The sequence below is a fragment of the Rhinopithecus roxellana genome, chromosome 7 (genome assembly GCF_007565055.1).
Source record: "Rhinopithecus roxellana isolate Shanxi Qingling chromosome 7, ASM756505v1, whole genome shotgun sequence".
NCBI lineage: Eukaryota > Metazoa > Chordata > Mammalia > Primates > Cercopithecidae > Rhinopithecus > Rhinopithecus roxellana.
Window position 1 is genome coordinate 57,092,699 of NC_044555.1, and position 141,752 is coordinate 57,234,450.

Genomic DNA, 141,752 nt, shown 5'->3' on the forward strand with positions numbered 1-141,752 from the left:
ATTGTGTCCAGGAGCTCCGGACCTACCTCTTTCTAGACCAAGGAGTCCTCAAAGGCAGGGCCTGCTGGGAGCCTCCCTGTGACCCCTGCAGTACCAGCACAGGCATTCGTGCCATGAGTTGAATAGAACTGAAGAGAAGGGAGAAGCTTCCTGGGGGTGAGTAAGAGGAGGCCTGAGAGCCCAGGAATAATGGGAAAATAGTAATGGCCCAGGGCTAAAGGAATCCTCCAGAATCCGAGTTCTGTGGATCCAGGTTGGCCTGGGACTGCCTGAGAATGGGGCAGGCCCTGCCCAGAGGTCTCTTGGAGCCAGCCTCCAGCACCTCCTCAGCCTGACCTTCCTCCTTCAGTGTTTAGAGCTGAGAGAGCAGGCTACGGGGCACGTAGGTCAGCCCTGGATTGCTTACACAAGTGGGCCAAGACTCCAAGAGGGGTTGAGATTTGGCCAAAGTATTTGAAGAAGGAATGCCCATTTATGAAAGAAGAGCTATTACAACTTCTATCTCCTTCTAGAGTCTTCTTTCCAGCTCTTCCTAAAAAAGCATGGCCCTCTTAATCATTCTCAGGCTCCTGTGCTGAGAACAGGAGTGAGGAAGGGAAGCTCACAGGAATGAAGCACCCACTGGCCACTGGAGATCAGATGGGCACTATTATATGTTGGATAGTATTCCTCCAAAAACTATGTTGAAGTCCCAACACCCAGTGCCTGTGAATGTGACCTTATTGGGAATGAGAATCTTTGTAGATATAATCAAGTTAATATGAGATCATTAGAGTGGGCACTAATCCAACATGATGGTGTCCTCATAAGGAGAGACAGAGACACAGACATGTGGGAAGACAGTCACGTGGAGATGGAGGCAGAGACTGGAGTGATGCAGCCACAAGCCAAGAACACCTGGGGCTACCAGAAGCTGGAGGAGACAAGGATCCTCCTCTAGAGGCTCCTGAAGGAGCATGGCCCTAATGATACCTTGTTCTTAGACTACTGGCCCCAGAACTGGGAGATAATTCATTTCTGTTGTTTCCAGCCACCCAATTTGTGGTACTTTGTTCCAGCTACCCTAGCAAACTCATACAGACACTTTCACAAATGTCTCACAACAGCCTCGCAGCCAGGCAGAGGTGGCAGCATCGGCCCCGTCTTCTCTTTCTAATGTCAGCTTCTTGCATTACCTCTCCAGGCTTGCCACCACCCCAACTGTGAATAAACAGTGCTCCTCATCTTCAAAGCCCTTTGGAAATACTAATTAACTCTCAGCTAATTGGATGAAAGAACGTGAAGCTCTAATGACATCATCTCCATTCTGTGCCCAGATCTAGCCACAAGCGAAATCTGGGACTGCTGGGCTATGAGCCTTGTCTTGTGGAAACATGTTGTGCCCACGAAACATGGCCAGGGATGGCTTTCCACTCACTTTAGCTCCATGGGCTTCAGAAAACAGCCAGCTGTGGGCACACTTGGCCAATCAAGCACGCATAACACAAACGGTTTCTGTGATTAAGAGCTTGTGTGGGTGTGTGTGTGCGTGTGTGTTAATCACATACCTTTGCACTTTGCACATCACCGAGATTGTCTTATTGGCCGTTCTAAACAGAAGCTTACAAAAACACGTGTACTTTCAAATATTCCTCAGAATGCCACCCTGTGATCCTGAGGGCCTGTGTACCCCCTGCCTCATAGAACCAAGAAGAATCCCTCTGTGTCCAGGGCCCCAGGGGGTGAGCATCGGTTTTTCTGGGCAAGTAGCTGCGTGCGAGGCCTGGAGGCAGGAGCCTGCAAGTCAGAGGCCGTCTGAGCCAGGAGCCAGAGCTGAGAGAGATTCTGACCAAGGCCAGAGGGCGGTGAGGAGGAGGCGCAGGGTGGGGGCTGTCCCCACCACAGCAGGGTCTTTGGTGGACAGACAGTAGGCATGCTGCAGTGGACAGAGGCAGGAGACGAGGGTTAGAATCCTGCCTTTGACTGTGCCACTCATTCACCTGGATGACAGTGACAGGCCCATTCCAGGTCTCCCTGACTCCATGCAGTCTCTCTGTCCTCTACCCTGTGGCCAGGAGCACCATCCATGCACCAGGCAGATCTGCTCCTGGCACTGAACACTAAAATCCTCACCCGTGTGTCCCAGGGGATGGACTTGAACATGATGGGTACTACAAAGGCCGTCTTTGTTCAATAACAAAGAAAGAAAGGCCATTCCTGCTCAGTTATCTTTCAATCCTTCAGATCCTGAAAAAAAAAAAATTTTAAACTAGAAAAAAACCCCAAAACCTCAGAGTTCCATGCTCTTAAGGTTTTTGACTTTGTATTGAAGCATGATATACACTTTAAAAAGTGCATGTCATACATAAGTGTACGGCTTGATGACTGCTCGCAAGGAGAACATATCCATGTCAAAGAACCCAGACCGAGAAACAAGATGGCCACTACCCTGACATCTAGCAGCAGAAATTAGTTTCACCCGTTTTTCTGTTTTATTAAAATGAAATCGGCCGGGCGCAGTGGCTCATGCCTGTAATCCCAGCACTTTAGGAGGCCGAGGAGGGTGGATCACCTGAGGTCAGGAGTTCAAGACCAGCCTGGCCAACATGGCGAAACCCTGTCTCTACTAAAAATACAAAAATTAACTGGGTGTGGTGGTGTGTGCCTGTAATCCCAGCCACTTGGGAGGTCAAGGCACAAGAATCACTTGAGCCTGGGAGGCGGAGGTTGCAGTGAGCAGAGATCACGCCACTGCACTCCAACCTGGGCGACAGAGCGAAACTCTGTCTCAAAAAATAAAAATAAAAAATAAAAACAAGAAATCACTCTATATGTGCTCTTAGGTGTTTGGCTTTCTTCCCTCAACATTATGTTTGTGAGCTGCATCCATTTGTTTCTACACTCATTGTCATTGCTGTAGAGCATTACATTGTGTGAAGATACCACAAATTACTTGTTCCTTCTACCTTAATGGGCATTAGGGTTGCTTTTGGCTATAACAAATAGTTCTGCTCTGGGTATTTCTTGGGTATATGTCTTTAAAAACATCCGTAGGCTGTTGACTGGGAACCTGAAAGTGGGATTACTAAGTCAGAAAGTATGTGTGTATTTGGCTTTGGTGGGTAAGCTGAGTTTCCCAAGTGGTTGTACCAATGTACCCTCTCCACCAGTAAAATATGAGTATTCTAGTTGCCAACAGTTAATATTTTCTGTCTTCTTAATTTTATTATTGTTTTTATTTTTGTATTTGTTTTTAGAGACAGGGTCTCACTCTGTTGCTCATGCTGCAGTGCAGTGGTGCGATCTCAGGTCACTGCAGCCTCCCACTCTTGGGCTCAAGCGATTCTCCCACCTTAACCTCCCGAGTACTGGGACAACAGGCGTACATCACCATGCCCGGCTACTTTTTTATTTTCTAGTTTTTTGTAGAGAAGAGGGTCTCGCTCTGTTTCCCAGGCTGTTCTCAAACTCCTGAGCTCAAGCAGTCCTCCCACCTCGGTCTCCCAAAATGCCGGGATTACAGGTGAGCACCACTGTGCCCAACCTGGAGTTGTTTATTTGTTTGATGTATTCTGGATGAGGGTTTTGTTGAAGATGTGTATTGTGAAGATCTGCCACATGTTGAGTATCCTTTCACTTTCTTAACAGTGTGTTTTGATGAACAGAAGTTTCTCACTTTAATATGGTTCAATTTGTCACATATTTGGTCACACTCAGCACTTTTTGTGTCACACTTAAGAAATCTTTGGCTGTTGCAAGTTCACAAAGACACTCTCCTATGGTTTTCTTCTAAAAGCTTTATTGTTTTACCTTTCACATTAGGTCTGCAGTTCGTCTGGAACTGATCTTTTTATATGATGTGTAGTAAGGATTCATAGACTTTTTTTTTTCCATATGGGTACCCAATTAACCCAGCACTTTTTGTTGAAAGGCCAATCCTATTCCCACTGCCCTGCCCTGTGGTGCTAGTGTAACTTTAGCTTCTCAAACACTTGCTAACTCTCTGATTTGGTGTTGGAAGTGTTAATGGGTTAAAACAGTTCAGACCCCAGTTATCAATCAAACACTTATCTAGGTGGTGTTGTGAAGGTGTTTTGCAGATGTGATTAAAGTCCTTCATAATTGACTCTAAGTATGGAGATTGTCCTAGATCATCTGTGCAAGCCTCAACCAATCAGTTGGAAGGATTTAAGAGCAGAGCTGAGACTGCCCTGAAGAAGAAGAAATTCTGTCTGTGGATTGCAGTTTGGGCCCACATCCAAGAGTTCCTGCATGCCCTTCCTGATGACCTGCCTTATGGATTTTGGACCTCCCCAGTCAGCCCCCACCACCACATAAGCCAATTCCTTGCATAGATATCTTAATATGTATCTCCTACTGGTTTTCTTTCTCTGGTGGAACCCTGACTGATACATGCCTCCATCTCCCAAACAAGACCCAAATGGTTTTAATAGTAAATTCACTAGCCATTCACCACAGACTAGGCAAAGAGGGAACCCTGACTAATGGGAATGGAATGGAAGAGGAAAATGAGTCTAATCTCAATCATGAACATAGATTAAAAAAAAAAAAAAAAAAAAAAAACTCTACAAAATCTTAGCCAAGTAGCCATATTCAAAAGATCTTATGCCATGACCAAGTTCATGTTGGTATACACTGCCATTGCAAACCAAGTCTTGCCAGGCCAACTCATCTTAATGGAAATGAAGAAATTCAGTTGAGAAAGGTGGCAGACCAACAGTCAAACTTCTGAATGAAATGCACTTTAATTCAATATCCTCATCCTTGAATGTATTCATATCTTTACTATCCTTGGTACTTTCATGCCCCAGGACCCAAAGCTGAGAACCAGCTTGAGGAAGTATCCTGGGCCCACAACTGATTTGGTTCCACCCCTACATCTCTTTCCTAAAACTCCCTGTCTCACTGTATCCACCTCACTCAGAAGCAGTAGTCCTCAATCCTTGGAGCACACCTGAGTCTGCAGGGATACCTGTTAAAAATGTGAACTGTCTCCTGGGGCAGGTTAGTTGACCCAGTGGACTCATGTCTCTGAAAGGTTCCAGCTGACTTGCATTGGTGTCCAGGCTCACCCACTTTCCAGCTGTGTGGCTTTGGGCAAATGACCTCCCTGCTCTGAGGCTCAACATCCTCCTGTGAACCATATAGCCTCCCTAGCCCAAAGGGGAGGGAAGAGTCACAGCTCCTTTGCCCACCAGGCAGGGTGCCGCATGGTGGTAAGGGCAGCAGCCAGTGGGGAGCAAGGGAAGATATCCTTTGGGCAGCCTGGGTCCAGGAAACACAGCTCTGCCTTGGTCAGCCCCAGGAGGAGCCGCACTTCTGTCAGGCTCTCAGCAGGGTCAACAGGAGCCACCAGGCTAAGTTTACATCCCCCTGAAAGAAAGACAGCCATGGGGCATTTCCTGCTGGGGACTGGTGAAGTCCTTGCTCTCCTTGCAAGCAGCCAAACATTCAAAGTGAGGCTGCCATGTTTAAGTCATCCTCTGATCCTTCTAGAAATATCCTACTAAAAGCCAATCACATGTTTTCTTTCAAATGTGTCATTTTGCACAGATGTTTAAACTCTGGCATAAGCAGCAGGTTGCATCAGCCTCTCTTATATCTAAGGCCTGCAGGATCCCAATAATTTAATGTTGGCCAAAGGAAGAAAGCCTCCTTACAAAGTGGCAGAAAGAAAAGGATCAAAACCTCGAGAGGGTTTTCTCAGGACACCTACTAACAGAAGCACTGTGCATCATGCCCAGCATGTAGTAAGCCCTCAATAAATATTAGCTTTATTATTAGTATTGTTAGCACAGCTCCCACGAACAGTCCCTGATGCCGCATGTAAGTGGCTAATTGAGCAATTTGAACCCAGTGGGGTAATAATCTTGAAAGTTAAGAGTCCAGGTTCTAGAGTAAGACAGCCTAGGTCCAAATCCCAGCTCCACCACTCACTAGCCCTTCCGTGCCTCAGTCTCCTCATCTGTAAAATGGGGATAATAATAGTATTTATGTCACAGGGCTGTAGCAAGGATGGAATGAGATGTTTTCAGCAGAGTGCTTGGGACAGCACCTGACATAAAAAGCATTAAGTAAACATGGACCCTCAAATCACCCCCTTCAGCTGAACTTTGTCAAATTGGCCTTGCCCCTCTATTAACAGAATCTTGAGCAAGTTTCAGAAGTTACTGGTGTCTTGCAGTTGTTAAAACTCAGATCAGATTAAAATGCCAATCTCAGACTCAGTTTCATTCTTCCCTACCCAACGCAGTGCAGCTTCCCTGAGCCCCTGGCTGCTCTGAGACCCTCCTGCCACCCTACCCTGTTTGGGAAAATGAAAGGACACTGGCGCCGGGCGTGGTGGCTCACGCCTGTCATCCCAGCACTTTGGGAGGCTGAGGCGGGCGGATCACGAGGTCAGGAGTTCGAGACCAAACTGGCCAACATGGTAAAACCCCATCTCTACTAAAAATACAAAAATTAGCTGAGTGTGGTGGCGCGTGCCTGTAATCCCAGCTACTCAGGAGGCTGAGGCAAGAGAACTGCTTGAACTGGGACCCGGGAGGCGGAGGTTGCGGTGAGCTGAGATCACGCCATTGCACTCCAGCCTGGGCAACAAGAGTAAAACTCTGCCTCAAAAAAAAAAAAAAAAAAAAAAAAAAAAAAGACACTGGCTGTCTCATGGGAAAGGGGGAGGAGTGGGGGAAATATGTGAGCGCTTTTGAAGGTTCTTTGAGACTTGAGTGGGTTTCTGCTCCTTGCCTCAGAGGCACCTTAACAAAGGTGACTCCTGACACCTTCCTGTAGGCTCCTTTCAGGTGGGGGATCTCTTTGAGGGGAGCTGGTTGAAGCTCCTTCCTGGCCTTCTCTGATCATCCAACACACACCCAACCATTCCCATGCTGTCTAGGTGATGTCATGCCCTCCTGTGGCCTCAAGGGGCCATCACTAGCTGCCTCTGCCCCCACAAGCTTGGCCTCTACCCTGGACGGGTCCTCTGAGCCCCCGCCCTGTGATGTCCTAGTGTCAGCTCATCTTATCCACTTGGTTGCCACACAGGACCCACAGCCTCACTGTCTCCCAAGTGAAAATCAGATCTCTACCCTATTCCCTTCCCCCAACTGTTGCCAGTGGAGTTTCTAATTCCTGAATAAAAGATTTGTGCAAGTAACTAAGACCAGCAGGCCCCTCTGTCTCTCCTTCCCAGCCCAGGCTCCCATTGGGCAAAGCTCATTCCTCGCTATGATGCACACCAAACACCTGTCCTTCAATTTGGGGCTGGGGCAAACAGTTTAGCTCTCCAGTCTTAGGAGGAGAGGTCTCCCTTGTCGAAGATGGGAGTGGAGGCCAGGGAACAGGGAGATGAATGTATATCCCAGCTACGTAGGAACATTTCTGCTGGTGCAGGAAACCTACATCAAAGTGGCCACAAGATGAGCTAATAGAAGATGGATAAACATGAGTCCATATTTACTGCACTTTATGTGGAATCTTGACCGTGTAGGGAGGGAAGGGCCTGCCTGTGCCATTCTCCTGCTCCCACCCCTTTTTCCCAAGCTGAGCAGGAGCCCCCTTGGGTCTTGGGATTGACTTTGTAGCATTTGAGATTCTTATCTCTTCCTTCTATTCTTTTGAAGTACATGATGACACTCTCTCCTTCCTCTGCCTTTTCCTCTGGGGAAATATAAGAAAGCAATAAAGACTTACTTGTCTGGAAAAAAACTGAGTCCAACTCTTACAAGTAGAGAATAAACTACAAACAACTTCAATCTGATGGTCGACTTTCACTGACGAAGCATTTCCTCCTTTCCTCTCCATCTCCATCTCTCCCTCCTTCCCTCTTTTTCTAAACATCTAGCAGCCTCCTTAACTGCCCTGTAGGCATAGCCCTGGCTAATACCTGTGACTGGAGGAGCTCTCAGCCACCTAAGGTAGACATCATTTCACCATGCCAGGATGCAAGCTGTAGGCGAGGCCTGAGGCTCAACAGATCTTGGAATCCCCCTCTAAATGGGCATGGTCTCTGCAGAATTCATGCTCCCCTTCTAGTCTATTCTTCTGAGGACCATCTCTTTCTATTTTTTCCTCAACACCCTCTGCCCCTCCACTGACTCCCTCTCCCATCACTGCTACTCCTCCATCCTCTGGCTACCAGTTTTTGCCTCAGTACTAGACGGCTTTTTACCAGACTGAACTCCTCAGGGTCCAGGCCTGGCTCAAAGCAGGTGCTCAGGACACAAGTATGGGCCACCGGAAGCCGTGTATCATGGAGAAGGACCAGGGAGTAGGGCTTCAGGAAGCGCCTGCAGGAGTGACGTCATATAATCCACTACGATTCTGATATTTTAAAACAAATAATACGTATGACTTTTTTAAATGTCATGTAAAAACATGATTTAACCTGTCTTTAAAATATACCAGCTATTTACCAGGTTCGTACTTGTGAACAAATATTGTCTTCATCCAAATGTTAAGAATGGCTAAATGCCATCATGTTCCCTCCTCCAAAGCTACCCTCTTGGAAAAGACAAACTTGTCCAAAGAGGCTGCCTTAGCCTAGAACCCAAAGGACTTTATCACCTCCATAATTTGGAGACACAGCACGAGCAAGCTTTGCCTGCCACCTCACACCCCCGCCACGAGCCTGGCATACTGGGCCATTGCAGATTAGATGGCAATACCAGGAGACATCTAGGTGTGACTGTCTACCTTGAGTTTAGAAATAGGGGCATTTGCAAAATGGCATCTCTTGCTTCTTTCTGTTCTGGAAATGATCATCTTCTGTTCCCTCCAATGCTGACTGAGCATTTGGTGCGTGCCAGCCTGTATATCTGTTACCTAAGACTCAGGGAGGAATATAAGCTGGTTTCTGCCTTCTAGAGCTCATGGGCTGTCAGGTAGACAGAGGAAAACCCAGTCACCACCACATGATGTGCTTATGAAGGGACTGAGTCACGTGTGTTGGCTTGGCAGTCCCTGGTAGCTCAGAAGGGCTACCATGAGGAGGAAGCATTTTCTTCTGGTGGTCTCTGAGAAACAACCTCTCTACACTGTCACCAAGTATAGCAACACCTGCCTGTGTCCCTTCACCTGAGTGAAGTCTTTGTTTGTTTTAGATAATATTAATTCTTTCTCAGTTCAGAGTGGCCCCTGATTCTGCCATACAAGTGTGTAGTAGATAAGTTCACGTTCAGGGTCGCTACGCCTTTCTGATTTTGCAGTCTTTATTTCCTTCTATCTCTCACCTTTACAGACTTAAAAGTGCTCCACTGGAAACATAGGTTGTTTGTTATTGGAGTTTTTTGGCCTCTGACACCCCTTTGGCTCCTTGGTTGTGCTCCTCAATTTTCTCTGGGCCTTCTGGGGGGCTGGCTTCTCCTTCCCACATGCTTTATAGGAGTGACATATTGCTCTTGGCTCAAGGCACCACCCAGAAGCAGAAGGAACTCTCTCCTGGGCAGCACAGTGACTGGCACGGACTCAACAGCTTGAAAGCTCCCCAGCCAGAGGAGGTCTGGCACAGATTGAACGGGCTTGTTGGGAAGTACTTGGGGGCCTCAGAATGGCTGAGTGGGCTGGGCCCACAGCAACAGGGGCTGGCAGGGCTGGCTTGAGTGTTAAGAATAACTCTTTTCTGTTATTGTTTTTACTAGTGCTTTTTTATTACGAAAGTAATACACTGCCATAAAAATTCAAAGAGTACAGAAAGGAATAAAGAGAAAACTCAAAGCATCTTCCCACTCAGCCCACACAAACCCACTTCCTAGAGGCAGCAGCTATGATCAGTTTCATGTGAAACCTTTAAGATAATTTTATGCATATGCAAATGTAACAAATATAAGAATGCATTTTTTTGCAAATTGCTTTTCTTTTTTGTTTGTTTTTTTTTTTTTTTTGAGACAGAGTCTCGCTTTGTCGCCCAGGCTAGAGTGCAGTGGCGCCATCTCGGCTTACTACAAGCTCCGCCTCCCTGGTTCACGCCATTCTCCTGCCTCAGCCTCGGAGTAGCTGGGACTACAGGTGCGCACCACCATGCCCAGCTAATTTTTTGTATTTTTAGTAGAGACGGGGTTTCACCATGTTAGCCAGGATGGTCTCGATCTCCTGACCTTGTGATCCGCCCACCTCGGCCTCCCAAAGTGCTGGGATTACAGGCGTGAACCACCACGCCCGGCACAAATTGTTTTTCTTTAAAGGAAAAAAAGATATGCCCATTTTTTAAAAAGTCAAACATTACAGAAAACACAAAATAAAACACAAAAAATAAAAACAAGGAAAAGACAACTCTCAAAATCCATGTCTTAGAAGATAGCAAGTGTTGACACTCTGGGAGTGTTTCTCAAAGCCTTTGGGCAATTTGACAGAAGTGAAATCACACTATTTACGCTGCCTTGTAACTTGCTTTGATGCAAACTGCTATTTCCCTCTTTCATTCAACAATATATTATTAGCATTTTTCATGCCCCTAACTAGAGATCTAAAATCATCACCTTGATTGACCACATAGTATCCTGTTATTACTTTGGAATGGATCTTCTGATAGAAACTTACCTTGTAATGAGTTTTTAAAAATATCATGAATAATGTTGCAATGAGCATACATGTACTTAGTTATCTCCCCCTGATGCAGTTACCACCTGAGGATAAATGCCTAGATGCCAGGGTACTGGCAATACAACCCCAAACCACAGTGAGCTGATACTTTCTATCCACTGCATTGAGAAAATAGAACACATCTGACAACACTAAGTGTTGGCAAGGATATGTAGCACTGGGAATTGTTTAGGCAGGAAAGTCAGTGTTCTGTTGTCAGATTGAACATGCACATACCCTGTGACCCAGCAATTCTGCCCCAGGATATATTATATAGATGGTTCATGACTTAATGATGGCCAGACTTACGATTTTTCCACTCTACTGTGATGTGAAAGCGATACACATTCAGTAGAAACCAAACTTGGAGTCCCATACAACTGTTCTGTTTTTCACTTTCAGTGTAGTATTCAATAAGTTAGATGAGTTATTCAACACTTTATTATAACATAGGTTTCGTGTTAAATGATTTTGCCCAACTGTAAGCTAATGTAAGCATTCTGAGCACATTTAAGGTAGGCCAGACAAAGCTATGATGTTTCGTAGGTTAAGTGTATTAAATGCATTTTCTGCTTAGGGTATTCTGAACTTATGATGGAGTTACATCCCTATAAACTCACTCCACATCTGGGAATGTTAAATGCTGCTAACATGTCCAGTAAAATGCAAAGTGAAAACTGCTCATTGGATTTAGTAACATAGAGGGCGTTGATGACCTTGACAAGAGCCATTTCTGTGTAGTGATGGGAGTGAAAAAGAAGGGAGGAAGGGGACTCTGAAAAAGTGCGGAGAATTCTCTGAAGCATTGTTGCTGTAAAGGGAAGAAGGGGAATGAATGGACAGTAGCTAGAAAGGAGTATGGGGTCAAGAGAAAGGTTTTTTAAAATGGTGGGAAGAATTCCAGCGTGTGTACATGCTGAGCAGAATGATCCGGTCAAGAGGGAATAATTGATGGTGCAGGAGAAAGGGAGAAATGTTAGCAAGATGTTCCTGAGTAGGCGACAAATGGGATTTAGGGCACAAGCAGAAAACTTGACCTTTCATCTGCTTCAGGACACATCATTCTCTTGTGCCAGGATGGGGCAGAATGTATAGATAATGGTGCTGTGTAGGTAGGGGATAAAGATATTTATATGCATCTCGTTTAATATAATATACATATATACTAATTTTCTATGTCAGATAATAAAAAGAATTTTTAAATGTTAGCATTGTTGAGTCCAAGGGATACCTCATCATTCATTTTGTGACATATTTTTAGATCACCACCCAGAAGATTGCCCTGACTTATCCTCCCACTCTTAGAGCCCCTGGGGCACGAGAGTGCCCATTTTCCCACACCCCAGGTAACCCAAGGTTTTGCAGATTTGTTTTAAGTTTTACATACCTGAGGCAGGGGTGGAAACAGTTGACTTTCTTTGCATTTCCTTCGTATGCTAATTGGTGACCCGCAAACTTTCTTTTGTGATTATCTGTTCCCTTTCTTGGTCCTTTGCTGATTTTCCTACTGGGTCGCTTTAAAAGGAGTCCTTTTTATTTTCAGAGGATGAAGCCTTTCGCTGTCATATGCAGTTCAAATAACTCTTCCTCATTTGTCATTTGTCTAATGACAGTTATGGTTGGTTTTGCCATACAGAAGTTTTTAATTTCTCCATCTTTTATGGTTTCTGGTTTTCATGACATACTTAGAAAGGCCGTCCCCACCCCAGGATTCTTTCTCATACTTTTATGGTTTCATTTTTTTTACATTACATTTCTGAGCCATCTGGAGTTTATTGTGGTGTGGAGAGCGAGGTAGGAAATCTAGCTTGTTTTTCCAAATGGCCAGTTATTCCAACATCATCTCTTGAAGGATACACTTTTAATCCACTGATTCAAAATGCCACCTTGATCACACACTACATTTGAAACTACCCTCTATCCCTCCCTTTATTAATTTGGCAGCTGCTTCCTGTGTGCCTACTCAGGGATCATACCAGCATAAGGTGTGTTTCCTACATCCAGGAGGAAGGGAGAGGAGACATAGGAGACAGTGACCCTGCAGGGTAATAGGTGCTAGGGTGGAACGAGGTGGAAGTGACGCTTAGCTGGGTCTTGGTGGTTAGGGATGACTTCTTGTAAAGGAATGACCTCTAAGCAGACATGAGTATAGTAGCAGTTAACTAGCGCGAGTGACCTCAGTCAGCACTAAGTTCTAGAGACAGAATGGAAGGCTATGTGGGGAATCAGCAGGAAGTCCAGTATGGCTTCTATATGACAGCAGCCTGGAGCACGAAGAGGCTTGAGCCATAGCAGGTACCAGACTTGGATGGCAGAGGGAATGAGGAGTCTCCGATGGTGCCCCTGTTTCTAGCCTGCACCGCTGGATGTATAGTCGCCCAAGTAGGGCACAGGGGAAGATGGCTCTGGCTGCTTTGCAGAAAGTAGATGCAGGAGTCAAGAGGGGAAGCCAGGAGACTGGGGAGGAGGTGATCAGGGACACTAGTGTGTCCCAGGATAGTGGCAGTGGAAGTGGATGTGTTTTGGAGTGCAATCAGGACTTGCTGCTGGATTGGACATGGGAGACGAGGGAAAGAAGAATATCAGTTAAACACCTGGGCTCTGGGAGGTGCCTTTGATGATGAAGAAGACTGAGGGAGGAGAGGTTTGGAAGGTGAAGGATGGTGGAACAAGAGTTTGTTTTGAACATGTTTCATTCGGATTGACTCAGACATTCATGTGGTGATTTCAAGTAACCAAAGTAGCAATAGTAAACATTCATTGAGCACCACCATGTAACAAACTCTATTCCAAGCACTTTATGGGCGCCATCCCATGTCATCTCACAACAACCTATGAAGGCAGATGCTGGCACTCTCATCTCTATTGTACAGGTAAGAAATGGAAACTCAGAGAGGGCAAGTAACTTGCCCAAGGTCACACAGCTATTAATTGGCACAGCTGGGATTTGCACGCAGTCCAGTTCCAGAGTCTGTGCTCATAGCCTCCATGCCTCCAGATAAGCGGAGTGTCAGGGAAGCCAAGAGAAGCAAGTTTTTCCAGAAGGGGAAGGTGGAGTGATCAACTGTGACCACGGGGTAAGTGAAGGCAGAAATGTGAACACTGGGTTTAGCAACATGGAGATGAATGGTGACAAGAATGATGTGAAGGGAGTGGTAGGGTTGAAGTCCTGATCTGGGTGAGTTTATGAGAGAATGGGAGGAGAAGTAGAGACAGTGAGTCTAGACAACTCTTTTGAGGAGTTTTGCTCAATAGCAAAGTGGAGTGATGGGGCAGTAACTGGAGGCGGGTGTGTGGTCAGGTGAAATTCTTTTTCTTTCTTTTTTTTTTATGTTGATGGGAAGGCTCCAAATGAAACGGACAGTTTTATGATGTAGAAGAGAAAGGGATAATTATAAAGAGGGAAGAACCTATGAAGGGGAGAAAGAGTGGAATACATAAGTTTATATTGGCACCATTCTGCACAGTTGTGTGACCTCTGCCAGCACGGTTCTTTGCCTTGGGACAGGCATGAAGAATATAGACGTTTAGCTTTGTTCAGATTTGATGCCATTATCATCAGGTGGAGGTGATAAAGAGACAGTAGGGTGAGAAGATTAGGATGCTCACAAGACAGTGGTTGAGGTGAAGTGATGGGCCATTGACTGTAAGCTGGATAGGGAGGGAAATTAAGAGAGGAAAAGAATAATGGATGGAAAGAAAGTGGAGCAGCCAACAGTTGGGAGCTTGAAAGATAGTTGTCACAGAAGTGGTTGAACAAGCCTGCTGGAAAGAGAGGAGGTTGGGGCAAGAAGCTGGAAAGCCTGCATTCTCGATTCTGGAGGCAGCAACAGTAGGCAGGCTGCACCTGTGGGAAGAGGTGGCTGTGGTAAAGCTGATAGGGTCTTTGGAGACGCCTGGGGAGCCTGAGGGTTGGGGATAGCTAAGCCACAAGCGTGGATGCTCAAGTCACACTCTCACTACCCCACCTCACTGCTCTCACCCTCACCCTCCCAGTCACTTTCTCACATCCAGGGCAAAGACCTGCCTGAATGTCAGGTGGGGGATGGTGTTGCCAGTTGGCCTGAGCCTTAAAGGAGGAGAGGATTTCATCCAACAGCAAACTGGTCTATTCTGAGGTAGCTGGGGTGTGGGAGAAGGAAGAGCCTCCTCTGGATTGGGCTGCAGGGAGGGTGCCTGGCTTCAGTTAAGGAGGAAGTGGATAGCTCCCTCCAAGAAGGGCAGCATATGGGGTGGTGCTATCCTAGAACTTTCTGTGATGATGGACATGTCCACTGTCTGTGCTGTTCAACACAGTAGCCACTGGCCACATGGGGCTATTGAGTACTTGAAATGTGGCCAGTGTGACTGAGGAACAGAATTTCCTATTTTATTCCTTTATAATTCACTGAAATTTAAATAGCCACATGTGGCCAGTAGCACCTGTAGTAACCAGTGGATTTCTAGAGACATGTGCTAGTTACAGAGCTGCAGTCTCCAAGGCCTGGGATGGGACAGGTGGGGAAAGAAGGAGAGGAGGAACAGATGGCACAATGCCAGGAAGGCTAGAGTTAGTTGGTAGAGTTCAAGGTCTCCAAGTACAGGTTACTTGGGCCAAGTGCAATCAACAGGAGCCAAATGCATCCCCCAACCAGGCTGGTCCAATCCTTTTTGACGAGAGCCAGCCCCTTCCCCCATGCTGAAAAAATTAGAGTTTTCACCAAGTGAGGCTTTGGCCAGCAGCAATGTGGGCAGAAGAAGGAGAAAAGCAGCAAGTCTGACTCCAAAGGTCAAAGGTCATGGACCACAGTCCTGCTCAGTTGAACAAAAGGGCACCCTCTCAACTGTTCTCCCCTCTAATCTCTCAAAGGCTGCTCTCCATGAGGAAATCAAGGCAGCAAAGCACCCAGGGAAGTTTCTGGGAAAAACTAATAAAGAAGTATACAACCTTTAAGAGGTGAAACCCAGTAACCTTCCCTCTCCTGTGTGAAGAGGACTTGGATTTGCAATGGCGTTTTAGGGATCCACTGCATTTCCCCTTCCCAGGAGGGCATTTCCCAAGCCAAGGGCAGTACCCAAACGAAAGGAACAAGACTGGGCATAGTGGCTCATGCCTGTAATCCCAGCACTTTGGGAGGCCAAGTCAGATGAATTGATTGAGACCAGGAGTTCAAGATCAGCCTGGGCAAGATGGTGAAACCCCATCTCTACAAAAAATTAGCCAGGCATGATGGTGCGTGCCTGTAGTCCCAGCTACTAGGCAGGCTGAAGTGGGAGGATTGCTTGAGCCCAGGATGTTGAGGCTGCAGTGTGCCTTAATTGTGCCACTGCACTCCAGCCCGGGTGACAGACTGAAAAAAAAAAAAAAAAAAAAGAAAGACGGAAAGAAACAAATCTACAACTCTCGGAGCCACACATACCCTCTGGTTGCTGTGGTTTCGGCGCCCTCAACCACTGGTTTAGCCAGGCCAGGCTTAGCAGGGCCCCAGAGTTGGAGCTCCCTCCCTCGCAGGACAGATGTAGCTGCTCAAAAGTTAGCGTTCACCTGCAGCCTGCATCTCTCTGCCAGACCTCCCAGCCTGGGGCCCCAGAGAGGTCTGGGGGATGCTCACAGACCCCAACACTGACTCTGACCTTCCCATTTCTTGAGCATGTGGCAGCTTCCACACCTTTCCTCTTCCAGGCCCATACTCACAATTCCCACTGAGCATCAGCCCTGCCAGAGGGTCCTAGGAGCCTGGGCTGCTTCTGGGGCAGCAGCAGGGCCTCTTGGGGCCGGGGTTGGGCCCAGCTGGAGGTGGGGGGTGGGGGGTGGGCAGGGAGCTCCCAGCTGAGGCCAGACAGCCTCCAGAGTCTCCAGGCTGAGGACCGCGGGGGCCCTCAGCACGGCCCCTTGCCGGCAGTGGCTGAGCTGAGCTTCGGGGGATGAGGGGGCGCTGGGCAGGGAGCCCACTGTCTCCTTCTCATGGCTTCCCTTCCTCCTTATCCCAGGAGCCTCCCTGCCGGCCAACTGTACTAAAACTCCGGAAAACCATGGCGGGGAGCTTTTCCAATGAGAACATTCTTTTTCCGATCTGTGGATGATTCTTAAAGCAGCAAAAAGCCATTCTTCAGGGCATGCGGGGATTATCTGCCAGCGAGGCCTTGGCTCCACTCGCGCACTCGTGCTCAGGAGGCCTGGCCTGGGGCTGCTTCAGAGCCAGAGACAAAAGGCAGAGCCTGTGCTGTGGGGCATCAGGTCACACAGACCAAGAGTGATGGCTGAGTGTTTCTTGGGCTCATTCGAAGCAGTAGATTCAAATGGCAGTGGGGATCCAGGCTACAGGAGTGGCAGATGTCAGACCACCTCTCTCCTTCCTTTGTGACAAGGCCACTGCTCCCAATGAGGCCACTGTTCACACAGCAAACAATTCCCGGGCATGGCTGCCATCCCTTGGAGTAGAACTGGGCTGCCTCCTCTCCCAAACTAGAAGCCACAACAGGCCAGGGCAGGGTCTGACTGGTCTCTGGCCAGGGTTGGGGTGGCAGTACAGTGGGGCAAGTAAGAATGTGTGTGTATTCCAGAGAGGGGGACCACAACTCTTCAGCTTGGAGTGCAGGCTGAGAACTGGGGGAGAGGGGCAGCCACGCCATATGCTGAGAGGCTGGACCAGCTCCTAGCAGGAGAGCTGATTACAAACACAAGGGCCTGGCCTCACAGGTTCGGGACTCAAAGGACCCATCCTATTTGCAGTCACACCTGGAGACCCCTGCTTCCAGGGCATCCACCCTGCTTGGAGTCGGCAGAGTCACCCAGCAAGTGTAAACCTGTTGAAGAGCTTAGGAGGATGAGGTGGCAGGGCGGGCCCTGGGAAGGAGGGGATTAGGGCCCAAGCAGGAGCCCAGCCCTCCCCACGCATGAATCTAAGCACCCCAGCTTCTCTCCAGCTGGGCAGGGGCTCCATCCAGAGCAACTGGAACCCCAGGTTCTAAGCCCAGCTCTGCCTCAGACTAGCTGTGTAATTCTGGCAACATCCTGTCTCTGTGGGCCTCTGTTTCCCCATTTGTACAACTGAAGGGTTGAGGTTGGTTGCCTGTCTTCAGTCCTCTCTAGTTGAGGACACTGCCTAGGTCAGCTTTGGGGCCTGAGAGCTTTCAGGGCCCAACCCGTCTTTCCCCCGTCTAGCCAGGTAACTCTTTTTGTTTTCTGTGTTTTTTGTAGAGATGGGGTCTTGCCATATTGCCCAGGCTGGTCCTGAACTCCTGAGCTCAAGTGGTCCTCTCTCCTTGGCCTCCCAAAATGCTGGGATTACAGGTGTGAGCCACTGTGCCCAGCTCCTAGCCTGGGAACTCTGGGGCTAGATCACCTTGCTTGAGTTCTATTCCCAGCCCTGGAGATCAGAATAGGGCCTCGCCTGGAGGTTAGGAGTGCTGCTGGCCAGTTCTTTCCCAGCAGACACCTGTCCTGCTACTCATCTCATTGCTTAGATGCAGCCTCCCAGAGAAGCTGCCTCCACTGCCTGCTTGTGAGCTGTAGCTTCCCCAGCACAGGGCTCACTACCTGCCACTCCCTGCCTCTAACTTTCAGCCTCTTGCCTGCCCAGAGAGCCCAGCCTGGCCCCACCCTCAAGCCCCCCACCTCCCACTTAGTGCCTTGCTGAGGGCCTGCTTGTTGGTGGGAAGAGACTGTCCCATCCCCTGGAGGTGGCACTGCTGCCTAAGCTGGAGGGACTTCAGGAGAACTCTGCCAGAGCCAGGGAGTGGGAGCTGGCCTGTCTTGGAGCTGGAGATGGGTGGTAAGGTGCAAGAGGAGATGTGAATAGGAAAGGATAGGGCCGAGCTCAGGTCAGGTAGGGACAGAGCCCAGCCTGGAGGCAGCCAGCAGCCACCACAGCCTTGGCCTAGAACTTGAGGGAGGTCTAAGGGAAGGTTCATGAAGAAGGTAATGTTACAGCTGAGAGTAAGTGGAGGCCACCTGGTGTCCCTGGGGAGGAAATGTCATTCCAAACAAAGGGAGTATCTTGTGCAGAGTCCTGGTGGTATTTGAGCACTTGGTCTATCTGGGTACATGTCATCTGGGCATGTCTGGTGCTTGAGGAGGCTGAAGAAGCCAGCAGGCGCCTGAAGCCTGGCTGAGGTGACTAGAGGCGCCCTGGCAGGCGTGGAAGTGGAAGACTGTTGGGGCAGTGGACAGGTGGGCAGGGCAGGGCAGGGCAGGGCAGTTACCATTCAAGTCAAACCCGTTTGCAGGCAAGATCAGCTGCGGGGCCTGGCAGCCTGGCAGGGAGGGAGGGGTTCAGGGAAGGCTGATCTCTTTGGCTGGAGCAGTCATGACAGATCTGGCCTGGGCAGAGACTGAGTCACCTGGGACATGGGAAGAGCTTGAGGCCCTGGGGCGGCCTAGCCTGGGGCAGTCCTCACTTGCTGGCCGTGCCCTTGGACACCATGTTTGCTCATGCTCTCCAGCTGGGCCCCCCACCCCTGACTCAGGGCTCTGGAGTGAGTTTGCCTTTTCCCTCTTCCTTGCCCCACATCTCACCCATCACGATGTATTCTACTTTCTACCCTTTCAAGCGAGGGGCTCTTGAAGAGGACTGGGGCCCAGGCAAAGAGTATGACACGGCCTAAGTCATACAGTGAACATGTTTAGGAGGTAAGATGCCAAGCCAAATCCATGGCCACCAGTAGCCACAGTGGAGGAGGGGAGATGTTAGTTGCTGGTCAACAGACAGGGGCATAGAATATTGGAAGCAGAAAAATGCTTGTTGGCAAGAGACAGACATGAACAGAAGTGACTTTATATACAACCCCCCAAGCACACACACGGTTGCCTTCTCCCTATCTGATGAACCCCAAGAAGAAAAGGATGAGGACAGCTTCCACAGCCTCACTCACCCCTCCATCACTTCCTTCTGCAAATTCTTCAGATGCCCTGTGCTGGTCTCTGTGACCCAGTGATGAATCAGAAGGGGCCCTGCCCTCCCAGAGCTCAGGATCTAGAACAATAGAGGGTGACAGCCACTATGCTGGGTTGATGTCATCTGAGGGAACTAAGGGGTGCACAGAAGGAAGTGATCAGCTTGACTGGGTGGCAGGCAGGGGAGGCTTTCCGGACACTGGGTGGAGGCTTGAAGAATGACTAAGAGCTCACTAGCCCAACAGGGACGAAGAGCATTCTAGGGAGTCCAAGGAGCAGAAGCAAACACCCCAAGGTGAAGGCCATGTGATGTATTCAGAAGACAATGGACAAAGGCCAGTGTGACTGTAATGTATCGAACAAAGGGAAGAGTGGCTGGACCTGCAGGGATATGTCATCTCAGGCTTTTACCCTGAGAGCAATGGGAAGCCATGGAGGAGTTGCAAGCAGCAGAGCACCTGATCATACTGACACATGTGAACTTTTAACCTGACCTCTGTGTAGAGACTGAGGGGAAGGAAGGCAAGACCAGAGGCAGGGGGACACCAGCAAGGAGGCTGGTCTTCGGGGCCAGGTCTGGACTAGGGTGGTGGCAGCAGACACAGGGAGAAGTGTGTGGACTGGAGGGCCATGGAAACATCACATTGGCAGGCCTTGATGAAGGAGAAGCAGCTGGTCCATTCTTTTGAACCTATCATCCTGGTAAGCCAACTCCTGGCCAAGTCCATGCCATTTCTTGGGCTGGCTTAATTATCTCCCTGTCTAGGAGGCCGCAGGGTAAGGGGTCTTTCCTCCATGCTCTCTCCATCCTAGCCCCAGCCCAGGGCCTTGCACACAATAAGCACTCGGTGAGCACCAACGCGTGACGCAGGTACATCAAACCGCATTGGCTCTGGGAGTCCGGCTGTATCTACAGCCAGATGTCGTCCAGTCTGGGAGATAGCCCCGTTTGCTGTGCCTTGTGAGTCCCGGGTCTCTCCCAGGATGGCCTTCCGCGGCGAGCGGCTCCCTCACTCTTCTCCTCCTTTCCTGCCTGCAGGACTTCCTGGATGATCTCAGCCGCCAGCCCCCCGCCCCCCTTCCCGCCCCTGTCTGGGATCTCCATCTGTAAAATGGATCTAGGAACAGTAGTTCTCCACTGAATTAACCCGACAGCATCTGTGGAAGTCGTTGGCCCTGTGCCGCGGCCAGATCGCGCAACTAGGAGCGGGGGCCCTTCACGTGGCGGAGGCTTCCCGGCCTGGGGCCACGGGCCCGGAGGAATTTGCCTGGAAGTTTTCCATCACGGCAGAGCATTCTGGAGCTCGCCCCGTGCTCGGCGAGGGGAGCCCCAGACTTGATTTCTTCAGCAGCCCCGCGAGGCGGGGCCGAGAAGGGGCGGGCGGGCGGAGGACGCTGGCGGGAGAATGTGCGGAATGTGCCAGGCTTCTCTACCTACCCCAGGAGGGGCAGAGGAAGGGGCCGGCCGAGGGGAGGGGCGAGGGGCGAGGCTCCAGGCGGCCGGAGAAAACCTGTTTGTTCTCCTGCGGGCCGAGCCCAATCCGCGCCTCCTCGCCTCCCTGCGCGCTCCCCGCTGCGTCCGGCGTCCCGCGCCTGCCTCCCCAGCCCGGCCCGGCCGGGCGCTGTCCACCCGAGGGAGCCCGCGCCCCGCGACCGCCCGACCCTCCACCCGCCCCACGAGCCGGGCACCTGTGCCAGGTAGGGCTGTCGAGTCGCCATCGGATGCGGCCCTGCGGGGAGGCAGTGGGGGGCACCCAGTCCGTGCCCAGCTAGGGACAAGTCAGGGCCTCAGTTTCCCCATCCATAACCCTTACCGGCTCCAAGCATCTCTCTTCGGGTTCCCCCCCGGGAGTCAGTGGATTTCTGGTTTTCGCTGTGAGTGAAAAGACTGACAGAGGAGGCCAGCGCCCCCTGCTGAGGCCAGCGCCCCTCGCCGGCCTGATCCCTCTGTCTTGCCCTTTAGGAAAGACACGGTTTGATTGCTAGTAAACGGCCAGGGGCCGGGATGCTCTGAGAGTTGCCTGCAGGTCTTTAAGAATCAGGGAATCTCATATCCCTCCGTCCCCCTGTGTCCATTTTATAGATGAGGAAACTGAGACCCAGAGGCTAGCTCGCCCAGAGGATCCCCTCGATCGCCCTGGGGCCTGTAACGGGCATGTGCTGGGTACAGGGCAATCTTGGGGAGGGCCATGCGGATGGTGGCTGCTCACACTCAGACAGAAGGCGCCTAATCAGGTGTCACTGGGTGTTATCGACTGGATCGGCAGTGCACCAGCTCTGTGACTGGATTGTTTTGATGGGGGCAGAGGGAGCCAAGAGTCTGTCCTCTTTGGAAAGGCAGAGGGATACCTCGCCTTACAAAAAGGCTGAAAGCTCAGGTGCTCCTGCCTGATCTGCCACTTCTGAGCTGGGGACACCTAGGTACTCTATCGGTTTAAGGGGGTGACATGTCAAGCTACCTCCCACCCAGGGCTGCTGGGGACTCAGATAAGGTAGGTGGTGGGTGTGTTTGGGCTTTGGGACAGCTGAGGCATGGCAAGAGTTGTGTTCTTGCTGAGCCATCCTCACGGAGCCTTGACATCGTGGAAGGCTGTGCAGCATCATCTGAGGACGCAAAGCTGTGAGCCCTGAGAGAGGACCTCTCACACCCTGTCCAGCAGCGCTTGAGGCCTCAGTACCTGGACTAAGTCCTGCCTTGGTCTCATGGCTCTTCAGACTTCTGGTTGTCGTATCGGGCTGGGGGCAGGAGGCAGGGGCGCACAGGTGGATAGGCCTGAACAGAGCTGCAGAGGTAGGCTGTGGGAGGTCCTGCTTTGCCAGGGCCTCCGCTCCTCATCTGAAAAACAAGGGGCAGTTCAGAGGCCAGCAAGTGGCCAGGACACAGATGTACAGACGAGGGGCCAGCCTTCTGGCAGGTCTTGGTGCCTCCGCTGTTCCCCTCATCACTCCCAGGCCACTTCAGGAAGGGAAGGAACAGAACCCTCTCACCTGCCCCTCCTTCCAGCAATTTCCAGCCCCTGGCTGGCCGCTGTACATTCAGCCGTGTGGAGCTGGCAGAAGGCACTCGGTGCAGGGCCAGGCACGCGGCAGGTGCTCAAGATCTGTTCATTTCCATCCTCTGGACACTCATGAGTCAAGCAACAGAGGTGGTCCAGGACCACTTAGGGTGTTGCAGCTCTGAGTAGCATGAAAACATTGGGGGCTCCTCAGTCCTGGAGCAACGAGCCACCCCTGGCTGGGAAGATCAGGGAAGGCTTCCTGGAGGAGAAGGGCTTGGAAGCAGGAGGAGGAGCTCAGCTGCCACCAGGTCAAGGCCCGCACGTCCTTTGGAGCTGCTCGAGTCTAACCTCCCCATTACTCCTGGAAGATCGTAAACCACTTCTTGCTGAGCTCCTGCATATGGGGGCCCACAGAGAAATGAGCTCCATGCCTTGCCCAGAGGAGTGACAGAGAGGCCATCTGTCAGTAAGAAATTGCCATCCGAACGCAAATGGCAGCAGTGATTGTCCACCTCACTTCCTGCTCAGCTCGAGTCCAGACTCCAGAAAAAGCCTTTCCCACAGGAGGGTAGTGATGCCAGGGGCAGCCAGCGTCTCAGCTCAGCCTCCCTTAGCCTGGCTTGTGCTCCTTGTCTTCCTGCCTAGTGTCCCCAAGGCCTCCTGAGATCTGGCAGGGCAGGGACTCTGGGTCCCCAGCACTGGGTCCGGGACCTGGCCATGATAGGCATCGGCACCTGTTCCCTGAACTGTCCTCTGGTGCATGCCAAGCAAACTCCCCCAATTCTGGCTCAGTGCATCTGGAAGCCAGAAGCCTGCCTTCTTCCTTCCCCACTCAAGCCTCCACAGGTGACTGACCTCTTTGGTGTGGGTTTTGCTTCAAGCCACAACTCATAAGGTGCCAGGTCACATGTAACACAAGCTTTGCTTCTGTTGGTGAGCCCTGAGGCTGCCCCCACTGCCAGTCCCTAGCAGCATGGGACAGGACCAGTGCCAGAGAGGAGAGCTGCCTTCCAGTGCTCTGGAGCCCTGAGTGGCAACCCCTTGCAGTCCGGGCCTTTGGGCTCTCATGTTTAGGGTCAGTCCAGGGGCTTTGCCTCCGTTACCACTGTGCCTATAGTGAACCGAATGATGCCAAGACAAGGGAAGTGCCATCAGGGACTGGTCCCTGAGAGATGCTCGGGAGAGGTTGCCATCATTGCTTCCAAAGACCCGGGCGGGGCGGGAGTTGAACTGTCCCACACCTGGTCAGGTGTGTGGTAGGGGAGGGTGGCATCTTTATAGCCTAGTGGTTAAGAGAATGTCTCAGAGGTCAGACTGGGTTCAAACCCCAGCTCAGCCACCATCCAGTTGTGCAAAGTTGGGCCGTTCATGCAACCCCTTGAGGCCTCTGTTTTCTCACCAGTACAGAAGGGCGGCTAAAGCCAGGAGTACCTGCTGCACTGGGTGCTTGGCTCACAGGTGGTGCTCTGTCACGGAAGGTAGCTGAGCCAGGACTATGGTGCCCTCCTTCAGGGCTGTGGTGGCAAGGAGTGAGGTGGGACTAGGTGGAGAGAGAGATGCTGTCTGGGATGTGGGCCCCTACCTGAGGAAAACAGTTTAGAAATTACTGCTGATGATGCAAACAGTATCTCCCCACATTTCAAATGACTCACTAAAGAACACTTAATTCTTAGGGTGATTTCTCATGCCTACTAAAGTCTGACTCGCTTTCTTTTTTGTTTTCACTTTTTTTGTTGTTGTTAGAGCTGGGGTCTCGCCTTGTCACCCAGGCTGGTATACAGTGGCTAGTCACAGGCACGATCATAGCACACCGCAGCCTCCAACTCTTGGGCTCAAGCGATCCTGGTGCCTCAGCCTCCTGAGTAGCTGGCACTACAGGCAAGTGCCACCATGCCAGCACTGTTGTTACTTTTTATCTTTAAGTTTTTTTATTTATTTATTTTTTACCTTGAATTGATTTAAAACTCATAGAAAAGTTGTAAGAATTGTGCAGAGAACTCCTGAAGCCTTATCTGAATTCCCACTGTTAACATTTTGCCACATTTCTCATTAGCTTTCTTCACTTGTAGTCTTTGGATGGGTCAGAGGGTAGGCAGGGCTGGTGTCAGTTCATTTTTCCAAAGGGAAACTGAGGTACAGAGAGGGACTTGCTCAAGTGCCATTGATTAGAAACTGAGCCAGATTAACTTCTTTCAGGGACACACATTGATGCATTTGGCAGGTGTTTTCTTGATCACTTTCTGTGTTGGGCTCTGGGGCACAGAAATGACTGAGAACTGACAGCAAAGTGGGAGGCACAGGCCTGGGTGGAGAAGAGACTGGAAAAGGAGAAGACAAGAGGCCCTGCGGGTATCATTCTCAATGTCGGAGGTGGAATGCGGGAAGGAATCTGCAGCTTGAGCGCGTGTCCCAGGGAATTTGACTGACTGCCGAAGGGTCTTAGAGGCCACTTTCAGAAACACTGTCTAGGCTTTTCCTGTTGGGAGTGTGCTCATTTCTCATCTCAAAAGGAAACTGGGAACTGGGAGGGTGCCTGCCTGGAGCAGGGAGGTGGGTCCAGGCCAGCCAGGAGAGCAATTCCTCACCCACTCATTAATGCCCGCTGAGCCATCCCTCTTCCCGCAGAGCTGCCCTTGGGGCTGCTGCTGCTGAGATGGCCACAGAGGTCTGAAGCCACCCCCTGGGTCAGAGAGGAGTCATAGCCTCTGGGGCCAGTGGGCAAGCTCTAGGCTGCTGGTGGTTGCTGGCGGTGGTCCCTGGCCTTGGCCCCATCTGTGGGCCCAGCTCGGGCACCCAGTCTGGGCCCCTTGGTGTAGTCCCTGTGATCTTTGGCTCAGCACGCCACTTTCTGATGACTAGGTCAGTTTCCCAGAGAGCTTGATGTGGCAAAGAGTTGCTATGGAGAGAGCAAGCACAAGGATTTTAATCGCAAGAACCGGCATCCCTGGTGAAAATGCTTACATCAGGCACTGCCTGCTTTAAACTGAAAAAAAAAAAAAAAAAAAAAAACCCAAAACCCAAAACCAGGACTTGCTTCACCACTTGTGCCAGCGATCCCTTACTCATGCTTTCATTCCTTCGGGCCTGAGCCTAGGCACCTCCTTGGGAAATGCAGTGCTCTGGCTACACCCCGCTAGGCCGATTCCCCCCAGCACCCAGCCTGGTGGTTAGCGCTCTGAAAATGCTTGTTGCATACACGGCAATGTGATCTTGGGCAAGTGCGTTCTTCTGTCTGGACTTCCTTATTCTTATCCAAAAATAGGGGCAGTGTTAGAGGTAAGGGTGGAGTTGAGGGAACTCTGGGTCTAGAGTGGGCAGGAAGATGAGAAAGAGGGTTGTGGGAGGGGAGAAGGAGGATGGGGAGTCAGAGCTTCGGGGAAGGTGGGGAGGCAGCGGGCTCGTTCTGTTGCTTTTGCTCCTCGCTAGTGATCACCTGCATCTAGGACAGAAGGAATTAGCTTTGGCTGATGTTAGTCAAGGGCAAGTAGTAGTGACTTCCTGTCACTGGCCCTGCTCTGGCAAAGACTGAATGGATGGCAGCAATGGTGTGTGTGTAAGGGGGGTGTTCCTAGGGGAAAGCAAAAGAGGGTAAAAGAAAGTGACCAGGTGCAGTGGCTCACGCCTGTAATCCCAGCACTTTGGGAGGCTGAGGCGGGTGGATCACCTGAGGTCACCAGTTAGAGACCAGCCTGGCCAATATGGTGAAACCCCGTCTCTATCAAAAATACAAAAATTAGCCGGGTGTGTAGCAGGCATCTGTAATCCCAGCTACTAGGGAGGCTGCGGCAGGAGAATTGCTTGAACCTGGGAGGTGAAGGTTGCAGTGAGTGGAGACTATGCCACCGCACTCCAGCCTGGGTGACAGAGTGAGACTCCGTCTCAAAAAAAAAAATAAAAATAAAAATAAAAAAAGAAAGGAAGTAGAGGGAGAGGGAGAGAGGTGCTGCGGAGGTGAATTGTGGGCTCCATGACCTCTGAGCCTTCTCTGATCCCACTGGCTGCCTTGTCTGCAAATGGGACTAGCATCTCTGCATGACTGGGATTGGCTTAAGACCACACTGGTTCCCTGGCTGCAGAGACAACTGCAGGACGAGGGGTGCAGAAGCAGCCAGGGCCCTACAAGAGGGTCCCTGCCTAGCCCTCTGTTCTCCGCAGAGACATCTCAGAGGGCCCTTGAAGCCAAGCCGGCCCTGAAATGGCCCAGTTCCCTGAACAGTCGCTTGTATCTGGCTCACTGAGAACTAGAAAATGGGTGCATGGAAGCCAGGAGGAATCCCGAGGCCCCAAAGAGTGGTGGGTGGCCGGGGCTGCCTTCTCCCCTCCTCCTCACCCCCAGCTCCCCAGCACCTTGGGACGGAGCTGGGCTGACTTAGATGTCTGCCTCCCAGGGCCCCTCCAGCGCAGACGCCGAGAAGTCTATATGCTGGGGTGTTAGGGGTGGGATGGGGAGAGGTGAAATTCCAGACTTTCATGCAGAAGTCATTTACCTGTAAAGCACATTTACAAATACCAGCCCCCCATGCATTCTTTTTCCATATTATATTTTTCCCTCTGCAACCCAAGTCTTTTTCAGCTCTTTTTTTCCCACTTGCTGCTCCTTTTTCCTGCCACCCTGTTGGCCTCCAGGCGAGAGCCCCTGGGACTGGAGCATCCCAGGCAGGTCATGCATGCTGGCTCTGGCAAGAGGGGCCCAGCCTAGGCCTCCTTGGAGCTGCACGCTGAGCAGCAGACTAGGAGGCTCAGATGGGATCCAGCTGCTCAGCCCTGCCCATGGTCCCTAAATCACCTTTGAAGGGCCCCACCCCCCTGGATCTCAGCAACTCCTGGAACAGCAGCTACAGCCGCTGCAGCGGTGCCTGTGGTGGTGCCTGCTCCATCCCCTTCCCAGAGGAAAGCAACCTGTCTGCTGACTGTTGCCTTGCCAGCTGCTGAGACTCCAGTGCAGGAGACCGGGAATCAGAATGTCCTCATTCACCAGACCTGGCCACAGGAGGCTGCTTCATCAAATGTAATGTTTCATCATTCCAACCCTTTTGGTCCAGAAAATCAGCACCCACACCGGCTTAAATCAGCCTGGGTCCAAACTGAGTCAGCCAAGTGAGTGCCTTGAGAAAGGACGGGGTGAGGGCATCTGAGCGGGGGTGGAGGTCGTGCTTCCTGACTATAATTCCTCAGCCCCTCACACTCCTTGCCGTTACTGGCACTTGGAGAGTGCAGGCTTGTCCCTGCACTTCCCAAGGCAGCCTCCAGGAGGAGTCTGTGCCACAGCCAAGGCTCTCCCCACCGTGCTAGCCTTTGACCTCAGCCCCCTTCCCGGGAAGTATCATTGCTTGGGGTCCTGTGGCCTTGGTGATGACCCGAGGGGCTGCACTGAAGCCTACACCTTCCTCGCACGACCAGGTGCAGGGGCCAGGGAGCATTTTGAGAATGGGGCTTCCTTAAGCCCATTCCGCCTCCCGTGGGCACAACAGAGTATTCTCTCTGACCTCCGAGTTTAGAAGTGAAGGTCAGGAAGGGTGAGTGATGTGTCCAGTGACTAAAACCCAGGTCCTTGGACTCCTTGTCAGTACTCATTCCTTTGCTCCAGAGTTGGAAGAGCCAACATGGATGTGTGGCTTTGTGGCCTTGACCAAGCCCTCCACAGCTCTGACGGCACCACTGTGCCCATCTCATGACATGACAGATGATAAGGCATGGCTGGCTCTGCGCTGAGGCCTTCTGAATATGTTGTGCCCCTACTACCCTCTCAGCATCTGTTTCTGCTGCCCCATCTGGCTCAGGGCTGCAGTCTGGCCACAGAGAGGGAAGCTCTCTAAGGAAGGAGAATGGGCTAGGAGAAGCCCATCTGCTGCCCCTTGTTTAGCAGCCTGCATTCTCCTGCAAGCCAGCTCTGACCATCTCAGTGATGCCCTTCTCCTGGTCACCCAGACTGCCCTGTTCCTGGGGCAGCTCACGACACTGCGAGGGGTTTGTGAAGGGTCTTTCATGGGAGGGCCCTTACTCTGAGCTCACAGACATTTGCTTGAAAGACAGCAAAAGAGGACCTAAGACGTGGGGACTTTTCTTTGAATCCTTTTCCTGACACTAGGGCCACTGGAGGCTCTTTGCCCAACGGGAACATTTACAGTGAGAAATGGACAGGAGCCTCGACACCCCCACCCTATGCTGAATTCGACCTCCACCCCCATTTTACCAAGGCATGTCCTCCAGCAAATGAAGCTGTCAGACAGGTTCAGGGAAGGGGGGCAGTCACAGCCTGGGAGGGAGCTGCCTCCCTCTCACCCGTGGTGCTGGTGGTGGTGGTCCCCAGGTTGAGTTGGACCAGAATGGAGAGGTGGAGGGACTCTGGCCAGGGGAGCTACCTAGGCTGGCTGGGCTCTGGGGCTTGGGCAGCCGGGAGCCTTGGGTTTGTAAAGCCCAACTCTGGCTCTTGTAGGAGGACTGGGGGAAAGGTGTAAGAGCTGGGGTCACCCTTACACATGTGTTTCTCCATGGTTTGGTCATTGCCACCCTTTTAGAATGGTGGGGAGCCAAGACACCATAAGGGGAGGAAGGATTTGCCCAGGGTGGCAAAGCTGGGATGAGTCTGCTTCCCAGAAACCAGCCATCTTCTCCGAGGGTCCCAGCAGGGATCAGCCCTGGCAGGTATCTAAGCTAAGGGATCAGCACTGTCTGGGTCCACCCATCTCTAGGAACAAGTTCTTGGGAGACAAGGGACTTATCCCTCTACCACTTACCTCATGACCAGATAGGAGTACTTACATTTCTGCTATGGGGGCAGGCCTAAGTGGTGGTCCCCAGCTATCTTCTGGGCCTCTGCCTCCATAAAGCCTCCTTGTCCTGGAGCCACATGAAAGTGCTTGCAGACAGAGCTTTCCTAAAACATAGCCAAGGTTTCCTAAAACATAGCAATCAGCCTCTGCAGTGGGCAAACCAAGTCTTGATGGTTTCATCCACTTATACTTGACAGATCCATATTTGGTCCCTGTACTTGAGGGGCAGCACTCTGAGTTGTGCCCCCTTTCTTGTCCCGTCCAGGTGTTTCCTTATGCTGACTCCTGACCCACCCCAAAGGGGTCCACACTGATCTGAGCTGTGAGTGATCCCTGTGAGCCTAGCTGAGGTTGGCACGTGTGGGATGGCAGAGCTGGGTGTCTGCTTAGCTCCTGGTTGCAAAGCATCCCAATTTACCTTTGGGAAAGAAGCCCTTCTGCTTGCACCTCTGCCTGTGGCACACTTGCTCCTGCTTGTGCATGGCACCCAGTGCCCAGCACACATGAACTGAGACAAGCCCTGACACCCGTGCCCTCTGGCTGCGTCTCATCCATGCGCCGCAGCAATATTGAATGCTCCGGGAAGGGAAGGCTGAAGGCGTTTTGCTCCTTTGCCTTCCCAGTTTGCTTAGGAGGCCCCTGCCTGCCATCCTACTTCCCTTCTGCACAATTTGGGAGCCATCCTAATCCCCTGCACGCCAGATTCTCTGGGGAGCCAGGCAGCGGGGAAGTTCTACACAACTTTCTCTGAGTTAGTCCTCTCATCTTGGAGGCTGAACACGTCCTGTGGTGTGACAGGGAGCCTTTTCTCCTGCCGCTCCCGTCTGTGTCCATCTCCTCATGCTCCAGCACCTGCGTCATTGCCTGTTGCCGCCCCCACTCCTCCAGCGCACGGGAATCTGCATGCATTAGCCCCCTGCGTCAGCTCCCCTCTCACTCCACTCACTGATGACACCAGGCTTGCTGTGGTCAGAATAACAGGCTCCCTTCAGCCACCTCATTGGCTCCTCGCTCCTATCCATGCAATCAGGGCCAGGGGTCCCTTCCTTTGAGGTTGCTGGGCAGCCTTCAGAGGCTGCAGTAGCAGGGAGAAAGGTGGGGCAGGAGCATGCCCATGGGCATTTGGAGGCATCTGAATTCAGGGAAGACCTGTCCCCATCTCCCCCACCCAACTCTGCCAGGGACACTTCCCCTGATTGCCATCTCTCAGCCCACTTGGCCAGAGACAGGAAGAGGGAGAAAGAAGGGGATGGGGGTGGGCTGGGACATCTGCCTGCTGTCTGAGGTGGCCTGGCCTGTGCAAGAGGAGTTGGACTTGGCCCTGAACTGCCCTGGGACAGTCTAGTGTTGTCTGAATACAGGGCTTTGCTCAGAGTCAGCACAGAGAGGGGTACTGTGGAGTGTGGCCACATCTAGTGGGGCTCCAGGGGTGCACCAAGAGGGACAGTCCATGCAGAATGTATCAGATAAGCCAGCCATTCCTTTGGTGGCCCCGGCCAGGTCCTAAGCAGGATGATATGGAGATTTCCAAAAAAACCGGAAGTCTTCTTCCAATCAAGGTAGAAATGAGGGCCATGGTACTGAAAAGGCCTAGAGTGGCTGTCCTGACCAGAAATGTGCCCACACAGGCCATCAAGACACCCGCGTGATGGCATGAGAAATTCAGAGAGGCACATGCTTTAGCTTGCGGTGTCCTGTCAGGAAGAGACCCAGTGAGCAGGCCCACAGATGCCACCTTCCAGATGAGGAGACCTAGACTTGGAGAGTGGGATGTCACAGTCATGTGGGGCCACTTAGGGAAGAGGAGCAGAGATGTAGGCACAGGCCACAGCCCATGGGGACAGTGTTTGCTTTCGGGCTGTGTGGCCTCTCTGGGTGTCAGGGCTAATGGACTTTGAAAGAAGCCTGAGTTCCCAGAGGAAAAAAAATACTGGAAGACTTGGGCAGGTAGCAGGTCCCTGGTGCCACTTTCAAAGGTGGCTAAGGAAGGAACATTTGCTCTCCATCTTCTTGGCAGGGTAAATGGGAAGGTGCAGGGACCCCAGTTACAGCAGTTTCTTTTTCTTCAGAAACTTTTTCTGAATGTTTCTCAGACACAAGCCCAGAGGCATGAGAGAGCTTGACATACTGAACTCAGATGGAGAGTGTAGGGCTGTGGGAGTGGGTGGGCTGCTCCATGGAGTCCTGGAGTCACATGTGGCAGGCCTCTGTGGCTGCATCAGGCCGAGCAGCATAGGCAGGCACGGTGAGGCTGGCCTGAGTCTGAAGAGTCTCCTCCCTCCAGCAGGTGAGCATTGCTGCATGTGCCCAGCGGTTCGGAGGAAGCCATAGAGGCGACTGGTGGTGGGTGTGCCCCAGGAGCCCTCGAGGCCATCGTGCGTGGGCTTACCTGGGCCACTGCGTGGCTGGGGCTCAGAGCCCTGGGAGCGTGGCCAGGGCCGGACACGGGCCCACTCCTGGCTGACTGTGCTGAAGGTGAAGCAGGAGCATTGGCACAGTTCTTGTGCACGAGCTGCACACAGTGCTGCTGGCCTTCGGGGACCTGATTCCAGGAGTGTGTGTGCAGGGTGCTTGCCTGACACAGGTGTCATGCTCCAGCAAGGGAAGCCAGTGTTGGTATTGCTTCCCAGAGGAAGGCATGGTTCTCATCGCAGAGCAGAGCCCAGGCCACCGTCCCAGTGGCCGGGTCTTCCGGCCACTTTGCTGGGACCTGGGTGCAGCCCTGGGGAGGGCAGGGGTCTTGCACTCAGGCTCTGGAGGCTTCACTGGCTCCCCAAATGGAGTTCACATCCACTAATGACTGTCCCAAGAGAGTGGAGAGCTGAGGGTGGCCCTGGGGCAGCAGCCATGGTGGCCAGAAGGTTTATCTGCCAAGCCTCTCTGGTGGGTGCTCTCTCCCTGGACAGACTGGGTCTGTCCCCCCACCCCCTGCTGTCACCCACATGAGAGCAGACATAGGCATCCCACGTCCACACCTGAACCATAACCAGTTCCTGTGCCAAGCTCTTCAGACCTTCTGGATGTGAGCCTCATGAGCAGGGAGTTGTCCTTGCCACCTGGAGTACTTTGCTGTCTGTGCATGTCCCTCTGGCTGACTTGCCATGGGCTGGGGAGCCAGAGCGGGATTGCGTGGGGTGGGAGAGGAGCCATCAGCGGGTCTCATGCACCCTCCTGTCCTGTCATCTCTCCCCTGGGCCCCATACATGTGTGAACGGAGAAGCTGGCCTCCTGCTTCCAGGGGTGCCACTGCCACTGCCACTGTCACTGCTACAACCTCTGTCTGGCATCCGGCCTGAAACACCCCTGCCTGCTCTATGCTTCCTTCTCCACCCCAGCTTGCGGGAAAAGAGAAGGAGGCCCCGGGAAGAGGCCGAGGCTGCAGCACCGCGTGGCCCAAAGAGGTGCACAGCACAGCTGGGCCCCAGAGGCTGACGGCCTGCACTTGCTGCTGTGGGGATTTCCTCCTCAGAGTGAGCAAGCAAGAGAAGTCCCTGCATCCATTCACTCTCCTCACCTCCCATCCTTCCTGGGCACTGCCCGCCTGGCATCAACTCTTTTTTTTTGAGATGGAGTCTCTGCTGCCCAGGCTGAAGTGTAGTAATGCGATCTCGGCTCACTGCAACCTCCGCCTCCCAGGTTCAAGCGATTCTCCTGCCTCAGCCTCCTGAGTAGCTGGGATTATAGGCACGTGCCACCATGCCTGGTTAATTTTTGTATTTTTAGTAGAGATGAGGTTTCCCCATGTTGGCTAGGCTGGTCTTGAACTCCTGATCTCAGGTGATCCACCCACCTTGGCCTCCCACAATGCTGGGATTACAGGCGTGAGCCACCACGTCCGGCCCTGGCATCAACTCTTGAGACCAATCCCTTGGCTGCCCAAGCATACCTCACTCCCACTTCATTTGGGTAAACCACTGTTGGTCTCATCTTTAGCACACAGAAGATACACGTTCATGAGAGGAAAGTTAGAAATATACGAAAGAGCAAAATATTTTGGTGTATATCTTTACAAATTTTTCCCCCGTGCATTTTTATGTAAATATAATTTGACTTAGATGACACCATCATACACATCCTGCTTTACAGGCTGCTTTTCACTGAGTGATGTATAGAAGCTGTACATCACTTCTTACAAAGCTTACAAAGCATGTTAAATACTACATGTCTCAGTATGATTTGTAATAACTGCATAGTATTTACTTGAATGGATAGACTATAATATGTTTAAATATGACTGATGGGCATGTAGATTATTGCCACATTTTCACCATCATACTCAACACTGTGATGACACCTGTCTCATATACCTCTTTGTTGTACTACTGCAATTTCTTCCTCAGGCTACTTGGCTGTGGGGGGAATTGCTGGACCAGTGGGCCTGCCCCTTAAGCCTTTTGATACATACAGAAACTCAACCTGTCGAAAGATTCCTGCTTTCCCTTCCCACAAGAGCTACCAGGAAGTCACTTCTGGAGGGGTCCACATTCCATCCTCCAAGGCTGCTTACATCTGTAGCAAGGGTCTTCCTGGCTGTCACTGAGTGGAGGGCCACTCTGCCCTTCTGTCTGTGAAGGGCTGGACAAGGGGAGGGGGCGGTGGGTCTGGGAGGAGACCTAGGTCCCAGCAGGGGTCGGTGGCTTCAGACAGTCACTCCCTGGTGGGGTGTGCTGGGCTGTCACGGGGTGCCTGGGCCTGATCCTTGCTAAGGATGGGGGAGGAGCAGGGCTTGTCTGGGAAGACTTGGATCTGCAGGTCTGTGCCTGGCTGTTGGAGTTAGGGGAGGGGAGCGCCCAGTAGGAGTAGGGCTGGCCTCGACATGCTGGGCCCTGAGGGAGAAGCAGGGCTTAGCTTGGCGGGAGTTGGAAGGGCAGTTCAGGTGGATGGACCAGCATAAGCCAAGGCACAGGCATTCACCTGGCAGGGCTACCTTCCAGGGACTCCAAGGTACATGGTCTGCTTGGAGCACAGTGTCGGCATTGGGGGGAAAAGAGGCTGACTCAGGGGACTGGTGATTTTGCTCCCAGTCTTAGAAACAGTGGGGAACCATCTGGTGCTGACTGGGAATTGAAGGCTGGTGTGGGCCAAGTGGGATTAGAGACCAATGAGTGTTGCCTGGAGGAGGCACAGATAAAGGCAGCAGACCAGGGACCAGGGAGGAGGTCACAAGGGATTGTGGCCTAGACCAGGGTAAATTGGAGGGAGAAGCCAGCTCAGCAGATAGGATGTAGATTCCAAACTCATTTGCCACCCCACCCCATCCCATCCCATCCCATTCATCCCATCCCATCCATCCCATTCCATCCATCCCATCCCATCCACCCCATCCCATCCCATCCCATCCATCCCATTCCATCCCATCCCTCCCATCCCATCCCTCCCATCCCATCCCATCCCATCCCATCCCATCCCATCCCATCCCATCCATCCCATCCCATCCCATCCCATCCATCCCACCCAACACATCCCATCCCATCCCACTGCCTGACACTCATCACTTTGAAGACTCCTTGTCCCAAAGAACTGCCTTACACTTCATCGTGTGGAAAGACTCTACTTTGGCAGAGATTTTTCTGACTCTTTCATATTTATTGTCTCATCAAAAAAGAAATTTCACTTGTGAGCCTCAGCCAGGTGTGAGGGAAAGGAGCCCATGGAGAAGCACCAGCCCAGGTCTTTGTCTGGCAATAAACCTGGAGTCTTCTGAATGGAGTCTCAGCCATAAAGACGGGACTGAAGGCAGCATGGCGCCCTCTGCAGGGGACCGATGGTGTTCCCACCCAGCCCCGCCCTCGCTTGCCATGGGACCCTCTGCCTCTGTCATTCTGCATGTGCAATAGCGTCTGTCTTGACTTTGGAAGTGGCTTATTTGGTCCTGATTTGGCAGGAAACTTTGAGGTGCCCGGTGCAAAATAAGTCATACTAGCTGGTACAGCCTAGCAAGGTTAGAAGGAACCTAAAGACGAAAGACTAGGAGGTCCTCCTGCACGTGAAAAGCTAAGGCCCAGATGAAGTGAGGAACTCTCCCAAGGTCTGTAGTCAGTCAGTGGCACCCAGAGACTCTGCCCATGTGCCCTGCCCATGGGACCACTCCACAGATTGCTGGGATGGGGACAGTTGGGCCTGTATGGCCCTAGGATCACCTGTGGAGTGAGCTCCACTCAAGAGAAGTCTAACGTGGCAGCTTTGGTTCGGGGCTGGGCACGTGGGGCTCCCATTTGCAGTGATGAGGTGCCATTCCTGGCACACAGCAGGCTCAGGCTGTCTGGGCTGCTCGTTCAGTGCAGTTTATGGAAGAGCCAGCTCCTGCTGATGTGGCGAATTTGGTTTGCTCTCGTCCCCCTGCCCTGCTCATTCGACTGTTCCCCTGACCTCCACAGAAACACGTCCAGGCCCTGCCAGCTGGCAGCAATGCTGAACTGGTCAGACCCTAGCCCTGGAGGGGCCCAGGGGATGGAAGACCCTGGAGAGAAAGGCTCTTCTGCTTTGTGACTATGCCAGCACAGCCAGGGCCCTGCTTCCTGTCATGCTCACAAGCCTGAGCCCCCAGTCTCTCTTTTGAGGCCCAAGGGGTCGGCTGTGGCCACTCAGGGCTCCCAGCCTGGAGAGCCAGCTTCATCACCCTGGACCCTCCTCTGGAGCAAATGGCCCTTGAGACCACCACAGCTAACCCTTCATGGGCACGGGAGGGCAGCACTTGGCTCAAGGGCAGAGAGGCTGAAGGCAGTGTGGCACATTCTGGGCAGCACGAGCAGCATCGGGCTCAGGGGGCAGAGCAGGGCGAGAATACACAGAGGAAGAGGAAGCAGAGCTCAAGGCAGCTATGGGCTAGGGGCGTAAGGAAGCCCTTACCACAATGCCACACTCGCCTGGTCCCTGAGGGCCACTAGGATTTGGCAGTGGGGCCCTGGGCTTTCCCCACTAAAGGTGGAGCCAACCCATGAAGGAAACAGGGCTGCACAACCCAGACCATTCTTGTGCTGTTTGAGGACCACCCACTGCACCTCTCCTAGCAGATGACTTGAGAGCTACTGCTGCTTGGCTCCTGTTCAGGTGGTGCCGGGCACTTATAGGAACATTGGCGCATTCCATCCTCACAGCAGTCCTGAAAGAGAGAATTTTTTTTTAACTATCATTTTACAAATGATGAAACTGAGGCAGCTCAGAGAGGTTAGCTGAACTACCCAAGGTCTGTCAGAAAACTCCTAAGGGGTGAGAGGCAAGGTCCAACCCCAAAGCAGCTGGTCCCCTTGCCTGTCCCTCCCAACAGGCCATCTGCCTGCCCTGAAGCTGTTCGGCTTTAGATGCACTCTGTCCCACCCTCTGAGTCCACCGGTGCCAGCTATCTCCCCCACACTCCCCAACCTGAGCCAGGCCGTTAGCACTCTGTAGGAGGGCTCATGTTCTCCTGTTATCAGTGATCGCTTTGAACAGACAGTCCCTGGCAGCCCCTGAGCTCCACATTCTCTACGTGAGCAACCCTGGGCAGGCAGGTGGGTGTGCCGCTGGGCAGCAGCAGGCACAGTGAGTGCTTGCCCCCGGCTTCTGCCCATACTTAGCACTCCACCAACGCTTGCCACCCCCGATGTGCAGAGGGCAGTCTGGATGATCTTGGTGTACCAGGACACATATGGTCACCTGCAAGACACTACAAATGAATGAAGTGACAGCATTTGCTTGCCTTTAGCCCCAGAAGCCCTGCTGAATCAACTGAGAAGAGACCTGCGGAGCAATCACCATGAGTATCTCAGCTCTTGGAGGCAGCACCAAAGGTGAGGCCTGGGCTCCCCGGTGTCCCGGGCTCTGCTTGGGGCTGTTTTCTTCCAAGCCTGCCCCTATAGGCCGCAAGCACTGTCCCAGCAGCAAAGGGAGAGCAGCATACTGGGAGGACTGGAACGGAGGCCGAGGGTCCTGGGGCTGCGTTCCTCTTTTGAGGCTGTTGGCTTTTCCCACCACAGGGAAGCCTCTGCCACCAGGTGAGGAGGAGCGCAATAACGTCCTCAAGCAGATGAAAGTGCGAACCACGCTGAAGGGGGACAAGAGCTGGATCACCAAGCAGGATGAATCGGAGGGTCGCACCATGTAAGGCAAGGAGGCCGGGAGGGACCGCAGCAACGTGGGGGCGTGCAATCCGTGGGGGCCTGACCATACCTGGGGATGCAAAGGGGCTTCCACCGTTTAGAGCTCCACCAGGCCATGTAGAGGGCAGAGCATGGGAAAGGCTATCCAGCAATGTCACAGGGTAGGAGGGCCCCTGGCTGCCTGGGAAGGAGAATATGAGGCACAAATGGCAAGACTAGCTGGGCAGCCTCTAGGATGGAGGCCACAGGGTGGCAGGTGGCAGGGAGTCTCGGAGTCACTCTTTCAGGATGCCTCTTTCCCCCAGAGAGCTGCCCTCAGGTCGGAGTCGTGCTACATCCTTTTCATCAGCTGGGGAGGTTCCGAAGCCCAGGTAAGAGGTGGTGCTCAGGTGGCTGGTGGGTCAGCCCCAGGGACTCTCCTGCAGCTTGGGGTCAGCCCTCAACAGGGAGGGGTGGGCAGTCCACAGGGGACAGGGATGCAGCCCCAGCCAAGGGTCTGCAATGAGTAATTTGAAAACTGCAGGAAGGGGAGTGTAGGAGTCACTTAGTCCAGGCCCTTGGCCTTGCTGTGTGGCTGTGGGGCAGCTGACTTCCCTGCTGGGCCTCCATGGCTCCAGCTGTTAACTGGGATTGAAGTTGTCTTTAAGAAGACGATTATTCTTACCTCCCACCCATTCCCTGCAGGGAGTGAGACTGCCTCTGAGATGCTCTGGGCAGCTTCCAGAGTCACAGTGACTCACTCCTGCAGGTCGCCCTGACTGCTTGAGTGTACTTGGGACTCGGCATGCCTGTAGAGAGGCATGAGTTTGCTCTGTCTCCCAAGTTTATCGTGACATATTTTGTCAGCTGACCAAGGAGAACTGGCTTCTGTCTCTTTTGGGGACTTTTCCATAACAGTGTCCAGAGGGGCTCTGAAGCGTAGGCACACCCTGCTGGCATCTGGAGGAACTGCTCCTGACAGAGAAAGGGAACTGAAATTCAGGCTTGCTCCTTGCTCCAAACAGCTGACAGGTGGCTTCTCAGGGGGTGGTAGAGGCAGTGGCAGCCTCTGGAAGGGAGGGCCTCAAGTTTACAGCCGGCACACAGGGCTGCCTTTAGTAACTACGGTCTCTCTATCACCCCTCGATGACTCGGCTCCCACTACCTGCCAGGTCCCATGCTGGGCACAGAGGATGCAGTAGTGGCCAAGACAAAGGCCCTGTCTTCGGGAAACTGACATCCCAGCAGGGGACTCAGACAGGACCCTAGTAAACAGTTGAATACAAAAGCGAGAACCCCCACATGTGCCTGCAACATGGCCACCTCTGGGAGGCTGTCTCCTGCTAGGGATGGAGATTGTGGGGATGGAGACTACTGGGGCTGTGTTGCCCTTGACCCAAACCCTGATGCTGCAGCCCAAATCCCGTCCATTGCAGGACAGAAGGGTCTACCCTGACCCCTTGACTCCTCCCCTAACTCTGAGGAGGACTCTTTGCAGGGGCCCTTAACTCCTGCCCCTGAGGCCAGAACTTACAGGCCGACCACCCCCGGCTGTCAGCTCTCTGCCTGCTCACCTTGGCTGCCCCCTGAGTTATCTGAACCCCCTCAGTTGCTGCCAAGCAGAAGGTCTCAAACACCTGGAGCCTAATGTTTCCCAGCCACTGAACAAGCTCTGGCCATGCCCTCTCCTCTCAAACTTCCACCAAGACTTGGGGTGTGGGCATGCAAGGAGCTGGAGCAAAAAGGGCCCTGAGGGACAGGAAGGGGGACAACTGACTTTGGCTGGCTGCTGCCTGGGCTCTCACCCTCAAGTCCTCATGCACCTTCCTGGTGGAGGCTGTTGAGGGAGATCAGGTCAGGCCCCGGGCTGAGGGGAAGCCTCTGGCTCTGACTGGGGAGCCTCCAGCCTGCACTGGTTCAGCCCCAAGCACAGAAGATGGGATGGCTGTTAGCTGAGAGGAGCGCTCCCTCGGCGCAGCACTGGGGCCCGGGTGGCCAAGGAGAAGCTGGACTTTGGAGAGGCCATCAACCTGCCATGAGGTGTCACGTTGGGCACTTTTCCTGGGGGAGCATGAGGGAAATAGGCAGAGCGGAGCAGACACCTGACTGGGGGCACAGGGGGCTGGCACCCCTCGTTTCTGCTGTACTGGGACACCTGGAGCACTTGCCAGCCAATCTTATTTGCTATAGTTAAGGGCAGGGTAAAGTAGGATGACCTGAGCCCTCCAGCAAACCTTGCTTCACTCCACCCCTCCTTCCCTTTGGCAGGCCTCCGAGCACAAGGGCTCCCACTGGCTACATCATCCGGTAAGTGACCGCAGGACTCTGCCGGCCTTCCTGTGCCCACTCGTACCACCCCTTGACTTCTTACCCCTCCAACCCCTCCAGGGAGCTCACCAGCATCTCCTGGGCTCTCTTTTAGGGGAGTGTTCACCAAGCCCATAGACAGCTCTTCCCAGCCCCAGCAGCAGTTCCCCAAGGCCAACGGGACTCCAAAAAGGTGTGTCCATGGGGTGTTGGCCAGTCGGCCAGTGGGGAGGTGTGAGGGCCTGGTCTGGGCTCGTGGCAGAGAGAGCACTCTGCCTGTCAGGAGTGTGGGGCCTTGGAGGTGCCAGCTCTCATCCTGTGTAGGGCAGGATCATGGAGAGCAGGGTGGGGTGGCCAGAGGAGATGGGTTGGGGTGGGACTGGCAGTCCCAAGTGGATGTGTGGGTCTCTGGGAGGTCCTGGGCCACTAACAGTGTCCTTGTCCTGGGGTCAGTCCTGGCTACTGGGACAGAGAGGTGCAGGAGTTTGAGAGGGGCTGGGTGTAGAGTCTCCCTAGCCTGGCAGTGGGCACCCTTGACTTGACTTGCTGATGGCATTGAGAAGGCTGAAGTTGCATGCAATTCAAGCACCTTGGCATCAGACATTGCCTGGGGCTCCATCAGACTGGAAAGGCCAAGGGGACCAGGAAACAGGAAGCAAAGACACAGGCAAGAGCCCGCTGGGCTGTTCCCTGAAGCTTGGTGGGATTTGCCTATGCAGCAGGGGCTGCCCTGTTCTGAGCAGCACAGTTCTGGGTGTCTGTCAGGGCCAAAAGCAAAGAGGAAAGGCTCCCAGGCAGTTCCTGGCTCACCTATCACGTGTCCACTGGGCTGTATGGCCAAATCTGGAGGCAGGACGGAGCCTGCAGGTAGATATATGGAACATTCTCCTCTCTAGTGCTGCCAGTCTGGTGAGAACAGCTAACACTGGTCCTCCCCGCCCCTCCTCCTCTGGCTACAAGATGACCACTGAGGATTACAAGAAGCTGTGAGTATGCAACACCAGGCTCACCGTGGTTCCCTCCTCCAAGGAACAAGTCCAAACTACTCTGGGTCCGCTGAAGGCAGCTGGCTACTTGCCTCCGAGCGCAGCCCGGGAAGTCCCGCCTGCCTGACACTCCCTGCCAGTTGCAGCTGTGGCCTGGAGCCACCAGAGGGTAACAAGCCCCAGAAAACTGGATGGCCGTGCACATTGCACGTCTAATCTGAGGCAGAGGAGGGACTGCAGGAAGCTTGTAGGAGGGGCCCCACAGATCTGGGGAAAGGATCATGGGTCGTGAGGCTGCTGCTGGCTGGCTGTGCTTCCTGGGCTTGGCCCTGCACCCCGCCGAGCCTCAGGTGCTCTGCCTGGCTGCGCTGGGCTGGGGGCCTGGGGATCCTCAGGGTGCTGCTGTCAGTCTGAGCATCGTGTGCCTAAATCTGAGCTGCTTCTTGGATAGAAACCTTTGGGGTTCCCCTTCGTGCTCCCCTTGGGGTCCCTTTCAAAGCCCCCCACCCCCCACTGTATGCTCAGGGAGGGGGGTTCTCTGGACAGAGGTGTGAATTGTGCCTGTAGCTCCCAGGGGACCACATCTTTCTGTTGTTTGTCCCTTGCCTCCATCATCCAGGGATGGGGAGCAGCTGGGTAACCTTTCTAGGGAAGGAGAGAGGCTCGAACAGGGAGGGATGGGAGAGCTGGCTCTCAAGGAGGAACAAGTGGCATGAACTAAGGCCCAAAGGCAGAGATACTGACTTGCCTTGTCACTGTTGTTGAAAGCCAGGAAGCCAAGCTGCTGAGGGTGGCAGCCTATGACAGAAAAGCGCCTCTCCCCTCTCTTAGGGCACCCTACAATGTCAGGCGCAGCTCTACATCAGGGGACACCGAGGAGGAGGAGGAGGTGCCTTTCTCCTCAGATGAACAGAAGCGGAGGTAACGGAATGGTGCCTTTTGGGCATCCCGGGGGGCAGGGCAGGAGCCTGAGTCTTCGAAGACTGCTGGAATGAATTGAACTGGTTGGGGTGACAAAATGCACAACACGTAGGCCATCAGTGGTAGCCCATGGAGCATGAGAATAGGGGTCATTCTCTGAGTGCCAGAACCACCCACTCAGTGTTGGGCCAGCTGAGGGGCCCTTGACAGCCTTCTGTGGGGTAGAACCTACATACTGTGTGTCCAGGGAAAAACCACATTTGGAGACTCTTCAGGGCTCTAAATCGGTTTGTCAGAAAGGGCCCTGAGACAGTTGGACAAAAATATTCAGGGAGAAGCCACCTGCACAGTACCCTCTATCTGCATGATCTGCATGCCTTGGGGGCAGGGGTTGACTCCACAGTTCTGAATGCCCCTGGACCCCAAACTGAGCCCCAAGCATGTGCAGCAGTGGGAGTGTGCCCCATGCTGCTGAAATTCTACCCCAGTCTCTGCACCAAGTTGCCCTCATCCACACAGGCCAGCAAAGTTCCATGGACCCTTGCCCTTCCTCAGTCCTTTGTCCATGGGGACTGACCACACACCACCCAGTACTGGTGAACTGTGACAGGGTTTGTTAAGCACCTTTTGTATGCCTTCGGCTTGGGGCCTGTACAGCAGTTGGGCCCTGAGGAAATAAAGCCCTCTCCTCTCTGGGCTCAGCCAGCCACCAGTTCCATATCTGCTGACCCATCTGTGTCACAGGAATCACAGCAAAGCCCCACTGCCAAAGGCCCTGGCAGATTGGCTATCCTCAGGGGATAGTTCACAGTGGCAGGGGCCCCCAGGCCTGGGTGGAGCAAGGAAAAGAGCCAGAAGCTAAGAGTGGCCTAGCATTGAATGCCAGCTCTGCCACCTGCTAGGTGAGTGCTCTTGGGTAAATAATGAAAGCTTCTTGGACTCAGTTTCCTCATCTGTAAATCACAGAGGATACTAGCACCTACTTTCCTGGATTGAGAAGAGCAATAAACCAATGCGAGGACATTGGCATCTGGTGCAGAGCTGGGCATATGCCACACACTTGATAAACGTGGGCTGCCCTTCCTTCAGTTTCTACATTTCCTTTGAATAGTCCTTGGAGTAGGTGCAAATCTGGTTTCTCCCATACCTTGCCTCCCTGGGCTGGCCCGGAGTCATCCCGAGTCCATCCCAGGCTAGGATGGCAGAGCATGTCCAGCTTGGCACCCATCAGATGCTCCCCCACCCCGTGTCACCCCAGATCAGAGGCTGCAAGCAGTGTTCTGAGGAGAACAGCTCCCCGGGAGCACTCCTACGTCCTGTCGGCAGTCAAGAAGAGCACTGGGTGAGTTGCCACCAACTGGCTCCAGGCTCTAGGACAGCTCTCCTCTCCTCAGAGCTCCAGCCTTCTCTGGCTGATGAAAGGGTGGGTGGAGAGATCACTCCCAAGGGCCTTCCTAGCTGAGCCTTCTCAGATTCTCAGATGTACTTTCTAGAAAATGGAGAGGTCTGGTGGCTACCACCAGGGAAGGTGAAGTGCCGGGAATGGGAGAGGACCCAGGACCCTCTGGGGTAGAGCAGTCTTGATGTCACCTGCCCACGGGCTCTGCTCAAAGCTTTGCCTTTCTCTTTCGTTTCAAGCAGTCCTACCCAGGAGACACAGGCGCCGTTTATTGCGAAGAGGTAAGTGTCATCAAGGGACACCTTGGAAGCCTGTTACTGGCCACAGGAAGGCCTTCCGTCAGCTGGGGTGTAATGTGGGAGCTGTGGAGAGGGGATGTGGATGTGGGGGACTACTGTCCCTGAGCAGGGGAAGTTGTGAGGGGCTGGGGGCTTCTGTCTGGAGGCTGTGGTAGCATATGTGGTAGCATATGTGGTCAAGCTCTTCCATTTGCCAATGGCTAATGGGGCTGGGCCCCTAACCCAAGATGGAGCATTTCCAAGGCCCTCTGGGAGTTGTTCCCCTGCCCCTGTTGCTTGCCTCTTGCCTTGCCTTCTGCTGCCACGCAGGATCAAAACCTGGGCCATCAGGAGAACTTCCCCTGGGAGGTGAATGTGACATTGGAGATGGGCCCTAAAGGGTAAACAGGGCTTAATAGGGAATGATCAGAACGTTAGGACACTCTAGCTGACTGAGGGAGAGGTGTCACCATTAGTTGAGACAGGGCACCTTCTGGAGGAGGAAAATATTCGGAGGAAAGCAGGAAAGAAAATTCTAGAAAGTTGAATTTGAGGGACTTCCAGTTGAGTGGACAGGGAAGGCCTCTCTCCATGCTGAGGTGGCTAGCTGGGGACTGAAAACCCAAGAGAAGACAGCATGCCAATTGCCCCAGGCAGAGGGCCCCATGGTGCCCAGGCCCGGGGTGGGACTAGCTTGCTGTGTTGGAAGACCGGAAGGTTGGCAGGAATACAGAGAGCAGGGATGGGGGCAGCACAAAGGAAGTGACAGAGAATGGCGGGGGTGGGGGGTCTTCCTGGCTCCATTTGGTTCCTGTGGTTTCTGTAACACAGTACCACAAACTGAGCGGCTTAAAACACCAGAAAAGGCTTCTCTCCCGGTTCTGGAGACCAGAAGTCCAGATCAAGGTGTTAGCAGGGTGGGTTCCTTCTGGAGGCTCTGAGGGAGAAACCGTCCCAGGCCACTCTCCTGGCTTCTGGTGGTGGTTGGTGATCCTTGGCGTTCCTTGGCTTGTACCTGCATCACTCCAGTCTGTGCCTCTGTCTTCACATGGCCTTCTCTTCCCTGTGTGTCTGTGTCCAGATTTCCCTCTTCTTACAAGGACAGCGGTCATTGGATTTAGGACCCATCCTACTCCAGTATGACCTCATCTTACCTGATTACATCTGCAAAGACCCTATTTCCAAATAAGGTTACAGTCACAGGTTCCAGGGGACGTGAATTTTGGGGGGACACTATTCAAGCCAGTATGCTGTCCTTATCCTGAGCTGGAATCACTGAATCCCCAGCCTGGGCCACCTCTTGGCCGTGATCCTGAAGGGTTGGGCCAGTTAAGACACCACTGGAAGCATGTCCTTCAAGGCCTGCAAGCTCCAGGGCAGCCAAGAAGACCACAAGCACCATTTCTCTTCTTGCTCAAAGGGTGGAGGTGGTGGAAGAGGACGGGCCTTCTGAGAAGAGCCAGGACCCACCTGCTCTGGCAAGATCCATTCCTGGCCCAAACAGGTAATCCATTGCGCTCATCTCTGCCTAGGGCTGGTGGCTGCTATACCTGCCACTCAGTTACTAAGGAACCTCAGTCAGGGCACCTCCATGCTGGGCTTAGAGATGAGTGTCTCTATGTGTCCAGTGACAAGATAGGACAAAGAAATCAGTAAGGGCCCATCTGGCTGGATGTCCCAGGGCTGAAAGGAGCAAAACAGTCCAGCCTCCCGGGAGAGAGCACCTGGCTCTGGTCTGTTGAGTATGTATCTGTGTCACCTTAACCCTTGCACCACTGAGCCTGGTGGCAACTTGAACACCCCAAGAAAAAGTACCATCCTTGGGGTTTGAGAGGACCAGCCACCATGGCAGTAGCCTGCCATTGTCAGACTTGCTCCTTGCACTCCAATAAGTTAGCCATGTTCAGCATGCCCAGGGAGGAGGCTCTGACATCTCCAGAGCCTCTCACAGCCACCTTCTTTGCCAGTGCAGATGAAGGCAGGATCAAAGCGTCTCAGGCAATTTGGATAGGGTGCCTGCCGAGTATGCCTAGACCCGGTGGGAGCCAGGAGCTCAGGTGGGTGCCGAGAGCTGACTCTGGCTTGTGAGCGGGTGTGATGGCTTCCCGCCAGCCTAGCTGGCTGGTTCTGCCAGCTGGAGAGGGTGTGGCAGTGGGATGACGGGGCAAGGACAGGCTGAGTGCTGGTGATCTCACTCCAGGAAGGGCCGTGATTTGTCCTGATTTCTGATCCCTGAGAATCTGGGCAGATAATGGTGCTCTCTTGTCTGTGGACAACTAACACCTTCCTGTACTTTGTGCAGAATGGTGCTACCAGTCCTGCAGGGAGAGCCACCACTCTGTTGTCGCTGCTGTTTAAAGTGCCTGCTGGATTGAGACCTTTGCTCAAATCTAGGTCTCCTAAGAGCTGCATCTCTGTAGCACCCTTGGAAGACCCCTGCATCCAGAGCGGGAGAGGGCCTGTCCCTACAGGTCACTTCCCAGGCCCCCAAGTGCTGTTCAGGCTCTCCTAATACCATAGCAATCCCCCCATTTGAGCTCCACAGCCATTTATAGACAGGTGACCAGTGTCCTCAGGGTTACTTCCTCCGTGCTGCGAGGGAGACAGAAACACTGACAGAGGGAGCCAGGAGCAAGAGGCCAGGTCCCTCCATGGCCCCAGGCAGCAGACTGCCAGGGTGCTCCTCCTTTTCACTCTCTCCCTCTTCTTGATTTTCTCAGTTGTCTGACTCTCCCCATAAGAACTTTGGTCCATAAGAACCTTAGAAAATGTGGAAAGGAAGATTTGAGAATTCTTTACAAGGCAATGTCTAGGGCAGGGGTCCCCAGTCTTTTTGGCACCAGGGATTGGTTTCGTGAAAGACAGTTTTTCCACGGGACGGGGCAGGGGATGGTTTCAGGATGAAACTGTTCCACCTCAGAATCCACCTTCATCATCATCAGGCATTGGATTCTCATAAGGAGTGCACAATCTAGATCTCTCACATGTGCAGTTCACAATACGGTTCGTGCTCTTATGAGAATCTGCTGATCTGACAGCAGGTGGAGCTAAGGCAGTAATGATCGCTAGCTTACTTCCTACTGTGCAGCCTGGTTCCCAGCAGGCCACGGACTGGTACTGATCCTCAGGCTGGGGTTGGGGACCCCTGATCTAGGGAGCTTGGCAATTGAGGGATATGGGGGCAAAGGCTGGGGGGCTTAAACCACAGAAATTTATCATCTCCCACTTCTGGAGGCTAGAAGTGTGAGATCAAGGTGATGGCAAGATTGGTTCCTCTTGAGTCTCTCTCCTTGACTGGTAGACTCCATCTTCTCCCTGGGTCCTTATGTGCTCATCCCTGTCTGTGTGTGCCTGCATCCTAATCACTTCTCGTTTTTTGAGACAGAGTCTCACTCTGTCGCCCAGTCTGGAGTGCAGTGGCACAGTCACCACTCACTGCAGCCTCGACCTCCCAGGCTCAAGAGATCCTACAGCCTTAGCCTCCTGAGTAGCTGGGACTGTAGACACATGCCACCATACCCAGCTAGACTTTTTTTTTTTTAATTTTTTTATTTTTTGTAGAGACAGGGTTTCATCATGTTGCCCAGAGGGTCTGGAACTCTAGGACTCAAATGATCCTGTCTTGGCCTCCCAAAGTGCTGGGATTGCAGGCATGAGCCACCGCGCCCAGACTCTAATCACTTCTTATAAGGACATTGGTCCAACTGGATTAGGGCCCACCCACTTCTTTAAAGGCCCTGTCTCCAAATACAGTAACATTCTGAGGTCCTGGGGGTTAAGACCTCAACATAGGAATTTTGGGTGGCACAAGTCAGCCCATAACAGTATACAGTTCTCGTTTCTCCTTATTTCTCTGTTAAAGAAAGGCAATGAATGGATTCAGGTGCCTTTTTGTTTGTTTGTTTTTGAGATGGAGTCTCGCTTTGTCACCCAGGCTCAAGCACAGTGGCGTGATCTCTGCTCACTGCAACCTCCGCCTCCCGGGTTCAAGCGATTCTTCTGCCTCAGCCTCCTGAGTAGCTGGGACTACAGGTGTACGCCACCATGCCTGGCTAATTTTTGCATTTTTAGTAGAGATGGGGTTTCACCATATTGGCCAGGCTGGTCTCAAACTCCTGACCTCGTGATCTGCCCACCTTGGCCTCCCAAAGTGCTGGGATTACAGGCATGAGCCACCACGCTCAGCCTCAGGTGCCTGTTAGAAGATAATATAGGAGGCTGGGCATGGTGGCTCATGCCTGTAATCCCAGCACTTTGGGAGGCCAAGGCAAGAGGATGGCTTGAAGCCAGGAGTTTGAGACCAGCCTAGGTAGCCTAGCAAGACCCCATCTCTACCAAAAAAAAAAAAAATTACAAATTAGTTGGGAGCATTGATGTACACCTGTAGTCCCAGCTACTTGGGAGGCTGAGGTGGGAGGACTGCCTGAGCCCAGGAGTTTGAGGCTGCAATGAGCTGTGACTGCATCCTTACATTCTAGCCTGGGTGATAGAGCAAGACCCTGTCTGTAAAACAAGACGAGAAAAAGAGAGATAATGGAGGAGAATTAGACTGTGCTGTATTATAGATTTAAGAGGCACTTTGACATTTATTCCAAAAAATTCCTTTGGATGTTTAATACCTATCATATGGTTGTCGTTGCAAGGTGGCTTTTTAAGTTTGCTCAGGCTGCCATAACAAATAAAGGCTAGAGATTCAGGGTCCGGGGCAAGCTCCCAACAGGAGGCTCAGCTTGACGCTTCTGATAGTTCTTTCCTCCAATTCTGCTCTCTCAATATTTGGAGCTCACCCAGGCAGCTTCCAGGAAAGCTGCTGGCTGATCCTGACCCTGGAGGGCCGTCTTCTCTGACCCTACCCCGTTAGGTGCTGCACTGGACCAGGCAACCACCATCAGTACTCCCAGGCCCAGCTCCTATCTGCCTGGTGTCTGAGAAGCCCAGCCCGTGAGGAGCAATGACTCAACCAAACTCAGGGTCCTGCAGCATCTCAGAAAAGGCTGGTTTGTGGCAGAGTGGAAGAGGAGAATGTCACAGCCTTGTCCCCAGGCACAGACCCAGCGAGGCTATCCTCTCCCCACCCCCTGCCCTGCCCTGTCTCCCTTAACTACAGTGTAAAGGTCAGCTCCTCATAACTCTTGCCCCCCTTGCAACCTGCACCCAGTTTAGGGACCCTCTCTTGGAGCACCCCTTCTCGACACCCCCAGACCTGGCTGCTTTACCCGCAGCTCTGGTCAAGCTTGCCTCACCTGACCAGGGCAGGGCCTCCTGGGTCCTGGTCCTAGGCTCTGCCCAGCTTGCTGCCTGGCAGAGCGTCTGGGGAGCAGGGAGTAGGAGCACAGCTTCTGGCACGGCACAAAACCCGGCTTTGCATCGAACTGACTGTGTGACCTTGAACAAGTCTTTTCATCTCTCCGTGCGTCAGTTTTCCCGTGGGTAAAATAGGGAGAGCAGTAATAGCTACTTCCCAAGGCTGTCTCAAATACTAAATGAGATAATGCACCTGAAGTACTTACCACAGTGCCTGGGTGCTGGTATCCTCTGGGGCTCCCAGTCATAGGCGTGCTGAGCTGCGGGACCCTTATTCAAATACAGGAAGAGATCAATATCTCCACCTGCTGGCATTTGAGGGAAATGCGGCCAAAGGCAGTGAAAAGATAGTATCCCTCCGCGCCACATCCCCGCCTCCTCACTCTTTGGCAGGATGAGTCATACACTGGTTGGCACAGGCCACAGTTGCTCACATTCCCACAGGTGGCTGTGATCCGTTTTGGGCCTCAGGCTTCAGCAGATGCCTGCCTCTCTTCCTTGAGTGCCTTTCAAGGGTGTGCAGCCTTCCAGCGTGGTCCTGGACTTCAGATTGGACTAGAGCTCTCTGTGGTTGGGAGTCTGGGGAGGTGGTGGGGTAGCGAGTTGCAGGGGAGGAGAGACCCCTGTATTAGTTCACTGGAGCTGCTGTAACAAGGTACCAGAAACCGAGTGGCTTAAAATCACAGGCATTTATCCTCTCACAATTCTGGAGGCTGGAAGTCAGATCAAGGTGTTGGAAAGGCCATGTTTCCTCCAAAGGCTCTGGGGGAAAATCTGTTCCATGCCTCTCTCTTACCTTTTGTTGCCCGTGATCCTTGGTGTTTCCTGGCTTGCGCCCACCTCACTCCCATCTCAGCCTCTGTCTTCGCACAGCCATCTTCCCTCTGTGTCTGTCCAAATTCCCCTAGTCTGACACCAGTCACTGGAGCAGCCTGGGGTGACACTTTGTTCCCATTTCCTCTCTGACAGAGCCAGAAACACCAGTGAGAAAACATGTTGTGCTTACCTGTGACATCCCTGTTCCCTGGCACCACCTGCTTTAAATGAGGCAGCCAGGGGTTTTATACTGTCATCCTAAATGACATCATCCTCAGCAACGCCATCATCGTTATCACGAGACGAGATGGGGAGAAGTCAGAGCTGTCTGTGTGGGGCCTCCTGGCTTTCCTGATGGGAGAGGCCTTGTCCTTGGTAGCCCTTCCATTTCCCTCTGGTCACCTTGAGCGCTCCAGGCCCTGACCAGGGTGGAAGTGGAGGGACAGAGATGAGCAGCCCGCTGACCCAGCTCTCCATGGCTCATTCCTCACTTTCACCTTGGCCACTCCAAACCCGACCCCTCCTGGGACCCCTGAGTGGCTTCTTTAAAGTTCCAGTCTGATCCTATAAACCTCCCACTCCACTTCAAGCCCATCCTGCATCTTCCTTTTGCCATACCAGATCTAGTCTGTACATTCAGGACCCCTGCCAGCCTCTACCTCCTCCTCCTCCCCTGATCTCCCTTCAGCGGGCCTGGGTCAGGCTATGTCTCCATAAAGCTTGTCCACTGCTCCCATGGCTAAACCTGTTCTGGGCCCTGCAGCACAGCAAGGTCAGTTTCCATGCCTCTCTGCCCCTGTCTGACTTTGCTGGGCCCAGAGCTTCACCAGGGCAGGCCTGGGACTCAAGCTTGTCTGCACTTCCAGTGCCCAGGGACAGTCAAAGGCAGAAGTGACTGCAATGTGGCTTGGAATTAGGCTTTGCTCCATGGACCTGAGGAGGTCTAGTTTGGGGTGAAGGGTCCACCCCCACAAAGCCTGGGAGCTCTATATTCTCTCTGGCCCTGGCCACACCATGGCCAAACCTGCTGGGCGTCATGCCTTGCAGTACACCCAGAGAATGCATCAGATTTGGAGGGATGTGTGTCTGGGGTGGCCTGTGGTCACCTGGGGGAGGCTTCTGAGCATGGCTGGCAAGAGGAAAGCTCAAAGGGGCCCTTTGTCCTCACCCCTGAGTCTGCGACATCCCCTCCCACTGGTTTTCATTCCAAATTTGGTCTGTGGGTTTTCTCAGTCTCTCATACCCCTCAGTCCCTCCCAGCCCATGAATGCAGAATTACCCCTGGCCTCACAAACGGCCACTTTGGATGCCCTAGTGGGGCCACAGGCTGGGGTTGCTCCTGCAAATGGTTGGTAGAAACACAGGTTGGGAGGTTTCATTTCTACCCAGAAGGGCCCTTGCTGTGCCTGAGGGAGGGTTGGGCTTAGGTCAGGGGTGGGAGACTGGGGAAGTGGCCTACAGGTCAGGGGCCCGAGCTCAGCTGCAGCACCAACAAGGCTCAAGGTCAAGGAGGAGATGACAGCAAAACAAAAGGGGGCAGTGGGTCTGGGCAGCTCACTGCATTCACCAGCCCGAGAAGGGGAGACTTCTCTCACCTGCAATCCACTGGGTCTCTCCTTTGGCCCGCAGCTCAAGAGGTGAGGAAATTGTCCGCCTGCAGATCCTGACACCCAGGGCAGGACTCCGCCTGGTGGCCCCAGACTTGGAAGGCATGAGGTATGGGGGTCCTGCTGCTGTCCTGGCTCCCTGCACATCATTCTAGAGATGGAGGCAGCCGTCTCAGGATGCAAATGATGAGGCCTAGGGTTGACTCTGCCACTGTAGGGCCAACAGGTTGATGGGAGGCATGGTCGACCTGGGTTCTCTGCCCCATCTCATTCTTTCACTCAGAAAACCATTATGGAGCAAGCACTTGGTCTGTGTAAGGACACAGGCCCGACCCTGGGACACAGTAATGAACAGGACACCCTGGCTGGAATTGTCATCTGCCTGGTGGGGGAGGCAGATGCCGACATAAGCATGAACGAGGTCAGCCAGAGATGCTGTGTGCCAGGAGCCCCTGGGAAGTGACAGTTCAACCCTGCCAATCCCTGAAGATGGGACCAATCAGCCGTGCTGGGGATGTTGGTGGGGGTGGGAGGAGGATTGGGTCTAAGGAGCTCATAAAGGCCACTGAGGACATTGCCCTGCCTGTGTGAGAGGGCCACTGGGAATAGAGGGGGGTCATTCTATCCCTCCCACTGGTTTTCATTCCAAATTTGGTCTGCAGGTTTTCTCAGTCTCTCATACCCCTCAGTCCCCACCAGGTCATGAATGCAGAATTACTCCTGGCCTCACAAATGGCCACTTTGGATGCCCTGGTGGGGCTACAGGCTGGGGTTGCCCCTGCAAATGGTTGGTAGAAACACAGGTTGGAAGGTTTCATTTCTACCCAGAAGGGCCCTTGCTGTGGTCAGAGTCTACAGCTCTCCACGCCACTAGGCTCTGTGCTGGGGAGGGGTGGGTCAAGGAGGCCACAACCAGCAGGGAGCACGAAGGTCTCAGCCCCTGCCCTGGGGTGGAGGACAGACAGCCACGTGACATGCAGGCAGGATTCAGGGGCTGGGGTGGAGGCTAGGAGAGATCCAAGCAGGAAGACTGGGCCCCTTACCTTGTGAAGGCCAGAGACTGGGGAGAGAAGCGGGAGTGTACACTGAAGGTCATCCCTTCATCCCTGGGGTGGCAGGAACTTTGAGCAGAGGCCTCTCAACAGTGTGGTGGGTGGGAGTGCTTGAGGAGAGCTTCCTGGAGGAAGTGACATCCAAGATGAGTCCTGAGCAATCTCTAAGTCCCTTTACTCTCCTCCTTGGCTCCTCCCACTTTTAATTCTGTCCCCAAGGCACCAAGTCCTGTCCATTTTATTTTAGAGATGTTTCCATGCCTATTGCTCTGCCCCTGGCTCAGGCCTCCACTGCCACTCACCCAGTTGTCTGCAGCCGTTTCCTACTATCCCATCCCTGGACTCCCTTCCACATCTACCTGGGTGATGTTTTCAAAGGGCAGAAGTAGTTATGCCAGCTCTCTGCACAAAGCCCTGCAAAGCCTCTCCCACTATGCTCTGCAGCCTGAACTCAGTACCTGGCCCCACCTGCAGGCTCCTCCCTCCCTCCCTGGGCCTTTCTCTGTGCAGGCTGGAGGCTTTGCCTGAGATGCCCTTTCCCCTCTTCATTTTTCTGTTCCACCTGAAATGTCCTCTCTTCTGGGTCACCTCCTTCTCCTGAGTTTCTTTTCCAGGCAGCATCTGAGGGGCTTGTTGATTCTGCATGGCAGCATCCATTCTGCATGGATGTAGATACAATCATTATGCTCATTTTACAGATTAAGAAACTGAGACCCTGAATGGTTAAGTAACTTGCTCAAGGTCCCATGGTCCAGAGCACGCAGATCCGCCCAGCCTGCCCTACTCCCACCTTCCACCTTCTGCACCATAGCTCATTGTACTAGTCGGGGCAGGGAGCAGGGGGACGGAGAGGGATGATTGAAAGAGTTGGCATTTGCTGAGTGAGCTCATTTGATGAGTATACTCGTAGGCATTGAAGTCAAAATTTCCAGGAGAGAGGTATTTGAAGGTTTGTGATTGAGGTTTGAGAGAGTGATCAGGGCTCAAGAGCTTTCCATGTTATATGCAGACAGAATAGAGCTGAAATCATGAGCGTAAACTAGCTTCACATGGGGCTCATCGCGAGCCAGTGGAAGCTGGGCACTGACCTCAGTATGCAAGTGGCAGCCACCTGGCCAGCCCTCCTGGGGACAGCTGGGTGAGGGCAGTCACTTCTCACCATATTGAGAGTGAGCCTCCTGAGGGCCAGTTGGGAGGTAGTGGGTGTGCAGGCCAGTACAGAGGAGAGGCGGGAACAAGTGGAGATCACTGCTTCAAGGGTGGCAGTTGACGCCTTGGGAGGGGAGGAGACAGCCCAGCAGGTGGTGGAGCACGTGAAGGGGAGGAGAAAAAGGCAGAGACCAGGTGTGTGGCCAGGGAGATAGGCAGGTCGTGTTGACAGGGTCAAGGGAGGAGGGGTGGCGAGAAGGCTGGAGTGGCCCACTGGGTCAGCAGTGCTGAATGGTGGTTTGAAATAATGATGGGACTGTCTCTCCTGGAGTTGACAACATGGGGCTCCCTGATGACCTGAAGGAGAACAGAAGGGGGCTTAAATTAGGAGATTAGGATCAGTCTTACACCATAAAGGGATACAGTCCAGAACTCTGAAGTCAGTCGGGCCTGGATTCGAATCTCAGCTACTCCTCTTATTACCTGTGAAATTTGGGGCAAATCACATGGGCTTTGTGTGCCTCTGTTTGCTCATCTGAAAGATGGGCATGGGTGATAACAGTGCCCATATCCTCGGGTTGATTTGCAGAGTTAATGCATATAAAGTCATGAGAACAGGCTCAAATGCTCAATCAACAGTAGCTATTGCCAGGCGCAGTGGCTCACGCCTGTAATCCCAGCACAGTAGCTATAAAACAACAATAACAATGACAACAACAACAACAACAACAACAACAACAAAAACAAACCCAAAAAACAGTAGCTATTACTAATGAAGTTTTGAGAATTGGCCAATCTGTCAATCAGCAGGGTTGGTTTGTTTGTGGTTTTGTTTTTGAACAAACGTTTCAGGTTCAACCTCCCAAGTAGCTGGGGCCACAGGCACACACCACCACTCCTGATTAACTTTCAAAAATATTTTTGTGGAGATGGAATCTAGCTATGTTTCTCAGGCTGGTCTTGAACTCCTTGGCTCAAGTGATCCTCTTGCCTCAGCCTCTGAAAATGCTGGGTTATAGGTGTGAGCCATTGCGCCCAGCCCAGTAGCAGGTTTTAAGCTCCGTGGAGACAGCTGGCATTTGAGGATGAGGTAACAGCCCACACCTGAGTGTGAATGGCTGCTGCATAGTTAACTTCCATTTATTTCCTCCATAGGTCTTCCTCAGGCCACAAAGACAAGGAGGCCCCCTGCTCCAGAGAGCTCCAGAGGGACTTGGCTGGCGAGGAGGCTTTCAGGGGCCCCAACACAGATGCTGCAAGGTAACTCAGTGCAGGAAGCAGACACTTCATTCCCAGAACATGGAGCCCACATACACCCAGCTGAAGGACTTCCATGGCCTCTGGTGCAATGTCAATGGATGCAGCTGGGGCCAGGATGGTCCTGCTCCCGCTGTTCCCCCGGTGCCTGGGGTAGTGCAGGTCTTTAATGAGCATCTGTTGAAAGAAAGAATGAACAAATGAATGAGGCCTGGAGTGGGGTAGGTCCCTGCCATGATTCCTCAGAGAGCCAGTTGGAGAGCAGGACCAAACTCCAGGGCAGGCTATCCCCAGCTCCTGGCCTGTGCTGGGTTCCTTCCATTCCCCTGAAGATTCCACACTCACTATGCTTTTACTGCAGGACAAAGCAGCCCTGCCAATGGCCAGGGCAAAGCAAGGCCTCCAAGCTGGCAGTCTGGGAGAGTCAGTGACCAAAGTATGTGGGCCCCCATACAGCATGTAGCTGAGACTTTCAGGATGACCTGTGGACTAAGGGAGACATTATGGCAAGGGGTCAGGGGTCCAGGATGGGAAGTTGGAGCCATAGCGGTGGATGATGAGTCCAGATGGGATGATTGTCCCCAGTCGCTCTACAGCCAGCCCACTGACCTGTCTTCCAAGCCAGACCAGTGCCAAATGTGTCTGGTGAGCAGTGGCTGCAGGCTGGGCATTTCCTCAGTGGAAACCTGGTAGCCAGTTACAGCTAAGAACCCACACACCCGTCTTCTCAGTGTGGATCCCTGGAGCCTCTAGCTGGGACCCTGAGCCCTGGGAATGAGGAAAGGAATCCCTCTATAGCTTATTACCAGCCCCACGTCTTGCCCCTTGCTCTGTTGGCAATCAGCCCCCACAACGAACTGACCTCCTCCTGACTTTCCACCTTGCTCCCAACCAACTCATCAGGTTTGGAAAAAATACAGAAATGCTTCCTGTTAGAGTTAACTTGGGCTTGGCTCAGCTCTGGTCAGAGCAGCACAGAGTAGCAGCTAAAGGCCTGTGCTTCTGGACTTGAGGCCCACTCTCATAGCATCTGGGTTAGATGAGCTCAAAACGCAACCAGAGTCAGCAAATACTCACTTCTCATAACAGGTCAAGCGAACAGTTGAGTGATGGCAACGTGGGATCTGGAGCCACGGGCTCCTGGCCTGAAGGCTTGGCTGCAGTAGACATCGGCTCTGAGAGAGGAAGGTAAGCTGCCCGGGGGAGGCAGGTTCTCTCATGCCCCTGGTGACAGACCAGGGTCAAGCTGCCAGGCTGCTTGGACTGCTGGGGGTGTGGCACTGGTCACTTCCTATGACTCCTGTCTATTGCTTCTCCCACACGCCCACCTTCCACCACATCCTGTGTCCTTGGGCTTTCCACTTCTTGGAATCTTGTTCATTTTTTCTGACCCCTGCCACTGGCCCTCAGGCTCCTCCAGAGTAGGCACTAGGCCCACTCACAGCTGGAGGCCCAGCCCCCACGTGGTGCTGGTCCTGGGCTGGTCAAATAAACGTGTGGGGAATACATAGAGGGACAAACTAATGAGTGAATGACTGAATGATGGAAGAGTCGGCACCTTCTTACCCTCGGTTAAGCTCTGAGGACCAGCTAGGAGGCCCTTTGCTCCTGCTTTCTCCCTTCTCTCCTTTTCCTGCCCCACCCCTACCCCGGCCAGCTCTGCTCTGAGGTTCAGGGAGAGGAAAAGCAGTAGCCCTGGAGAGACCAGTGTGTCCAGCTGGGCTCTGGCTTCTTGGACCTGGATCAAGTCAGGGGCCACTTTCTCAGGTGATTTGGGGAGTGGCAAGGTCCCACTTGTCCCTAAGTGGTTCCAAACCAAGCCTGAATCATCCTTGGGGCAAAGGCTACGTATGCAGATGATGGCATAAATAGTTTAGCTCCAAATTATGCCAGAGCCCTTCTTCAGAGCAGATAGCTAGGGAAGAGTGGCAAAGCCAGCGTCTGCAAAGAGCTACAACCGCAAGATATCATCTGCCTCCTGCATCCTACTGCAGTCTGGCCAAGGAGGGAATCCTGTAGGGAAGGCCCTGCTGATGCTTTCCTACTTCCCTCAGCACACCCAGGGCCCCTTTCCCTCACTAACTTCAATAGTTTGCAATTCATGCCTGGAACCAGAGCCTGGCTTCTAAATCCAGGCCCACAAGTCAACACAGGAAGGGGACAGCAGGTCCTGGCCTCTGAAACCACTGTCTCTGAGCAGGTCCAAGGAGAAGCCACCAGAGACTCTGTTCTTTGAGCTGCCACTAATGGGGAGGACTCCGCTAGAGCCCTGTCCACACAGCCTGCATCTTTTTGCCATCTGCAGAGGTGCTGGAGGGATCTTTTAAAAAATAAGCTAGATCACATTTCTCCCCTGCTAAAACCTTCTAGTGGCTCTCCATTTTCCTTAGAATGAAGTCCCAACCCTTTCCCATGACCCACTGGGTCCTGCATGGCAGAACCTTTGGCCTTTTATCCAGTTGGGGCTCCCCATGGTGGTGCAGCTTGACCAGCTCTGCTGACGGCTGTCGCAGAAGGGACTTCTGGTCTACTGTGATTGGGTGGCTCTTGTCTCCTCCCTGTCGCCCCGCCTGCTTATACACCCTCATAACACGAAGGCTGTGCTGTTCTCTGTTTCCTTAAAGTGAAACCAGGCCTCAAAGTTACTTGTAAAGTCATCTGAAGAATCTTCTAGATTTTCACAAATTTTAACCCAGTCTTTTACAGTTGTCTTACCTATATAGTCGTCCCTAGGTATCTGTGGGGGATTGGTTCCAGAACCTTGCTCATATACCAAAATCCATGCATGTTCAAGTCCTTGATATAAAATGGTGTAGCATTTGCATGTAACCTATGCACATCCTCCTGTACCCTTTAAAGCATCTCTAGATTATTATAATACCTCATACAATGTAAGTGGTATATAAATAGTTGTTATACTATATTGTTTAGGGAATGATGACAGAAAAAAGCCTGCACATGGTCAGTATGGATGCAACCATCCTATTTTAATTATTTTTGCCAAGTCCCTCCCCTCCCCTCCCTCCCTCCCCTCCTCTCCTGTCTTCCTTTTTTAGACAGGGCCTTGCTCTGTCACCCAGGCTGGAGTGCAGTGGTGTGATCACAGCTCACAGCAGCCTCAACCTCTGGGGCTCAAGTGATCCTCTCACATCAGCCTTCCGGGTAGCTGGGACTACAGGCGTGTACCACTGCACCTGGCTAATTTTTGTATTTTTGGTAGATATAAGGTTTTACCATGTTGCCCAGGCTGGTCTGGAACTCCTGGGCTCAAGCAGTCCACCCACCTCAGCCCCACAAAGTGCTGGGATTACAGGCATGAGACACTGTACCTGGTCCCAAATATTTTCAATCTGAACTTGGTTGAATCCACAGATGTGGAACCCACAACATAGAGGGCTGACCACACACTTAGTTTGACCATGATTTTCAACAAACTCCTTTATTGTTTTTCCAAAGGAAAGGTTGTTTCTCATGGAAACAACCACTCTCCTTTTCCATTCATTTTCATGGATTTACTTAATCATTGAACTTAGTGATTCTTCCCCATTAGAGGCAGCTCAAATGACTAAGTTACTGCCCCAGGGGCCTTTCCTTGGACCTGCTCAGAGACACTGGTTTCAGAGGCCAGGACCTGCTGTCCCCTTCTTGTGCAAATACAACTGGCATAAAGAGGTTTGGGACCAAACAAGAGTGCCTCTTAGTGAGTGTGCTGCTTAGTGAAGGGCACAGACTTGTATAGGCAGTGATTGTTCAGCATGCCGTGAGCATCAGTCTGCCTGGCTTACAGAGACACAGAGAATGTGACTCAACCCTGTGAAGGTTGGGTAAGACATTCGCCACGAAATCCATATTGAGTGGGTGAATACAGGTGGACTGGGAAGGAGCACTGCTTCTACAAACAGCCACAGGGCCCAGTAGTAACAGGAACACATTAGCACATGTTATGGCCCAGGTATTATTCAAAGTACTTGGCATCTATGAACTCATTTACTTTTCTCAGAATACTTACGAGACAGACATGATTAGCATCCCTATTTCATTGACGGTAAAATTGAGGCCCAGAAAGAAAGGTCAGGTAACATGCCCAATGTCACACAGCTGGGTGACAGCAAAGCCATGATTTGCAATGCCAGGGAGCAACCACTATGCCACAGAGCCCCAGGTGTCAGGCTGCCTTGAGATATAAACATTGTTCCCCAAACATCCATTTGAGCAGCTTCTTGGTCCTCATCATCTGTCAGGGGTAGAAGCCACTCTCTCGGGAAAGGGTAGACATACGGACACAAAGTCCTGAACCTGGACCAGGTTTGGCCTCCTTTCACAGGCTGTGTGCAGCTGCTAGCTTTGCCTCTTTCCTGGAAGACCAGGATGGGCACAGTGCCAACTCTCAGTCCTGCAAGCCTGGACCAGCAGCCATCAGGTAAGGTTAGGGTCACTGCCCTAGTGCCCTATCCCATTGCCAGACACAGCCTTCGGGGCTCAACCTCAGCTACAGCGCCCCAGGATTCCCCTCGAACTTCTCAGCTCCATGCCACTTTCACATCAGGTGATCACAGCAAGACGGAACTCCAGGGGGAGCCCTGACCAGGGGCAGTGGAAGAAGAGGGATGGGTGATATGTCCACTCACCCAGAGAGCCCAGCACCAACCTACATGGACCCAAGCTGAGGTGGCAGAGAGGAGGGCATCGGAAGGCAGAGCCTGGGAAGAGATCCTGCTAGGAGGTCTCAGAGAACCTCTGCTGTAGGGACTACTGCCAAGTTTAGCAAGCAGGAGTCAGGGAGATTCCCAGGGGCAGCCAGCATTAGAGGGCCCAGTTCCCAGGAGCACATGACCAGTGGCTGGGATGGGCAAATGGCTCCTGGGGCACAAAGGTACAATGGGAAGAAGCTGTGCATTCCCATGCTGTAGGCGTCTGCCTGGTTTCACCCACCAATCCACCAGTGGGCATGGTCACTTTGCTGTGGGTGTGAGGAGCATCTGGCAAGTGCTAGTAAGGAACAATCTTTCTTGACTCCCACAAACCCTAAGGAGGTGTAGGTCAGGTAAGGATACGTCATGCTTAGGGTCAGGTTCCAGCTGCAGCTCAGGGCTGAGGGGAATGGTTGGACATGGGGCAGGGAGCTGGAAGAACACTCGAGAGATAGCAGGTAAATGAGACATGGCTTTACTCAGCAGCAGCTCTCTTACATAGCTTTCTCAAACTAGCTTTCAAATCATTAGCAGCTTACTCTCACACTGTCTGCCCTGTCTTGGCTGCTTAGTCCGATGGCCCCCACGCACAGCTGCGCGGCCAGCTCTCCCTTGCCTTCAGGGTCAGCCGCTTAATTCTTTCTCTTCCTGGGCACGGGCAAACCAAGCTGTGTCCTGGTTCCTCTCTGTCCATCTACAAAGACAGACAGCTCTTGCGCTGTCTCTTTCTCTGGGTTCCCACGCACCCGCCATGTCAAGCCATGATGAGCTGAGCCAAGCCCCAAGAGACATGTTCCCTGTACACAGCGTCAACAGGGCAGTTATACCTTTTACAGACAATAGTGGTTTAGAGCCAAGTATGAACTTACACAAACAGGTTATATAAGAAGTGGAGGTGTGCACTTGTGCACCAGACTCACTTGAGTCATGCAGGCCTGGATATCCCCCTCTGCCTATTCCTTGACCAAAGCACATCCATGTACCTTACAGGATACTAGAACCCAAAACCAGGAGGCGACTTCCCCAGGGAACCCAAATTGGTCAGGGGCAGTGCTTGCTCTTGAACTCAGGTGCTAAGGCCATGTCCAAAGCTGACATGAGGTTGTCACACACAGTGGCATCAGTGCCACACTAATGCCAAGACTGAGACACCAGCCTTTACTGGAAGACACAGTTTCCCCCTTTCTGGTGAGAAGGCAGCCTGGAGGGGGAAGACCTGGGACCCAGCCTTCTTTGGCCTGAGATCTCAGTAGGCCTGTGTTTCCTTCCTCAGCTCCAGTGCCACTTCAGTCTCTGATATCCCTGCTGATAGGAAGAGCGACAGCACAGCAGCCCAGGAGGATGCAAAGGCAGACCCAAAGAGGTAAGGCATGAGGAGACAGTGCTGAACGAGAGACGCAGCTTGGGCTGTGTGTCCATTGGCCTTTGGCTGGGAAGGTAAGGCCAGCAAGGTTGGTGAGCTGGCCTGAGGCACATAGCAAGGGCAGAAGCCCCAACGGGAACCCTCTGGCTTCTGGGGCCAGGGAGCTTTCTACTAAACTCTGTTGCCTTGGCCAGGAAGTACACCATACTCAGAAAGGGTCTTTCAGTCAGCAACCACTCTGACAGCACCTGCCTTTTGCTGGAGGCTGGAGCACACAGACAAATCAGAAACACCGCTGCCTTCCAGGAGCTCCCAGGCAGGGGGTGGGCAAAGGCTGGTTCAGATTAGAGCAATACATCAGCGCTAGAGGAGGGGAAGGGGGCTTCATGGGAAGGTGGCCTTTGAATGGAATGTTGACAGGTGAGGAGGAGTCTTTCAAGCAGAGGGAACAGGATATGTAAAGGGCCCAAGAAAACCTGGTGTTTCCTGGGCACTGTATGTCGCTGGGTGTGGTCAGCGATGAGTGTCCTTGTCAGGGAGTGCTGGAAGAGGAGGCTCAGTGAACTAGGTAGGGCTTGATTGGCCTCTTGTACTGTGATATTGGAGCCTACTGTGTGCACAGCCCTCTACTCACAGCGTCTCATATGGTTCTCCTCACAGTCTCTCAAAGGTTTATGCCTAATTACAACAAAATTCAAAAGCCTGGAGCCTAGGTCTCTGTGCCTCCTGGGAAGGATAGTGCTCTAAAGAAAACAGCCGCAGCTGAGATAGAGTGATGATGGTGAGGAGGGTACGACTTAGGGGGGTGGAAAAGGCAACTCAGGCGAGCTCCTCTAAAGATGAGAAGGAGCCAACTCCAGAAAGAATACGGTGGAGAGAGCCATAGATAAGGAACCACAAACCAAATAACCCTGAGATGGGAATATGCTTAAAATGTTCCAAAGGACAGAGTGGCTGGAGCTTGGCCAGTGAGGAGGGCCATAGATGGAGCAGGGCCTTGGTAAGCCATGATTAAGAGATTGGATCTTATTTAAAGTTTTAAGCCAAAGGGGAGTCTGATGTGATTTAGGTGTTTAAAAGGTGAATGCATGTTTGCATTTTCATACCACATTGCTGTTGCTTTTTTACTTAAACCAAGATGCTGGGGGCTGGGGTGGGCAATGGATATCTAAGGTATGAGGCCTTAATATATTTCTTTTCTCATTCAAATTGCACTGACAATTAACAATCAGAGTGAAAACAATAGCTGACACCAATACTGTGCTGTGCCAGGTGCCTTACAGCCTTGCCAGCAACCCTGTGAGATGGGTAAGGTGGGAAACTGAAGCACAGAAACATTACGTGACTTAGCCAAGGCCTTACAAGTGGCAGAGCTGAGTTGCAAGGGAAGAGGCTCTAAGAAAATCCTCAGGAGAAACTACGAAAAATTAGTTTATGAAATCTTGTTTTTGGAGCCTAGTTTCAAGACCCAGAATCAGTAACTTACAGCTGGTTAACATGGTTAACATGCTGTGTGATCTCACCTTAGTTCTCCCCAAACGTGGAAAAGGATAAGGCTTCTTCTTATGCAGCCTGACAGAGGAGAAAATTGAGGGACTCACTCCTGTGATGAACACACCTAGGAACAGAGCCCAGATCCAGCTAACTCTAGAGCCAGGCTCACACTACTTTCCTCTGATGTTTAAATGTCTGCAAAATCAGAGGTTTTTTTTTTTTTTGAGACGGAGTTTCACTCTGTCGCCCCAGCTGGGGTGCAGTGGCGTGATCTCAGCTCACTGCAACCTCTGCCTCCCGGGTTCAAACGATTCTCCTGCCTCAGCCTCCTGAGTAGCTGGGATTACAGGCTCATGCCACCACGCCCAGCTAATTTTTATATTTTTACTAGGGATGGAGTTTCACCATGTTGGCCAGGCTGGTCTCAAACTCCTGACATCAAGCGATCTACCCATCTTGGCCTCCCAAATTGCTGGGATTACAGGCATGAGCCACTGTGCCTGGCCAGTACAGACTTTCCTGATTACAGTGTTTCACAACTCTGGCTGTACGTGAGAATCACCTAGGAAGTAATGAAACACACTGTTGATGAAAAAGGCCATACTCTGTAACATATTTGAAGAAATTCTGAGCCAAATGTTAGGACTATAACCCGTGACACAGCCTCAGGAGATCCTGAGAGCATGTGCCCAGGATGGTTCAGTTACAGCTTGGTTTTATATGTTCTAGGGAGACATAAGACATCAATCAATATATGTGAGGTATACATTAGTTAGGTCCAGAAAGGCCAGACACCTCAAAGCTGGGGGTGTGGTGGGGGTGGGGGTGAGGGTGGGGTTCCAGGTCATAGGTGGATTCAGAGATTTTCTGATTGGCAATTGGCTGAAAGAGTTGTTATTCTCTAAAGACCTGCAATCAATAGAAAGGAGTGCCTGGGTTAAGATAAGGGGTTGTAGAGACCAAGGTTCTTATATAGATGAAGTCTCATAAGTGGCCGCCCTTAGAAGCAATAGATGACCAATGTTTCTTATTCAGACCTTTAAAAGGTGCTAGACTCTCAGCTAAACTCTTCAGATCAGAAAAAGCCCTGGAAAGGGAAGGAGATTCTCTACAGAATGTAAATTTTCCCCAGGAGAGACAGCTTTGCAGGGTTATTTCAAAATATGTCAAAAAATATATTCTGGTGTAAAATACTTCAATTTCTTTCATTACCTGCTCTTTGTCATGTGATGCTATACTAGAGTCAGGTTGGAATTTGGCATATTATTGCTTCAAAGAGTCTGTTTTGTCAGTCTGAATATCTCTCTCAATGTTAATACTGGTCAGTTGGGTGTGAATTCCAAATGGAAAATATATTGAGGCATGTCCGACCTTCCCCTTTCTCATCATGACTTGAACTAGTTTTTCACGTTGTGTCCCCTTGGCTGAGAGAAGTGTCCATTCATTCAGCTGGGGAGCTTGGAATTTTATTTTTGGTTTACAACACAACAAAAACTTTCCGAAGTCCCAGGTAGAGATTTGGATTTTATTTTTCTGGGGCGGGTCTCCATCATCTGTGTCTTTTTCAAAGCTCCCCAGTTTATTCTCTTTCCAGGCTAGGTTGAGAACCATTGTTCTCAGGTAGTGGTTCTCAACCAGGGGCATCTCCCAAACCTTCCAGTCTGCTACGATACAATGTCTGGAGCCATTTTTGGTTGTAAAAACTGGGAGTGGGAGATACTACTGGCTTCTTAAATGCAGAGATCTGGGATGCTACTAAATACCCTACAGTGAACAGGATAGCACCCACCCCACATCCCCCAACACACACCATAGAATTATGGGGTTCAAAATGGCAATAGTGCTAAGGTTGACAAATCCTGCTCTAGAGCTTTGACGAGCTATTTGGGAAGACAGAAGGGGCGGAAAAGAAAAAGGGATGGAGGAGAACAGCAGCCCTCACCTAACCGGGAGTCTGGGTAGCAGGCGCAGGACTGCGCCTGTGCGAATGCGCACTAGCCACCAGCGTACGCGACGAGTGCGCGCCTGTGCACCTCGGCGAGCACCCGCCCGTAGTGAGTACGCCTGCGCACGCCGCCATTTCTTGAAGCACCGAACTCGGTCGCAGTGCCCGCCGGGAAAATGCGTCTGTCCACAAAGTGAAATGGCCGCCCGGGGCGAGCTCGGCCTCGGCGGGGATTCTCCTGAGGCCATGCCCGCGCCGGCCGCCAGAGGTCGCCTGAGGATCGCGAATGGGCCCGAGGCGCTGGCTGCCCCTTCCCCCGCATAAGGTCTGAAGCCGCGGCCAGAGTGGCCTTGGGGTGACCGCGCGTGGACCGTCCCCGGCGGGAGGGAGCGCGGTCCCGCGAGGGACCGAACGGGGCCCCTGCGACTTGAGCTTGTTCCGCGGGAGCCCTGGTGGCCATGGCCTCCGGTACACCGGACGTGGGTCGTCAGGGCTGCCCAGGGCGAGGGGATGTGGACCCTCCAACCACGCTGGGCCCTTGGGCTGACCGGGGCTGGTCTGTGGGGGCTCAGTGAGGAGGGACTTTGTTCCTAGGAGTTTGATGAGGGAGCGCCTTGGGGGTGGCGTCGTCCTGACATCCTGCAGGGCAGTGGAGCCTTACTTTCCCTAGGTTACAACACAATTTTAACTGTCCCAAACTGTGGGGACTCTGCCCTATTCCACCTTGGGCCGTTCCATCACACTACAGGGAGAGGCGGTATAGTATAGTGGTTGAGAGCCTGAACTCTGGTGCTTTGGGTTCCAATCCAAGCTCTGTCACTTACAAGCTCCGTGACCTTGGGCATGTTACTCATCTCCTCTGTGCCTCAGGTTCTTCAGGTGTAGAGTAGTGGTAATCATACCTCCTACCATATAGGGTTGTTGAAACGGCCAAATCGGTTTGTATATGCAAAGCGTGTTGGACATTTAAACCTGCAAGCTAAGTGAAGCAGCACCAGAGGAGTGTCTCCTGCTCTTAGAGGTGTTCAGGGACACTCGGAAGGCTGACTTTACCAGCTTTATTGGCTTGATTTCATTTGACATGACACGATATCTCATCTCCTTCCTACTAAACTTTTGTCATCAAATTTTACATCTAGAACATGCTGTTTTCTTCATTATGTTGCAAGCATGGGTTTCTCAAGTTTATATTTTTTCTTCATGAGGATCAGGTGAAGTTTAGGCCCCACATTTCCTCACCACTGGCAACCGTTGTCGGCCAGTGGAGGAGTCTAGTGGAGGTAGTACAAGAGTGGAAGTGTCAGCTGGGTGCAGTGGCTCACGCCCACCTGTAATCCTATACTTTGAGAGGCCGAGGCGGGAAGACCACTTGAGTTCCGGGGATTGAGACCAGCGTGGGCAACGTAGTGAGATCTCATCTCTACAAATATTTTTATATATGTGTGTGTGTGTGTATATATGATATCTATTTATATATGTATATCATATATGATATCTGTATATGTATATCATATATACAATAGATATATATGTATATCATACACATATGTTTTTGAAACAGTGTTTCTCTTCTGTCACCCCGGACTGGAGTGCAATGGGGTGATCTCGGCTTACTGCAACCTCTGCCTCCTGTGCTCAAGTGATTCTCCTGCCTTAACCTCCCAAGTAGCTGGTACTACAGGCACATACCACTGCACCTGGCTTATTTTTGTATTTTTTTGTAGAGATGGGTTTTTGCCATGTTGCCTAGGCTGGTCTCAAACTCCTAACCTCAACTGATCCACCCACTTCTGCCTCCCAAAGTACTGCGATTACAGGCGTGAACCACTACGCCAGGACTACAATTTTTTTTTGTTTTTTTAAAGAATGGAAGTGTGTAGAGTATGGTTGTGTCAGGAATTGACAATGGCTGTACTAGGCTACTGGATCTTTGGTCCAATTACATTCAGAAGGAAAGGCTTCAGAGAAACCAATCCCAAATCCAAAGTCCCATTGGTCACCATCCCCTGTGTTACCTTGCCTATCTCTAACCACTTGACTTCCAGGCAGTTCATGAGGGACTCAGACAGGATAGCTGGGAAGTAATTCCCCTGGATGCTACATTGTCCAGCAGAGCTTCCTGTGAGTGTTTGCCTAAGATTTCCTTTTTATGACCCACATAGGTCATACCTACTAAAATCATAGTGGCCCTGCCAGAGGCCTAAGAACAAAGAAGCCTTGTTCATCCATTTGTCCCTGTGTCACAGTAGAGCCCAAGTTTCTCTTTGTGGAGAATTCTGGCTCTATCCACAAACTTGGTGAGGGCAGCCTCTACTAGTGTATTTCTGCAGAGGACATGGGACAGGATGGGACTCTGATTGAATCCATAGTAAAGCTAAGTCAGGGCTACCACAGTAGGGATACAAGCTCTTCAGGCCTTGTATGTTTGTCTTTGACTCAAGCAAGCATGTCACTGACAGAGATTGAGCGGGTGTGTCAGGGCACCCTGCTGGCAACCCTGGGACTAAGTGTTACCTGTGCAGACCACTTTTGGTCTGCATAGCGGGCCCTAAGGGTGGAAGCAGGACAGAGAAGCACAGGCCCAGTGGGATGGTTTCCCACAGTTACTGTGTGGCGTCATACTCACTTGCCTGCAGTTCTGCCTGGTGCAGCTGGAGGTGGCAATTAGCTTGTTGTCCCTGCTGGAGAATTTTAGTCCCCTCCACCTCCACCTGAGGCTGAAGAATCATATTGCTTTCAGGGCATACTTTCCAAAACGTGTGGCCTCTTTTGGCCTTGTTATTCCAGCTTGAAGGCAGGAAGCCTGCCTAGACAAAGTGAACTCCTATATACAGAGTCCCAGGGTAGTTTGTAGTGTGTTCTTGTCTTGGGGTAGCCCCCACTAGCTATTGAAGGCAGGCTGGTGATGTTGGGAAGGTTATATTCAGAGTGAGCTAGGATCAAGGTGATGGTGAAGTAGATTTTCATTCTGAAATGCTGGGCTCACTCTCTTAGTAGCCCAACTTGGTGTTTGCACCTGGCCTAGTAGACTCTGGAAGCAGTACCTTGCATCTCGAGGTGGGGCTGGTGATGGGAGGGGTGTGGAAGTGGAGGATCAGCTAGCAGCCTCTTTCCCATGGTACCCAGACTGGAGGGTACAGTGCAAGCATGGGGTGAGGCCAGAGAAGACCCCTGAAGAGCTCGATGCCTGAGACATCTGGGGGAAGCCCCGTGCTTCTTGCTGGATTCAGGGGTGGCAAAAGCCAAAAATTGGAGGGCTGGGTGCAGTGGCACATGCCTGTAATCCCTACACTTTGGGAGGCCAAGGCAGGAGGATCGCTTGAGACCAGCCTGGGCAACATGGCGAAACCCCGTCTCTACAGAAAAAAAATACAAAAATTAGCTGGGCGTGGTAGTGTGGACCTGTAGTCTCTGCTACTTGGGAGGCTGAGATGGGAGGATGACTTGAGCCCAGGAGACAGAGGTTGCAGTGAGCCGAGATGGCGCCGCTGCACTCCAGCCTGGGCAACAGAGTGAGATCCTGCCTCCAAACAACAATAACAAAAACATTGGAGGCTTCGGCTTCGGCTTCGGCTTCGGCTTCGGCTTCATCTATTACACAGGGACGCCTGTTCAGTGGGAAGGGAGCGGCGGTGCTGGGCTCCTACCAAGGAGACTGTCTGCTCCCTGGACTTGGGGCTATGCCTGGCTCCTTTCTGCCCCACTTTCAGGGATATGAGTGCCTCCAAGTCCACAGGAGGTGACAGCCAGCTTGCGTGCTGGGGCTGAGGCAGGGTTAGTTTCAGAGCACTTTTTTCATAAGGGTGCTTATTCTTCCTCAGGGCCTTGGCGGATTATGAGGGGAAGAATGTGGCCACCAAGGTCAGAGAGGCCTGGCAGGAGAGGCCTGGAGCCCCAGGAGGTGGCCAAGGAGACCCAGCTGTACCCACTCAGCAGCCTGCAGATCCCAGCACCCCAGAGCGGCAGAACAGCCCCAGCGGCTCTGAGCAGCTTATCAGACGAGAGAGCTGTGGCAGCAGGTAAGGGCTGAGCTGCAGTGGGCTCTGCCTCTAGAGCCTGTGGTTTTGTTGGGGTCTGCGACCCAGGTGGGAACCACTTCCCCACACCCCGTGCCAATACCCGGCACATTGCACACCCAGGTGCCTGTTCTGGGAGTGGGTCATGGTGGTGATTCCCTGGTCCTGGAGCAGTGTCGTCAGGCTTCTTGTGGCTCAAGGGGCTGGGAGGGGACTGTGATAGGAGGATGTGTCTGTCCCCAGGTGTGAGAAGCCCTGGTTAATTCCCAATGCATGGGGCAGGAAGGAAGGCTGTCTTTCAGAGTACAGGTGCTCTACAGGTGGGGGTCCTGGGCAGAGTGAGGGCAATTTGTGTGCATAAAATGCCATTGTCAGAGAAGGACAGAGTGTGAAGGAGCAAAAGAGAGAGGGTACAAGTGCAAAACAGTGATGGAGTAAAGCAGAGAGAGAGGCCAGAGGGAGAGAAAGGGAGCATGGGTAAGCAGGCATGAGAGAGTGACACGGGATGTGACTGGCCATGTGTTGATGTGTGCCAGCGTGCATGAGCAAGAGGACAAGTGTGCCTGTTACTGGAGCTGACCACGTGGGATTGGTGTGAGAGTTTCAAGTCAGGCTCTTTGGAAGGCATCTCGCCTGCCAGCGCAAACACTGCATGTCCATGCAGCTCTGGACACGTCAATAGGCCAGTGATTCCAGGGGTGCAAAGCAAACCAGTTTCTTAAACAAGACAGAAATGTAGAAGGAGAATGCTAAGACTCATATTGCCCCAAGAGAGGAGCTGGTGGAGTCCAGCAGGGTGTTTGCTGTGGGGAGCAGGTGGGGCCTGGGGCTCCTTTTGCAGGGATGAAAGAAACACAGTTATCTGCCTTCTTTGTTCTGGGGCTTCGTGTACCACAGAGGTTCCATAATTATTAATAGTTAGATAGGGAGGTTATTTTTAGGGCCTGGCTCAACTGTTAGATAACAAGTTTTACCTTCTAAGAATATCTAGCCCATCTTTGACTCCTTGGCCCAAGGCCCTGCAAAGGCCCAGTCCAAAAACAGAGTGAACAACCTTGGACTTCCTGTCACATTGTGTGGCTTCTGGAACTAGTCAGTGTTCCATGCAGTGAAGGGATATAAAAAGTGAGGCTTGTGGATGAAGGAGGAGGTGAGTGGTTCTGGGCTTTGTTTTTGTTTTGCAGGGGGAGTGTCAGGAAAGGCTTTCTTTACAGGGAGAGTGATGTTGGAGCTGGGTCTGGAAGGCTGAGGGAGATTTTGCCAGATGGATGTGCTTGGGAAGACATTCCAAGTAGAGGCTCACAAAGTGTATAGGGAACATCCAGTCAGTAGCCATCACAAAGGAAGTTTAATCCAGCCTGGCTTGGCAGGAAGCACTGAGTAGGGGCTGGGCAGGCACCTGCTCCTAGGCTGAGGAGTGTGACCCACTCCCAGGGCCCTGGGAGCCACTGATGGTTTTCCTGCAGGAGAGTGCCACAGCCAGACTTGAGTCCAAAGAAGATCCCTCCATTGCCCTGTGGAGGACCAGGCCAGGGGAGTATATGACAAGATAAGGCAAGAGGCCATATTGGAGACTGTTTGTTTATACCAGGGCCGAGGTGATAAGGCTGCAAGTATTTTTGACTTATTAAAGGTAAAAGTGGCCTTGGTGTGGTGGCTCACGCCTGTAATCCCAGCACTTTGGGAGGCCAAGGTGGCAGTATCGCTTGAGCCCAGGAGTTTGAGACTAGCCTGGGCAACAAAGCGAGACCCTGTTTCTACAAAAAATTTAAGAACATTAGCCAGGTGTGGTGGCACATGCCTGTAGTACCAGCTACTTGGGAGGCTGAGGTGGGAGGATTGTTTGAGCCTGGGATGTCAAGGATACAGGGAGCCATGTTCCTGCCACTGCATTCCAGCCTGGATAACAAAACAAGATCCTGTCTCCAAAATAAAAATTAAAAAAATAAAGTAACAGTGAGGGAAAAGCGGTAGCCAAGGTTGCTTCCCAGATTTCAGGGCTAGGCAACTGGATGGGTGGTGACAGGAACTAGCTGGGGGTAAGGAGTTTGGGGGCAGGCCTGCTGAGAGATGCAGAGAGATGATAAGGTCATTGGACCATGCCGAATGAGAAGTGCCTGTAGGGGGCTCCAGCCAATGATGTCCAGTAGATTACTGAGTAAACAAATCTGGAGTTGAGCAAAGATCTGACATGGGGCTAGAGAGCTGGGAGTTGTCAGCTCATAGGAAGTCACTGAAGGGAATGGATGAGGTTGCTGGAGAATGCCTTTGGAAGGCAGTGTGTACAAAGCATGTATTCCCGACTTTTCTCTCTAAGTTTCCAGGGCCACTTGTCCAGCTAGGCCCTTGGCTGGGTGGGTAAGTCCACGTGGTTCACGGGTGCTGAGGGAGCCTTCCTTTTGGGGTGTATATCTAAAGCCACCTGCTTCATCAGCTGACATTTATCTCCATTTTCTGCTCTTCTTTTGTCTCAAAAAGAAAAAGAGGGGATATTAATTATTGATCCCCTAAAACCCTAGCTGAATATATAAAATGAAAAGAAGTAACAATATGAGAGAAGCAAAGGCAGATGGACCATAATTTTGAAAAGTAATACCGAAAGGTCTTAAGGAGGAAGAGGAGCTACAGAGAGGTATTGAGAAGGAAAATTTTGAGTAAATGGAAGAAGTAGGAAAGACAACCGCCATGGAAACCAAGACACGCTGAGCTAACTTTCCAGTGTGCCGCAGATCCTGAAATAGGCCCATCAGATCTGGCTATGTAAAACTCATGACTACCTTGAGGGGAGTAGGTTGGGGCAGTGGGAAAGGCTATAGTTGGATTATAATGGATTGAGGAGGGAGCGGAGGATAAGCAGGTGCAGTTGGTGGGGTACACATTCTGAAACTGGCCATGATGTGATGGATGTGGGAGGGGTGAGCAGATAACTACAGCTACAAGATAATGGAGAAGGTTTCCTATAGGTGAAAGCAACGTGTGCCTGTTAGGTAAAGGCTAGGCAGAGGGTGCCTACATGACCAGTACCCAGTAAAATCCTTGGACTCTGAGTCTCTAATGAATTGCCCTGGTCGACAGCGTTTCACACTTGTTGTCACAACGCACTGCTGAGGGGAACTGAGTGAATCCTGTGTGACCCACTGGAAGAGGACTCTGGAAGCTTGTGCCCGGGTTTCCTCAGAAATTTGCCTTGTGTGCTTTTCCCTTTGCTGATTTTGCTTTGTATCTTTTCACTATAATAAACCATAGCCTTGAGTGTGATGATGTGCTGTGTCCTGTGAGTTCTTCTTGTGAATCACCAAACCCAGGAATGGTCTTGGGGACCCCTGACGCAGATGGGCAGGATCAGAACTTTATGCCATAACAAGGACTTTAGATTTTCTTTCAAGGGCAAAGAGGGGTCAGGAAGGTTTGAAGCAGGGGAATGATATGGCGAGAGTATTGCTTTGCAGTGGGCTCTCCAGTGGCAGTGAGAAGAGTGGACTGAAGTGGGCAGAGTGGAGCAGGGAGAAGAGGAAGTGCTTACAGAATCCTCCCTGTAAGAAATGATGGGACCTGGACTAGGGGACTAGCTGTGGAGATGGAGACAGACAGAACTGTAAAACAAGTAGAATAGATCCCAAATTGGATGACAGATAAGACTTGGGAGAGCAGTGAGGGAGAGGGAGTGACAATTTAGAAAGCCACATTTCTGGTCGAGTGACTGAGTGGAGTATGTGACCCCTCCTGGCTTAGGTGGTGGCCAAAGTATCTCTAACCTGCCACTGTACTGCCTGCAGCTGACTGAGCAAATGCCTGGTCCATGGAGATCCCAAGCTGACAAGGGCACCTGAGGTAAGCCTCTGGCTTTCAGGTAGAGGCACTGCCTAGGCTGGCCTGGCTGGATTGCCCTGGCACACTGTGCTGTTTTGCTGAGGCAGGCAGCAGCACTCTGCAAGCGCTCTTCTCCTCTTCCTCTTAGTGGTCTAAATCCTGTAGCATGCTGGGGTGCGACTATAGACAAATACCCTTTGCGGGCCACCTGGGTTCTCTATTTGCAGTCTTTGGGTCTGGTCACTGGCATGGCATCTCAGTAGGCTAGGTTCATCAGGAAGGGTCAACTATGTCATGGCACCTCATGGGAAGCATTTAGAGTCAGTGGGCCAGGGGCTTCAGGGCTGCTTACTGCTAATAGTTCTAAGTAGCAAGCATTCCCTCAGTCCTATTCTGGGCACATGCCAGGAAGAAAGCCACTAGATGCCCTCTCCTAGTGGATAACTAGCCTGGGGTTCCAAGAAGGGCAGAGACAGGCAGAGTGAGAGCCTTCAGAGATGTAGGCAATGATAGTAGCAGAACTTCCAGGGAGAGTAGATGGAAAAAGGGAAAAAAATCTTTGTCATTATTTTTAAATGTCTGAATTGACCAGATTAGAATCTTTGAGAGTCTAGACACTAGGGAATTCTCATGGGTGGGCCAGTTATCTCCTCCCTCACATGGGGGGAGAGTAGGTATGACCCAGCATGAGAGGACCAGAGGGCAGTCAGTGCTAAGGGTAATACCTTAGGCCATGGGAGATTGAGTTTTTCTTCAGTTTGCAAGTTTTCACTTTAATATTCCACTGTTTCCATCATTTCAGATGACTGGGGATGATAAGGACAATGTAATTTGGGGGATAAGGAAGAACTCATTATATATCTTGGATGACTTTACTGGGGAAATGGATTCCTTAGTCATTTGAAAGAAGTGGTAGAATTCCACATGTGGGGAATACTTGTTCTAACAAAAGCTTAGTAACATTAGTGGCAATGATCCTTTTATATAAGGGAAAGCTTCAAGCCAGTGAGAAAAACATAAATAAACTAGTAAGAACATATTTATAACCATGAGATTTGGGTGCAGAATAAAATCAAATTGGCAGTTAAGGAAAGGTCCTAAACATCTGTATATTAACAATATTCCATCAGCGGGCAATGTGAATTTCCCATGGAAACCACTGGCCTAGAATACACTGGATACAAATCAGAGAAGCAAAATTGCAACCAAGTTAATATTTTTAAAAATAATTGAAATGATGACTGATAACCTTGTATTGTTCTTATCTAATATAAGGCAAAGCAGCACTGGGGCTTTGATAGAGAACAATATCTCATGTGCACTGAGGACACTGAAAACCTGCTAGGAATTCTATGGAATTTCTAAAATATTTATGTTAAGGACATTTTACCCATTATAGACTAATTTAGGGAAGGCTCTGCATTTTTTTTTTGATTTGACAATGCTGCCAATGCAATTTATACAATATTAAATAAGACTAATTAATTTTTGCACCTTTCTTGTTACAAGGTGAAAGAGTTAATCCTTTGAGATTTTCCAGAAGGTCCCTGGCAAATCCCAAAGTCAGTTTTAGGTATGAAATATATTTAAGGTTTGATTGTGGGAAGGCAAATGTTAAGAGTTGTCAGGGGTTCTTGAACATTGGATTGAATAGCATTATGGGTGAATGAGAAATACTACTTGGTTAGCTAGTGAATCAGAGTTATACAAATTTTAAAGTAAACATATGAGGTAACATGATTGTAAAGAATCTTCAGTTCCTTTAAAATTGAAAAGACTTTTAAAAAATAACTAAGGACGTAATAAAGTCAACATACAGATAGGGCATTACAGTATTTTGATAAGACATAAAATCTTTGCCCCTTAGGCAGATTACTCAGAAGAAAAACAGACCATTTATAACTTTTTATTAGGGACACACCAATGATCAAGTTTTTTTTTTTTTTGAGATGGAGTCTTGCTCTGTTGCCCAGGCGGGAGTGGCATGATCACCATGTGGGCCAGGCTGGTCTTGAACTCCTGACCTCAGGTGAACTGCCCACCTCAGCCTCCCAAAGTGCCAGGATTACAGGCGTGAGCCACTGCACCTAGCCTAAGAAAATTTTGTTATTTTAACAGAGAAACCAATATTTTAATTTTATACAATTACAATATTTGATATTCTTTTTTGAAAATCTTATAAAATACACTGAATAAATATTAGTTTTAACCATGACAAATAAAATTCCTTTTCTGTGAACATTTTCTAATTTTAAAGATATGTGTTTACATTTTGTCTCACGCATTTTTAAATTATTTGTCATTTTAATTTAGGACAAAGCTATTTTCTTTTTCCTTAGGGAAAGCATATTTGCATACCTTACATACAAAGTTGTTTCCCTTTGCCATTTCTGTCATTATTACTTTTAGTAGTCTCATATATATATATATATATATATATATATATATATATATATATATACTTATTTGCTTATTATAATTTTAACCATTAATAACTTCTCTTTTACAGAGAAAACAGGAGGTAGGTAATTTTGAAATATCATATACCAGCATTTTGTAGCAGACTAGTAAAGCTTATGAATATACATCTCATAACTTTTTATAGTTATATACTTTTTATACTACCATTTTGCAGTGTGGACAAATGAACACATTTAACAGATCCAAATATAGTCACACTGTACCATAAAAAAAAAAGCAAAAAGTATATAAACGTAAAATTAGGTCTAGTGACTAAGTATTTTATCTTCTTTATAAATGATATTTAATGAATTTAGTTAACTTAATTCAGCATAAGTCTAAGGTTTTAAGTTGCCAAAAAGATTTTAGAAACTGTCTTTAAGCTTACATATTATAAAACATAATTACTGCTGAGATAAAGTTTGCCAGAATAATGACTCAGTTTGGTTAAAAGCAAATTTAAATTTTTATAATCTTAAACATGTAGTAGATATAATACTAGCTTATTCAACATGTAAACCTGTTTAAGTTTAGGAGGAATATACCCAAGTAGAGTAAAAATATATGCTTGTATTCTGTTGTATTATAGGTAATGCTCATGACTCAGACACACAGCTGTCTATTAAACTAACAATATCAAACTGGTCTTGTTTGCCAAAAGTTTACATAAATTCTGTGAACTTGAATTTTAAAAGCATTTGGGTTAGTTTTTATAAGAATACTTTTTTGTTGTTTACGTTGAAAGTATTAGAAGTTGGTTCTTTAATTTATGAGAGTTTTATAATTATTTAATTTATATAAGTACTTATTTATCTCTAAGTCAATTAGAATAGAGGATAAGGGATTTTGTAAATTAATTTGGTAGTGCCATCTGGAGGTACTGAAATATTACATATATACAACATACATATATACTAAACATACAGACAGACACAAATAGAGATCTAATGGCAAGCCCTCAATGGGGGCAGGGGACCTGAAGCTCTACTGGCTATAGGCATTGAGAGGCCTGAGTGGGAAGGGGAAAGCCTGCGGAAGAGTAGATAGGGGTATGTAGGAGGTAGAGGTGTGGAAGGGGACAGATGAAAAGATTCAGGGAGCTGAAGGGAAGGTCCAAGGTGGTGAAAAGAAGGGAGGAGGGATGAGGTAGGAAGATGGGAAGGGAGAATCTTAGATGAGCAGGTTTGGGGAGACCCCAGGTTCCCCAGTAAGGTCACTGAAGTTCCAAATTACCCTTCGTGATTACTTTTTTTTTTTTTTTTTTTTTTTTTTTTTGGCCAGTTTTGGAAATACTGGACAGAATGAGTGCCATAGGGGCAGAGCATGTAGTCTGCAAGGGAGGAGGAGGAAGAGGAGGAAGGGCACCCAGTAGATTGAGAGTTACCTGTGGGAAGAGGCAGATCAAATAGAGAAAGGAGCCAGGCTGGACAGTCTCATTAGAAAGTTCTGCATACAGTCCTCATCTGGGAGCCAAAGTTTCTCTTCAGTCCTTACTGAGGAGCGGAAGGGCTTTCCTTATGCAATCTCTAGACAAGGTGTCAAGGGAAACAATGAGGCCTCACAAAAGAGCCAGGAATTTCCCACTCGAGAGTCAGGGAGTAAATCTCCACTCAAAAGGAACCAAGAAAACTTCTATCCAGGACGATTCTGGCTAAAATTGAAAAGAACCAGGAAGAGTCCTGCTCAACAGAATCAGGGGTTAAATCTCCACTCAAAAAGAGCTAGGAAGACTTCTGTCTGGGAAGATTCTTGCTCAAACAGAAAAGAATTGGGAAGAGATCATTTAACAGAATCAAAGTAACTGAATCACAGAACCGTAAAAAGTGTCCAATAAAAACAAGTACCGACTCCGGGCAGGGTGCAATGGCTCACACTTGTAATCCCAGCACTTGAGAAGCTGAGGGAGGAAGATCGCTTGAGCCCAAGAGTTAGAGACCAGCCTGGGTAGCATAGTGAGACCCCTGTATCTATAAAAATTTTAAAAATTAGCCAGGCATGGTGGTGTGTGCCTGTAGTCCCAGCTACCTGGGAGGCTGAAGTGGTGGAGGATTGCTTGAGCCCAGGAGTTTGAGGCTGCAGTGAACTATTATTGCACCACTGCACTCCAGCCTGGGTGACAGAGTGAGACCCTGTCTCAAAAACAAAAAACAAGTATGGATTTAGATAAAGAGAGGCTTTTATTTTATTTTATTTTATTTTATTTTATTTTATTTTATTTTTGAGACAAGTCTCGCTCTGTCACCCAGGCTGGAGTGTAGGTGCCATCTCAGCTCACTACAACCACCACCTCCCGGGCTCAAGCAATTCTCCCGCCTCAGCCTCCTGAGTAGTTGGAATTACAGGTGTGCGCCACCATGCCCAGCTAGTTTTTGAATTTTTAATAGAGAGAGAGTTTCACCATGTTGGCCAGGCTGGTCTTGAACTCCTGACCCCGAGTGATTCACCCGTCTTGGCCTCCCAGAGTGCTGGGATTACACACATGAGCCACTGTGCCTGGCCAATAATTTATTTTAAAAGACCACTGCAATAGGGATGATGCTGCAATCTTAGGACTTGCAAACATCACAAAATAATACAGAAAAAGAAAAACAAAAACAAAAACAAAAAAACACTTTTTTTTTTTTGGTAGGGAGTAGTAAGTAGAGCTAGAAGCTCAGCTACTTTCAAGGGCCAGTGGGCAAGCAAAGGGGAACCTATTTGAAATGATTTGACCAGAAATGTGTTTCCCTGTGGTCAGCCAATTCCCAGGAGAAGCTGCTAAGTGGGGCATGTTCTGCAGTTTAGCACTTACTTAGCCAGGAGCAAGCAAAGTTCAGACCCTGTGGGGAGGAGAGAAGACTGCCTAACATTCTGTCAAGGCAAAGGAGAGGGTAAAAAGCAGACAACTGTGAACACTTGATCATCCTTCAGGTAATAATCCATTCTGGGTTTCTGGCTTAAGACTCTTGAGAAACAAGGGGAAACAGCTGGTAGGAGCAGCAGGCTCACCTATATGTAGTTCCATGAGGTAGCCTTATGGACTTCTGCCACCTTCTAAAACTCAGCATGTCCCAAACCATCTTTATCAACACAGCGTCTCACCAAAAACAACCAAATAAAACAAATTAACTAATGTACTAATTCTGCATCTCCCCCTGTGTTCCTCATCTCAAAAAACTGTTATCACCTAATTGACTCAGACTCTCAACCAGGGAGGTAGAATAAATGTTTGGGGGCATGTTAAATGTGATACCTATGAGACATGTAAGAGGTGAGGTGCAGGAGGCAGGTACATGGTGATAAAAGAAAAACTTTAGCCAAATTAAATTTAAAGGAGTTTAATTGAGCAATGAACTATTTGTGAATTGGGCAGCCCCCAGAACCATAGTAGATTCACAGAGACTCCAGCGCAGCTGCATGGTAGAAGAAGATTGATAGATTAAAACAAAAGGTTGGGGGGCAGGGAATGACGTACAGAAATTGGAAGTGAGGTACAGAATGGCTGGATTGGTTACAGCTTGGGCGTATGCCTTATTTGAACACAGTTTGAACACTCAGCGGTGTATGAATGGTTGAAGTATGGCCGCTGGGATTGGCCAAGACTTAGCTATTGTTACAGGCGCATACTACTAAATTAGGTTTTCAATTTTATCTCCCTATTAAGCTAGGTTACTTTTCATCCACAAGGACTCAAATATGGAAGTACGGAGTCCTTCTCAGGTCATATTTAGTTTGCTTTAACAGTGGACAAATGGGACTGGAACTTTGGGGTGAGGTCTGGACTGAAAATAGGTATTTGAGAGTCTTCCATACGTCAGTGCAGCTGAAGCCAGGGGGATGGGTAATATTGTTGTGGGGGCATTCATAAAGTGAGAAGAGAAGACATATAGGAGCAGCACCCCATATGAAGAAATAAGATAGAACAGGAGGAGCTTGTGAAAGAGATGAGTGAGCAGTGGCCAGTGAGGTAGGAAGCCAACCAGTGTGCTGCTGTGGAAGAAAAATGTAAAAGGGAGAGTCACCAACTGTGCCAGTTAACTGGACTTAGCTGCAAAAATGTCTAGAGTAGTGTGATCTGCACAGTGATCCTGTGATTAAAGCATCCTAACCCCCCCAACAATTTGTCACCACCTTAGACAAGTACAGAAATTGAGAATATTTATATTTTTGTAGCACTTTGACATTGCCAGGACATGTAAGCTTGTGATCAGTAGACTTTCTGGTTGAACAGGGTAGAGAGACCAGTTCAGGTGTTGTGGTGAGTCCCATGGTGTGGAGGGCTGCACCTTAAGACCGCATGTCAGTCCCAGACAGATGGGAAAGGGAGGTCATTCAGTGCAGATAGTTTGAGAAGCAATTAATAGGTTCCATGGAATGTTGATGGTAAGAAGGGAAGGAAAAGGTGACAAGAGTGAGTGTAGACAGCTCTTTCTAAGGAGTTTGGCTGCTGGAAGGGGAAGAGAAGCAGCTGGGGTTAGGTGGGGGGAACTAAGTTTAGAGATGCTAAAAGTGTAGCAGGGGTTATGTGATCAGGTTGAGCTGCAGCGGGAACAATGAAATTCCATTTTGACTACCATTTATTAGTTGCAATTGGACTCTTACGTCAACTTTCTCATCTGTTAAAAAAGGGATGGCCGGGTGCGGTGGCTCACGCCTGTAATCCCAGCACTTTGGGAGGTCGAGGCAGGCAAATTGCCTGAGCTCAGGAGTTCACGACCAACCTGGCCAACAAGGTGAAGCGCTGTCTCTACTGAAATAGAGAATTAGCGGGGTGTGGCAGCGGGTGCCTGTAATCCTAGTCCCAACTACTCGGGAGGCTGAGGCAGGAGAATCGCCTGAACCGGGGAGGTGGAGGTTACAGTGAGCCGAGATCACACCACTGCACTCCAGCCTGGGCGACAGGGCGAAACTCCATCTCAAAAACAAAACAAAAAAAAGATGAAAATGCGATTGCTTTCTAGTAATACTTATGACTACTTCACAATAAAGAAGACAAGAAGGTTCCAGCTGTGAAAACTACGCGGTCACAATAAGTGAGCGGGAGCACGCACGCGCGCTGAGATTGTACGTGCACAGGCTGGGGAGTGCGGTCGGCGTGAGTACGCCTGCGCGCGCCGCCATTTCCTGCAGCCGCAGACTCGGCCCGCGGTGCCCGCAGGGAAATGAGACGATCAACAAAGAAAATGGTAGTTTTGGGCAAGCTCGACCCTGGAAAGGCCTTTTCTGCATCAGTCCCGGATCCTGCCGCCAGATGGCGCTAGAGGATCACAAATGGGTCTAGGGTTGTCATAACGGCCCCGCCTGAGAAATTTTGGATTCTTCTGGCCCTTCCTCCTTTTGTGGGGTCAACAGCGGATTTGGGAATCTGGCGACCAACACGTGCCCACTCCCCTACTCTTGCCCCTACCGAGCCCTCCAGGGTAGCTTGGGGGAGAAGCCCCTCCTTAGATTGCCGGGTTCTTGATGAGCCTGCCCAGCGCACAGGTCTTGAGCACCATAGTCAGGGAAGAAGGCTGAATGGCTTAGGTCTTCCTAGAGAGGCCGGAGGCAGGAAAGAACTGGAGAAAGGAGAGATGGCAGTGGGAGGACGGGGACAGGAATACCAATGTGTTTCCAACCAGAAGTCTATGTCTTTTAATACCTCATTGAAGTCGTCAGGTGACTTTGCCCTTGTCAGAAAGGAGCAGCACTGCTGGGGTCTTACTGAGGAGGAGACTGCCTGCTTCTTGGAGTGGCGGTTGTGCCTTCTTCCTGTCTGCCCTACCCTGGGGGAGATGAGTCCCTCCAAGTCCACAAGACATGACAGCCAGCCTACCTACCATTGGATAACAAGGTCTAGTCTCGGGCACTCACTTCATAAGGGTCTAATTCTTCCTCAGCATGTTGGCTGATTTTGAGGGGAAGAATGTGGCCACCAATGTTGGAGAGGCCTGGCAGGACAGGCCTGGAGCCCCAAGAGGTGGCCAAGGAGACCCAGCGGTACCCACTCAGCAACCTGCAGATCCCAGCACCCCAGAGCAGCAGAACAGCACCAGCGGATCTGAGCAGTTTGTTGGACGAGAGAGCTGTGCCAGCAGGTAAGAGCCGAACTGCACTGGGACCTTGCCTGCTAGAGCCAGTGTTTTTGTCCAGGGCAGCAACCCAGGACAAACCCCCACACACTAGGCATGCCTGTTACCTTCTGCAGGTGAGTGTGGTTAGGAGCCAGAGGGAAGCAGAGAAACCAGCATGTCAGGGGTAGATTTTCATGGATTTCAGCTTGGAGCCATAGCATCGAATCTGTTAGACTAAGTCTGGCACAGAGAGGATGCACAGAGAACCATGTTGTCTGGCAGCTAGTTCAAACCTGGAAACCTGGGTCAGGGGAGGGATATAGGTTACTTTTTCCATTAATGGAGATGGAAGCTCTCTGAGCAAGGTGTGCCATGGTGTGGATGGGATTCACTGCCAGAAATAACAGCTGTACCAGTTGGATGAGCTCTTCCACTGCCATCAGCACTGGGATGGCCATGGATTTGGGCAGTAATGTAGCTCCACAGTGCTGACTCAGGGTTGCTCATTGGTTGCAAGAAGTTGGCAGCAGTAGCCTGAGGAAACGGGCTCTGATTTTTCTGAGAGAGATCAATAACCAAGGAGCAGCCAGGTACTAGAGAACAGACAGCACCAGACGCTTATGCTTTTCTGTGAGCAGCTCAGGTCTCCCAAAGTGGCAGTTTCCTGGCTTCTGGCCTTTGTAGAGCAGTGTGGGTCCACACCAAATTATGACATTTGTGGTAGCTGTAAGAACTTTCCCAATTTTGAAATCCTACGTGACTTGTAGCATATTTTTTCACATTTGAAAATAATTGAGTTTTGAAAATGTTTTTACAGGCAATCTAGTATCAGATTTTATATCATCCTGAAACATTCTGTCAATTCCCATTTCCAAAAATCCATGGAAAGCTGGAGTTGTTGGACTGGAAACAGTGTGGTCTCAGGAAGGGCTTCACAGCCATTGCAACATGGGCAGGGCCTAGAGGGCAGGAGAGAATGCCATGATTTGATGACATTTTACCCATTCCTGCCAGGTGAACTTCATCTTCTTCTCTGTGACAGAATTTTCTGGCTCTCACATCCAGCTTTGGTCACTAGGAACCTACCTGTTGGCTCTTGCACTGGCAGGACATGTGGTAGAGGCTTCCAGTCTGAGGCAGGACTGGCTGCATTCTCAAGATGTCCTTATTTCTGGTGTTTTGTGGCTATTTTCCTATCCACTTAACTGATTTTGACCAACTGCCTTGCTGTGACCTCTGTCCTCTCTCTGTCTCTCAGTTCCAGGTCATTCCCTTGACCAGCTTCCAGTCTTTCCTAATCTTGTCCCTGCCAATGAAGTATTCTGGCTCTGCCTTCACTCTCCTGCCATGATCCATCGCTTTGATAGGGTGGCTTTGGGAACAGGGTAAGGAGAGGGCTGTGCTAGCTTCATCTTGCCGAGGAACTCAGTAAAGAAAATGTTTGCTGACCTCTTGCATTCCTCAACCTGGCTCTGGTCTCTCAAACCTAATACATGGGATGCATGCCAGCAGTCAGCCTCAGTTTCCCTCTGGTCCTTTTCTGTGTGAGGCCAGAGGTCTTTCCTTTATCACTGCCTGGAGCTGCAGTTGATGATGGTGAAAGAAGGTGTACGTGTCTGTTGAGAGCTCCCTTTGTTCCCCAGATATTTTTTTCCTAAAGTGGCCATGAGTTCAGGAATAATCAGGAGCCATGGGCCGCCAGCTGGAGATGCTGCATACTAAGAGCCTCCCATGAGCAGCCATGTACACAGTGAACACGATGGCTAAGGCCCCATGCAGCCGCTTGCAGAGAGCACACGGTCTACTAAGGAATAAGCACGATCGTAATAACCGTTAGCACCCGCTGTGTGCTGAGAATATGCAGGCACTGTTCTCCATGCCTTATGTGGACTCACTCATTTAATTCTCACACCAACTCTAGGAAGGAGGTGCTTTTATTATGGAGAAACTGAGGCAGATGGAGGTTAAGTAATTTGCCGGCAGTTTTGCAGCCAGGAAGTGGCCTAACGGAGATTAGAATCCAGACAGAGCTCAGAGCCTATACTGTTCATCGCTATGGCATCCATACTGCCCCTCCGTTTGTTATAAGCCCAGAAAGGAAAGAAACCAGGTGCTCTGATGGAGAGGGGTTAGGGCAGGGTGTGGTAGCAAGGATGGTTAGGGAAAGCTTTTCTATCGAGGAGGAGACAGTTCAGCTGAGACCTGAAACATCTGGAGGAGCCTGCCTTCCAAAGAACCTGGGGAGAGGCATCATGGACAAAGAAAATAGGGCCTGAACGATGAGCCCTGTGCTTGGAGGGTACGGGGTGAGGTGAGCAAGGGGCAGGAGCTGGGGCCTGTAGTGTCTTGTAGGTGAGGGAGAGGAGGCTATTGGGAGGGCTCCTATTGCTCACATTGCAGTCCTGGGGGGATGCCCAGGGGATTTTTTTTTTTTTTTAAAGAGGTGGTGTTTCACTGTGTTACCCAGGTTGTTTTTGAACTCCTAGCCTCAAGTGATCTTCCTGCCTCAGCTTCCCTAGTAGCTCCAGGGAATTTCTGTTCTACCTTGCCCCTTCAGTTCTGCTGTCCCCTTCAGTATTCTGCTGACATGGATCACAGGATACCAGACACCTGGTAGTTGTTTAGTCAGTAGGAGGTCTTCCTTCCTTCCTCTTAAAATCGATAGTTTTCTCACTCTTCGGCTCTGCATTTTATCCCCCATGTGTCTTTTCAGATTTTTGTGGGGCCTCCTCTCCTATCTGGTCCACCTCCTCCAGTCTGTATGGTATATTTCTTTGTCATAGGGTGAAGCAGGAACAGGCACAGGATGATTGGGTACACTGGGGTGAGGTAGGAGGCAAGGCCCTCAGGAAGGGCTTCCCAGAGGAGGAGGTGATGTTGTCTGCAAAGGCATATGAGAGCTTGGCAAGTCCCGGGGAACTGCAGGCTGGTCTGTATGGCTTGAGCTTGGGTGGCAAGTGATAGTTTGAGACTATGAGGTGAAAGAGCTAGGCAGATGCTAGATCATGATTGTTCTTCCCTTTGCCTACTCTTCAACTAGTTGTAATCTTGGGCATTACATTCTCTGGCAAGGGGACAATATCCCATAGCCTGAGCCAGATGCAGGCAGCCATATCTGGGGTATGATCTGAGCCGCAGCATGTTGGAGAAAACCAGAATCAGCCCAGGGCAGTGTGCACCCATAGTGCTGGCCTCAGGCCATTGGAGGGTGGGCAGACTTAAGTTGGAAGGTGCAAACAAGTGGTCAGTGGTGCTGCCCAACACCATGCCCTGAACTGCAGTAGACAGCTATGGCAACTTTAGTAATGAGGCTCATAGCCTGGGGGCAGGCAGAGTGAGAGCCAGTATGGGCTTGGCCAGAGAAAAGCTCTTTTGGGCTGCTGGGGAGATTGGATTCCAGGCCAAGGGCCGTATCTGGCAGCTGAAGTGTGGAGGTTCAGAAAAACTTCAACACCGGTCAGTCTCCCGCCTCTGCTGGGAATGAGGTGCATCATTCCCAGCAGAGGTGACTTTCCTCCTCAGTGATGCCTACTTTCATTTGGTCCTCTGCCCCTTGGCCTTGTGTTCTCTAGAGAGTTTCCTGCAGGGTGGCAGAAGGAGCTGATCCTAGTAAGGGACTGTCCCATCCAGTGAGGAGGTGAGCTGGGTTGTGTCTTCCCCTTCTGCGCCCTCCTGACTGTCACATCCCCGGGAGCCCCATGATTCTACTCTAACTGAGTGAGTCACAGAGGCCAAGGCCCTTGGCTGCAGGTCAGGAGTCCTGCGTGGACACTGGAAGATTGGGGTCTTGCTACCGACTCACAATGTGACCTGGGACATGTCTCAACTCGCCTAGCCTGGGTTTGCTTGTCTATAAAGTGAGGAGAAGTTCCATTTGTTGGTCTCAGAGGAACCTTCAAGAGCAGTGCTCAAGGGTTAGGCTCAGAAAAGTCTGTTTGACCCTGGAAGGTGTTAGCTCTCAGGTTGACACGCCCACCCCTCCCTTTATTTCTTTCAGGGTGAGGAGCCCCTCGAGCTGCATGGTCACCGTTACTGTCACTGCCACTTCTGAGCAGCCTCACATTTATATTCCAGCCCCGACAAGTGAATTGGACTCCAGCTCTACCACGTAAGAAGGGCTATCTAGCAACCTGGGAGATGTTCCTCTGCCACTTCCTCCTTGGCAGTAAAGGACTTGGCTTTTGTTCCATGTTGCTTCCCCTTTAGTGCCTTCCCCAATTTCCAGCAGGCCATTAGCCAAGGGGCCACACAGGACAGTGTTAGTCCCGTAATATAAACTCCCATCTACGGGCCTAGACGTTCCCACACCTCCTTTTTCCTATCTCTGTAAGAGACTGCGGTGGTACTTCCTAGTGTGCTAGTGGATGTGGCTCTGCCATCCATGATTCCTTGCTGATGTCCCTGTGGAACACGCCCAGAAAGCCAGCTCAAGTCCATGAAGGCCAGGCATGTGAGGAATACCTGAGGCTGGGTAATTTATAAAGAAAAGAGGTTTAATTGGCTCACAGTTTGGCAGGCTGCACAAGCATGGCACCAACAACTGCTTGGCTTCTGGTGAAGGCCTCAGGAAGCTTATAATCATGGCGGAAGCTGAAGTGGGAGCAGGACTATCACATGGCACGAGCAGGAACAAGAGTGAGGAAGGGGAGGGCCCGGACTTTGAAACAACCAGATCTTGTGTCAACTAACTGAATGAGAACTCACTTTTCACTAAGGGGATGGTGCCAGCTGTTCATACGGGATCCCCCCATGATCCTGTCACCTCCCTCCAAGCCCCATCTTCAACACTGGGAATCACATTTCAACATGAGGTTTGTCTGTCTCTCTCACATGCTCACTGCTTCACCCGCATTCCTGGCCACCTGTCAGGGTGCAGGAAGGGATGTCACTGCAGGAAGGCTGCTCAGTGAGGTGTGTGTGTTGGGGGCGGGAGGGGGGCATATCCAAGGGGGCCTCTGCAGACATCAGGTCAGCAGGCTGGAGTGTGCAGCATGGAAATGGGGTCAAATTTGGGGCCATGCTGAGCCCAGCATGACGCAGACTTTGTTTCCAGTCATGCAGACACCAGTCCAGGATGAGGCAACCTCTAGGCCTCTGGACCCTAGGAGTAAGAATGGAGAGGTTAGATGTGAGGTGGAAGTTGCGCAGTAGTTGAGTACCTTCTGAGAGGTGCTGAGTGGTAAAGACTGACAGTGTAGGATTAAAGCTTGGAGGATATCTTGGTTGTGGGTAGAGGGGAAAGATGACACAGCCCTATAGTAGGAGTGGAAAGCCCACAGGACTGAAGTGTAGAAGTATAAAAGCCTGGGGAGAAGATGGGGGCACCGAGGTCTGCATGGAGGAAGACAGCACATTGTTATTGGTTGCAGGAAGCCCCTTTCTGGGGCCCTCAGTCCAAACACAACAAGAGATGCTCATGGCCTGGGATTGTAGCCCGAGTCCACAGCAGTGCCGGTGCCTTTATCCTGGGCCTTCCCATAAGCTGTTTCGCTTCCTTCAAACCAGGCTGGGTCTCCCCAGCCCTGAACCACTCCTGTGGACCAGGCCTGGTTCCCTGGAATCTTCTGGTGTACCTCTGACTTCTGTGCTCCTTCTACAGCAAAGGGATTCTCTTCGTGAAGGAGTACGTGAATGCTAGTGAAGTGTCTTCTGGGAAGCCAGTATCTGCACGCTATAGCAGGTAAGAGCAGGTCCCAAACCCTTCCATGTCGGCCTTCTCCTGTCGGCTCCCATATTCTCATCCCTGCATTTCCAGTTCCTTGTCCAGGGCTTGGCTCAGAGTAGCTTCTGGGTAATTGTTGAGTGGATGAGTGATGTAGTTGCTCTGTGATGGGATTGATGCATTTTCAGGTGTTCTACTTAACTGGGCACCTTTGAGTTCTCCCTTCTGGTGAATTCATCCTGCACACCATTTTCACTGCCATTTTGTTCTGCTTGTCTTTGTTATTTTATTTTGTAGAATGCTGAGAGCACCCCTCTTGACAGAGCTGGCAGAGCCCTAGGGACCAACTAGCCCATCCTATTTCCTTTCAGATTGCAGAGCTCTTCTCTTCTGCCCCCATGTTCTTTTCTGTCATGCCAGGCTGCCTAATTTGAACACACATGTGACTGCAGTTCCTGATACATGTATGACTTTGCTTTTTTATTTTAGTTAATTAATTAATTGTAAGTAATTTTTTTGAGATGGAATCTTGCTCTGTTGCCCAGGCTGGAGTGCAGTGGCACCATCTCAGCTCACTGCAACCTCTGCCTCCCAGGTTCAAGTAATTCTCCTGTCTCAGCCTCCCTAGTAGCTGGGATTACAGGCGCCCACCACAATGCCCAGCCAATTTTTGTATTTTAGTAGAGATGGGGTTTCACCATGTTGGCCAGGCTGGTCTTGAATTCCTGACCTCAAGCAATCCACTTGCCTCGCCCTCCCCTTTTCATTGATCATCTTTTCATTTTCTTGCTTTGTGATGCCATGAGGAGGGGGTACTTCCATGTCACCTCAGTGTATTGCCACCTACCACACTGAGATGAAGTCCCTTGGAATGTTTCTTATGACATGTCATCCCACTGGAGGATTTTAGTAACAGAGAGGAGCATCCTGGCCTTATTTCAGGATTGGGCCTCTGGGGCTTCTGGACTGGCTTTCATTGGTGCTGTGGAATGATGAGCATGGCTGTGGGGGTCAAGTTCAAGCCCCAGCTCAGGCCCCCCTGTTAGGATCATTTTGGACAAGATGTTCAACCTCTCTGAGCTTTGGTTTCACCATCTGTAGGCCCTTAGGGTGGTTTTTCTCAACAGCTTATTGAGTTATAATTCACCTTTTAAAGTGTACAGTCCCGAGGTTTTGGTACATTCACAGTTATGCAAATATCACTGTCCAATTCTAGAACACCTTTGTCACCCCAAAAAGAAACCCCAAACCCATCTGCACCCCCTAATTCTGCCCCATAACTCAAGCACAGGTATTATACCAGAATGATCCCTTCTTTTTTCTCATTCCCAGTATCTGATTTCTACTGAGTGGGCTCCTGGTGACTGTCACATTATATTATAGGTGGGGAGGAAAGCTCTGCTGTTTTCCCACTGGTCAGTGGGGTTCTCTTGGTGTATACAACCTCAGGAATCCTAGCCACCCAGCCCCGATCATCTCCTTCATTGTGAAAGGTCTCCTTTGCCCCCCCCCCATAGAAGGGCCCTATGACACCAAGTGATGCATGACGACTGGCATCGTAGTTATGTCTCAGCTTGTGGCCAAAGGTTAATTAGAAAATTAACTAATTAACTATGATAGTGATTTGGCTCTCATCTCTGCCCTCCTCTCCCCCATCGCCCTCCCTGCAGTGTCAGCAGCATTGAGGACTCACTCGCCATGGAGAAGACGCCTCCGTGCGGCAGCACTGCACACTCTGAGAGGTGTGTTGACTTTCTTAGCATGGAGCTTGCACCTCTACAGACGAGAAGCAGGGAAGGGAGAGTTCCTGCTGAGCCTGTTTGCTTTTATCTTCTGCTTTGCAGCCTCCAATCCATTTGCAGAAAGGCGAAGGACACTACCGAAGGGTGGTGCTTCCCTTTTTGGGATATCACACTTATGACAACTAAAGCCTTTGAATTGAGCTGAGACTAGAGGGTAGATACCAACGGTGACTGAGATGGGAAGTGGTGGTGTCTGACAGCCCAGAGGACTCATGTCAGCAGGAGGGGCCCTTCAGATTAGAACCTAATCAGTCACTTAATTAACTTGCAAATCTGGCCAGAAGTAAAAATAAAATAACTACAAAAGAGAGGAGTGGGCAGAGAATGAACAAAAATGGGCTGCTGGCATCAAGAAACCAGAAAGACACACAGAGCTAAGAATGCACAGTGCTATGGAGCCACAAAATAAAGCAGGGACAGAAAACACCTCGTTCAGCAGTTTTGAAAGCTGTCACTAGATGATGGCACAGTCACCAGACCATCTTAATGACAAAGAAATCTTGTGTTAAAATTCTTGGATTGGGGAGAAGAGAGTCTCAGAGATTGAGTTCACTCAGGCTGCTATGAAGAAAATAGATCTGGTAGAATAAGTAGCCTTCAGTCCACAGTGAGCGAATATGGCAGACCCAGTACTAAACCCCAGGGCCCTGACACCTCCCAGGTTAGGGATGTTTCTACTCTGCCATCTGGCTTCTCGTGGATAGGCAGATCTAAATTCCTGTGGATGACATTCAGAGGCCAAAGCTAAATTGGGGAGGAAAAGGAAGGAAGTAAGAGGGTTAAGATAAAAAGAATCCTACCGGGCCCCAAGGGCAAACATATAGGAACAGGCAAGCATATGGGGCCAGGGAATCTCCTCTCCTATAACTGAAGAAGCAGCTGGTTCTGAGTAGCTACAGATTACTTGTTGAGACACATCAGCAGATGAAGTCTTAGCAGAGAAGGACAGGTTGGTCAGAAACCTGAGAGTTAACTACCTACATAGGGGCAAATGGAATGAGGCTTCCACTTCTAATAGAGTGACAAATCCGATACTCTAGGGACCCCCCCCCCTTTCCATGGCACAACTACTAAATCCAGAATCAGACATTACTGATCCATTGCTAGGCTTGGAGGAAGGAAGGGGACTCTCTAGGGACAGTCTCAGTCACTTGCACACATGCATATGCACAGACACATATGCACACACACAAAGAACAGCTGTGAGCTGGTGCTGCTGGTGGTGAAAGAAGCAGGAGGAGCAGGGCTGCACTGAGGGCAAGGGTCGCCAGCAGCAGTGCTGTCCAGAGTGAACCCTGGGCCAGCAGCAGGATGGTGGGCCACACTCAAGCTGCTCGTGGTACTTCTGGGTCCTCCGACAGAGCTAACGTGGATCTAGATTGGTAATGTCTCCCCGCCCCCAGGCTCCTGTCAGAAGCAGACCCAAATCTCTGGGAGAAAGTACCCTGAATTTTGGCCTGTGGCATCAGATCAAGCAGTCACTTTGAGGAAGTCCAGTCTGAGGAAGAAAAGCAGAGGTGACTCTCAGAAACAGGCATCCTGGAACTGGAAAGATGCTCAACCCTGGAGTCAGTGTCTAGAACTTGAGCACTGGATCTGAGTAGGCTGTATAGACAGCACGGAGAGTAGATCCAGGAGTATAGGTGGGGGCAGGGCTCAGCTGGCCCAGGCATGAGGAAAAGGGCCATCAAGACAGGGGGCCAGGCAGGGCACACAATGACATGTCTCCTGTAGGAGAAGGCATTGGTCTTCCTGCTCTAGAAGGTAGCAGGCCCCAGTGGATATTCTAAGCAGAAGGTCATGGGGAGGCAAACTGTCTGGAATAAGCGTCACATCAGGACACCTGCAGGAGACACTGTCATTGTGAGCTGGCAAAAGATGCATGACTAGTTTTTGGAAATAATGCAGAGGTCTACAGCAGGCTGAGAACTGATCTGCACACCACAGAAAACGATGGCAGCCTGGAGATCCTGACAGCAAACCTGGGCCTGGCTGCACCAAACCAGAAGGTCTGGCTGTGTCACATCAGAGGTCTGTACACCAGCCTGACCACCGGGTTATTGTTCTTCATCTCACAGGACAACTGGAGGGATCTGTACTTACTGCAACCGTGAGATCCGAGACTGTCCAAAAATTACCCTAGAACATCTTGGCATCTGCTGCCATGAATATTGCTTTAAGGTAAGAAAGAGGTGGAAGACACCTTGAGCTAGGCAGTAATGTCCTGATCATGTGCTGCTAAGGACGTTTTGTAGAGTGCAAGAGTGTTACAGGTTCAGAGAATGCAGAGAAGGCTTGATCTCCATATACAATTGCAGATAGTCGCAGAGGCTTTGCACAGCTGGGAGCTGAATGAGCTTCCAAGTCTAAGAGAGTAGATGAGTGTTGGTGATTCCGCATACTTAGTACTGTAGGGGAGACAAAAGAGGTCTTTTCAGGAAAGACTATTCCTGGCAGAGGGCCAGCAAGTGCAAAGGACCTGGGGCAGAAGCACTAGAGTGTTCTAGCTTTCATGGGAGAATGGCATGAGTGACAGGGTGGGCTAGATCATGTAGGCCTTGGCGGGCACAGAGTTTGAATTTTATTCTAAGTGCCATTGGAGTCCCCATTCTCTATGATGTGTGGCACTTTGTAACCCCAGGTTGTTGGTTCCAATCCGTTTAGGGGGTCACCTCTGGGTGCACTGAAAAAAACAACCCTCTCCTTTGCTTTGACAGAATGTTAGGCAGGCTTCTCTCCTCCCCACAGGGCCTGAACTTTGCTTGCTCCTGGCTAAGTAAGTGCTAAAATGCAGAACATGCCCTGCTTCGCAGCTTCTCCTGGGAATCGGCTGACCGCAGGGAAACACATTTCTGGTCAAATCATGCCAAATAGGTTCCCATTTGCTTGCCCACTGGCCCTTGAAAGTAGCTGAGCTTCTAGCTCTACGTACTACTCCCTCCCTCCTTTTTCTGTATTATTTTGTGATGTTTGCAAGTCCTGAGGTCCAGGATGTGCCATAGGCTCACAGCATCTGCTCGCCCACCTTGTTCAGGCATCTCCTTCCCACTCCACTCATTCCTCTTGCTTTGCTTTATGTGTTGACCTCCAGCTTGCTTTTTCTTTCAGTGTGGGATTTGCAGTAAACCGATGGGCGATCTCCTGGATCAGATCTTCATTCACCGTGACACCATTCACTGTGGGAAATGCTATGAGAAGCTCTTCTAGGTGGGTGCTGGCACTGCAAAGGACAAGTGGCCAAGAGACTCATTAAGGAGTAGAGATGTTCCCCAGTCTTTCCTGGAGTCAGCCTCAGACACAGCTATCTTTCTTGGCTCTCCCTTATGTTTGGGGGCCCTATGTCCTCATGTCCCTATGCCTTCTGATATTTTGAGATCTTAGGTGGCATGGACAAAGGCCCTCTATGAGGACACTTCCAAATCACACCTTCCATCCAGCACCTGAGCCAAGCCCTCTAGCTGCCCTGGGGTGCTCGCTGGGCCGCTGTTGTTAGCCCTGTTTTGCAACAAGGAAATAAAGATGTAGAAAGGGAGGGGACCTGGAGAAACCAAGGTAGAATCAGGACCTCACCCCAGGTCTTTGGATTCTTGTCCAGGGCTCTCAGTTCACTGTTGCTTGCATAGCTTCAGATCAGTATTGCATAGCCACGGTGCTCAGTGAAACAAGCCTCTGGGTCACATTATGAGAACTGCCTGAAGACGTGTGTTTGCATGCTCATAGCCAGTGGAATTTATCACAGTGTCTGAGCACAGAGCAGAATATATCCCTTGAAGGTAGTCGGGATCAATAGCAAACAGGCTTTCCACTAACTCCATGCTGATGGTCTTCTCTCCAGAAGACACCTTGAGCTAGGTGGTAACTCCTGATCACTGGAGCAGTCACCCACCCTGAGGGCCTCTGGCTGATGTGTTTCTAGTCTCATGGCTACTTCTGTTTTCTTTTAGCCCCCCGACCCCTAGGCTGATCAGAAGCTGATGACTCATGGACAAGTTTGGCTGTCCCCAGTTTTGCCCCAAGTTGCTGTCTCCCCTTCCCTCACCTCCTCCCACCCTGTTTGATTTCTTCATGCTTTTGCCCTTCTTAAGTTGAAGTTGCATACATCCAATATCGTATCTTAATGATGCTATGGTAATTGCTTGTGTGTAGAAAGCACTTTACATCCATGATCTCATTTCAGGCTCAACCGAACAGGGTCAAACCAGAATTCCATCTTGGCTTCCCTAAGACAGATTGGCTTTCTAATGAGTTTAGGTGGGCAGAAGTGTAGGGTTCAGTGTGTCCTGACTCCCTTGAGGCTTATGATGGGCCAAGTTGAAGACTGTTGATGATCCGTGGTGGGTAAATTGCAGACATTGAATGCTAGGGATTGGCATAGGCTAGTGTTTAGCTTGTCTATTTGCCATATCTATTTTTTTTTTAATTTCCATACACTTGTAAAAGTAGTTAGTTGCTTTTGATTGACTTATACAGCAGTTTTTCATTTTGTCTTCCACCTACCTTTCACTATATTTGAGTGTTCCCTTACAGGTATGTTGGCATGTGTTGGAAAATTTACACAATTAGGTTTAAATTCAGTAGGATATGATTTTAGGATGCTATTGATCAAAGTGATATCTGTGTCTGTTGAAATCTTGATAGTTGATTAATTTGCCCTCAATTCTGCTCCCTGAACTTTACACATAAATCTTCCCAAGTGGGTGTTAGGGTGTGCAGATCCCAGCAGGATTAAGGAGGGGGAAAAGCAGCTAACATTTCTTGAGCCTGTACCACATACCAGGCACTGTCATAAAGTGATGGCATTAATCCCCATGATAATCCTGTGAAGGCAATATTCTCATCCCATCTTAGAGATGAGGATATTGGAATTCGGAGAGGTGGCCATTGCATTGTGCAGAACTCTACAGAGCCTGTGCTCTTCCCAGAGCAGCACCCACAAAAGCAAGCATTGATTTTGTGCTCAGTGTGTGCCAAGCACTGTGCAGAGGGTACATAGTTCCTGCCAGGTTAACACCCTCCCTTCAGGCCTCCCCAAGGCATAGGCTTGCAAAGAGCAGAAGGTGTGAAATCATACTCTTCCTCTGGGCATCCTGGATCCCTGAATTATCCCCACCTCTCAAGAAGTACTTCAAGGGCCAAGCTGCCCCTTTCCCTCCCCTCCACCCATGAAAATGCCTCCAAACTGAGATGCTTTCAGCTGAGAACAGATTTGACTCATAGACATTACCAAAGAGGAGCTTGTGAATCCAGGAAAAGCTCCAGGGGGCTAGCTTATCTGAGCAGAGAGCTTTCAGTGACCCATTTTCCTGTCTAGACTCTGCCTCAAGCTAGTGGCAACTGCTGGGGCCCCAGGTACTTGGGACATGGGAATTCGTTGGATGGCTGGGCAGGTGCAAGCCTATTCATGCAGTCAGCCGACCCTCTGCTCAGGTTCAGCTGGACTCTGCCATCTGTGGGCCCAGCATCACTCTGTAAGTTCCTTGAAAGGAAGAACAACCTTAGAGTATTTCTGATACAAAATGAGGGCCTGTTCTCTTGATTTAATTATAAAATGTCTACATCTTTCTCCAGTTTCTGAGCCTTATGCATATTGGCTTGTGGACTTCTTCTTCCTGCCAAATGATCAGAGAGGAACATTCCATTTATTTGTATCAGATTTCCTCTGGAGGGCATGTACCCACACTAAATAGCAACTGCTCTTCCTCAGCTGTAGTCCCCAACATCAGACTCGGCACGTGGTGGACACTAACACACAAGTACTAAATGAATGAGTGAGGGAAAGAAAAGTCACCCCGTTGGTGTGAGGTGCTATCCCTGAGTCTCAGTGCAGGCCCAGTGGATGAAAGGCAAGGTAAAGAGGCCCAAGATAGGCTAGCTTCCCCCATTCAAGGTATAGTCTGCCTTTAAGGGAGTTTTAGAACCAACATGCAAGATATGCAAAGAAATCTTGCAAGAGCATTATTGACTTAGATCCGAAACAGCCTCTCTCATGTCTAAAAAGGCACAGCATTTTGCAAATCTGAGGAAGAGGGATGGTTGCATTACATTTTTGCTTCTTTTTAATTGCTTAGTGTTTCTAATCATACTTAATCCATATTAATGTGCACAATTATAATAAATGGTAAGATATTACATGTGTCAAAGTTTTCTTTTTAAGTGTAATAACTTGGTGTATTCAGCTGTGTGATGTCTTTATTCCTATTTCCTGAAGCCATTCTCTGTACAAAAGTAAACAAGTACTTAATAGCAAGATCTGTACACTAGGCATGCGCAGGAACTGTGGAATTCTAGACTCATGAAATCTTAATGAAGAATATTGTATTGTGGCGGGGGCGGGGGGCGTCTATCCTCCTCATCATTACCACTGCAGACAGCCAGCCACCTAGTTGTTAGTGCCCACTTCCAGTGACCAGGAGCTCAGTTCCTTACAAACCCCTGCTGTCTGTGGACAGCCTTGGTTTTAGAAGATGCATTCTTCAGTTGAGTTAAAGTCCATTTCTGTATGTCACCCACTGGTGGTCTTTAATCCCTCTGCTAGATGCCAGCCCTTAAAATAGATGAAAATGCTTCTCAGATTCTGTCTTGGTCAACTCTTCTCACATTTAAACACCCCTGGTCCCCCCAACTCTTCCTTGACAGTAATTCTGAATACACATCTCTCAAAGGTCCTCCTCAAAGGTGACCCCAACACACACTCCAACTCGTTCCTCTAGATGTGTACCAATGCAATCTGCATGCGATCCAAGTCTTGACTCAACCTAAGAACAGGAAAGGATGATCAGGAAGCCCAAAGATAGACATAATACTGAGAACTCCTACCACTGAGTAGGGGCCTTGGGGCCATTGCACTAGTGTTCCTCTAGCTATTTTCTCACCCCAACCTTCACCTTCATCTTGTTACAATGGGAAGGAAGGAAGAGCTTTTACTAATTCGAAAGACAAGGACTGCAACAGTAGCTCCTAACTAGGTATTTGTAGGACTCTTAATTGGTGACAGTGTGTGACACAAAGACCTAAAGGAAAAATAGGGAGTGTCATTGTGAAATAGCAAGTCAATCCTAGTGTTGTGCCTCCTCTGTTACCACGACTCCTCCTTCCTGTCCTGAGTTTGTATCTGTGACGGTCCCCTGCCCATGCATCTCTGTGTCCTCCAGGGACTGCTCCTTGCTTATGGTTGTGTTCAGCCTGTGGATTTTTCTCCCCAGAACGTATTCCTCTTGTGAAACTTCTCTGCACAGTATCCTCTGCCTGTGAAGGTCCCAAACCTGCCTCCAAATGTCTTCTTCCCACTGTCCTCTGCCTCCTAATGCCTTCTGCTCCTAGCTCCTTGCACAGTGCATTCTACCTGCAAATGCCTTCTGCTCTCTGATCTCTGCTGCTGAGTTCGTTGGTCACCTAGGGCTCAGCTAGTGAGGCCTATCTGCACAAGGGCTTTTGCCTTTAACTGCCCTTGCCATAGTGTGCTTTGCTTCGTTAGTCTTACTTAAGGTCTGTTGACTTTGTTGTTTCTAAAGAACCACATTGACTTTTTAAAAAAATCATTTTATTGATACCTTTAGATTATTTTCTACTCTCTGTTTCATTAATGTCACCTTTAATCTTTGTCATTTCTTCCCTTCTACTTGGTTTGGATTTACTTTGCTCTTCTTTTTCTAGTTCCTTTAAGGTGTAAAGTTAGGTTATTGATTTGAGATCCTTCTTCCTTTTGTTCTTTTTTTTTTTTTTTGGAGACAGGGTAAGACCCTGTTCCCAGGCTGGTGTGCAGTGGCACAATCATGGCTCACTGCCGCCTTGACCTCCTGGGCACAGGCAATCCTGCCACTTAAGCCTCCTGAGTAGCTGGGGCTACAGGCATGTGCCACCATGCCTGGCTAATTTTTTCCTTTGAATTTTTTTGTAGAGGTGGAGTTTGGCCATGTTGCCCAGGCCAGTCTACAACTCCTGGACTCAAGCAATCTTCCCATCTTGACCTCCCAAAGTGCTAGGATTACAGATGTGAGCCACCATGCCCGGCCAAGATCTTTCTTCTCGAATGTATGCATTTATAGCTAGAAATTGTTCTCTGAGCACTTCTCTAGCTACATGTTGTGTTTTCCTTTTCATTCATCTCAAAGGTTTTCTAATTCCCCTTATCACTTCTTATTTGATCCACTGGTTATTTTGGAGTTTGTTGTTTAATGTGGGTTCCCCAAATTTCTTTCAGTTATCAGTTTCTAATTTCATTCCATTATGGTAGGTTAACACACTTTGCATAACTTCAACATTTTAAAATTTGTGCAGGCTTGTTTTATAGCCCGGTGCTTTGCTGTGAATGTGTTCTTCATGGGGTTCTTCCTGCACAGCTGTGGTCACTGACTGTGACTACTCTGCACTCTGCCCTCTGCCTTCACAGCCTCTCTGAATAATGCACCCTGCTTGAGAATTGCCTCTCCCTCTCTCTGAAAGCCTGCTGCACATTGCTATTCATTTCTGAGGCCCACTGTACACTGTGCTCCGCATCGTGCAAGCTGTCCAGTTGTGAGCTTGGTGCGATGTGGCATCCATAATGCTTGGCTGCCAGATCACCTCCTTCTCATGTCCTCTGCCTGCAGTGCCCTTGGCAGATCCCCCTGCTTCAGTATCTCCTCCCACAAATGTCTTCTGCCCATTGATGCCTTCTTCTGTTCAGCACCTTGATGTGCCAGTTGGTCACTTAATCACGCAACAAGCATTGATTGGATATCTACCCGTGTGCCAGACGTGGGAGCCCTAGTAAAGTAGACTCAGTTTGTATTTCTGTGGAGCTCACAGTGTAAGAGGACAGAAGAGTAAACCAAACATCCCACAACAAAATACTGTTGTGATAAGTGCTCTGAGCAAAACATACAGGGTATGTTTTGGAGACAGGGTCAAGGCCCTCACTGCAGCCTTGACCTATAAGCTATAATATAGTGACCTACTCTGGGCTGCTTGGTTATTGGGGGAACCCACCCCCAATATTTCAACATAGGTTCTTTCTATTTTCTCTAAGTGTTGGCCAGCTGAGAAATAAAGAGAAAGAGTACAAAGAGGAATTTTACAGCTGGGTTTCTGGGGGTGACATCACATATCAGTAGGACTGTGATGCCCACCTGAGCCACAAAACCAGCAAGTTTTTATTAAGGATTTCAAAAAAGGAGGGGGTGTACGAACAGGGAGTAGGTCACATGCTTTAAGGGGCAAAAAACAGAGCAAAGATCACATGCTTCTGAGCAAACAGGGCAAGGACAAAATCAGAATTCCTGATAAGGGTCTGTGTTCAGCAGTGCATGTATTATCTTGATAAACATCTTAACAGAAAACAGGGTTCGAGAGCAGAGAACTGGTCTGACCTCAAATTTACCAGGGCTGGGGTTTCCCAATCCTAGTAAGCCTGAGGGTACTGCAGGAGACCAGGGTGTATTTCAGTCCTTATCTCAACTGCATAAGACAGACACTCCCAGAGCGGCAGTTTATAGACCTCCCCCCAGGAATGCATTCCTTTCCCAGGGTCTTAATTATTAATATTCCTTGCTAGGAAAATAATTTAGCAATATCTTCCCTAGTTGCACGTCCATTTATAGGCTCTCTGCAAGAAGAAAAATATGGCTCTATTCTGCCCGACCCTGCAGGCAATCAGACCTTATGGTTGTCTTCCCTTGTTCCCTAAAAATTACTGTTATTCTGTTCTTTTTCAAGATGCACTGATTTCATATTGATCAAACACACATGTTTTACAATCAGTTTGTACAGTTAACACAATAGTGGTCCTGAGGTGATGTACATTCTCAGCTTACGAAGATAACAGGATTAAGAGATTAAAGACAGGCATAAGAAATTATAAAAGTATTAATTTTGGGAGCTGATAAATGTCCATATTAAAATGAAATCTTCACAATTTATGTTCCTCTGCTGTGACTGCAGCTGGTCCCTCTGTTCAGGGTCACTGACTTCCCACAACATCTCTCCCTTTCTTTTTGAAGATAACAAGATGAAAAGATTAAAGACAGGCTTAAGAAATTATAAAAGTATTAATTTTGGGAACTGATAAATGTCCATATTAAAATGAAATCTTCACAATTTATGTTCCTCTGCCATGGCTCCAGCCAGTCCCTCCATTCAGGGTCCCTGACTTCCCGCAACACTTGGTCAGGGAAGCTTTTTTACATTTTTGGTTTTTGAGACAGACTCTTACTCTGTCACCCAGTCTGGAGAGCAGTAGCTCACTACAACCTCAAACTCCTGGGCTCAAGGAGTTATCCAGGCTCAGCCACCAGAGTTGCTGAGACTACAGATGCACATGCCACCACATCTAACAGAGAAGCTTTTCACAAGGACATGATATTTGGCTTTAGTATGAGTTTGCTATACAAAAGGAGGCTATCTTTCAGCCCCTCTTTAATGTTCCCCTACACTCAGCTCCACCCCTCAAGGCTACTCACTCTCCTTGTACGGTGTGTCAAGCCTTCTGTAGGGCACTAGGGATACATCAGTGAGCAAGAGACAATCTGTGAATTTGTGGAGTGACCATCTCGTGGGGAGAAAGACAAAGCAACAATCCTATTTCAGTAGCAATAGCTAAAGGAGCACAGAGGTGTATCACCTGGATTTCTGGGGCTAAAGATGGTTTTCTGGGGGAGGTGACCTCTGAACTGAAACTTGAAGGATGAGGAAGAATCATTCATTCATTCATTCATTCATTCATTCATTTAATAATTTAAATATTTCCTGAGCACCCACTGTGGGCCACACACTGTAGTAGGCACTGAGGACACACCAGTGACAAATCAGACAAGGACCCTGTCCTTCTGGTCAATGATGGGAGGCAGGTGCTGAATAAACATGAAAGCCTTTACTCTCTTTTCATTTTCTTTTGAACCCATTTCTTTCAGGCTCTCACCTCCACCATAGTACTAAAAATGCTAGTGCTAAGGTCCCCAATGACCTCCACATTGCTAGACTCTATGCACACTTCTCAGGCCTCATCAACTGAGCAGCAGCATTTGGTCCAGTGGGCATGTATTAGTTTGTTCTCACACTGCTATAAAGAAATACCCGAGACTGGGTAATTTATAAAGGAAAGAGGTTTAATTGACTCACAGTTCCACGTGGCTGGGGAGGCCTCAGGAAACTTACAATCATGGCAGAAGGCAATGGGGATGCAGGCACCTTCTTCACAAGGCCACAGGAGAGAGAAGTGCAAGCAGGGGAAATGCCAATGCTTATAAAGCCATCAGATCTCTGAGAACTCACTATCACGAGAACAGCATGGAGGGAACTGCCCCCATTATCCAGTCACCTCCCTCCCTCAACATGTGGGGGTTATGGGTCCCTCCCTTGACATGTGGGGATTACAATTCGAGATTAGATTTGGATGGGGACCATATCAGGTCTATTCCCTTTGCTAGGCCTCTCAGTCCATTCTGCCTTTCCTTCCACCTCACTGGTCACTCCTTTTCTATCTCCATTACTGGTTCTTTCTCATCACCCCATTCTCTCAACTTTGGAGTACTCCAAGACTTTGTTCTTGGACCCCTTCGCTTTTCTATCTGCACTCAGTGCTTTGTATCACTGGGGTCCAGGCTTCAACATAGTATACGCTGCCTCCTTCTGGAATTGCAGCTGCTCCAGCCCATGTCATCTTCCTGAACTTCAGACTTGTGTTTCAACTTCCCACAGCTCATTTCCACCTGGGGGGTCTAATCGTCATCTCATACTTAACCATGGAAGCCATGCTCTATGCATTGCCATCCACAGCTCCGTAAATGACAGTCCCATTCTTCAGCTTGCATAGGCCAAAACCTACACATCACCTACTGCTCTCCCACTGCAGCCCATCAGCCTAGCCTGTTAACTCTCCCTGCCAAAGAGATCCAGAGGCAAACCATTTCTCCCCACCTTCACCATAAACACATTGCCCCCTAATCCCCCATGTGGATAATTGCGGTAACCTAAGCAATCATCTTTCCTTCCTTCCCACCCTGAAGTGTACTCCAGCACGACTGCAAGAGTGAAGAGTTTGAAACTTCAATCAGATCATCTCCCTCTTCTGCTCCATACCTTCCCCAGACCTTGTTTTACGTGGACTAAAAGCCTGAGTCCTCAAGGTGGCTGGCCAAGCAGGTGCTGCTTTATCCAGCCCCCACCACCTTTCCTCCTTACACCATTCCAGGCATTCTCTGGCCTTGAGCTGTGTGCTGGTTGTCTCTTCTGCCTGGGATGCTCATCTCCCAGATGCCCATGTGGCCATCTCCCTTGCGTCCTTCACATCTCTGCTCAGCTGCTACCTTCTCCCTGATACCTTCATGGACCATCCAATTTAAAATTCTGTGCACACCTCTAACACTCCTTATACCTGCTTCCTTGCTTTTTCTCTGTAGCACTTATCACAATCTAACATATGTTTTCTACTTATTTTATTGTTTGTATTTCCTTACTTCAGTGAAATTTCCATGAGACATTTTTGTTCTTTTGCTCCACTGCTGAATTCCCAGTGCCTATAATAGTGTCCTGCACATAGTAGGTGCTCAGTAAATGTTGACTAAATGAATGCATAAAATAGATGATTTCAGACAAGTTCTGTAAAATTGTAAAGCAGAACGAGCTAGAGCTCTGGTCTCCACATGCTAAATATGGTCTCCACATCCCACGTTAGGCTACTTGTGTTTAAATAGAAATCAACTAAAATACATTTTATAAATCCAGTTCCTCAGTCACACTAGATCCATTTCAAGTGCCTAGTAACCACACATGGCTAGAGACTACCCTATTGGGCAGCACAGGCCTAAAATATCCCATTCCCGCAAGTTTTCCAGATCGAGGGACCAATAAAGGCAGAGGCCCTGAGATGATTGAAGAGTCAGGTGTGTTTGAGGGACTAGCCAGTGGGGCTAGAGGGTGGTAAACACACAGCAGAGTGGAGGCCAGATCATGTAGGGTTTGTAGGCCGTGGTTAGGAATTTGAGTTTTAGTCTAAGTGATATGGGAAACCATCCATGGCTTCTGAGCAAAGAAATGACGTCATTTGATTTCTGATTTTTAAAAATCACTATGAGTTATATTTGGAGAATGGACTATAGAGGAGCAAGAGGAGAGAGAGAGGAGGCTATTGCACTGCCAGTATCAGTGACAGTGGCCTGGGCAATGATGGCAGTGGTAGAGAGAGAGAGAAGTGGATGGAGTTTACATGTATTTGGAAGTAGAACTGCAGTACTTGCTGATAATGGAATATGAATCTATGAGGGAAAGAGAAGAAGACAAACTGAGTCTAGGTTTGGAATCAGAGCATCTAGGTAGATGGTGATGCCAGTATCTTGGGTGAGCTTATGAGCAGTTTGGCACTGATTGAATGGTGCGGCTTGGGAGCCAGAGTTTTGTGTTAGGAAAGTTGGTATTGAGATGTTCTGTTGCCCAAGTGGAGATGTGGGTTAGGCACTTTGACATATAAGTCTAGAGCTTAAGAGGGAACTGGGCTTAGAAGCAGCCTGTCAATGATAATGAAAGCATGGACAGGCTGAGATCACCAAGGAAGTGATGTAGATAGCAAGAGAAGAGGACCCAGGGCACTGAGTCCTGGGGAGAATCAAGCAGAGAAGGAGGAACCAGAAAACTCTATTAGGAGAGGCCAGTGAAGTAGGAGGAAACCCGAAGCATGTGGTATCCCAGGAGCCAAGGGAAAAAGTACTTCAGGAAGAAAGAATAGTCACCTGGGTCAAATTCTACTGAGATGTTGGTGTAAGTAAGATGAGGACAGAGAATTGACCTTTGGATTCATCAAGATTCAGGTTGTTTGGTCACTTTGTTAAGAGTCCTTTCAGTAGCAGAATGGGTGAAACCAGTGTTACAGAGAATTAAGGAGAGCATGGGCGCTGAGAAAGTGTGCATGGCAGGCATAGACAAGTCTTCTGAGGAGCTTTCCCATGTCGTGGAATAGAAGAACAGAGTGAGAGGTAGAGGGATGTGCTAGTTAATTGCGTGTGTCAACTTGACTGGGCTAAGGGATGCTCAGATAACTGGTAAAAACATTATTTCTGGGTGTGTCTGTGAGGGTGTTTCCAGGAGAGATTAGCATTTCTATCAGTACAATGAATAAAGATCTCCCTCACCAATGTAGGAAGGCATCATCCAGTTTTTTGAGGGGCCAAATAGAACAAAAATATGGAGGAAGAGCAAATTCTCTCTCTCTCTCTCTCTCTCTCTCTCGCTCGCTCGCTCTCTCACGCTCTCTCTTTCTCTCTCTTCTTGAGCTGAAACATCTACCTTCTCTTGTCCTCAGACATCAGAGGTCCTGGATCTGAGGCTTTCAGACTCCAAGATGTACACCAGTGGGCCCCACTCCCCACTCCTTCAGCTTTAGATTAGAAGTAACACCATAAACTTCCCTGGATCTCAGGCCTTTGAACTTGGACTGAATTATACCACCATCTTTCTCTATTCTACAGCTTGCAGATGGCATATCATAGAATTTGTTGGCCTCCGTAATCATGTGTGCCAATTCCCAAAATAATATATTTATCATCTCCTACTGGTTTTGCTTTTCTGGAGTTCTCTGATTAATGCAAATGGGAATTTGGAGGATTTGTGTCTGTCCATGTCATAGGTAAACAAGGAGAGCATTCCTGAGCCCTAACTAAGTCTTACGGGGAAGGGGTACTGTGTTAGTTTCCCAGGCCTGTCATAACAAAGTACTACAAATTGAAAGCTTAAACAACAGAAATTGATTCTCTCACAGTTTTGGATGCCGGGAGTCCAAGACCAAGGTGTCGGCAGGCTTGGTTCTTTCTGAGGGCTGTGAGGGAAGAATCTGTTCCAGGCCTCTCTTTTTTGCTTGTAGATGGCAATCTTCTTCCTGTTTCACTTCACATTATCTTCCTTGTTTGTCTATGTGTCCAAATTTCTTCTTCTTATAGGGACACCTGTCATATTGAATTGGGGCCCACCATAATGCCTTCATTTAACTCTAATTACCTTTTTAAAGACTCTATCTCTAAATAAGGCCACATTCTGAGGTACTAGAGTTAGGACTTCAACATATGGATTTTGGGGAAAATAAAATTCGGCCCACCCATAGCAGTGTTTTTGTTGTGGTTGTTTTGTTTGTTTGTTGGCAATAAGTCATTTTCTGGAACACTGAAGGATGGGGGGATTTTGTAACCATTGCTGTTTTCAAGGATCACAGGGCTTGAGTAAAGTTCAACATTGTCAGCAGGCACCTGGGGCCAGGAGCAGGGCAGCCAGAGGTGCTGGAGGCCAAAGTGCTCAGGGGACTGACTACTGTGTGCAGGGACTACAGGCCTGGGAGGCAGGCCCCACTCTGGGCTCCATGAGGAGAGGATAGGGTCTGGAGGAATATGGTAGCCTTGAGAGTGGCTGCCTCCAAATGCCAGGTGTCTTTGGGTGGGTAAAAGCTCAAAGGGCAGAGTGTAATTCCAGGCCCAGAGCCAGCCAAGCCCCTGGGGCCCATGGCTCAGGGGACCACAGCAGCAAGGGACCAGGGTCTGTCCTGCAGGCCCAGGGAAGCAGCCAGCAGGTGCCTCTGCTTTGGCCTTTGCACAATCTACTGTGGGTGAAGGAGTTGGGGCCTGAGTGGTGGTCCCGTTTGAACAGGCAAAGAGAAAGGGGAGAGAGAAAAGGTCACATTCGGCTCTTTCCAAATTATCTTGACCAGTGGGAGAGGACTTGTTCCCTGACAAAACTGAGGGTCGGGCTGCTATTTCTTGCGGTCCAGTAATGAGATGCAGATGAACTGGGGAGGAAGAGAGTTTTTATTTCTGTAACTGGTTACAGAGAGAAAGCCTGGAAAATATTGCCAGACCAACTCAAAATTACAAAGTTTTCCAGAGCTTATATCCCTTCTAAGCTATATGTCTACATGTAAGTGTGCATTCATCTAAAAAGACATAAGTGATTAACTTCTTTTAATCTATAGGTAAGATTTGAGTCCTGAAGACCTCCCTCTGGAGCCTCAGTAAATTGACTTAATCTAAATGGGTCCAGGTGCTGGGGTGATGACCCTTATCTTATCTCCTGCTAAATCATGGAGGTTTGGGGAGTTCCTTTAATCTCCAATGAAGCTTGTTTGTGGAGGCCTGGTGAGTTTCTTCAGACCTTCAATAAAACGTGTTTAATCCTAAACGGGTCCTGTGAAGAATTCTTTCATTATTTTGTCATGTTTCAAGGCCCAGGAAAGGCCTAGGCAAAACTCTTGGTGGGCTTTTGTTACTTTCAAGCCTTTATATAAGGGTGTTGGCTCTTTCAGCTTTTAATATTTAATTTCACCACTTGGTCAGTGCTGAAACAGTTGTTGTGGAGGCCTGTGTTAGTGATACCCGACCTGCCACAGACTGAGGACTGGGAAAAAGGCAGCCCCCCAGAAGTCTCACTCTTCTGTGCCCGGCCCCACTCCTGTGTCTGGCAGCCAGAGGGCCCATTCCCAGAGCCCACCTAGGGCCAGACTGCCCAGGGCGTGGCCTTCCTCCTGGCACCCTGCCATGGGAGGGGCCAGGAAAGTGACTGCTCTGTGGCATCTTCATCTTCAGAAAAATGAAGCTGCCACACGGCTCACTAAGAGGAGGTGATCCCAGGCCAGGAACAGGTGGAGGCCAGGAGGCCAGAAAGGCCACAGAGAGTGCTGCAGCCTGCAGGAGAAGCAGCAGGGGGTCCCAGCCGTGTCCCTAGGTTAGCCTTGTCATTCCCAATCAACGTCAATGGGATATAGACTTACGAGGCAGTGACTCGACAGGTTCTCAGATGAGCCTAAAATTATATACAAAACATGCTGGGACCTCCACAGACCCCGGGTGCTATCCATAGAAGGACAGGCCACAGGCCTGAGGATGGCACCCCTGTCAGCCTTCTCTGCTCAGGGGCAGACCTGAGGATGGGACCCCTGTCAGTTCATTCTGCTCAGGTGAAAGGCCCGAGGATGGCACGTCTCTCAATCCACTGTGCTGAGGAAACAGACCTGAAGGCAGGACTTAACTCAGTCCCCACTGCTAAGGGAAAGAGCTAAGGCCACAACTCTCCCAGTCTTCTCTGATCAAAGCCAATGAGGGAGCAGGAGTTTTCTCAGTCCTCTCTGCTCGGGGAACAGACCTTAGGACATGACCTCACTCAGTACTCTCTACTCAGGAGCAATTCATAAAGGGACAACTCTCCACATACATGTCACTCAGCAAACAGGAGAACAGAAACTCTGGGTCCTCTCAGATCAGGGGACAGGCCTGAGGATGGGACCCCTGTTGGGCCATCTTCTAAGGGGATAGATAAGAGAACAGGACCTCTCTCAGTCCCATCAACTCAGGGGACAGGCCTGAGGGTGGGAACCCTCCTCGGCCCATCTTCTAAGAGGATAGATATGAGGACAGGACCTCTCTAGGTCCCCTCAGCCCAGGGGACAAGCCTGAACATGGGATTCCTGTCGGTCCATCTTCTGAGGGGATAAATATGAGGATAGGAACGCTCACAGTCCCCTCAGCTCAGGGGCCAGGCCTGAGGATGGGACCCCTGTTGGTTCATCTTTTAAGGGGATAGATATGAGGACAGGACCTCTCTCTGTCCTCTCTTCTCAAGGGAGAGATCTGAGGATGAGACCTCTTCCGTTCCATCTTCTAAGGGGATAGATATGAGGAGAGGAATCCTCTCAGTCCCCTCAGCTCAGGGGCCAGGCCTGAGGATGGGACCCCTGTCGGTCCATCTTCTAAGGGGATAGATATGAGGATAGGACGTCACTGAGTCCTCTCTGCTATAGGCAGAGACCTGAGGACGGGACCACTGTCGGTCCATCTCCTGAGGGGACAGATATGAGGACAGGACCTCTTTAGTGTCCCTCAGCTCAGGGGACAGGCCTGAGGATGGGACCCCTGATGGTCCATCTTCCAAGGTGATAGATATAAAGACAGGACCTCTCGATCCCCTCAGCTCAGGTAACAGGCCTGAGGGTGTGACCACTATCTCTCCATCTTGTAAGCGATTAGATATGAGGACAGGACCTCTCTTGGTCCCCCAGCTCAGGGTACGGGCCTGAGGATGGGACCCCTGTCGGTTCATATTCTAAGGGGATAGATATGAGGACAGAACTCTCTCAGTCCCCTCAGCTCAGGGGACAGGTCTGTGGATGGGATCCCTGTCGGTTCATATTCTAAGGGGATAGGTATGAGGACAGGAACTCTCTCAATCCTCTCTGCTCCATACACAGACCTGAATTTGGGACCCCAGTCAGTCCAACTTCTGAGGGGATAGATATGAGGACAGGAACTCTGTCAGGCCCTCAGCTCAGGGGACAGGTGTGAGGATGGGACCCCTGTCCATCTCCTAGGGGACAGATATGAGGACAGGATCTCTCTCCATCTCCCCTCAGCTCAGGGGACAAATCTGAGGATGGAATCCCAGTCCGTCCATCTTCTAAGGGCATAGATATGAAAACAGTACCTCTCTCAGTCCCCTCAGCAGAGGGGACAGGCCTGAGGACAGGTCCCCTGTCCGTCCATCTTTTAAGGGGATTGATATCAGGACAGGACCTCTCAGTCCCCTCACCTCAGGGGATTACCCTAAGGATGGCATTCCTGTCGGTCCATCTTCTAAGCGGATAGATATGAGGTCAGGACCTCTTTCGGTCCTCTCAGCTCGGTGGACAGAACTGAGGATGGGACTTTTGCAGTTTATCTTCTAAGGGGATAGATATGAGGACAGGAACTGTCCCAGGCCCCTCAGCTCATGGGACAGGCCAGAGGATGGGACCCCTGACGGTCCATTTCCAAGGTGATACATATAAAGACAGGACCTCTGTGGGTCCCCTCAACTCAGGGGACAGGCCAGAGGATGGGACCCCTGTTGGTCCATCTTCTAAGGAGATAGATATGAGGACAGACACTCTCAGTCCCCTCAGCTCAGGGGACAGGCCTGAGGGTGGGACCCCTGTCGGTCCATCTTCTAAGGAGATAGATATGAGGACAGACACTCTCAGTCCCCTCAGCTCAGGGGCCAGGCCTGAGGATGGGACCACTGTCGGTCCATCTTCTAAGGGGATAGATGTGAGGACAGGACCTCTCTCAGTCCTCTCTGCTCAAGGGACAGGCCTGAGGATGCGACCCGAGTCGTTTTATCTTCTAAGAGGATTGATGTGAGGTCCAGACCCTTCTCTATCCTCTCTACTCAAGGGACCGACCTGAGGATGGGACCCCTGTGGTTCCATCTTCTAAAAGGATAGATATGAGGACAGGGCATCTCTGAGTCCCGTCTGCTCTAGGCACAGGCCTGAGAATGGGACCCCTATCGGTCCATCTACTAGGGGGATAGATATGAGGACAGGACCTCTCTCAGTCCTCTCAGCTCAGGGGATAGGACTGACGATGAAAGCCCTGTTGGTTTATCTTTTAAGGGGATATATATGAGGACAGAACCTCTCTTGGTCTCCTCAGCTCAGGGGACAGGCCTGAGGGTGGGACCCTTGTCGGTCCATCTTCTAAGGTTATAGATATGAGGATAAGACCTCTCTCGGTCCCCTCAGCTTAAAGGACAAGTCTGAGGATGGGACCTGTGTGCGCCCATCCTCTAAGAAGATAGATATGAGGAGAGGACCTTTCTCTGTCCCCTCAGCTCAGGGGACAGGCCTGAGGATGGGACCCTTGTCGGTCCATCTTCTAAGGGGATAGCTATGATGATAGTACCTCTCTGGGTCCCCCCAGCTCAGGGAGAGGCCTGAGGTTGGGATCCCTGTTGGTCCATCTTCTAAGGGGATAGCTATGATGATAGTACCTCTCTGGGTCCCCTCGGCTCAGGGAGAGGCCTGAGTTTGGGATCCCTGTTGGTCCATCTTCTGAGGAGATAGATATGAGGACAGGACCTTTCTTCATCCCCTCAGCTCAGGGGACAGGCCTGAGGATAGGACCCTTGTCGGTCCATCTTTTAAGGGGATCGATGTGAGGACAGGGCTTCTTTCAGTCCTCTCAGCTCAGGGGATAGGCCTTAGGATGGGTCCCCTGTCCCTCCATCTTCTAAGTAGATAGACTTGAGGACATGACATCTCTCAGTCCTCTCTGCTCAAGGGAAGGACCTGAGGATGGGACCCCTGTTGGTCCATCTTCTAAGTGGATACATATGAGGACAGGACGTCTGTCAGTCCTCCCTGCTCTAGACACAGACCTGAGTTTGGGACCTCTGCCGGTCCATCTTCTGAGGGGATAGATATGAGGAGAGGAACTCTCTCAGTCCCCTCAGCTCAGGGGACAGGGCTGAGAATGGGACCCCTGTCGGTTCATCTTTTAAGGGGATAGGTATGAGGACAGGACCTCTCTCTGTCCTCTCCACTCAAGGGACAGATCTGAGGATGGGACCCCTTCCGTTCCATCTTGTAAGGGGATAGATATGAGGACAGGACCTCTCTTGGTCCCCTCACCTCAGGGGACAGGCCTGAGGATGGGACCCCTGTTGGTCCATCTTCTAAGGGGATCGATGTGAGGACAGGACCTCTCTCAGTCCTCTCAGTGTAGGGGGTAGGCCTTAGGATGGGTCCCCTGTCCCTCCATTTTCTAAGTAGATAGACTTGAGGACAGGATGTCTCTCAGTCCTCTCTGCTCAAGGGACGGATCTGAGGATGGGACCCCTGTCGGTCCATCTTCTGAGGGGATAGATATGAGGACAGGAACCCTCTCAGTCCCCTTAGCTCAGGGGACAGGCCTGAAGACACGACCCCTGTCGGTCCATCTTCTTAGGGGACAGATATGAGGACAGGACCTCTCTCAATCCTCTCTGCTCAAAGGACAGGCCTGAGGACAGGACCCCTCTAAGTCCTCTTTGCTCTGGGATAGACATGTGAATGGGATCTTTCTCAGTCGACTGTGCTCAGAAGACAGGCCACAGCACAGGACCTCTCTCTGCCCACTAAGCCTCACATGCCTGAAGACAGCATCTCTCTCAGTCTTCTCTGCCCGGGGACACCGGAGGATGATACCTCTCCCACTGCTTTCTACTCAGGGTCAGGCCTGAGGACAGGACCACTCTCCGTCTTCTCTGCTAAGGGGACACACCTTAGGATGGGATCCCTCTCTGACCTCTTACACAGAGGATGGGCCTGTGGACAGGACCTCTCTTATGACTCTCCACCCAGGGATGGGTCTGAGGACGGGAGTCCTCTCAGTCGTCCTGCTCAGGGGATGCCTGAGGATGAGACCTCTGTCAGTTTTGTTTGCTCAGGGGACAAACTAGAAGATGGGACCTCTCTCAGTCCTCTCTGCTCAGAAAGAAACCTGGGGATTGTACTCTGTCGGACATTTCTGCTCATGGACAGGGCTGATGATAGGATCTCTCTCAGTTGTTCTGCACAGGGGACACCTGAGTATGGGACCTCTTTCAGTCCTCCTTGCTCATGGAACAGGCCTGAAAATGAGACCTCTGTCATTTCTCTATGATCAGGGACAGAGTTGAGGACAGCACCTTTCACAGTTCCCCCTACTCAGGTTTCGGAGAGAGGCCTCTCTGCTCAGGAGACCCAACTCAGTCCTCTCTCATTAAGGAACAGGTCTTATGATGGCACCCATCTCAGTTAATTTTCTCAGAGGTATACCTGTGGACAGGACCTCTCTCACTCCTCCCTGCTCGGGGGACAGACCTGAGGACAAGACCTCTCTCAGACCACTTTGATCAGGGACAGGCCTGGTGACGGGACCTCTCTCAGTCCTCCCTGCTCAGGGGACAGGCCTTAGGATGGGACCCCACTCAGTCTTGTCTATTCTGGGACAGTCCTGAGGACGGGACTTCTCTGAGTCCTTTCTGCTCAGCCTCACCCCCCATGATTGGGCTCCAATCCCGCTCCCTCATCCACTGCTCAAGCCGTCTGTGAGCCCAGGAGATTGCTGCTTATTGGATGGACTTGGTGAGCCCCTGGGCACCCAGGAAGGCACCTCGATGGACCTTTCTGTCCCCAGGCCACACATGCCCAGCCCCGCCCCCCCCCCCCCCCCCCCGCCAAGGGACACTTGGTGAGGACTGTGCAGCGAAGCACAATACATGGTAGGAGCTCTGCAAGCCGGCACACACCAAGGGCCTGGCCAGGATGAAGGGGACAGGGGGCCCCCGTGGTGGGGCCCATCCTTCAGGCCCAACAAAGTCTCCTTGCTCCAGGCTGGTGGGGAAGCAACTGGTTCCTCCCAGTACCTCCTTCCAGACTCCCTGGCTAGATCCCTTCCAGGTTTCATAATCCAGCTATCCAGCATGTGTGCTCACACGCTCCCTGACACAGTCACACACACGTTCAGTGACACGCTCACGTTCCAGACACACTCACATGCGCACACACATTGACACATACGTGCCTGCTCATTGACACACTCACATTTGCAGTCAGCACACTCACGCACAATGAGACACACTGACACGCATTGACACACTCACAGTGTCACACGCATGCAGCGACATGCATGCTCACCTTCAATGGCACAGCCTCATTCCCCCACACACTCCCACTCACACATGCTTAGTGATGCAGTCACATGCTGTCACTTGGATTCACACACACTCACTTTCTCAGAAACTCATGCACATGCTCACACGACACACACGCACATGCTCAAACACACCCGCTCAGACACTCACACTCACACCTGCTCAGGAATCACGTCACACACAGGTCCACTCTGAACAGGGAAAACCAAGGAGCCCTGACAGGCCCTGGCAAGGTCAGCCAAGCTCTTCGCCCTCTCTTCTTGTCCTGTCCCTGAAATCTGGAGGGGCCCTTGGAAAGTGAGCAGTTGACTTGGCCCTGCTGAGACACAAGGGACAGACATGCTGGGGTTGTGCCCAGCCTGAAGAAGGCAGGGACAGCAGAGCACAGTGGGGGCCCCAGGCATGCCCGCAGGGCACCCCGATGGGACACACTACAAGGGTCCCTGAGACACTGGTTAGGCACCTTCAGGCCGAGGAGGCTGCAGACCCAGCCCCAGGGACCTGCTGCCCCTGCCCCTCCCCGACAGCCCCGCAAAACTACCCCTCCCACGCCTGCACTCGCCTGTGTATGCCTAGTGTCTCCCAGGGCCCCTGCCGCCCTGCAGCCCTGCTGACTGCAGCTCTGCTCAAGCAGACGGGTCGCCTAGATCCAGGATTCCTCAGCCCAGGTGGGCAGCCACCCATTCCCAGCACTGGCTCCCAGGCTGCTTTGGGGCACTCTGGCTATCATCTGAGCCAAGGGGATGGTCGGAGGCTCTGTGCTCCAGAACAGCTGGAGGAAGCGTGTGGGCACAGACTGAGTGAGCTCCGGGAGACCCTCACCAGGTCCAAGTCAATGATCCCATCCCCTCCCCGCACTTGTGCAGGGAGGGGCCTATCACTTGTCCCAGTCCTGTCGCCCACAGACTCTGGGTTAGTTAAATGGCTGATCAAGGACTACCCTCAATTTGTGGTGAGCTCCCTGGCCTGTTGGGAGAGAGAGCCAGTTCCAGGAGGGCTCAGGAGGGCGGGTTCCAGGATCCTCAGGTCCCCACTGAGGACTGCCCCTTCCACCAGTGCTCAAGGAGGGGTGTTCGGATTAGCAGCACTGTCCACCCTGAGGGAGCCCTCCTCAGGCAGCATCCAGGGCTCAGAGGGCCTCGGGGACGCAGGACAGAAAGGGGTCACTCCCCAGGGCCATCTGGACTTGCTGCTTATGGCCCACTGCCTGCTCCCAGGACACAGGAGTTGAGCGCCCCCCAGCACACTGGGAAGAGAGCAGGACAGGACCCAGGACGAAGTGCAGCTCCCCCCGCCCTTCATCTCCCCCTCCCTGAGACATGAGCACTTGGGATCCCTGTCTGACCCACACTCTGTCCCTTGGTCATCATACACACACTATCCCCAAACATCCCTCAGTGGCTAGGCCAAGGCTGGCCACCTGCGGGCTGATCTGGGAGGGTGGGCACACAGCAGCCCCTGCACCACCCCCTGAGTCCTGCACACAGCTCTTCACAGGGCCTCTGACTGCCTGTCCAGGCCCTCCTGGGGTTCTTCTCTGACCTTGGTTGCTGCCCTCGGTTGCACACATGGCCTCTCTGACCCTTCCGGAAGCCTTGAGCCACACCCCTACAGTGCTGCCAGGAATCAGGGGCCTGGGGCCCACCTGCTGCGCCTTGCCCAGCCTTCAATGTCCAACCCACTTATTCTTTATTTTATTTTATTTTTTTTTTTGAGACGGAGTCTAGCTCTGTCGCCCAGGCTGGAGTGCTTTGGCGCGATCTCGGCTCACTGCAAGCTCCGCCTCCCGGGTTTACGCCATTCTCCTGCCTCAGCCTCCCGAGTAGCTGGGACTACAGGCGCCCGCCATCTCGCCCGGCTAGTTTTTTGTATTTTTTTTTAGTAGAGACGGGGTTTCACCGTGTAGACCAGGATGGTCTCGATCTCCTGACCTCGTGATCCACCCGTCTCGGCCTCCCAAAGTGCTGGGATTACAGGCTTGAGCCACCGCGCCCGGCCAACCCACTTATTCTTGAGGGCACCTGGAGTGCCTTTAGTACCCAACCGGTCACTGCTCATGACCACTAGCATCCTGTCACCAGGCTCCATGCAGCCCAAGGCACCCCACAGGTCCTCATGGACACACACCCCAATGTCAGCCTGGCCACTGTGGCCCCGTCCCCAGCAGACCACCTCCCACCCCAATTTCATACAGAAGAGGCAAGACACTGCTGGAACACTGAACAAAATTTATTGAAGAGAAACATGAACTGAACACTGAACAAAATTTATTGAAGAGAAACATGAACTGAAACCGCTGAAGAGAAGGGAATTGTAACACAGACAGAAACTGCAAACAACCACTGCAAGTCACAAGTCCCAGGCCCCTCCCTCAGTGTGGCTCCCCCTACCACATCCCTCCTTCCACAGGGCCCCAGGATCCACCTCTTGCCAGGATTGTGGGCTCTGGCAATGTGTACTCGTTTCAGGTAACCCCCTCCTGAGCCCACCCACTGGGGCAGGGTCCTGCCTTATAGACTGCACAGGACAGTCACAGGATGCTGGAAAACATAGCAGGGAACACCCCACCAAGTTGAGGAAACTGAGTCACGAGTAACAGCAGGGGTGGAACGCCAAAGCACAAAGCTTCCTGGGGAGCCTCAGGCAGCCCTGCTCCGTCCTGTGTCTGGTTCGTCCTCCTGCAGTCGAGGTCACGGTCACAAGGTGAGCGTCTGCCATGCCTCCTTCCCACTGTCTCCTGGAACTGCGCTGGGGTACTCTGGAAAGGAGCTGCTCAGATAGAAACACAAACATCCCCAAGAGAACAAGCAGCTGCTGGCCGGCAAAGCAGAGGTGGAGTTCTTGACACGGAACAGCAGTGAGCAGAGCCTGGGCCTGGTGATGACGCAAACCAAAAACAACTACCCACCCCCAACAAGTCCTCTCTTCTCACACTTCTTCCTGCTCCTTCCCCTCTTCCTCCTTCTCCTCCCCCTCTTCCTCCTCCTTTTCCTCCTGCCCCTCCTTATTCTCCTATTCCTCCTCCTGATCATCCTCTTCTTAATTCTCCTCCTCTTTCTCTTCCTCACTGGTGCAGGGGCTCATGAATGCTGCCTTCCTGGGGCTCCCCTCATGCAGTGTAGATGATCCTAAAGACAGGCTGGACCCTGCAGCCTCCCCTGCCGGGCTTCACTTCTTCCCCACAGCTCTTCCTCAGCAGCCCTGGCTCCTTCTGGCAGAGGCAGGCCCCAGGCAGGCTCCTCCAGGTCCCACATGGCCTGGGTGCCAGTGGGCATTCTCAGCTCAAAGTTCACAGGGTGGATATTTGGGGGTGTCCAGATGACCAGGCCAGAGCCCCCAACCACACTTTCTTCAGTCCCTGCTTTGTTGGGGTCCCCATCTGAAGCCCAGCCACCCCCTGTGCTAAGTGTAGCGGTTCCCTGCTTGTGTCTCCTGTACCTGTTGGGGGCCATTGGCCCGGCCCCCACTGAACCAGATGCTATTTGGTCTTGGTTGGTGAAGTCCCTTCCAGCTGGTGGAAAGTAAAGGGGCTTGATCTTGACCTGGCTTCCCTGTCCCGCTGCCCCAATCAAGTTCCCTGTTAGTGTAAGCTGCCCCTTCCCTTTGTTCAAATATCCCTGCTGCCTGCCAGGGGAAGGAGTGCTTGGGTCTTCTGAGCCTATGTTTCCCAGGGCTTGGGATGGCTCGTGGCCCCAACCCCTGCCTCGTTTCCCGACTCCTCTCCTGCAGCCTGTGGCCCCTCCCTGCCTGGAGTCTGGTTTTCAGCCTTCGGATACATGGCCTGGCCATAGTCTTCTTCCCTAGTGCTTTCACTGCGCGACAGCCGCCTGCGTTTCACTAATGGGGGTAAGCCTCCCTGTACAGTCTGGGTGCTGCTGTCGCTAAAAGACCTTGCCTGCACGGTGGCCTGAGGTGCAGAGACACTGGCTTCTGCTCTTGCCTGTCTACCAGAGGCCCCCCGGCCTCTCCCTGATGGCTTCTCCTTCTTCTTCATCACTGCCTCAGTGTTCTCCCACTCTTCTTCATCTCGAATAAGCTTCATTAACTCCAGAAAATTGGGGGGACACCCTCGCTGATCCAAGAGCTCCAGCTTGCCTCTGAGGGCGGGGGTCATGGAGACCCAAGCTAAGAGATGTTTCAGACGAATCATGTCTGCGCTGCGCACTGACAAGGGGCTCCTCTGCACTGCTTTCTGCAGCAGGGGCTCTAAGCGCAGCAGGAAAGTGGAGATTTTCTCTCCAATCTTCGGAAAGGTCTGCAGAAACCTAAACTGAGAGGCTCTGAAGTCCTCTTTATCCCCAAAGATCTGCTTTAAGGCGTCAAGGCACTGCTCCACAGTTATGGAGTCATTGTTGGCCTGGAGCACCCGCATGATTGACAGAGCAGGCCCTCGTAAGCTCTCCAGCAAACGCCGTCTCTTCTCCATCTCAGACACTTGCCATATGGGCATTATCTCAGTGACCTGCTCTAGCCAGTCTTCAAAGGTCTCTTCACCTGGGCTAGGGGAAGCAGTTCCTGAAAACACTTTCAGTTTCCGGTACCACATACTTTCTTTCAGAGGCTCTAAAGGTGGGGGTCTAACTTGGGGTACGACCTCTGCATCCAGGCTCTGGGCAGGGAGGCTGCAACACCCCAGGGCTCTGGCCACATCTGTCATACTTCGGCCCTCATCTTTCAGGAAGTAGTTCAGTCTACTGAGAAACTCGTCATCTGGGTTACGGGGTTTTACCACCACTTCCCAGGAGCCCCCCTTCCCTGATATGTGACTAGGCAGAGTAGTGTAATTGACAGTGTCAGCCAATTCAATGAAGACTGCCTTGGCATTGTCTTCCCTCCTGAACATTCTCCCTAGCACCCTGTATGCGCGCAGGGGCTGTAAGCCTGCCTGCACAGTGTCCTGAATTTCCACCTCACTACACTCCACGGGGATGCCTATGATCAGCAGGGCCTTTCTGGGGTCCATGTCCATCCCCTTGCACCAATCCTCTAGCAGTGTCAGTGCCATTGCTCCCACTTTCTATGGACTGATCTAATACTAGGGCAGCAATCAGCTCAGTTTGACAGCACTCAAATAACTCTGAGTCACTGCCACGTAGGAAGGTAGAAGTGGTCCCAGGTTTCCACAGCCTGCAAAGCAAATGGGATGAGAGCATTGTGAATGCCCACCCCAACCTACACCCCCAAGCACCCCTCCTCTGCCCCCACCCCCCAGCAGGGATGGAGTCCCTTCTTCCCAGGGTTCTCCAAGTTATTTTGGGGAGGGTAGAGTGTGGAGGTTCTCCCCAGGCAAAGATCTCCTCATCTCACCACTCCCTGCTGACCTCCTCCTGCTGTGGGTTCCTCCTCGAAGTCCAGAGGACTCTGCTGTGTGTGCTTCGGGTATCTGTAGTGAAAAGGCCAACGTCAGGAGGGAGGGCCTGACATCTGGGGACACTAACAAGCCCTCCAGGCAGAAGACGGCAGGAGATGGCCTCACTGCTCACTCAGGGCTATGTGGGCTCAGGTCACCCAGCACCCTCCTTGCTGGAGTGAAGGCTGGCAGCAGGAGAGGTAGAGTGACCCTCTTTCTCAGGAATGCCTGACAGATGAGAAAGATGGCCGAGCTCTGCGCAATGCAATGAGAGTGGTGGGTGTGGAGATCGTGTGACAAGCTGCAGTGTTGCCATGGATACAGAGAATACCATGGACCATGGGTTGCTATTGCAGGGGAGTGCCATGTGGTAAGGCTAAGGTCCTTGAGAAGCAACAGGTGATGTCATTGGCCTCCAACCAATAAAGCTTCCCAGCAAAAAGGAGGGTGGGAGAGGGAAGGCAAGGTGGGCATGAGGAGTGAGTGCTGAAAGGACAGGAGCTCATGGTTTCAATTGTGTGGAAGCTGAAATCAGGCAGAAAAGGGACCCAGATAAGGTCCCCACTGCCAGACTGCAGGAAACCAACAACTCTTGCCCTAGAGATGGCCCTACCCTGCAGAGTCTGTGAAAGCTGGCAGGCAGTCCCCTCTCCACACTCTTTGCCGGGGTTCCAGAGGCCCTCCCAACAGGGCCCACCTCACAGCTGCTCACCTTTCTGGGCTGGCCCTGCTGGCAGCGCAGATGCTGCAATAACACAGTGAGTTCAGAGTCGCTCTGCTCTTCAACTCTATCCAATTAGGCAGTTCCTGACTCAGGCGTGATGGTTCCTGCTTCACTGGATCTGTCCAAGGCAAAGCACAGGTATTTTGCTGTGATTCTGTCCCACACACATGTCCCTGCTCAGGCCATGCCAATTCAGATTCTGCATAGGTGTCCACTAGGACCCTGGTGCAGGGGTAGAAGAAACTGCTCAACTGGCAGAGGGAAGAGGAGGGGGGAAAGGGGGAGGGGTGGGGGGGAAGGAGGAGTGGGGGGAAGAATGGTGAGAGGGGTGGGAGGTGAGGGGCGGGGAGGGGGGCGGGGGGCCTGCTGCTAGGGCAGAAGGGATCCTAAGGTAAGGTTGTGGCCCCACCCCCACTGCAAACTCCATTCCCTCCCAAGCTCCGCCCCTGCAGCCATGTTGCACCCCTTCCTAAGCCCCACCTCAAAACTTGCACCCCTGCTGCCAAACTCCGCCTACAACTAAGTTGCACCTCTACCCCAAGCCTAGCCCCCCGCCAAGTCCAACTCCTTCCACCACCCAAGTCTAACTCGCGCCTCAAGCCCTGCCCCCACCCACAGTCCAATTCCTACCCCAAGCCCTGCCCCCTCACCAAGTCCAACTCCTACCTCCATGCAAGTCTAACTGATGTCCCCAAACCGCCTACCTCCACTTCCCTGTTCCCCCCAATCCCCACCCTGTTATTTACATACACCCACACCACCGACACCAGTGGAAGCAGGCAGAATCTAGGAGGGGAAGGTTCGAAGCCACTTTCCCTCAAGGGCAAGGGCCAAGAGCTACTGTCCTGACTGCAGTGTCTCCGGGCAGGGTCGAGGGTGGAATAGGTCTCCCTGAAGTTTTTTTTTCTTTTTTTTTTTTTTGAAACGGAGTCTCACTCTGTCGGCCAGGCTGGAGTGCAGTAGCGTATGATCTCAGCTCACTGCAACCTCCGCCTCCCGGGTTCAAGCGATTCTCCGACCTCAGCCTCCTGAGTAGCTGGGATTACAGGCGTGTGCCACCACACCCGGCTACTTTTTGTATTTTTAGTAGAGACGGGGTTTCCCCATGTTGGCCAGGCTGGTCTCCAACTCCTGACCTCAGGTGATTCACCCGCCTTAGCCTCCCAAAGTGCTGGGATGACAGGTGTGAGCCCCCGCGTCCGGCCAGGTCTCCCTGAAGTCCTGCCTGGGAATGGCAGGGATTCCTCGGGGTGCTGTGTGTGATCTAGTGGGATCCCGCCTCCATGGAAACCTATGGCCACCAGCCCCTAGACCCCGTTGAAAATAGTAAGGGTTATTGGGGGGATCCCCCGTAATCTGGGTTGCTGTCTGAGCCCGGGGTCCAGCTCCGTACCTGCCGGAGGTGCCTCCAAGCCGGTGTTCCCGCGCAGCGCGACCACCACACGTCTATGGCGGCTGCTGCCTCTGCGCCGACTGCGCCACGAGGCTGTGGCGGGAAGAGGTTGTCTGGAGATGACACCACTCCCCCAGCGGAAGTGCACACGGCCCTCTCACGGTTGCGCACTGGTGACATAAACTCTCCTACTTCCCGCAAGGTGGTTCCTCAGCCCGCCCCCCCGTGCCAGCCCGAGTCAGCCTGCACCTTTGAGGACAGAGAATGCAAGCCCAGCTGGGAGCCACTTACATTGCAGAATAGCTCCCAGTCCTGTCGTTTATTGGCTGGACGATGGTGGCAGCCAGGCTCGCCACGTGCCATTTGGCCCAGCAGCCATTGTGGCTGTTCCCCATTGGAGGGGAACTGTGGCGTCCCAAGCCTGTGGTGAAGGGCCGGGTGCAAAACACCCCGTGCAACGTATAGGCCACGTGAGTGTGCTTGCTACCTGAAATTCATAGTCCCCGTTTTTTATTGGACTGTGTTCTAGGGGAGGAGGGCAAAAAATACAGCTAACGCCTGCATTTCACAAGGGCATTAGTTTTCTTCACTGCTCACTGAGAGCCAGATGACTGAAAATATTCCATTCTCCCATTATTCTCCTGATTTCACGACCAAATATTACGCACCTAGTACCCAAGCTGCTTCCTGTCGTTTCCCAAAGCAGGTTTCTTCCACAGAGGGAAGATCCTGGGGCCTGCAGTGGCCCGAAAGTGCTGTTCCAGAAAAGGGTGTGGGTGCGGCACAGGTAGCATACTTCAAGGTGCACATAAATTCCCTGGTAATCTTTAAAAAAATGCAGGTTCTGAGTAAGGAGATCTGAGGCAGGGCTCCTTCCGCTGAAAGCTGGGTTACTTGCTGCATATCCCTGCCCAGGCTGCGTGGAGCAAGGGTCTGAAGCCTATGATTACATTTCACGGCCAGAAGTTATGGACCTTTAGTGACAGAATATATTTGTTTTTCTTTCTTTGTGATTAAAAAAAAAAACACAAAAACAGGCTTTTCTGGTAATGTTTTAATAAATATGTTAAAAGCAGACAACATTTTAAATTGATGGTCACTGAGCAAGATATTTGCAGATGTCACCTTCTTCAGCCAGGTGTGGTGGCTCACACCTGTTATCCCAGCACTTTGGGAGGCCAAGGTGGGCAGATCACTTGAGATCAGCCTGGCCAATATGGTGAAACCCCGTCTCTACTAAAAATCCCAAAATTAGCTTGGTGTAGTGGTGCAGGCCTGTAATCCCAGCTACTCAGGAGGCTGAGGCACGAGAATCGCTTGTACCTGGGAGGCAGAGGTTGCAGTGAACCCAGATTGCACCACTGCACTCCAGCCTGGGCAACAAAGTGAGATCCTGTCTTTTTTTTTTTTTTTTCTGAGAAGGAGTCTTACTCCTTCTCCAGCCCAGGCTGAAAGTGCAGTGGTGCAATCTCTGTTCACTGCAAGCTCCGTCTCCTGGGTTCACGCCATTCTCCTGCCTCAGCCTCCCGAGTAACTGGGACTACAGGCGCCTGCCACCACGCCCAGCTAATTTTTTGTATTTTTTAGTAGAGATGGGGTTTCACCGTGTTACCCAGGATGGTCTCAATCTCCTGATCTTGTGATCCGCCCACCTCTGGCCTCCCAAAGTGCTGGGATTACAGGTGTGAGCCACCACGCCCGGCTGATATCCTGTCTAAAAAAAAAAAAAACCATTGAGAGTCCATTAAATCAATCTCCTTCATGTGACAAGGAAATAGTGCTGGAAGCCATTGCTTAGCTGCCTGGTATCACAACATCACAGAAGGTGATGCTTCGGAAAGAGGTTCTGCCTCAGTCACCTCTGAGCTACTGAGGCCTGTGAATGTAGTGATTTGGGGGACCTAGTCTGGAGTCCTAGTACCTGGCTGTCCACCAACTCCCAGCTTCCAGACCCTGCCCCTAAGCATGAGCTTTCTCTCCGCCAGTTTCCAACCCCCTTTTTCTCTCAACACTTCCACTAGGCCATTTTGAGGGTAGAGGGTCAATGGTTGGGCCTGTTGCCCCCGGAGGCTCAAAGCCTTGGTACATCAAGCCCTTACCATGCAGGTTCCGTTCCCAGGGCAACATGGATGCCTCCCCCTGTCTAGCTATTTGCCTCCCCCGGAGACTCTGAGATTTTTCTCCCTCATCTATCTGAGCCTTCTGGGAGAAGTTGGAAGCCCATGTGCCCTTCGTACAGCCGACCTGACATATCCCTGCCCTGTGCAGCCCCTGATGCACTGCTGAGGCGTGATCTTCCACCTTCCTGTTTCAGGGCCTCGAGGTGGTCTCTGGAGTGGGCTCCACAGCCTGAAGGTGGCATTTGCCCATGGGTGGTTGCAGTGTCTGCAGACAGAGAGCAGGCACCAGCGGGACCCCAGAGTTGCCGAGGGCACCCGGGGGAGGAGCCAGATCGCTGTGCCCCCAGGCAGTAGGTGCGAGAGGGGGTCCTGGTCTGGAACCTGAGGAGAGGGGAGGAGGGTCTCCTTGCTGCAGGAGTCTGGGTGGGGTGAGCTCCTGGCTGCAGGGCACCTCTGGCTACAGAAGGGGACTATGGGAGAGACAGGGGCTCTGACTGTGGGGGAAGGGGACTCCTGGCTGCTGACACGGGAGGTGTGGGAGGGGATTGCCAGATTGCAGGGATGATGGGATTAGGGAGGGGGCTCCTGGTCAAGTGCTGGGAAAGAGGAGGTGGGCGCATCCAGCTGCAGGGTTGCATATGATGGTTGGAGTGGCTCCAGCTGTAAGTTCTGCCATCAGGGGCTGTACACCAAGGTGAAAGAGGCGCTTCCTGCTGTGGAGGTGGGGGATGCAGTGAAGGGCTCTGAGCTGCAGCAGTAGGGGTGGGAGAGCATGGGCTGTGACACTGGGCAGGGGAGATGCTTCAGGCCCTGCATTTGGGAGTGGCTGGTCTCTGGCTGTGCGGTGGGGGTGGGCTGACTGGCACCAACATCCCTTTCTCCCCTTTGCACTCACAGGCTGCGTCAGAGACTGCAACAGTCAGCACACATTCCTGTCTGATCAGGCTTCCTCCCTCAAGTCCTCTGCGATGGCTCTGGTGACGCTTCGGGACTGGTGCAGGAGGATGGGTGCGAACGCAGAGCACTCCCTGCTCATCCTGGATAGCCCTGATGACTGTGAGGACCATGAGTTCCAGGAGGCCGTGCGGGCTGCCCTGTCGCCCCTGGGCAGGTACCGAGTGCTCACCAAGCACTTCAGAAAGGAGCTCGGGGCCAGGGCAGCCTTGGTGGAGTTCGCTGAGGGTTTAAACTGAAGCTTGATTCCCTGTCGAATACCAGGCAAAGGACACTGGAACATGATCTCCCTGCCCCAGGCCCCTGATGCTGATTTCAGGATATACCCAGTTTCCCTGCACAGCCCCAGGGGCAAGCAGTGGCCAAAGGTGCAGGTGAGGCAGGAGCTGCAGGTGAGGAAGACAAGGCAGGTGATGGAGGAGCTGCAGGTACAGCAGGAGCCATAGGTGAGGCAGGAGCTGTGGGTAAAGGTGAGGTAGAAGCCACAGGTGAGGGGGGATCTGCAAGTGAGGCCGGAGGTGCAGGTGAGGGAGGAGCTGGAGATGAGTTGAGAGTTGCAGAAGAGGCAAGAGAGTCAGATGAGGGAGCCACAGGTGATACAGGACCTGCAGGTGAGGCAGGAGCTGTGGGTGAGGCAGGAGCTGCGGGTGAGGCAGGAGCTGTGGGTGAGGCAGGAGGGACAAATGTAACAAGAACCTGGGTCCAGCCTTGGTGTTGCACCCTGCAGGCTGTGCTGGAAAACAGGGCCTACCAGGAACTAAGACCCTTTTCCGGGAGGGAGCAGCCAGGCTTCGAGGAAGAGTCCTTTGAGAGCTGGGTGGAGTGCGCCAGGGATATGCTGCAGCTGTGATACCATGCGTCGGAAAGGGAGAGGAAGAGGTGGCTGCTGGAGAGCTTGGGTGGCCTGGTCCCGGACGTCGTGAGCGGCCTCCTGGAGGAAGATCCCAACTTGGCGGTGCTGGACTGCCTGGCGGCAGCGCTGGAGCAGGTATTTAGGAACCGGGACACTCGAATGACTTCCAGGCTAAAGTTCCTGACCTGCATGCAGGGGCCCTTTGCCTTCCTGGTACGCCTGGAAGGCCTGCTGCAGATGGCCCTGGAGAAGGGGGCCGTCCGCCCGGCCCTGGCCAATCACCTGCTACTGCGGTAGGTGCTGCCTCAGGCCTGCCCTAGGGAGGCCCTCCAGAATACCCTGAGGGGTTGCAGCTGGAGAGGAGGCCACCCAGCTTCCTGGGGCTGCTCCAGCTCATCCAGGAGATGGAGGTGGGGGCGGCCTCCCCAGTGAGGAGCCAGCAGGGTGTGGCCTGGCCAGTGGCCGCAGTGGAAAGTGAAGACCCAGTTGCCGCCCAGGCAGCTCCTGCCCATGGAGATGCTGCCCAGGCTTCCTTAGCCCAGGGGGACGCCAGCCAGGCTGACCTCAGTGTAGAAGATGCTGCTGAGACTGCTCCTGCCACCAAAGAGGCTGTCAGGTCCACCCTTGCCACTGGGGAAGGTGGAAATGCCCCTGCAGAGCTCAAAGGAGCCAGAGGGCCTTGTCCAGGCAGGAGGCCAGGAGGCTGAGGAGCCCCCCAAAGGGAGGCTTAAGTTCATCCTGGAGGAGTTGGAAAATGAGGACAGGGCCAGGAAGGTGGGCCAGCGCAAATCCTCCCCAGGCAAATAGGCTCAGAGGGCCCCAGGGCCTCCTCTCCTCTCAGGCTGCAGCATCCTGGAGGCAGAGGGGAGGCCAGACCAGGGCTGGTCCCTCATCCCACATCAGGATCGGGGTCCCCCACCTCCCTCCAAAGGGCCCTGGCCACCACCATCAGCCCTTCTGGTGACCCAGATGACCACGTTGATACCAAATGGGGTTGGGGGAGGTGCCCTTCCTTTGCACCCAGTGCTGCACCCAGCCCTAGCCCCAAACTCTGCCGTCTCCAGGGTTCTGGCCTGGAGGGAGTCCTGAGTGGCCAGCTGCGGCCTGGGTGGGGGCACCTGAAGATGTCTGTCTCCCACCCCTTGTCCTGGGTTGGGAGAGACAGGGGCAAAGAGGTCCTCTCAAGGGTGCCAACCGCCTGGGTCTCCCAAAAGGGTCGCCCCACTTGCCGTCCCCAGGGCAGGCTGCCCCCTGTTCTGGGAAGCCCACCCTCACCTGTGTAGGCCCCGTAGTGACCCAGCAGACGCCCACCCACTGCTAGCTGTCGTTCCTGTGCAAAGTTGTGTGTTGTGCACCCACCTGGGCAACCGCCTCTAGGCGCGGAGCATGTGCTGTGAGCCTCCTGCGAGCCCAGGTTCTGCTCGCTGCTGTCTGTCCTGCATCTTAAACACCACCTCTGCTTTCCTGGTGTAGATTTAGGCCAGTGGCTGCTTGTTCTCGTGGAGCTGTGTGTGTTCTTCTCTGAGCAGCTCCTCCTCAGAGGCCTTCAGCATAGACCCAGGAGATGGTGGGAAGGAGGAACCAGGGCACGGCGGATGCTCACCCTGTGACCATGATGGTGACCATGACTGTGGGAGGAAGAGCCGGACCCGGGATGGAGTGGGGCTGCCCTGCCTGAGGCTCCCAGGAGAGCTTCATGCTTTGGCGTTCCACCCCTGTTACTCGTGACTGTTTCCTCGACCTGGTGGGCTGTTCCCTGCTGTGTTTACTGGTGTCCTGTGACTGTCTGTGATGGCCATAGGACAGGGCCCTGCCCCAGCAGATGGGCTCGGGAGGGGGTTCCCTGAAGCCAGTGGACACTGCCAGAGTCCACCGTCCTGGCAAGAGGTGGACTCTGGGGCCCTTAGGAAGGAGGGAGGTGGCAGCGGGGTCAGCAGCAGGAGGGGGGTAGACGAGGCACCTTGCCAGGAACCCCAGGAGGAGGGATCCCAGGACCTGTGTCCTGTGGTTGCTGTTTGCAGTTTCTCTCTGTGTTGTGGCTCCCTCCTCTTCAATGATTTCAGTACATGTTTCTCTTCAATAAATTTCATTTCATGTTCCAGCTGGCCTCGCCTCTGCTGTGGGTAACTAGTGGGAAAGGTCTCTTTGGGATAAAATGGGAGCTGGGGGACAACAGTGGCCTGGAATTCTGAGCCTATTGTGGTCACTGGGATACGGTCAGGGCATAGTAGGCCAGCGATTGTAGAGAATGACCTAACTGTGGTTAGGTCATTTTTTAATTGTTCCTCAGTTTCTCATGTTTATCCTGTGTGTGGACTACAGTGCTAGAGCTTTCACCATCTCTTTGGAAAGACAGAAGAGATGGATAAGGAAAAGGAGCAGAGCAGAGCGGCACCCCTCGCCTTCCTCAGGGTCTGGGTAGTGGGCGCAGGACGTGTCGCCTGTCCAAATGCGCAACCGCCACCAGTGTACACGACGTGTGTGCGCCTGTGCACCTTGGCGAGCGCGCAGCCGTCATGAGTGCGCCTGGGCACGCCGCCATTTCCTGCAGCCGCGACAGCACGGTCGTATGTTTCTGGTTGTCATTTTATTCTTTTTGAGAAACGGTCTCGCTCTGTTGCCCAGGGTGTAGTGTAGTGGCGCTATCATAGCTCACTGCAACACAGACCTCCTGGGCTCAAGCGATTCTCCCGCCTCAGCCTCCCGAGTAGCTGGGACCACAGGCGTGCACCACCATACCCGGAACCACAGTCACAGTCGGTCGCAGTGCCCGCTGGGAAAATGCGACCCTCCACAAAGCGAAATGGCTCCCCAGGGCGAGTTCGGCCTCGGCGGAGATTCTCCTGAGGCCATGCCAGCGCCGGCCGCCAGAGGGCGCCCGAGGATCACGAATGGGCCCGAGGCGCGGGCGGCCCCTTCCCATGCTCAGGGTCTGCAGCCGCGGTCAGAGTGGCCGTGGGGTGACCGCACGTGGACCGTCGCTGGCAGAAGGGAGCGCGGTCCCGCGGGGGCTGAACGGGGCTCCTGCGGTCTGAGCTTGTTTCGCAAGAAGCCCGGGCGGCCATGGCCTCTGGGACACCAGACACGGGTCGTCAGGGCTGTCGCCGGGAAGGGGGTGTGGACGTGCAGACAGGGAGGGCAGCCGAACCCTCCAACCACGCTGGGCCCTCGGGCTGACTGGGGTTGGTCTGTGGGGCTCAGTGAGGAGGGACTTTGTTCCCTAGAAGTTTGAAGAGGGAGCGCCATGGGGGTGGCGTCATCCTGACATCCTGCAGGGCAGTGGAGCCTTACTTTCCCTAGCCCCAGAGATCATGAAGCCTCTCTTTGTTTAAAGGTAGAAACCAAGGACAAGAGATTGGTGGGAATTGCTCTGGTTACAAAATTGCAGAACCAGACTTCTTAATTCTGGGACCTGTGCTGCTTTCATTACAGTCTGCCGCTTCCAGTTTGTGATGTGCTCCTTCTGTGAACAGTTAGCAAACCTGCTGGCTGTGTCGCTCTGGCAGTGAGACCAAAGGTGAAGGATGGGGGGAGGCTGATGCATTTTGATACTCAAAATGTCTCCTAAACTGTCAGGTATGGTATACCATCTCCTGCCTCCTTGATGTTTGTGATGGCACCCCAAACACTCAGTATATTTGTCCATCTAACATTCTTACTCCTGCCTGGACAGGCCCTCAGTATCATTCAACGAAAGCTCAATTATTACACAGGGAGTGACAACACAGTTGTGACTTTCCTGTTGTCATTTTTTTTTTTTTTTTTTTTTGACACAGTCTTGCTCTGTTGCCCAGTCTGGTCTATGTCCACAGTATCCTCCTGGTCTGCTTATACTAAGTCAAGCAATTTTTGTGCTGGCATGGGTTCCAAGCACCTGAGAAAGCCCAATGTCATCTCTCTTTTCAAAGTGGTTCTCTTTTGGCTGTACTTTATATTCCTTCTAGCATAACCTCTTCCTGACTGAAGGCCAGGCAGAGCACAGGCCACTTTAAGGTTTAACTTTCAAGTAACTAAGAGCCTCCCTTTCCCAGAGCAGCAGCAGTGCTTGGAGAAGCACCTGCCTCAGCTTTTATTCTCCCTAGAAACTGGCCTTTCCTTTTCCCATTGTAACCTACTTCTGAGCAAGCTGGCAAAAAACCTGCATGCCCCCTTCTTTGCTGCATGAAGGAAATTCAAACCATGCAAGTTCCTGTCTCCATGTGGGAATTCTCATCTTGGCCCCCCACTTCTAACTTCAGTGAAAACCTAGGCCACTCTCCTTCCTTTGCTTCCAGAAGCCATTTTGGAATTGCTGGAGATGACTGCTCCCCTCTCCTGAAAACTCTCAATTATATACGTAGTGAAACTTTTCTTGTCCTCTTGGCGTGTATGTGGTGTCATCAGTCTTAACATCCTAGCTGATTTTTGAGTGGGGATCTATCTGCCTCTGAAGGTGACCTTAAAAACAATTTTGCAGGAGGCATAATGGAGATTAGAGCCACTTTAAAGACCTCTAGGATGTATTAACAGGTATGGTGGTCCCCATCATATCTCCATTTAATCCACCAGTTCTGTCCCCTGTGGAAATTGGATGAGTTCTGGAGAATGAGTGTACACTACCTCATGCTTCATCAAGTAGTAATCCCAGTTGCAGACACTGTGTACCAGACACAGTATCATTGCTCAAATAGATTTATAAGGCCTTAGGTGCATAGTATGTGGCCATAGGTTTGATGAAGGCATTCCTTTCCATTTCAACCAATCAAGGAAAGAGGATAAGAAGCTGCTGTGGTTTGAATGGTTGTCCCCTCCTAAACCTATTGTTGCGGGAAATTGAGGACCGGAGAGACCAATATGGAGAACAGGAGGATTGTTTATTTTAGGTACACACCAGCTTAGTGGATTTGTATTCAAGAAGCTGAGCATTAAATAAAGACAGAGCGGGGTTTTTATAAGTGGATTTACAGAAGTAAAATAAAAGTAGCTAATTATATGATAGGTTATGTAATTTATAGCATAGCTTAACTTGTGGCCTTGCATAGCCAGCGGCCTTGTAGCTGCATTGAAAGAAAAATAAGAACCGGCTAAATACAGATATTTATAAAACATAGTTATGCTTAAGAAGCCAGGGAAAGGAATAACAGTAAAGGAATTTGTCTCTCTCTCTTTTTTTTTCCTTTAACCTTGTTTTGGAGGGGAGGGGTGTCTGGAGCCTATTCCTTTGGCCTTGGCTTCTTAAATAGCATTATCTTATGACTGTCCTTGAAGTGGGCTTGCTAGGCAGAGCCAAAACTTGTTTTTTCTTTTTAACCCTTGCCTTGCCTGCTACTTTTTTTTGAGTGAATGAATACATATTTATTTTTAAATTTCTGCCTCACTATGTTGAAATTGAATCCTCAGTGTGACAGTATTGAGAGGTGTGGCTTTAAGCCGTGATTGGGTCATGAGGGCCTTGCTCTCATGAGTACATTAATCCAATCATTGATTAATGGGTTAATGGATTAATGGGTTATCATGGGAGTGATACTGGTGGCTTTATAGGAAGAAGAAGAGCGATAGAGAGACCTGAGCACACACAGCCATCTCACCATGTGATGTGTTGTGGCACCTCAGGACTCTTCAGAGAGTCCCCACCATCAGGAAGACCCTCACCAGATGCTGCCCCTTTATCTTGGACTTCTCAGCCTCCATAACTATAAGACCTGTTTTTTTTCTTTCTCATTAATTACCCAGTTTCAGGTGTTCAATTATAAGCAATGGAAAATGGACTGACACAGAAGCATTTCACGATCACATGGACAAACAAAAATCTTTGTTTACAATTTGTCTCAAGACCATGTTAACTCTTCTGCCCTGTGTTACACTATCCTCTGTCATAATATAGTCCAAAGAGATGTGGGTCATCTAGACAGTGCATAGAATGAAACATGGATCTGTTACACTGACATCATCATTCTGATTGGACAGGACAAGTAAGAGGCAGCCTACACACTGGGAGGCCTTGGTAAGACACGTGTACTCCAGAGGGTGGACAATAAGCCCTATGGGGATTCAGAGATCTGCTACATCAGTGAAGTTTTTTTTTTTTTGGGCTGGAGTGCAGTGGCGCGATCTCGGCTCACTGCAAGCTCCGCCTCCCGGGTTCACACCATTCTCCTGCCTCAGCCTCCCAAGTAGCTGGGACCACAGGCGCCGCCACCTCGCCCGGCTAGTTTTTTTTGTATTTTTTTAGTAGAGACGGGGTTTCACCGTGTTAGCCAGGATGGTCTCGATCTCCTGACCTCGTGATCTGCCCGCCTCGGCCTCCCAAAGTGCTGGGATTACAGGCTTGAGCCACCGCGCCCGGCCCATCAGTGAAGTTTTTAGGGGTCCAGTGGTCGGAGGCATGCCAGGATGTCCCCTCCAAAGGAAAAGACAAATTACTGCCTCTTGAATCCTCCATCATAAAGAAAGTAGTGCACCTGATAGACCTCTTTGGGTTTGGGGGAGAAAACATTCCACCCATAAGATAACTTCTGAGGTACACACACTGGGGGACACAGAAGGCTGGGAGATTTAAGAGAGGCTGGGAGCAGGAAAGCGATCTGCAGCAGGTCCCGGCTGCAGTGCAAGCAACTCTTGAACCATCTCATCTGACAGACCCTGCAGTGTCAGAGGTGTCAGTGGTAAGAAAGGAGGCAGGGTAGGGTTTAAGACCAGTCCCCATGGGAGGATCGCCACACAGGCCCCTAGGGTTCTGGAGCAGGGCCATGCCACCCGCATCAGAGAATCATACACCTTTTTAGAAAACAGCTTCTGGTGTGCTTCTGGGCCCCGGCAGAGACAACGCTTGACCGTGGGACACCAAGTGACTGTGTGTCACTTGTAAGCTGAAATTTCTCCTTATAAGCTGGGTCAGTCAGACCATCAGGTGAAAGTCAGATGACCCTCCAGCAATCCATTGCACAATAGAAATAGTTCATCTAGTCAGGAACAGAAGTGTGAGTGAGCTATGGAAGCAGCAGCCAAGACACTTGTGTGACCCATTACAGTTATATCAGTGCCCCTCCCTTAGCTCACACCTATGGCTGTGTGATCTCACGTGGCTAGATGAAGGAGGAGGAAAAGGCCTGAATATTGCTTATGAATGGGTTGGCTCAGTCTCTGGCCCTCTGGCCAATGGACAGCAGCTATATTCCAGCCACACCCACCTAGGGACGGCCCTGAAAGACAGTGGGGAGGGAAGATCTTCCTGATGGGTGGAACTTTAAGGTGTGCACCTTGTCATCCACTTTGTGTGGGAGAAGTGGCCCACAGTGGGAATATGCACAGATTTCTGAGCAGTGGCCAATGGGCTAGCCAAAGGACTAAAAAGGAAAGGACTGGAAAACTGGAGACAAGGAGGGCTAGGGTAGAGACATATGGATAAACATATGGGAGTGAGCATGAAGGAAAAGTTTACATCACATACGAGTGCCCACCAGAAAGCATCAACAGTGGAAGAGGAGCTGAACAGTCAAGTGCACAAAATGATGCAGCAAGTTGGACATTAGCCACACTTCACCATCAGCCAGTCCAGAACTGACACAATGGGCACATAAACAGATGGGCCACAGTGTGAGAGATGGAGACTGCTCGCAGGCCCGGAAGCATGGAATCCTACTTAACAAGGCCTTTATTGCTACTACTGGCTCTGAAGGTCCGGTCTTCCAGCGAAAGAGACCAATGTTGAGACCCCAATCTGGCACCATTTCTCCATGTTGGGTCCATTATCTCTTAGAAGAGACATCCATTCTTTCTTACAAGGACAGAAACCTATTCTGAGTATGGGTTTTCCTTTCCTCCTGGCAGAATTTCAGCCAACATCACTATCCAGGGGCTTTCAGAGTGCATGACCTGCAGACCTGGAATCCCACACAGGAGGGTGTCCTACCAAGAGACACACTTCAGAATGAAGGAGGTATGTGCGTGAGCCCATGAGCATGGCATAGTCTGGTATCACACTGCCACCCAGAAGCTGCTAGCTTGATAGAGTGTTGGAATGGCCTTCTGGAGGTGTAGCTGAAGCACGTGCTTAGAGGCACACCCTACAACGATGAGGCGCCATCCTGCAAGATGCAGTATATGCACTGACTCAGAGATGTCCATGTGGCACTGTGTCCCCAGTAGGAAGAATACATGGGTCTGGAGGCCATAGGGTGGAGGCCAAAGCGGCCTCACTTTCCATCTTTCCCAATGACCTATTCTGGGGCCAACATTGTGCTTCCTGTCTCCTCAATTCTAGGCTCTGCAGGGTAGAGGTTCTGGTTCTTTGCACTCTTATCAGGAAATACAGCCTGGGTTCCAGTTGTACTTATAGCCACCACTGCTGCCTGGCATTTTAGGGTTCTTTGATTACAGACACCAGCAAGCAGGAAGAATCATCATGGTGGTGGGAGTAATAGATAATTATCAAGGAAGAGGCAAGACTGCTGTTATTATATAATAGAGGCAGAGAGGAATATGCTCGGGACTCAGATGATCTTCTCTAGTGACTTTTGGTACTCCCTTGCCTGATTGGCTGTAAGTGATTAAGTACAGTGTGAGTGGTCTAAGAAGGGTATGGATACAAGGGACTCAGACCACTCAGGGATGAAGGAAGCTGCCAAAACTGCAGAGGTTATAGTTGAGGGTGAGGGAATCCTAGCATGGATAGTGGAAGAGGGTAATCATGAACACCTGTTGCAGTTGCAGGACCAACTGCACTGATGGGGCTTGTACTTTGTCCTGCCAACTTTTCTCTTCTTCTTCTTGTTCTTCTTCTTTTTTTTTTTTTTTTTTTTTTTTTTTTTGAGACAGAGTCTTACTCTGTCACCCAGGCTGGAGTGCAGTGGCACGATCTCTGCTCACTGGAAGCTCTGCCTCTCGGGTTCACGCCATTCTCCTGCCTCAGCCTCCCAAGTAGCTGGGACTGCAGGCCCGCCACCTCACCCAGCTAAATTTTTTTTTTATTTTTATTTTTAGTAGAGACGGGATTTCACCTGTTAGCCAGGATGGTCTCGATCTCCTGACCTTGTGATCCACCCGCCTCGGCCTCCCAAAGTGCTGGGATTACAGGCTTAAGCCACCGCGCCCAGCCCCCAACTTCTATCTTCTAAGTTTACCTTCAGAAAGAGTGGCCCACAGGAGCCAAGAAGGAACTGCTTCCCAAGCAACTATGAAGTAGTGGATCTGTGTGGCACAAAGGATGGCCTGTGGCAGCTATGGAAGTGCACTGCTTGGATGTCACTTTAAGAGAGGGCCTGTTATAAGGAGTGCAGTTAGTCAACAGCATCCAGGTGGAATGTCTTCAGGGTCTAAGGCAGCATTTGAGGTGAGACCATGCTAGTTCCAGGCAGCTCCCTATCAGAGGCTTAGCACAGCAGGGTACTAGGATCATTTTTGCTCAGTGTGGGACTCCTCTATGGACCATCTTTGCATCAGAGCTCCCTGTTGGGCTGGCCATGACTTTTTGAAAGCTGCACCACTGTCTGAGACTCTTCCTTCCAATCCTTCCTTTTCTCTCTCTTTCCACTTGTGTTAGACCTGCCCTGTGGTCTGAAGGTTCTTCCTGCCTCTTTCTGTGTCATCTCCCCTTTATCTTCTGTGATAATTTTTTTTTGCATTTCTAACTCCATCTTGACTTCCTGGAGGACCTGAACTGATGGATTTGATTTGGTTTTAGAGACAGCACCTCCTTATCCTCCCTCCTGGGGAGGGTAGGAGAAAAGCCAAAGCACTCTTTGCTCCTACAAATTTCGTTTAAAAATAACCTCTGACATGTTTAATCTCTTCAATAGCCTTGATGGGATGGTGTTTGGTGAATGGGCTTTGCCATCATTTAATAAATTCAGGGAGTTTGTTGAAGGAATTTGAGGGCTGATCAAAGAAAAAGATACGACCGCAAGGGACAGTAACACAACAAGGTTTATTGGGTGGCACTGGGACAGGGTTGCATAAGAGGGAAAGTCCTCACAGCACAGGACTATCCAGAGGTTTATGGATGGGCTAAGAGGCCACCACCTGGAAGGGAAGGAAGGCATAGGGACTCACAGGGCAGAGAAGGAACAAAGAGGGAGCTTATGTGTCTGGGTGAGGTCAATTGGTACCACCTTGGAGGGTCTCTGCATATGCAAAGCAGGCAGGCTTTAAATGGCTAAAAAGCTGCTCATTTGGGATGTTTTAAAATAATCAGGCTGGGTGTAGTAGCTCATGCCTGTAATCCCAGCATTCTGGGAGGCTGAGGCACGCGGATTGCCTGAGCTTGGGAGTTCAAGACCACCCCGGGCAACATGGTGAAACCCCGTCTCTACTAAAATACAAAAAATTAGCTGGGCATGGTGGTGTGTGCCTGTAATTCCAGCTACTTGGGAGACTGAGGCAGTAGAATTGCTTGAGCCCAGGAGGCGGAGGTTGAAGTGAGCCGAGACCGTGCCACTGTACTCCAGCTTGGGCAACATAGTGAGACTTCGTCTCAAATAATAATCATAATAATCAGATGTGTAAAAATATGACTTGGGCACCAGTGAGCTTTTCAGGTAACAGGTCTCAGCCTGCAATGAAGAAATAAACAACATAGGGGCCAATACACAGAGGCCATCTTTAGTTCATTTATATAACAAACACTGTGTGATGTTTCCATTGAGAATGTAGATCTTACAGGGACTTAGCACCTCCTGTCCTCAGATTTGGGCTAAAGTTCTGTGAAAATAGGCCACATTTCATTTGCCATCCTGTTATACATGCAATACCCAGCAACTATGCCCTGCTGTGCCTTGTGGCAGATGCTAGGGACACAATGGTCTAGGGTTCCTGCTGTCACAGAGCTTTGAAGTGCTGAAAGAATTGCACAAATGCATATGTGATCACTGGGTTAAGTGCTAAGGAAGGCAAGCAGTACAAGAGTGCTATAAGAATGTGTTAAAGAGTGACCTCAGAAGAGGGTGCGGGTGCCAGAGGAAGCATCCTTGATGAAGGGACATGAATGCTGGGACATGGAGGATAAGTAGGATTTAGCCAAGCAAAGAGTAGAGGTGGGGGTGGAACCATGCTCAGGCAACAGAGACAGAATATGCAGTGGGCCTTGAAGCTTCCTCTACCTAAGCTACCTGCTCCCCGTCAGTCACACCCTAGGCTTTGTCATCTCCTAAAATTGTCCCATCTTGAGAATCAATGACTCAAGTATGCCACTTTCTGACCACAGACTCCCTACTGTGATCCTTTTTCAACCTCTTTGGGGCCTTCAGATATTGACTCCTCTGTTTCTTCCAACCCATCAGCCCTCTTCTTTCCCTCCTAGTTTCTTTTTGTTTAAAGAGCTTTAGTCAGACATAATTCACACACATGTATTTAAAGTGTAAAATCTGATAAATGTTGGTATAAGCATACACCTGTGAACCCATCACCACAGTCAAGATTAGTGAGTGTATTCATCACTCCCAGAAAGTTCCTCATTCCCCTCTGTAATATCTCCTTCCCTGTGTCCTAAAACCTTGCTAAACTCTAAACTCCCTTACTAGTTCTAATAGATCTTTTGGGTAGATTCTATCAGATTTCCCACACAGAAAATGTTACCTGCAAACAAAGACAGTTGTACTTCTTCCTTTATGATATGAATACTTTTATTTATTTTGCTTGCCCTATTTTCAAAAGGCTTTCTTCTTGGCTCCATAGCTTCTTACTACATACAACTTCATAATTCAATATTGGTCTTGCGTGGCAAGCCAGCAGTGTGACAGACACAGTCTTCCATCTCTCACTTCTCATTGGAATCTCAGCTCCTTAGGTCACAAAGTTTGTCTCTCCAGTCCTGTGAGACTGTGGAAATCTCTGCTGGGTGTTTGACCCCCAGCTGTGGCCATCTAAGTAAAGCCTCAATTCTCAGCCTCCTTCCCTGCACCTGGAAGTGTCTGCAGCGCCGCCTCATCTCTTCTTTCCTGCATGTTGGCCCCTCAATATTCATTTTAATAGGTCTCCAGTGCCTTTAAACTGATCCTTTTGTCATGTTTCATCGGACTTTTCTTGTTGTTCTCTATAGGAGCATTTGTCTGCCAAAAGCTACTCTTTTATACCCATAAGCAGAAGTCAAATCAATAAAATTGTTACTCCTTAAATGTTCTCAAACACTTCCACTTCTCTTTATCTCTTCCACCACCATCCTAGTCCAAATCACTGCTCTGTGTTAGTGCAACGACCTCCTTCATTGCTCTCCTTTCATCCACTCTTGCCTCCCACCTAGGCATTCCCCATATAGCAGTCAGAATTCTTTTTTAAAAAACAGGTAAGATTATATCACTTCCCTGCTCAAAACCCTTAAATTGTTTTCGATAGTTTTCTTAGCATAAAATGAAAAATAAACATTATTAATAACAATAAATGGTACTTGCTGAACTGTGGTCATGCTCAGTGTGCATCAGTAATGCAAATGGTCTTTCCTGTGACTCCTCTCGTTAATACAGAGAAGTAAGCAGACATTCATCAAGTTCAACTTAATTGGTCAACGACACAGATAGGGGCAGTAAAGGCAGAATTTCGAGCCAGGTCTCTTCAGCTCAAGAGCATGTCTTTGAAGCAGAGTCCTGAATGGAAAAATGACTCCTTTTCTATGTTCTCATCTTGGTATCAGTTAGGGCTGTCCAGAGAAACAGAATCAATAGGAGAGATAGATGTATCTCCTGTTGAGGCAGAGAGAGACAGAGAGAGAGAGAGAGAGAGAGAGAGAGAGAGAGAGGGAGAGAGAGAGAGAGAGAGAATGAGAGAGAGAGAAAGATTAAGGAACTGGCTCACATGACTGTGAGTTGGGGGCTGGCAAGTCTGAAATCTGTAGGGTAGGGCAGCAGGCTTGAGACCCAGGGAAGAGTTAATGTTGTAGCTTGAGTCCAAAGGCTGTCTGAACACAGAATTCCTTTCTCTTCAAGGGACCTCGGTCTTTTCTCTTAAGGCCTCCAACTGACCGGATGAGACCCATCCACATTGTGGAAGAGGACAATCTGCTTTACTCAAAGTCTGTTGATTTATATGTTAATAATATCTTTAAAAATAGCATCACAGCCACATCTAGATACTTTGACCAAGCAACTGGGAACTATAGCCTAGCCAAGTTGACACAAAACCAGCCATTATACTTCCTGACTATATTTTCATGGTAAAGAATTCAAACAACAGGGAGATATATAGAGGAAATACTGAAAGTCACATTTCCACCCCATCCCTTTCATTCCCCAGAGCTGAACACTGTGAATTCCTCAGTCAGCATCCTTCCAGAACTCTGCCTATTCCTTTAACACTCATACATGTAAATATATTCATATAATTTGGTTTTATTTTACTTAAATGAGATTATCCTGTAAGTGCTGTCTAGTGTCTTGTTTTTTTGTCTCAAATGGTAACTCATGGAAATCATTCTGTGTTAGTTCATACATATGTATCTTGTTTTTTCAGTTGGACAAACAAAACAGTCATTCAATGTTTACAAAATTAAATCAAGTAAAAATAAAAAATTCTCTTTGATCACTTCCTAAACCTCACTGTCTCAGGGTCTCACTCTGTTGCCTAGGCTGGAGTGCAGTGATGTGGTCACAGCTTACTGCAGCCTCAAACTCCCAGGCTCAAGTGATCCTCCCACTTCAATTTCCCAAGTAACTGGGGGCACAGGAACATGCCATCACATCTAGCTAATTTTTCATTTCTTGTAGAGATGGGATCTTTCTATTTTGCCCAGGCTGGTCTTGAACTCCTGGGCTCAAGCCATCCTCCTATCTAAGACTCCCAAATTGCTGAGATTACCAGCATGAGCCACCACACCTGGCCAGTGAGTACTTTGATAAGTTTGGTGTAAATCTATCTAATTAGACACAATATTACACAAAGAGGTGAAGATGGCAGAGTAGTCTCTGTATTTCCTTCATGTTCTCTTTTCCTCTCTGTTCTCACCCCTGTATAACATATCAAGAATGTCATGCTATAACAGTGAACTTATATCATGTGATATGATCTGTATTAATAAGAGAGAAGCTTGTTTGTCTTTCAAGTGTGCCACTATGAGGCATGTGAAAAATCTGAGCCTATTCCTATGGAGGGCTGTTAGCAACAGACAGCTGTAAAATTCAACCTTTTCATCCAGGCTGGAGCCAGGAACTATCAGTTCTTAGGTTGGGGAGACATATAAGGGTCAAAAAGAATTTTTCAACCAGAAAGCCAAGACTGTGTTTTATTGTGAGAGTTTCTTAGATAAGTATCTGCAGGAACTTTCCAAAGGAAGCGATCAGGGGAAGGGAGGCTGTGGAGAGGACTCTGCAAACTGGTAGGATCCACTGCTACCCTAGGGGTGGGGGGTGGGGGGCATCATGGGTTGGACCAGAGCCAGGGCACAAATTGGGACCTGTGGTAGGTTGAATAATGGCCCCCCAAGGATAGCAGGTCCAAATTCCTGGAATCTGTATGTATTACCTTATTTGGGAAAAGGGTCTTTACAATGTGATTAAGCTAAAGATCTTGAGATGGAGAGATTATCCTGGATTATCTCAGTGGGCTCTAAATCCAATCACACTTGTCCTTATAAGGAGGTAAAGGCAGATTGTCTGCACACACACCCACATACAGGAGGAGGTGATATGATGAGGGAAGAGAGACAGGTTTGAAAATGCTGGCCTTAAGACCAAGGAATACAGGCAGTCACTAGATATTGAAAGAGCTAGGAATGGATCCTCTCCTGGAGCCTCCAGAGAAAGTGGGGCCCTGATGACATCTTGTTTCAGCCCAGTGATACTGATTTTAGACTTCCAACCTCCAGAACTGTGAGAGAATAAAATTCTGTTGTTTTAAGCCACCCAGTGTGTAATAATTTGTTAAAGCATCCACAGGAAACTCATACAGGACCTAATCGAATTCTTCAGGTGTTAGCTGCATACACGTAGTTCCCCCAGCTCCTTCCTCCCAGAGCCTGTGGATGGAAGCATGGAGATTTTGATATTCGGGGGTATTTCTGTTACTGAGGAATGGAAAGAGAACATGAGGAGGAAGCTGAGTGCCTGGATCAATGTTTACTCCCCCTGTGAGTGGTTTGTGAGCTAGGCAAAAGGGGGGCAACAGAGAATACAGTTTACATGGCCCTCACCTTTTAGGGAGCACTCTAGGGGGAAAGCTCAGCCAGAGGTCCATGATCCCAGGAACAATATTAAGAAACTCTTAATTAATGGCACTCTAGCTGAATCTTAGAGTTGGAGTGCATCTGCCTTCACAGTAGTGCAAGAGAAATCCAGGGGAGGTGGGGTGGCTGTGTATGGCAAGATGCTGGATAAATGGAGGCAGAGACTAGTTGGGGACCCAGACATCCTAGATCACCCTGAAGGCCACCTGGGGCTATGTGTATAGCTCAGGGGAAGGGGAGAAGGCAGGCAGAGAAGTATTCGTTGCTATTTGTCCTTTGTTTAATTTTTGTTTATCATTAATCTCATAAATTTGAAAGCAGCTAATTAATAACAATAACAATAAAAGACAAATGGCCAAGATTCATCTGAATGCATATTCTATGCATTTAACAAAGTAATTTTGAGGTAGGAGATCAGCAGGACTTGTTTTCTGAGCACTGGTCATGACCCAACTGATAAAAACAAGATCTGGTCAAAATATGTTATAGTAAAGAAACCGGTCATAACAGGTAAAACCAAAGTGGGGATGAAAGGGACCTCTGGTTGCCCCCACTGCTCATTACAGGCTAATTATCATACATTTGCATGCTAAAAGACACTCCCACCAGTGCCATGGCAGTTTACAAATGCCATGACAATGCCTGGAAATTACCTTATATGGTTTAAAAGGGGAGGAACTCTTGGTTCCACCCCTTTTCTAGAAAATTCATGAATCACTTACGCCTTATTTAGAATATAATTAAGAAGTAGCTATAAATATGACTAGCCAGCAATCCACGAGGGCTACTGTGCTTATGGGGTAGCCCTGCTCTGTCTATGGAGCAACCATTTTCCTGTACTTTGTTGCTCTGATAAACTTGTTTTGCTTTCACTTTACTCTGTCAGCTTTCTTTTGAATTTGTTCATGCATGAAGCCAAGAACCCTCCTGGGCTGAGCCCCAATTTGGAGATTTGCCCACATCAACTTCCCACAAACCTTCAAACATTGGCCCTATCAGCCAAACACTTCCAAACATTTAATGAAAATTACCTGCCTATCATGTGAGACACTCTTTAGTGTTTCAAACACCTTCAAAAGCAGACCAAGGTGGCATCTCAGGTGTGGTGGTGATCTCACAGGTGGCAGCAGAGGGGAGGTTTAACCTGTCAGGCTCACAGTGGCCTGGGCCCAGACCCCAAGGCATGTGGCCATGCTAGGATCTCCCACCAGCAGTGGATGGCCCTCAAGATAGCTTAGCGCCTAGACTTGCAGTTGGTGGAGTGGGGGTATGGGGAGGAGGGCTCAGAGTGTTGGGCATGCTGCTGTTCCTTTTGCAGCCCCCAAGCCTGGATGGTTCAGGAACTGCTCTCCCCAGAGAATGCTAAGAAACAGAAAGGGCTTCCCAGATTTATGCTAGGAGTATGTGTGCATGTAACATATATAGTCCAACTGTCGTCAGATCGCAGCCCATCCTGATGTCCCAATCAGAGTTTAAGTGGGTTCAGCCAAGTTACAACGTTCTGCAATACGTTTTTACCTGCTGGAGAACACAGAAGGAAGACAAGGAAGTAGAAACGAGCATGTGTAGTCCACTAAAGCAGTGTGTGTCTGGGAATGTGTGGAGGAAGGGTGCTGTCCCCGGGGCCCCCTCATGGGAAGGGGAAAAAGTGGCTTCCTTTTTCCTCTGTAATCTCTTTTGGGAAATTCTGTTAGTGCTCTTTTCCTCATGTTCGTTTCCACTTCTTTGTCTTTTGGCATTTTCTGGGAGAGTTCCTCGATCTTTAACTTTCAGATCTGTGATTTAGTTAACTGTCATCAGCCCTCCTATTGAACTTTTCCTTATTTTGGGCAATGCAGTTTAACAATTTCAAGAATTCCCATTACTTAATTTTGAAACCAGCTTCTAGTATTTTACAGGTTTACATAAGTAGATCTGACCCTCGTCTGTTGTTAGGATTTAACAAAGATACTGCTCCCAAAAGGCTCTCTGATCTGAGCATTGGCTTGCTGTCCAACTAGAAGAGACTCCGTGATTTGACATTGGATCCCATGCAGGGATAAGGCACTGAAGCTGCCACTGCAGAGGATTGGTAGCTAACGGTGCTGGTGCATTTAATATTTCAGCTCTTTATTCCACCCAGGAACCAGAAGCTCTCTGGCTGGTTCCCTAGTGACTTCGTGGACCCAAGTGTATGCGCCCATGGAATCCTGGCACATAACTTGCAAAGTTACTATAAACAAACATGCTGAAAGTATAGTCTTTTGGAGGTCAACTAGATTCCTCACATTTCCAAACCCTGCATTTCAGGAAATATTGTAGTTTTGGCAAAGGCCACCCACACCCACACCCTGGTGAATTCCTGAACCACCATTCAGTCACCCAGGAAAATGCTCCTTACGCTTCCAATCATTCCTTAGCCCCACCCTCACGTCACTGGGACTGAAGTTTTACATATAATTATTGTAAATTATTAGGGGAAGGATGCTTTAGATTCCTGTTATGGACTATTGGTTACAAAAGATATTTTCATTTTCTTTAAGGGATATTGATTTAACCCATTTATGCCTGAGGTTGCAATTTTTTGGATTTTTGCAATCAGACCTTAGTGATGACCTTGAGCAGTAGGATATAAATAACTCCCACATGCTTAGAGTCCCAGTAATGGAACACTAGGCATAAATTGGTAATTTTAAGCTAGCACTGAAGTATGGAGTTTAGGTTTTGTGAATCATTCCTTTATAGGAGCAAGGAAACCTTGTATACTGAAAATGGTGCTGGTGCAATCAAGAGGTTGTATGCTGGGATGACTAAACTCCCTGGGTGGTTTCTTTCTCCAGCCCCCTTAGTTGCTAACAACCACTGTTGATATTAGATGTGAAAGACAGGGCCAGGCATGATGGCTCATACCTGTAATGCCAGCACTTTGGGAGGCCAAGGTAGTTAGATTGCTTGAGCCCAGAATTTGAGATGAGCCTGGGCAAGATGGTGAAACCCCATCTCTATAAAAAATACAAAAAAATTAGCTGGGCAGGTGGCACACACCTGTAGTCCTAGCTACTCAGGAGGCTGAGGTGGGAGGATTGCCTGCGCTCAGGAGGACAAGGCTACAGTGAGCCATGATCACACCACTGTACTCCAGCCTGGGCAACACAGCAAAACCATGTCTAAAAAAAAAAAAAAATGAAAGACAGGAAGGTTTAGAATGGAGATGCTAAGCTCCCAAAGGACATTTGGTGAGAAAACTATACTGGGTTCATGAATTTGCACTCTTTGACACCTGACATCTATAAAGTGAGAAATGGAAGGCCTTCCCCAGTGACTGATAAGAAACCTGGTATTTCTGAAATTTCCAAGAGTACTACACCAGAGAGCCAAAAACAAAAAGTCAGGTACCACCTACTAACACATCACCACCACCCTGCCCACCCTGCCCACATGCACACATACATAAGATCATTGCATAGGGCTGGGACTCATGACAATACCATGTGGCATGGACAGAACTTCACGTCTCCATGAGTTGACTGGGGTTTCCAATATAGCGATTACCTATATAAACTGATGGCCAATATGAAGATAACCTAGCTGGTCATAATCGAGGCCTAACTCTATTGATTTCAAGGGGGCAGCATCTGACATTTTGCCTCCACAGACCAGTCCTACTTTGCCATCCTAAAGGCAAGCTAGACAACACTCTGAAGCCTACACCATGTCTGTGTCTCCTGTGTCTTCCCCAGAAGTGTCAAATTCAACCTCATTAATGGAGACCCTCCTGTTATCATGCAGTCTACAGTGGCATTATGGTGACCCCGACTGGCCAAGTCAAGTAAATGTGTCAGCCAGAAATGAGGAAAAGCTCACCTTCCCCCAGGACAAAAACCAAGGGGGCTCCAATGTCCAAAAGCTTACCACATAAAAAGGTAACCCTACAAATTGTATGAAATGCAATGGCACATGAGTATTATACAACATTTCTAGTTTGTGATTTTCAAGAGGGCCCAAATATCTAATAAATAAAGCCATGTCCTCTTCTGCCATGTTTCTCTTCCATGAAATTGCCCACTTTCTTCCTACTTAGAAGCAAGCAAGTTCCATTGCTCACTCTTATCTTCCACTTATTTCTCCTTGTGACTGTTTATAATTTTCAACAGTACCTCCACTCAAAACACCATTCCATTCCAGGCTCCAGTTACCAGCACTGGAATATTACAGGTTATGTGCTCCTCCTCAATGTCTCCAGGAAATGTCAGAGGTCTTCATGGCAGCCTGTCCCATCACAGGCCCAGAGGCCTAGAAGGAAAAAAATGGTTTTGTGGGCCAGGCCCAGGGAACCATTGCTGTTTTGTGCAGTCTCAGGATTTGGTGCCCTGCATCACAGCCATGGCTAAAAGGGGCCAATGTAGAGCTCAGGCCATTGCTTCAGAGGGTGCAAGCCCCAAGCCTTGAGGGCTTACACATGGTGCTGCACCTGCGGGTGCAGAGAAGTCAATAATTGAGGTTTGCGAAACTTCACCTAGATTTCAGGAGATGTTATGGAAACTCCTGGATGTCCAGGAAGAAGTTTTCTGCAGGGGTGGGGCCCTCATGGAGAACCTCTGCTCAGGCAGTGTGGAAAGGAAATGTGGGGTTGGGTGGGAAACCCAACACAGAGTTCCCACTGGGGCACTGCCTAGTGGAGCTGTGAGAAGAGGGCCACCATCCTCCAGACCCCAGAATGGTAGATCCAATGACAGCTTGCACCATGGCACCAGGAAAAGCCACAGATACTCAACACCAGCCTGTGAAGGCAGCTGGGAAGGGGGCTGTACCCTGCAAAGTCGCAGGGGCAGAGCTGCCCAAGGCCATGGGAGCCCACCTCTTGCATCAGTGTGACCTGGATGTGAGACATGGAGGTAAAGGAGATCATTTTGGAACTTTAAGGTTTAATGACTGCCCTATTAGATTTTTGGACTTGCGTGGGGCCTGTAGACCCTTTGTTTTGGCCAGTTTCTCCCATTTTGAGCAGGTGTGTTTTCCTAATACCTATATCCCCATTGTATCTAGGAAGTAACTAAATTGCTTTTGATTTTATAGGCTCATAGGCAAAAGAGACTTGCCTCGTCTCAGATGAGACTTTGAACTTGGACTTTTGGGTTAATGCTGGAATGAGTTAAGACTTTGGGGGACTGTTGGAAGGGCATGATTGTGT

General features: G+C 50.7%; 2 protein-coding genes and 1 pseudogene across 10 annotated transcripts; 2 read left to right on the forward strand and 1 right to left on the reverse strand.

The window, feature by feature from the left end:
- Nucleotides 1-20,982: 20,982 nt before the first annotated feature.
- On the forward strand, nt 20,983-93,770 carry ZNF185 (zinc finger protein 185 with LIM domain). 7 transcript variants are annotated; one of them, XM_030934429.1, is made up of 24 exons: nt 20,983-21,148; nt 36,907-36,991; nt 37,178-37,301; nt 37,606-37,671; nt 39,548-39,586; nt 39,702-39,779; nt 40,483-40,572; nt 41,404-41,493; nt 42,752-42,835; nt 43,132-43,173; nt 44,591-44,674; nt 50,920-51,006; nt 54,254-54,358; nt 55,445-55,543; nt 58,680-58,775; nt 60,320-60,409; nt 67,670-67,867; nt 79,993-80,190; nt 84,164-84,274; nt 85,766-85,846; nt 87,499-87,570; nt 89,709-89,811; nt 90,739-90,837; nt 91,575-93,763. In XM_030934429.1, exons 2-23 carry the CDS (start codon nt 36,958-36,960, stop codon nt 90,835-90,837), a joined length of 2,070 nt encoding a protein of 689 aa, XP_030790289.1. In that variant the 5' UTR covers nt 20,983-21,148; nt 36,907-36,957; the 3' UTR covers nt 91,575-93,763. The 7 variants fall into 7 exon arrangements, with proteins under 7 accessions (XP_030790289.1, XP_010351407.1, XP_010351403.1 ...); XM_010353105.2 differs by having other exon boundaries at nt 43,135-43,173; XM_010353101.2 differs by lacking the exon at nt 58,680-58,775.
- An 18,545-nt stretch (nt 93,771-112,315) lies between these two features.
- On the reverse strand, nt 112,316-117,615 carry PNMA5 (PNMA family member 5). 3 transcript variants are annotated; one of them, XM_010378248.2, is made up of 4 exons: nt 117,532-117,615; nt 116,127-116,256; nt 115,372-115,447; nt 112,316-115,191 (listed from the first exon to the last, which is right to left on the reverse strand). In XM_010378248.2, the coding sequence occupies exon 4, from the start codon at nt 115,067-115,069 to the stop codon at nt 113,723-113,725; it is 1,347 nt and encodes a 448-aa protein (XP_010376550.1). In that variant the 5' UTR covers nt 115,070-115,191; nt 115,372-115,447; nt 116,127-116,256; nt 117,532-117,615; the 3' UTR covers nt 112,316-113,722. The 3 variants fall into 3 exon arrangements, with proteins under 3 accessions (XP_010376550.1, XP_010376549.1, XP_010376548.1); XM_010378247.2 differs by lacking the exons at nt 116,127-116,256; nt 117,532-117,615 and adding an exon at nt 115,548-115,687; XM_010378246.2 differs by lacking the exons at nt 116,127-116,256; nt 117,532-117,615 and having other exon boundaries at nt 115,386-115,684.
- Nucleotides 117,616-120,619: 3,004 nt separating this feature from the next.
- LOC115898608 lies at nt 120,620-122,265 on the forward strand (annotated as a pseudogene).
- The last annotated feature ends 19,487 nt before the right edge of the window (nt 122,266-141,752 follow it).

Excerpts from the sequence above, each read along its gene's own strand:
- ZNF185 (XM_030934429.1), top strand. The coding sequence starts at position 36,958 with ATGAGTATCTCAGCTCTTGGAGGCAGCACCAAAG. Across the intron at positions 44,675-50,919 it reads TCCATTCCTGGCCCAAACAG|CTCAAGAGGTGAGGAAATTG; the intron begins GTAATCCATTGC and ends TTTGGCCCGCAG. Across the intron at positions 55,544-58,679 it reads ATCGGCTCTGAGAGAGGAAG|GCTGTGTGCAGCTGCTAGCT; the intron begins GTAAGCTGCCCG and ends CTCCTTTCACAG.
- PNMA5 (XM_010378248.2), bottom strand. The coding sequence starts at position 115,069 with ATGGCACTGACACTGCTAGAGGATTGGTGCAAGGGGATGGACATGGAC.